The sequence below is a fragment of the Sus scrofa genome, chromosome 2 (assembly GCF_054392235.1).
Source record: "Sus scrofa isolate SSC_HxYL_T2T_F1_AM1 chromosome 2, Sscrofa_HxYL_maternal_Yorkshire_Landrace_v2.0, whole genome shotgun sequence".
In the NCBI taxonomy this organism is placed as follows: Eukaryota; Metazoa; Chordata; class Mammalia; order Artiodactyla; family Suidae; genus Sus; species Sus scrofa.
The window spans coordinates 4,236,383-4,376,757 of NC_139384.1; the positions used below are offsets into that span (position 1 = coordinate 4,236,383).

The 140,375-nt window shown below is 52.2% G+C and overlaps 3 protein-coding genes across 8 annotated transcripts; 2 read left to right on the forward strand and 1 right to left on the reverse strand.

Annotated features, from left to right (window-relative positions):
* Positions 1–6,606: 6,606 nt before the first annotated feature.
* CPT1A (carnitine palmitoyltransferase 1A) lies at positions 6,607–65,599 on the forward strand. Its single transcript, NM_001129805.2, is given in 19 exon segments — positions 6,607–6,781; positions 22,615–22,768; positions 23,856–23,995; positions 30,408–30,579; positions 32,578–32,679; positions 35,170–35,307; positions 36,063–36,140; positions 38,104–38,211; positions 39,116–39,200; positions 40,124–40,319; positions 42,828–43,016; positions 44,120–44,225; positions 48,381–48,497; positions 50,865–51,029; positions 58,115–58,249; positions 60,153–60,305; positions 61,448–61,561; positions 62,275–62,367; positions 63,421–65,599. Coding segments are annotated over 18 exon segments (2,319 nt in total). The 5' UTR covers positions 6,607–6,781; positions 22,615–22,627; the 3' UTR covers positions 63,508–65,599.
* A 2,940-nt stretch (positions 65,600–68,539) lies between these two features.
* TESMIN (testis expressed metallothionein like protein) lies at positions 68,540–112,787 on the forward strand. 6 transcript variants are annotated; one of them, XM_003122426.7, is made up of 10 exons: positions 68,540–68,771; positions 69,696–70,228; positions 74,883–75,041; positions 77,906–78,026; positions 80,101–80,174; positions 83,924–84,015; positions 104,943–105,045; positions 107,832–107,969; positions 110,141–110,316; positions 111,762–112,787. In XM_003122426.7, the coding sequence occupies exons 2-10, from the start codon at positions 69,749–69,751 to the stop codon at positions 111,952–111,954; spliced, it is 1,536 nt and encodes a 511-aa protein (XP_003122474.3). In that variant the 5' UTR covers positions 68,540–68,771; positions 69,696–69,748; the 3' UTR covers positions 111,955–112,787. The 6 variants fall into 6 exon arrangements, 5 of the variants coding, with proteins under 5 accessions (XP_003122474.3, XP_084866630.1, XP_084866633.1 ...); XR_014836761.1 differs by lacking the exon at positions 77,906–78,026; XM_085010504.1 differs by lacking the exons at positions 77,906–78,026; positions 80,101–80,174.
* Positions 112,788–122,953: 10,166 nt separating this feature from the next.
* GAL (galanin and GMAP prepropeptide) lies at positions 122,954–129,036 on the reverse strand. The gene is made up of 6 exons (NM_214234.1): positions 128,810–129,036; positions 128,435–128,515; positions 127,512–127,566; positions 124,567–124,653; positions 124,227–124,304; positions 122,954–123,199 (listed from the first exon to the last, which is right to left on the reverse strand). The coding sequence occupies exons 2-6, from the start codon at positions 128,513–128,515 to the stop codon at positions 123,129–123,131; spliced, it is 372 nt and encodes a 123-aa protein (NP_999399.1). The 5' UTR covers positions 128,810–129,036; the 3' UTR covers positions 122,954–123,128.
* Positions 129,037–140,375: the final 11,339 nt, after the last annotated feature.

Genomic DNA, 140,375 nt, shown 5'->3' on the forward strand with positions numbered 1-140,375 from the left:
ATGGAGCAGGACCAGGGATGGAATCTGCAGTCTCATGGATACGAATTGGGTTTGTTACGGCTGAGGCACAACGGGACCTCCCCGAAGTGACGTATTTCACGTGAGCAGTAAAGAAACACATAGGGAAGAAACCCACGGTGGGGAAGAGCTGGGGTTCTTCCTGCAGGGAAGGTGGCGAAAAATCTCAGGTTTTCCTAAATGTAAAACGCATGTGGAGTTCCCGTCCTGGCGCAGTGGTTAACAAATCCGACTAGGAACCATGAGGTTGTGGGTTCCGTCCCTCACCTTGCTCAGTGGGTTAAGGGTCCGGCGTTGCCATGAGCTGTGGTGTAGGTTGCACAGCGTTGCTGTGGCTCTGGCGTAGGCCGGTAGCTACAGCTCCGATTCGACCCCTAGCCTGAGAACCTCCATATGCCGCGGCAGCAGCCCAAGAAATAGCAAAAAAGACAAAAAACAAAACAAAACAAAACAAAAAACGCATGCATGTTCTATGGGGCAATAAAACTGTGACTTTGGAGAATGTCGTTTTTTGCTTGTTTGTTTGTTTTGTTTTTAACTGATAGAAACCTTTGGCATTTTTGTTGGACAAAATCTACCAGTTAACGTGTAACTTCATAGAGTGTGGGCTTGAAGATGCAGTTCCCTCGAGAATGTGCTAATCCTTGCATGGGCCTGTGAGCGAGCCAGCAAAAGGGCATCCAGACACTTTCTGTCTTGTTTCCGAATAATGGATCTTTCTTTCTTTCTTTCTTTTTTTAAGGGCTGCACCTGTGGCATATGGAGGTTCCCAGGCTAGGGGTCGAATCAGAGCTACAACTGCCAGCCTACCCCACAGCCGCAACAATATAGGATCCAAGCAGAATCTGTGACCTACACCAGAGCTCACGGCAATGCTTGGTCCTTAACCCACTGATCGAAGCCAGGGATTGAACCTGCATCCTCATGGATGCTAGTTAGTGCATTACCCACTGAGCCACAATGGGAACTCCAGTTTGCTCACTACTGTCCCAGCCCAACCACCTGGAGTTTTCTGTGGCTGTGCCTATGGCATGTGAAAGGTCCTGGACCAGGGATCAAACCCTCGCCAGAACAGTGACCTGAACCACAGCAGTGACAACTTGTGATCCTTAACTGGTAGGCCAGCAGTGAACGCTTCTCAATTTTTTGTTTGCTTGTTTTTGGGTTTTGGTTTTTGGTTTTGGGGTTTGTTTTGTTTGTTTGTTTGTTTTGGTCTTTTAGAGCCCCAACCTGTAGCATATGGACGTTCTCAGGCCAGGGTTCGAATTGGAGCCTCAGCCGCAGGCCTACACCACAGCCACAGCCAAGCCAGATCCAAGCCACATCTGTGGCCTGTGCTGCAGCCTTCAGCAATGGTGGATCCTTAACCCACCAAGTGAGGCCAGGGATCTAACCCCCATGCTCATGGATGCTAGTTGGGTACTTAACCTGCTGAGCCACAGTGGGAACTCCTCATTTTTTTTTTAAAGTGAGGCCCAGATGGGAGAGTGAGGTGCCCATAAAGCCAGCTGGGACAGATCCAGCCTGGTGTCCAGGTGTGCCTATGCACGGCCACGGTGATGGCTTTCTGGGATGGCAAACCTCTGCCCAATTTCCTTGTGCCTTGAAGGGCGCCATCAGGGCCCTGGCTACTCTGAGGGGCAGGGGCAACAGAGTGGAATCTGTGCCCCAGGTGGGAGGAGGAGGGAGGGGCTGAGGGCAGAGGCTCCCATTGCCACTGCTGCCCACAGCCCTGCCACCTCCCAAGACATGCTCCCTGCCGCTCTCCCTGAAGCAGCAAGGGGCTGGCAGCTGCCTCCGCCCCACCTTCCCAGTCTCCCCGAATGACCTAAGATCTCAGTGTCATCATCTCATTTCACCACCACCAGGATGGCCTTGTCCTGGCCACCAACCATCAGTGACCCACGCACCTCTATCTCCTTTTCAATTTTTGATTTTGAAAATGGAGGCCTGGAGGCAGGCAGCAAAGGGCATCCAGGGTGTAACGCAGGAACGTGGAACGATGCATTCTCACCGCCTGCTCCCGCCCCCTTCCCATAGTTCTAGGTCAGTATCCATCACTGCTGTTCATGTGTCTCACTTGGAGTTCCCACTGCAGCACAGTGGGTTGAGGATCTGACCGCCATGCCTCGAGCCACTGAGGAGGTGCAGGTTCGATTCCCGGTCCAGCACAGCCGGTTAAGGATCTGGTGTTGCTGCCGCTGTGACCTGTGCCACAGCCTCGGTTTGGATTTGATCCTGGGCCCGGGAACTTCCATATGCCTCGGCTAAGGCCAAAAAGTATAAAGAATAAACACACAAACTGGTCTCACTTGTGAGTGAACTCAGACGGTATGTTTATTTTTGTGTTTTGTTGGGCTCACTTTTGCTCAACATAAGATCTGTACGATCCATCCATGCTGTGTGTGTTGTTCCCGCTGTGTGTTATGACACTGAACAGAGAAACGACATGATTTCGCCATTCTTGGGAGTTCCCGCTGTGGCGCAGTGGTTAACGAATCCGACTAGGAACCTTGAGGTTGCGGGTTCGGTCCCTGCCCTTGCTCAGTGGGTTAACGATCCGGCGTTGCCGTGAGCTGGGGTGTAGGTTGCAGACGCGGCTCGGATCCCGCGTCGCTGTGGCTCTGGCGTAGGCCGGTGGCTACAGCTCCGATTCAACCCCTAGCCTGGGAACCTCCATATGCCGCGGGAGCGGCCCAAGAAATAGCAAAAAAAAAGACAAAAAAAAAAAAAAAAAAAAAAAGAAAGGAAAGGAAAGACTTCGCCATTCTGCTGCTGACACACATCTGGGTTATTCCTGGATTTCTGCCCCCTTGACGGAATGAACATCCCTGGATGAGTGTGGACAGGGGTTCTCATTTCTTGGGGTCCATCCGGGGGTAGGATTATTGGGTTAAAGGCCAAGGCCATTCAATGAAGAGCATGTTGCCACGATGAGTTCCTTTCACTGGCACGTGGTCTCGCCACGTTCATTCAGTTTGTTTGCATCGGCATGACCTCATTTTGTCCTCACCAAACCCCAGAGATGCTGGTCGAGCAAATATTATCCCATCCTGACGTGGAACAGCCACTATTTACCCACTGCCTACAGGGCTCAAGGTTCAAGTTCAGAAGTGCTGGTCTCTGAGCTTATAAAATTGCTTCCCATGGGAAATGGGAGCTGAGTTCCCCAAAAAACTCTTACACACTTTTGGATCAGAACCTGCTGGGAGCTGCCAGCAAGAAATGAGGCTGGCAAGAGCCAGGGGAACTCAGCTGCGCTCTTGGCAGCCAAGAAGGCACTGTAACTGTTGTATTACAAGTGTTCCTCTATTTCAGGTTGGACGATGGTGTTGCCGTTATGTTTCGTTTTGTTTTTTCTTTTAAAAGAACCCTGAGGAGTTCCCATCACAGCTCAGTGGAAACGAATCCGCCTAGGAACCAGGAGGTTGTGGGTTCGATCCCTGGCCTTGATCACTGGGTTAAAGATCTAGTGTTGCTGTGAGCTGTGGTGTAGGTCACAGGTGCGGTTTGGATCTGCCAATGCTGTGGCTGTGGTGCTGGGCGATGGCTACAGCTCCAATGAGACCCCTAGCCTGGGAACCTCCATAGGCTGAAGGTGTGGCCCTACAAAGACCAATAAATAAATAAATGAATAATAAAAATAAAAAAGAGTCCTTATCTTTTATTGATTCATCCTTAAGAACTTGTGAAGAAAACGATAAGAGGCCTGGATTCGCTTTAAAGAAATCAGAAAAAAAAGAGACGATAGCTGAGTGATGATAAAAAACATTACTTACAGTTTTAGGAGTTCCCATTGTGGCTTAGCGGAAATGAACCTGACTAGTATCCATGAGGACGAGGCCTCGATCCCTGGCCCTGCTCATCGGGTTAAGGATCCAGCATTGCCACCAACTGTGGTGTAGGTCGCAGATGAGGCTCGAATCTGGTGTGGCTGTGGCTGTGGCGTAGGCTGGCAGCCGCAGATATGATTCAGCCCCTAGCCTGGGAATGTCCATATGCCGGGGGTGGGGCCCTAAAAAAAGAAAAAAAGAAAAAATTTTTTTAAGTTCCTTATGGCCACAATAGGCAGCTGCTACCGTATGTTGGAATCAAACTGGGGAAGAATTGGAAAGAAACAGAGCTGAGAAAGATCACTTACTGAGGCAGACTCCGGGATATTTTTGGCCACCAGGGAACAGAGGACCAGGCCGAGCTCCCCAGGGACCTAGTTGCTCGGCCTTTTATTAATAGCTGCCCAGGGGACCTGCAGTCCCAGGAACAGAAGCAAGAAGGGTGTGGGGCCTCCGCTGCTGGGTTGGAGATGCCCACCCAGGGCTTATGACCGCCGCCTCAGGGAGTCCAGCCACTGGGGCACAGGTGAGCACGGAGGTGCCCTGCCTGCAGATGGCCTCGAGGCATCACGCAGGAATGGGTGCACCAAGGCTGCAGAGGCCCAGGAACAGATTGGGTGCAAGGTCAGTCTCAGCAGGGCGCACGACAGAGCCAGGATTGAAGGAGAATGTGACCTTGGGACAGGGACCTGCCGACAGATGGGGTTCCAGGAAGAGGAGGGAAAGGTGTGTGAGGTGAGGGCGACGGTCCAACTTTCGAGGCACTAGCAGGAAGCCCCACAGGCAGGAAGAGGCGCACAGATGCCCGTGGAGCGGCCAGGGTAGGCATGCTGCAGCCCAGCTTCCAGCATGTATGTCCTAGCCCTGCCCACATGCTCTCTGGGGCCGCAGAGCTCTTGTGGGGTCACAGCCTGGGATGGCTCATGGGCCAAGCAGAAGCCCTCAGGGGAACGACATCTGCAATTTTTTCTTTCTTCTTTCTTTTTTTTTTTTTTTTTTTTTTGCCTTTTAAGGCTGCACCTGCAGCATATGGAAGTTCCCAGGCAAGGGGGTCGAATCAGAGCCACAGCTGGCAGCCTACACTACAGCCACAGCAACGCCAGATCTGAGCTGCGTCTGCGACCTACACCACGACAATGCTGGATCCTTAACCCATGGAGTGAGGACGGGGATCAAACCCGCATCCTCCTGGATACTAACAGGAAGTCCACAATCTGCGGAGCCCCAACGGGACCTCCAAAATCCGCAACTTTCAACTTCAAAGAAATGCAAATTAAAACAGGGCTCCATATCTCTGCCCCCTCCCACCCTTTTGGGATTGACGGCCAGCCCTGATGAGTTCCGAGGCCCTGCTTCCATGCGCAAAAGGGAGTGGAGGTTTTTCCAGAGGGCAGCTGGGCAAGTGGCACCGACCTGTCCTTTGACCTGGTTGCTTGACTTCCAGCGATCTACAAAGAGGCAAAGATGCACTTCTGACGGCCAGCGGCAGCTTTAGGTATGTCTGCAGGTGCTGGAAAGGAGACGCCTAAGTGCCCAGCGGGCGTGTTAAAAACTGTGAAAGCCTGGGTCACTCTGTGCCTCGACAGGGGATCCTGTCCGCGACATAAGCCAGGTGAACACAAAGGAGTATTACAAACATCCCCGTTCTGAGGACTTCATTCAAAACAGCCTGCAGTTAGCAAGCGCGCCAACAGTTAACCGGAGTAGTGAGAGGCGGGGAGGCCGGAACTAGTGTAGACTTTCATTTTCTTTTCTAAACCCTTCCTCCCCTGACGTCCAAACAGTGCAGACGGAAAGAGAGGCCAGCATGGATTCTTCATTGCCCAAAGGAGTGGCTGACCTTTAAGAAAGCCGGGTTTTGTTCATCAACTGGTTCTCTTGCGGAGCACCTGCTGCCTGCAGGACCAGGAGGTGGGACCTGGGAAGCGTTTCCAGCAAAGACGGGGAAAAGGGTGGCTCAGCGGCTCACCCCGCGGCAAGCGCGGAGCCGCCTCCCCAGCCCGCGCACCAGCTGCCCTCGTCGTCGACCTAGACGCTGGCATCTATCTGCTGGTGACCCGCACGCGGGTCTGTCGGTCACTCTGTTCCCACCTCCAGCCATTTCTTCCCTGGCACCTACGATGCTTTAGGAGCCGGAATCGTTTACTCAACCTTACCAAAGCCCCGAAAGGGAGGAATTTTTACCCAGGTATACGAGGAGGAAGCTCAGGAAGCTCACAGGAATCTGCATTCCGTGTTGGCCCTGCGAGCCGCACTGTCCCGATCGTATCAGCTGTCACTCCGGGGATAGGTCTGATTTGGGGCGTGGGCGCTGGAGTCAGACTCGGGCCCAATGTCGGATCCATCTTTTTAGTTGTGTGATCCTGAGCAGGTTCGTGACTCTTTCTCCTGCCCCGGCTAGGATCAGCTATTTATAGGGGTGCCACGACGATTAAATGGGGCAGTGCCTATGGAGGGCGAGCAGGAGCTCTGCACTGGGCTAAGCGCTTTTATGGGCATGGCCCTAATGAGTTGGCCCATTTTTCAGATGAGGAAACTGAGGCTCTCAGGGCGAGAAATCTCCCCCTAGGCCCCACGCTGGCAGAGACGGAGGTGGCGGGCACCCGGGCAAGCCTCAGTTTCCTCACCAGACCCGCTCCCGGGCGCGCCAGGTCCCCTGACGCCCCGCCCCCTGACGCCCCGCCCCGCCCGGTCCAGGTCCCGCCCCTGGCCCTCCTCGCGCGGGGAGTCACCGCCCGCCGGCTCCGCAGCTGCGCGCATCAGCCAATCGGTCGCTGCCGGCGTCGGGTGCACTCGGCCTCGTCTGCAGCCCTCCCGCCCCAGGCGCCCGCTCGCTGCTCGCTCAGTCCGCAGCTGCCGTCGCCGCCGCTGCCGCTGCCGCTTCTGCTGCCGCCGCTGCCGCCGCCGCCGCACCTCCGTCCGTCGACTCGGTAGGGCCGGGCCGAGGGAGGGCGGGCGCCCCGCTTGGGCTGCGGCGGGGCGCAAGGCGGGGGGCGGATGGGGACTACTGGGACCCGGACTGAGGGAGTGGGTAGGGACCGCCGCCTGTGCCGCGACGCGGCCAAGGGACAGGGGTTTCGTAGAGAGCCCGAAACCGGAGCGGGGCGAGATTCCCCATCCCCTGCAGTGGACTGGATCTGGGGGTCCGCTCCGGGGTCGGTCTGCATGAGGGCATGTCCTGCACCGCTGCGGGAGGGATGCTCAACCCTTCGGACTTAGCAGGACGCCTCCGGCCTGGGACATTAGGGCCACCGGCTCCCTTTCCCTTCGCATCTCACCCGCACTTCCCAGGAATGGGTTGATTGGGTCTGGGGGTCCGTGCGGGACCGTGCGGGAGCCGGAGGGATGCGGCAAACGGGAGGGATGCTCAGCCCTCTGGACCTGGTTGGGCGCCGCCAATCCTCTCTTGTTCCTGCTCCATTCACCCCATCCGGGAGGGCCGCCCTGGGGTCTCAGGCGGGTCCCAAGCGGGAGCCGCAGGGACGCTCAGGACTCAGCCGAGCGTCGCCGACCCCCTCTCTGCGCCCGCCCCTGCAGTGCTGCCGTCGGGACACGCCCTTGGCCCTGGGACTCCCCGCGCCCTGCGACCCTCCTCCCTGGATGCTAAGGGGGGGCGCCGGACCTGAGTTCCCACTTGCGAATGCCCTCCACCCCTGCGTGCGGCGCGGAGTCTAGGGCAGGTGGGCGCACGCGGTCTACCCAAGGTCGAGAGGAGCGGGGGAGCTGCCTCGCGGGAGGTGGGAGGGTGTGTGTGGGGGGGGCATCACGTGACTTGGCCAGAGAGCCCGGACGGCGCGGTCAAGGGAGGCTGTGCACCCCGGGCACCAGACCTCTTCTCGGGCTGCCCCTAATCCTAACGCCCTGTGTGAGCCGACAGTCGGTTCCTTTCGTTTTGTTTGGAGAGACCGTGGGTCAGCGTCTTTCTAATGTAAATCGGTGCCTGGCCTTCAGTGAAACGAAGGGAACAAAGATGACCTTACTTTTTGAACTCCCGAGGGTTAAAAATCGCGAGTAATCAGGTTGAGTACAGAACGAACTTAATATTCCCAGCTCGCAACTGCTTTCGGTTCCTCTATACTCCATGTGATATCAAAATAATTGAAGGGCAGATTTGGGTAGGAAACTGGTAACTTTGTAAGTTACCGAATAAAATGAAAATCAGCTTAACCTTTTGAAACGTGTCTATTTTGTGACACCACTTTCTTACACAAGCGTCCGGTTTCTGGTCATCCCACATATTCAAGCATGCTTATGTCCTTCTAAACCACAAACCAAATGAATAAAAGATGGCCGAACTAGGTCTCTTTTTTTTTTTTTCTTTTATGCCAGCAAGCATCACCCTCCTTTCCAAATTATTTAAGGTGACTCGTAGTGAGTGTGGCTTAGTATGAGGACATTGATGCTGAGGATAATGCCTCTTGTGGCAGGGAGGGAGTGTTTAGCTCTAAGTCATCTGGGACGGGCGGGTCAGACAGTAGCTGAATGCAGCATTCACGGATAGAGTTTGGGGTGGTTCGGCCTCTCCGTGCCCAGGGGCTCCTTTTCACATGTCAACGACCGGTTCCCATCCAAAGATGTGTTGCTAGACCTGATCTTGCACATTGAACGCCAACTGAACAGTTGCTGGCATCAGAAAAAGGGCCATCTGAAGGCGTGCACATACTTGGTATCAGAGTGGCAGAAACTGGCGTCATGCACGGGCCAACATAACCTTTCAAGTTTGTACTGAAAACAAGCGGCCAAACCCAGAAATTAAGGGAATAAACCTGGTGTCGCTGCCGCCCTTGGCCCCGGCCCCAGCCCAGTGGTCACCGAGCGGTCATGCCTGGGTCTCCGGGGAGTCCTGGGGCGAAGGCCCGGGCTTACGCAAACCTGGCTGCGCGCGCCCATTCATGGAAACACCGTTAATTTTCCCTTGGGTTTCGCAGCGAGCCCCTTCCGGAGGCGCTCTGGGCTCGCGGGGCGCAATGCGCCGTTTTGGGTGGGGGTCGGCGTCGGGTGCACTAAGCTCAACTGTCCCCAAGGTTGACCACGCAGGGCCCGGCCTTCCCACCGAGAGGCGCTGCATTTCGCCCGCTGCCGCCGGGGTGGCAGCGCTGGCGAGGCGCGCCAGCTCGCTCCGGAAGGTCTCTCTGGGCTTGGCCGGGGAAACAGGATCTGAGCGCCCGGGACGCGCCAAGCCGGGGGCGGGGCTCTCGGTAACCTTTCCCCTACTTTTCTCAGCCGTCACGTGACGCCCGCGGGGGAGGGGAGGGGCACGCCGACCGCAGTTGCTGGCGCTGCCGGTGCGGACGCGTTCCAGGCGAGCTATTAAAGGCACAGCCTGAGGTCTAAAGGCGGTGGGAAGGTGGGAGGCGGAAACGCGCGCCCGCTCGGCCCCGGGCTGGTTCTGCACTTTGATCCGGTGCATTTTTCCCTTTGTTGGAAAAAATGTTTAGTCACTGTGCATGGTTATTATTGGCAGACCAGACAGTTCTCTTGCTGGTGGAGCCTGCACTTTGAATTCCGGAAAGATTGCTGCTTTTTTTTTTTTTTTTTTTTTTTTTTTTTTGGTCTTTTTAGGGCCGCACCCGCAGTATATGGAGGTTCCCAGGCTAGAGTGTGCAATCGGAGCTGTAGCCGCCGGCCTACACCACATCCACAGCAAGGCCAGATCCGAGCTGTGTGTGTCTGACCTACACCACAGCTCATGGCAATGCCGGATCCTTAACCCGCTGATCGAGGCCGGGGATCCAACCTGTGTCCTCATAGCTGCTGGTCAGATTCGTTTCCGATGAGGCACGACGGGACCTCAGAAAGACTGCTGCTTTTAAGAATAAAATTGTTCAAGCTGGAGATATTTCAAGTGCGTCTCAGAGAGCCTTTCTCGAAGCTTCTACTTTCTTTGAATGGCTTGAGCCGGTCTGAAGCTTTTCCTGCAAGGACTCTTCTGTTTTGAAAACAAGTACTACTACTAGCACACGGGGAAACAGGACTCCAGGGCAGAGCTGGCCACCTCCCTCCAAGCCCTTTCCAGAAGTCTCCGCTATTAAGTTTCTTTGAGGAGGCAGAATAGTCTGGGTTGTACAGGGAATTTTTTTTTTTTTTTTTCTAGAAACCTGCTACTTGACCCAAGTCAGGAATATTTTCTGCTTGATTCCTGATGTTCTGTTACCTTTTGTGGCCTTTACCTCTTACCCCAAGCAAATATTAGGAGGTTGACGTCTTGTTCACGCTGCATTCCCAGCAGGCCCTGGGCCAAGGCCAGACTGACCTTTTGGGGTGAGGTGGCTGGGAACCTCAGTTCTGAGAATGACCTTTCCTTTTTGTTATGTGTGGGCTGGTCTCATGTCCAGGAATGTTTGGGGAAGTTAATAATTGAAAGCAGTTGTGCTGCTGAGTGAGCCGTGCCTCTCCGGGGTACAGTAGGGTGATGGCCACCCCCGAGGGTTGGAGAATAGAGCCGTCGCTGCTCAGCTCGCAAAGGGCTGTCGCTGATTGTGGGACACCGAGTTCTCTAGATAGAAAGGAAAGAAATCTTCCATGCCTTGCCCCCCCCCCCATCCCAGGAACCTGAGGGTCTTCCTGGATTCTCTCCAAGCTGCTACTATCCCCCTATGACTTCTGTTTCCTAAATGGCTTTTTTTTTTTTTTTTTTGTCTTTTCTAGGGCTGCTCCCTCGGCGTATGGAGGTTCCCAGGCTAGGGGTCCAATCGGAGCTACAGCTGCCAGCCTGCACCACAGCCACAGCAATGCCAGATCCGAGCCGCGTCTGCAATCTTCACCACAGCTCACGGCAACCCGGATCCTTCACCCACTGAGCAAGGCCAGGGATCGAACCCGCAACCTCATGGTTCCTAGTCGGATTCCTTAACCACTGAGCCGTGACAGGAACTCCCCTAAATGGCTCTCGGACTTGCTTTTCTCCTGGGTGTTGTGAGCTGGAGCAGGCCTTCAGACACTTGTTGAATGCTTGAGCCCCTTTCTGCCCTGAATGGCGGCAGCCTCCCCGTGTGGTGAGGGTCCTTCCGGGGAGGGGAAGTTGTCGTGGGAAGAAAGCGACGGGCAGGTGAAGCCATTGTCTGCCACCTTGTTACTGTGCTCAGGGCCTCCTGGACTTGAGACCCACCAGCCCGTTGAGGGGTTAGGGACCCCCTCCTCCCACCGGTTAGACTGGCTGCCTCTGGGTCTCACGTCTCTTGACCCCCAGCACACACACAGAATTCCGCGTGTTGTGTCGTGATACCCTAATGTGGAATGAGTTCCTTGGGGATGGGCTGTTGAGTTCCTAAGGGGTTAATTGCCTTTCTTTAGAACTAACCCCCATTTAAAAAGCAATACACGCTTGTATTAAAAGCAAACATAAGTTCTCATTGTGGCTCAGCCGTAACAAACCTGACTAGTAACCAACCATGAGGACACGGGCTCCATCCCTGGCCCTGCTCAGTGTGTCTAGGATCCGGTGTTACCATGAGCTGTGGTGTAGGCTGATGGCTACAGCGCCGGTGATTTAAGCCGTAGCCTGGGTACTTCTGTATGCTGCAGGTGTGGCCCTAAAAAGCCAAAAAAAAAAAAAGGCAGGCAGAAAATAAACCTTGCCTTGGAGTTCCCTGGTGGCTCAGCTGGTTAAGGATCTGGCATTGTCACTGCTGTGGGTCTGGTTAATGCTGTGGCGTGGGTTTGATCATTGGCCCAGGAACTTTGGCATGCTGAAGGTGTGGTCAAAAAAAAAAAAAGATCCTTACATCAAAATAACCAAGAAGTTGCCACATACTGTGACTCAGACTTTGCGTTTTGTGAAATAATTCTTCATTTATAAAATTGTACGTGTCACCGATTTTCCCAAGTGTCAGGTTAATTCAGGAAGTTTTGGTTTCTTGCTGTTTTCACGAGCACACGCTGTTGTGCAGAGGGCGGTACAGTGATGATGCTGACAGTTAAATGTCAAGGACTCCGAACACTTCGGGGAAGGGGGAGTGACACGAGGACATCTCAAGGAAACCCACGTTCCTGGAGGAGGCTGGCAGCTTGTGGCTGCAGTTAGGAAGGTGCAAAGAGCCTGTTCCTGCTTCGGAGATCTGATGTGGGATCAAGCCTGACGCTTGCTCTCCTTCAGTTGATGTGACGCATGGGTAACGTGCTGCTTCTTTTTTTTTTTTCCCTTGTCTCTCGAGGGCCACACCCGAGGCACATGGAAGTTCCTGGGCGAGGGGTCCAATCGGAGCTGCAGCTGCCGACCTACACCGCAGCCACAGCAAGGCCAGATCCCCGATCCACTGAGCGAGGCCAGGGATGGAACCCGCATCCTCATGGATACTCGTCGGATTTGTTTCCGCTGTGCCACCATGGGAATTCCCTAACGTGCATACTTTATGTGCCAGGAAACATCGCACAGATGGTGATGACAGCACACACGTGTGTGTATCACATCTAAGAGGCCGAGCTGGAATTTGAACCAGTATCTGGGTTCTCCAAAGCTTATGCCCCCTCCCTTTAACTGGCTGCTTCCCAGGCCACTGTGCAGGCAGAGGGCCTGGCGGTTGGCACCTCCCCCACCCCTACCCCCACCCCCGCTGGATGTGACACGGAATCAGCCGTGTGTGTTTCTGGGTTTCCATTTCCTCCTCTGTGGAGGGTGCTTCTGACACCTGTCTTTCTGTCTCACTGGGGTTTTATGAGGACCCAGTAAGAGGCCAGATGCGAGAGTGGTTTGGAGGGTGCCATGCGGAGACGGCGTCCAGCAGACCAGACCACGGCAGCAGGCAGCTTTTACGGAGGCGGCTGCATTCTGTTCTGCAGACCCCACACTGGAACATGTGGTTGGTCAAATTCAGTTGCCCTGCGGGTGCAAAGGTGAACCATGTACCTGGGGCACCCCGCTGAGGTTTTAGGGACATTGGATGTGACCCACGCCATGGGGGGGAAGGGAGGTTCGGGGACCTTCCTTGGGCAGATCCGTGACTCTCCCGGCCTCCGGTGCTCAGGCCGATGTGCTGACATCATTCTGGCTGCAGGGGATCCTTCTGGGTGGAAAGTACCCACGTAGTTAGTGCAGATAATTATGTTTTCTTTGTAAAAATGTGGCCCTCACAGTTCCTTTGTGGCGTGGCGCGTTAAGGATCAGGCGTTGTCGCTGCAGTGATTTAGGTCATGCTGTGGCACAGGTTTGATCCCTGGTCTAGAAACTTCTACATGTTTCGGGCACAGCCAGAAAAAAAAAGGTGACCTCAATGACCGTTCCTCAATTCTTTGTCTTCTTTTCTTTTTCTTTCTTTCTTTCTTTTTTTTGCCCCCTTGGGACTGTGCCCACTGCATGCAGGCCAGGGATCGAATCCACACCACAGCAGTGACCCGAGCCCTGGCAGCAACAACCTGGATCCTGAACTGCTAGGCCACCAGGGAACGCCTTCAGTCGTTTTTCTTGCTAGGATCACATTTCTTTGCAGGTCCCTGGTGCAGTATCACTTGTTGCTCTGGCACAAGATAAGGCTTCAGCTTGAATTTGCTTTATTTCTGCAGTACCTCTGTAGGCAGAAGCCGTATTGTTTTTTCCAAAGCTGTAGAAAACTAGGATGATGACTCAGAAATCTGTCACCTGTCTTTGACTCAGCCTCCTTACAGAATAAAACGTGAATGGTTTGTTATGATACACTTGCCTGCGAGAAATGAATTGTGAGGCCAGATTAAATAAGGTGAATATTAAATGCTCAGTCATGGATTCAAGATGTAGCCCTTCATAAATGAAAGTTTCTGCACTTTTCCTGTACATGAAGCCCTCCCCCAAATAAAAGTGAGTTTTGAGTCTCACGGTCTTGCGTCTAAGCTGCCTCCATCAGATCAGGGAAAGAATAATTTGCATTGTTTTTTTTTTTTTTTCGTTTTCGTCCTTTGTCTTTTTAGAGCTGCACCCGCAGCACATGGAGGTTCCCAGGCTAGGGGTCTCATCGGAGCTGCAGCTGCTGGCCTACACCACAGCCGCAGCAACACGGGATCCGAGCTGAGTCTTTGACCTACACCACAGCCACAGCAACTCAGGCCCTGAGCATCTTTGACCTACACCACAGATCCCCAACCCACTGGTCAAACCCGCATCCTCATAGATACTAGTCGGATTCACTTCCGCTGTGCCGCATCGGGAACTCCCACTTTCATTTTTTCTTTGCTGCTGATTTTTGCCCACACCTAACCTCTCCCCCTCCTCGTCAGTAGAGTAACAGAAATACGGCAATACGAAAGAGCGAAAAGGAGCCCGAGAAAAGAAACGACCCCCTGAGCTGGTGACGGCTCTCCACCACCCTCATGGTACTTCTTCCTTGAAGTGCTGTGGGCAGCCGTGCCAAGGCCAGCCTGGATGCCCCCTTGGTCATCAAGCATGACGGGTTTCCCCAAGTTGGAGCTAGTCCTGGAGGGCAGAACCAGCTTCATTTAGCCAAGCAGAACCCTCCCAGGCATTGGTCACCAGGGAATATGATGTAGGCCGTGAGGTCATGATTCTGCTCTCTGCTAAAGGTGATGCTGCAGCTATGTGCCTGCGGTGCTTTCTTTCAAGAAAGAGGTTTCCCAGGCGTGGTGGCCCAGGGGTCCTCCGGCCTCACTGTCTCTTCCTGATGAGGGTTACAGGCTGTGCTCCTGGAGACCCCGCCTAGTCCCCGTGCTGCTCTAAGCTGTCACTTCCTGTGGCACCCTGGACTTGCAGCTCAGCTGTTTACTGCTAAATGGGATGGGCTGCTGTCAGCTGGATTTTAATAGGAGGCCAGGCCTGCTTACGTGGGCCCGTGAGTTGTGCAATTCTGGCGGGAAGACTGAAGCATGTGAATAATTTTGGGGTTGGCACCTGCCGTGTTCGGAGTTACTGTAGTTACATTGCTGCTTGTGATTGCATCACTTAGGTTGCGACAGAAGGACCTAAGTTTGTACCCGTGTTGTAATTTCAGGAACCCTTCGTTGAACTTTGTGTGGGGCGCTCACTGCTTCGGTTGGTAGGTAAGACCATGAGTTTTGGAGTTGCTCCTGGGTCTGATGCCCAGCTCTGTGGCTCGCTGGCTATAACCTTGGGCAAGTTTCGTTCTTCTTCGTTTTTGTTTTTTGGTCTTTTTTGGCCACCCCTGTGGCATATGAAAGTTCCCAGGCTAGGAGTCAAATGGGAGCTGCAGCTGCCAGCCTACGTCCATAGCCATGGCAGTGCCGGACCTGAGCCGCACCTGTGACCTACGCCGCAGCTTGTGGCAATGCCAGATCCTTAACCCACTGAGTGAGGCCAGGGATCAAACCCGCATCCTCGTGGAGACTCGTCGGGGTCTCAACCTGCTGAGCCACAGTGGGAACTCCTGGGCAGGTTTATTAACATCCAAGCCTTGGTCTTCTCATCAGTAAGCGGAGCAGCCCTAGTCATTTCCTCGGCGTCTAGTGGGGATTAAATGGGTTCATGCGGGTAAAATTCGGATCGCGTTGTCTGGCACACGCCAGAGGCTTTGGCAGAAAGAATATTTTGTATATTCATTGTTAATAATGGAAAAATTAATCTGCATGTCTACCTACCAACCTACTAACTGCCTCTTTCCTTATGTGTTAATTTCAAGACTTATCTGTTTATCTGCTAATTTCAAGAAAGACTTCTAGGAGTTCCCATCATGGCGCAGTGGTTAACGAATCCGACTAGGAACCATGAGGTTGCGGGTCCAATCCCTGGCCTTGCTCAGTGGGTTAAGGATCCGGCGTTGCCGTGAGCTGGGGTGTAGGTCGCAGACGCGGCTCAGATCCCATCCTGCTGTGGCTCTGGTGTAGGCTGGTGGCTGTGGCTCCGATTGGACCCCTAGCCTGGGAATCTCCATATGCCGAGGGAGCAGCCCTGGAAAAGGCAAAAAGACCCCCCCCAAAAAAAAAGAAAGAAAGAAAGACTTCTAACAACACCTAACTTGTTATGTATTTCCAATCCTATAAAGACTGTTTTCTTGGAAGTCTGGTGACATGGCAAGTTTTTTTTTTTTTTTTTGCTTTTTAGAGCTGCACCCACGGCACATGCAAATTCCCAGGCTAGAGGTCCATCGGAGCTACAGCCGCCGGCCTGTGTCACAGCCACAGCAATGCGGGATCCGAGCCTCGTCTGCGACCTACACCACAGCTCATGGTAATGCGGGATCCTTAAGCCACTGAGCGAGGCCAGGGGTCGAACCCGCATCCTCGTAGATCCTAGCCAGGTCCGTTACCCACTGAGCCACGAAGGGAACTTCCTCGTATGGCAGGTGTCATTGGTGATGTCCACATCTCAGTTTTGCCTGGGGCCAGAGTCCCGCCTCCTGCCCTTTGCATTGGATAACCCTTCACCTCCTTCCCTGCTCCCCGTCACAGAACCTAGAGTGGGGAGGCGGGGGGAGGATGGCACTGAAGGAGAGCAGGTGCCCTGGAGGGAAACAGGACGTCTCTGGGTGACTTGGTCACGTGTGTTGTGATGTGCAGGCTGCTGACCTCTGAAGTGAAAAGTTTTTGCTATAAGGAATTGACTGTGGAGTTCCTGTAGTGGCACAGCAGAGACGAATCCGACTAGGAACCATGAGGTTGCAGGTTCAATCCCTGTCCTTGCTCAGTGGGTTGAGGATCCAGCATTGCCGTGAGCTGGGGTGTAGCTCGCAGACATGGCTTGGATCCTGCATTGCTCTGGCTGTGGTGTAGGCCGGTGACTACAGCTCTGATTGGACCCCTAGCCTGGGAACCTCCCTATGCTGCAGGTGCGGCCCTAAAAATACAAAAAAAAAAAATTAAGGTCCTCTTATCAGAATTGAATGAGATGTTGCAACGTTTCTCCTCCAGGGGGTTCCCTTGACATGTTTGGTGTTGAACTGTCTCTGGGCGCATGGTTCGTTCGGAGAATTTGACAAGGACTTGTGTCCTGGGAGCTTTATAGCTTCTGTCGGGAGATTAAACGAGTAATTGACAAGGGACAGTCATTCGCCAGCCAGTGCAGGCGAAACTGCTAAATGTCTCTGATAGGATTTCTGGGCCCGCACCCAGGTGTGAAGCTGGAAAAGGGACACTGCAAAAGGGCAGAAGGTGTCTGGACTGTGAGTGGGAGCTCGAAGGCCTCGGGCATGACTGAGGGGCCTGGTGGAAGCAGAGGTGACCAGGAGACCCAGCTCGGGAGGGCCTTGGGGATGGTCACGTGATAGACCCACGGTGTGAATTTTAAAAACTGCCGTAAATAGGTCATCGTTCTCAACCTGAGCGTCTTATTCTGGATCTTGGTGTTTTTTCCTGGCGCAGATTAACGTAAGGTGCTTAAGGGCCCTGGCACAGGTCTTGGTGCCAGCTCTCTTCTGGTTTCTACAGCAGCGCCACTGCGTGGTTCCCACGGCGGGGAGGGGCAGTGTCCAGGTGCTTCCCAGGTGGGGAGGTTTGTGCAAACTCGCCGTCAGGTGGGGCTCCAGGTGGGCACACGCCACCTGATGGGGCCAGGAGCCATTTCTGTCCTGCCAGAGAAAATAGAGGCGTCTGTACCCTCCCAGTGGACACGCCGACAGAAACAGCTTTCTTCAGCATGTTGGGTCAATTTCTGGATGTCTCCCTGCCACTGGGGGTGGGGGTTGCTGCTGGGAGCAGCCGCCTCCCGTGCGCTGAGCTGGTCTGGGGTGCACACAGGTGGCCTTGCGTGGAGAACAGCCCCCAGGGGGCCGTCTCCCATACCCAGCCAGACCTTCTTGGGGCCAAGCAGCCAGTGAGTTGCTCCCCCCGTCCCTCTGTTCCCCCCGGTTCAGAATTCTTGTCTCCAGGGGTTGCTCAGGGATGAGTTCCAGCAACAAGTGAATGACTGGAGGGGAGACAGTTCCTACGTTTCCTCCTCCAGCCTCCGGAGAAGCGGGGGCACAGGTGCACACTCTGCAGGTGGGTCCCAGCGGTCCTGCGCATAAGCCTGGTTCCCGGGGGAAGCCACCTCCCTCCACCCGAGTGGGGGGGGCGGCAGTGGGGGGAGGGGCAGCATACCTTCCCCCACCGGCAGGTTCTGGTGCCCGCGTGCAGCACGGGCTGAGGGATGGAGGAAGGACCACTGTAGCCCATCCGCGCAAGGCAGGTGCAGGAGGTGTTTCAAGGACAGAGATGGCGGGGAGGGTGTGCGGAAGACGCAGGGTGAGTTAAGATGAATTTTCGGCTGACTTGCTTTGGCATCGGTGGAGATGAGCTTGAAACTTGGTGTGCAAGCCTCCGTCAGGGCCCTGTGGGTGGCTGATGCCCGGGGCGCAGAGGGGCTGCAGGAGGAATGGTGACCCCCAGCTCGGAGCCCAGAGAGGGACAAGCGGTGGAACCATCTGTGTGCCTGGTAGAACTGGTGGAACTGGTGGAACCATCTGTGTGCCTGGTAACCTTACCCAGGAGGGAGAGGAGAGACGCATGGTTGAGAAGCACATCGAGTGTGGTACATGGCAGAGCCCCCGCCAGCCCAGGAAGCTCACCTGACCCTTGGGCCCCGCCGTGCTCTTGGCCTTCACCCTGGAAGGTTGGAGGGTTCGAGACAAGGCTGCCCAGGGTGAGTGGCCCGGATCCAGACACAGGCCTGGCCTGCCAGCTGGCCCCAGGGCCCTCCCTCTCACGGTGTTTTGGGGTCCCGGCTGTGCTGACAGAGGAAGAGGACAGCCATGCCTGCCTGGGTGCTGTGCCTCGGGGGCCCTAGGGAGGCCAAGAAGGGAGAGGTGGGGACAGGGCAGTTTCCGGTCAGTGTGGCAAAGCGTTAGGATCTGTGTCTTCAGGGAGGAGTGTGTAGGTGTCTAACGTGTTTGCAGTTTCTCACGATTTCAGACAGAAAACACCTTGCTTTTTCTGTGTGTGAAAGTCCTCATAATTCCTCGAGTCCGTGAGTTTATTAACGGCCCGCCCCTCCCCCCTCCCCCAGCCTCCGGTGCTCCACCTGCAGGCAGGGCGCTCAGGAGGCAGGTGGGTTCCCAGTGGTGGGGAGGGCACTCCTAGCCAGGAGGGTCCTGATTCAGCTCCAGGCACCTCTGCCAGCACTGCCCATCTGATGCCCTTGCGGTAGATACCCTGACGGACAGGTTGGCCGACTGGTGGCCAGGACGCCTCCATCAAAGTGGCGAAGAGCCCCCAGCCCCCAGGGCCCACGGCAGGAGGCGGGGAGTTGAAAGGCTTTTCTCCTCTGAACTTGCCCGGGTGTTGACCTTTGAGAGAAAGGTCCCCCATCTTAGAAATGTCAGGGACCCTCTGGCACGGTGACCCCGAGGAGATGCTTCGAGGAGCCCGCGGCCACGGCCAGCCTGTGGGAAACGGTGGTGGCTGCATCCTCATCAGTTCGTCCGGTTGCTGCAAGGGGGTGACTCAGAGGGGAGAGTAGGGTGGTGCGTTTGGGCTGCACCCAACCCACCTGGGTGGGAGGTTAGGAGCTGGGGGTGCGTCCTGCGAGGGTACCAGGTCAGGGAACGGACTGGCTGACCGCTGAGGGAGCACATGAAAAGTCTGGGGATGCTTTGAAAGTGACCCTCAGGGCTCCCGTTGTGGCTTGGTATGTTAAGAATCTGACTAGTATCCTTGAGGATGCAGGTTCGATCCCCAGCCTTTCCCAGTGGGTTAAGGATCTGGTGTTGCCACAAGCTGTGGTGTAGGTCAGCAGCTACAGCTCTGATTGGACCCCGAGCCTGGGAGCTTCCCTATGCTGCAGGTGTGGCCCTAAAAAGGAAAAAAAAAAAAAAAAAAAAAAGTTGGTCTGCAAAGTGGGGGATTTGGCACCAACTACGGTGAATAGGTGTTTTGTTTCTTTAAACATATTTTAAGAAATTATTAGAGAAGTTCCCACTGTGACACAGTGGGTTAAGGTCGCTGCGGAGGCAAGGGTTTGATCCCTGACCTGGGAACTTCTGTGTGCTGTGGATGGGGCCGAAGAGAAGATATTAAAGAATATCACAGACATATGCAGAGAGAAGCAGGCGTAAAGACCTTCATTTGGGAGGGAGTTCCTGTTGTGGCGCAGCAGAAACGAATCCAACTAGGAACCATGAGGATGCAGGCATGTTCGATCCCTGCCCTCGCTCGATGGGTTAAGGATCTGGTGTTGCCCTGAGCTGTGGGGTAGGTCACAGACTCAGCTTGGATCCTGTGTTGCTATGGCTGTGGCGTAGGCCGCAGCTGAAGCTCCAGTGGGACCCCTACCCTGGGAACCTCTGTATCCTCTATATGCTGCAGGTGCGGCCTTAAAAAGCCAAAATAATAAAGACTTTCCATTTGGCCACTGCAACTTTCTCTGTCTATCCTCCCCCGACCCCCAAGGATTTTGAAGCAAATAGGAGACAGGCTAAAAGATGAGTGTATTGGTGGATATTTCAGTGTGTATCACCAAAAGACAGGAGCTCTTTTATTTTTATTTTATTTATTTATTTTGTCTTTTTGCTTTTTCAAGGGCCGCTCCCGCGGCATATGGAGGTTCCCAGGCTAGGGGTCCAATCGGAGCTGTAGCCACCGGCCTAGGCCAGAGCCACAGCAACGAGGGATCCAAGCTGCATCTGCAACCTACACCCCAGCTCACGGCAACGCCGGATCCTTAACCCACTGAGCAAGGCCAGGGACTGAACCCGAAACCTCGTGGTTCCTAGTTGGATCCATTAACCACTGTGCCACGACGGGAAAATTAAGACAGGAGCTCTTTTAGAAATATCTACAATATTATATGACAGCTAAAAGCATTGAACACTCTTTTTTTCTTTTTCTTTTTTTTTTTTTTTTTGGCTGCACCGGTGCCATGTGGAAGTTCCCAGACCAGGGATCGAACTTATGCCACAGCTGCAGCGACACAGATTCTCGACCCGGCTGTTCCTCGAGGAACCTTACTATCTATCTGTCTATTTATTTATTTTGTCTTTTTTAGGACTGCTCCTGAAGCATATGGAAGTTCCCAGCTAGGGGTCCAATCAGAGCTGCAGGTGCTGGCCTGTACCACAGCCACAGCAACACTGGATCCTTAACCCACTGAGTGAGGCCAGGGATCAAACCCGCATCCTCATGGATCCTAGTTGGATTCGTCTGCTGCACCACAAAGGGAATTCCCTGAGCGGACTTCAGAATAGACATAGGAACTGATCTCCTGACTTAGGGCCTTTGGATGCTGTCCACTGTCCTTGGCAAGGAACTTGGCTGCCTTGGGGCCCCCTTCTGGGAAGTTAGCCCCCATCCTGAGTGCAGCTGCCCCGCCTCCCCCACCCTAAGCCCAGGCACCCTGCCTTCCCCACCCTGAGCCCAGGCACCCTCCCTCTCCCACCCTGAGCCCATGCACCCTCCTTCCCCCACCCTGAGCCCATGCACCCTCCCTCCCCGACCCTGAGCCCAGGCACCCTCCCTCTCCCACCCTGAGCCCATGCACCCTCCCTCCCCCACCCTGAGCCCAGGCACCCTCCCTCCCCGACCCTGAGCCCAGGCACCCTCCCTCCCCGACCCTGAGCCCAGCCGCCCTGCCTTCCACCTTAGCTGCCACCCTGACCGCACTCCAGTCCTTTCACAGCTCTGCCTCCGGGCCTGAACGTTGTTCCCTCTGGCTTCTCCTTCTGGACATCTCCTGGTTGATCCTGTCACCTGGGAGGTCCCCTCTGTCACCCCCTCTTCTTTCGCCCTGCCCCGCCCCCCAGCTGTGGGAGGGCAGTGCCAGTGTCCCCTGTCCGTGCCCCTGTCCTGTACCTCCAGGGCGGTCGACACATTCTCGTCGAACAGGCGAATGATTGAAAGTTGGAATTGTTTGTCCTGAGTAGTGGTGAAAACTAAGTTTGACGTTTGTGCCCGGGTGGCTCTGAAACCCCTTCTCCTTGATTTGGATGGTCCGGCACCTGCGCACGGGGGGCTTCTTAAGTCGGGAGAAAAGGAGAACTAGAGGGTGAGGCAGATACACACTTACAATTTTGGGTGTTTTTTTGTGGTTCCCCATTATGGCTTTTTTAGCTCCTTTTTTATGCACACGTGCTCGGCACAGAGTTCAGGAGCTGGTGGTGGTGAGGGGCCAGTTTGGGAAGGACCGAGGGAACAGGTGCGTCAGGATCCCGCCAGGTGGGAAGATGGACTCAGAAGATGCCCAATGGGGAAATGAAAGGAGCTTTAACAGAGGGGCCAGGCCTGCCCCTAGGGAGGTGGTCCTTGGCCCCTCGGGCTGTTGGCATCAGTTTGATTCCAGCAGTCTCAGGGGAGGAAGGCGGGGCCTGTCCTGTCCCCTCCCTCCCCCCAAGGGTTCTGGGCATCTGGTTTTCCTGGAGTTTTCCTGTGCAGCCTAAAGCAGTTTCTCTGAGCAGCAACCACACGCGTGAGGCCAAGGCATTCTGTGTCCGTCTGTGTTTGCACCTGGAGATAAGGGATCAGGTCCCCTGGGGACTGTTTGTGGACTTTCTGTGCCAGCCTCCAGGCTGGCTGGCCAGCAGGAATGGGATTATTTGCAGTACAAGTTGCTAAACAGCCACCAGCTTCGGTGTGGCAGCTGGGTGTGGCCCGGGCAGCTGCCCCCAGGAGGCAGGGGGGCAGAGATCAGTGGGAAGGCTAGGGCTGGGGTGGGAGTGGGGAGTGAGGCAGGGGGTGGGGGGGTGGGGGGGATGTTCCACTTCCGGACCCCGCTGTCCCCCAGGGCCTCCAAGCAGAGGCAGCGATTGTCTGTGTCCCTCTGGACAGGCGGAGGAGGGGCCATCACAGAATTGGATGGATCATGAAAAATCAACCTATCAAATGGGAGGAAGCGCTTAAATTCAGAACGGCTTTCGTGTCTATACAAGTAAGGGCTTTTCTAAGCCCCAGTAAATAGTCATTTCTCCCCTCGTCTCTCCAGGCTACTGCTCACCATGGCAGAGGCTCACCAAGCCGTGGCCTTTCAGTTCACGGTCACTCCGGATGGGATCGACCTTCGAATGAGCCATGAGGCCCTCAGGCAGATCTATCTGTCTGGACTTCATTCCTGGAAGAAGAAGTTCATCAGATTCAAGGTGAGGTTGCGGGTTCGATCCCTGGCTTTGCTCAGTGGGTTAAGGATCTGGCGTTGCCGTGAGCTGTGGTGCAGGCCGGCAGCTGTAGCTCCGATTCAACCCTAGTCTGGGAACCTCCATATGGCATGGGTGCAGCCCTAAAAAGGCAAGAGAAGAAAAAGAAGAAAAAGAATTGTTTAAGGAGTTCTTTGGTGGCCTGAGTTGATTAAGCATCTGACTTAGGGTCACAAGTCTCTCCAGAGAGAATTCGATAACGCTTTGAGAGGTTTTTAATCCATTGTTTCAGTCAAATCAATCTCTTACTAAGATGGCTTCAGTAAGGGTTTTTGCTTTTTTTTTTCCTTTTTCAGCTGCACCCTCGGCATAAGGAAGTTTCTGGGCCAGGGACTGAATTCGAGCCAGAGCTGTGACCTCTGCCACACCGGTGGCAACACCGGATCCTTAACTTGCTATGCCACAGAAGGAACGCCAAGAACTTTATTTTTTAAATTTGTTTTGGAAGCAGCGACTCTCAGCATTTTGCCCATTTTGTGTCATACCCCACTCCCCCCACCCCCGACTCCAGGCGGGGCTTTGGCTGCAGCTTCTTCGGGTGAATTCCCCACGTGGGGGGCGATCTCCCTTAAATGCCTCAGGGTTAGGTGGTGTCTGGTTCAGGAGTCTAAGGGGGCTTGGCTCTGGGCAGGGGGAGGTCTTGGGGCACCCTGGGCGTAGCAGGTTGCGGGAGGGACCTGAGGGTTGTCTGGGTGGCCAGTGTCCTGAGTCAGCCTGGATGGAGCCCCAGGACTTGTGTGTTACATTGTGTGTTAAACCAACCTGGGGCGGTCGCTCTCCGGGGAGGTGGTAGCGGTCCTGGGGTGGTCGCTCTCCGGGGAGGCGGCTCTAAGGAGGGTTTAGATGCACACGAAGCAGAGGAAGGAAAGGAGCCGAAGGTGGAAGGCCTGGGGGCTGGAGGCTCGGGGGAGGGTTTCCAGCAGCGACCGCGTGGTCATTGCCCACCTGCGTAAACCAGCCCCCCGCCCCCCGACAGCTCCCGGCCCCCACCCCCGGGAGGGCTGTCGCTCACGCGCCCCGTGTCTGTCGGTAGAATGGCATCATCACCGGCGTGTTCCCGGCCAGTCCTTCCAGTTGGCTCATCGTGGTCGTGGGCGTCATGTCGACAATGTACGCCAAGATCGACCCCTCGCTGGGGGTAATCGCCAAGATCAACCGGACCCTCGACGCCACGTAAGGAATCCTTTCAGATCTCCGGGGGGGGGGGGGGGGCTGCCGAGGTACTGCTGTTTTTTGGGGTCTTTTCAAACGTAACTGTTGCTGTTCTGCATTCCGTGTGAGGCTTTTCCTGCTGTTTTTCTTGTCCGTTTTCTCCCCGTGTCCTGGGGAGTTTGTGGTCCCTGGCGGCCCTCTCTCTGATGACTAGGGGTAAGAAGAGCAGCTGTCGGAGTTCCCGTCGTGGCGCAGTGGTTAATGAATCCGACTAGGAACCATGAGGTTGCGGGTTCGGTCCCTGGCCTTGCTCAGTGGGTTAAGGATCCGGCGTTGCCGTGAGCTGTGGTGTAGGTTGCAGATGCGGCTCGGATCCTGCGTTGCTGTGGCTCTGGCGTAGGCCGGTGGCTACAGCTCCGATTCAACCCCTAGCCTGGGGATCTCCATATGCCGCGGCAGCGGCCCAAGAAATAGCAACAACAACAACAACAAAAGACAAAAAAAAAAAAAAAAAAGAGCAGCTGTGGTTTGGGGTACCCACCATGACATGTCTGGCGCCGAGGTGGAGGCCCGTAGTGACAGGCCACAGAGCCTGTCTGCTGGACCTTCAAAACGGGAATTTCTGGAGTTCCCTGGTGGCCTAGCGGTGAAGGACTCGGCATTGTCGCTCCTGTGGCTTGGGTCAGTGTTATGGCTCAGGTTTGATCCCTAGCCTGGGAACCTCTATGTGCCACGGGCGCAGCCCCCAAAACCAAAAACCCAAAAGAGCCAAAAACTCACAGCTCAGGGCTGAATTTCTGATCATGCCAAAGAAACGATTAAGTGGTTTTAACTGAAAGGTCTGAATCTTCTTCTCTGTTTTTATTTTGTTTTTGTTTTTGTTTTGCTTTTTAGGGTCACACCCACAGCATATGGAAGTTACAAGGCTAGGGGTCGAATTGGAGCTGCAGCCGCTGGCCTCCGCCACAGCCGCAGCAACGCCAGATCTGAGCATGTCTGTGACCTATGCCACAGCTCACGGCAACACCTGATCCCTGACCCACTGAGTGAGGCCAGGGATCGAACCTGCGTCCTCACGGATACTAGTCAGATTTGTCTCCGCTGTGCCACAACGGGAGCTCCTGTTTTTGTTTTCTTCTTTTGGCTGCCCCATGGCATATGGAGTTAGCGGGCCAGGCATCAGACCTGAGCCACAGTTGCAACTGTGCTGCAGCTGTAATGCTGGATATTTTAACCCACTGTGCTGGGCTGGGGATTGAACCCGTACCTCTGCAGGGACCCTGAGCCACTGCAGTCAGATTCTCCACCCACTGCACCTTGGCGGGTACTCTTTCTTCCGTTGTTTTGAGTGGGGGCCCCTTCGTCCTGAAGGCTGCTCCTTATTCACAAAGCCCTGTGATGCCCAGAGTCACTGAGTCCAGCTGAGTCGCTTGCAGCCTCAAGCTGCCTGGGGATGCTGGCTCATGCCTTTATAAGCGTCTGCAAGGCCCAGGATACAAGTGCCTGTACTGGACGCATGCATGGATTGGATGCCTGCCAGGCTCCAAGTCTGCCTTGGGGCTGGGGGAGCCGGGCAGGGACCCTGTTGCTCTTCTCCCTTTGTTTCCAGGAGCTGCAGGTCTGCCCCTCAGCAGGCAGGTCACCGCTGCATTCCTGCTTTCAGACTTTCACCTTACTCTCAAGTGTGGGCTGTCTTCCTAAGGCTGGATTATATTTAGAAACATTGGCTATTTAAAGCTCTTTATAATCTGGTCTTTATAAGATCTGTGTCTTGAGCCCTCTAAACCGATGGATGTAAACTGGGCCATCCCTGGCTCAAATTTAGAAAGAGCAGGTTAAGGGCCAGCATCTACCAGGTTCAAGGGCCAGTCTGGAAATTCTTCCTGGGGCGGAGCCCTGAGGTCCTGAGGTTTCAGCTTCCCTAGTGGGGGGTGACTCGTACTGTTAGCTCATCCCCTGCAGCCTCTGAGGGCGCAGGCTCTTCAACAGAGAGCTTCTTTGCTAATGCTTGCTGTCGAAATGTCTAGAGAGAAATATGTGTAAAAAAAGGCGGAGCCTGTCATTTGTTTGTTAATGGTGAAACACCATTTGATTTTTGTGAATCAGGTAAGTAGGTGTGTCTTTCCCAAATTCAATGATACTGTATTTAGGAACCTGAAACAGAGATTATCTGGAAGATTGGCTCTTAAATCCCTAAATCCAAGGTTGCTTATAGAGTACGCTATCAGAAAAGAAGGTTTAGCTTTTTTTTTTTTCCCCCTTGGGGCCACATCTGTGGTGTATGGAGGTCCCCAGGCTAGGGGTCCAATCGGAACTGTAGCCACCGGCCTACACCACAGCCACAGCAACTCAGGATCCGAGCCGCGTCTGCGACCTACACCATAGCTCACGGCAATGCTGGATCCTTAACCCACTGAGTGAGGCCAGGGGTTGAACCTGTGTCTTCATGGATGCTAGTAGGATTCATTTCTGATGAGCCGCGATGGGAACTCCCAGAAAAGAAGATTTAAAGTGGAGACTGCATTTAAACTTGACCGCAAGAATTGACAGGTTATAGAAAGATACAAGTCCAGGGTTTGTTTGTTTGTTTTTTGTCTTTTTGGGGCTGCATCCGAGGCATATGGAGGTTCCCCGACTAGGGGCCAAAACGGAACTACAGCTGCCAGCCTACGCCACAGCCATAGCAACGTGGGATCTGAGCTGCGTCTGCCACCTGCACCACAGTTCATGGCAAGGCCAGATCCTTAACCCACTGGGCAAGGCCAGGGATTGAACCCATGTCCTCATGGATACTAGTCAGGTTTGTTAACTGCTTGAGCCATGACGGGAACTCCAAAAAATACAGGTTTTTTTTTTTAAATTTTTTATTATAGTTGATTTGCAATGTTCTGTCAATTTCTGCTCTACAGCAAAGTGACCTGGTCATACATATATATATATATACACATTCTTTTTCTTGTATTAGCTTCCATCATGTTCTATCCCCCAGGTGATTGGATATAAGTTCCCTGGGCTGTACAGCAGGACCTCATTGTTTATCCATTCTAAATGTAATAGTTTGCACCTACTAACCCCCAACTCCCAGTCCATCCCACTCCCTCTCCCCCTTGGCAAACACAAGTCTGTTCTCCATGTCTGTTGTGTCTGTTTCTGTTCTGTAGACAGGGCCGTCTGTGCCATATTTTAGATCCCACATGTATGTGTTATCATATGATATTTGTCTTTCTCTTTCTGACTTACTTCACTTGGTATGAGACTCTCTGGTTGCATCCATGTTACTACAAATGGCATTTTTGTTCTTTTTTATGGCTGAGTAGTATTCCATTGTGTGTATATGCCATATCTTCTTATTCCATTCATCTGTTGATGAACATTTAGGTTGTTTCGTGTCTTGGCTATTGTGAATACTGCTGCAAATGAACATAGGGGTGCATGTAGAAAGATACAAATTTTGAAACAAAAGTATTTATTTTTTGCTTCTCTGTTACTTAAGTAGTAGAAGATGTTTAATGGGTGGTTTCCAAATGTTGGAGCTACCTTTAGGTCCTTTAGGTTAGGTATATCGGTTGCTTTAATAATTTAAAGTGCACCTAAATAATTTTTTAACTTTTAAAAAATGATATAATTGGAGTTCCCTGGTGCTCTGTAGGTTAAGGATCTGGTGGTGTCAGTCCTATGGCTCTGGTTACTGCTGCGACATGGGTTCAGCCCCTGGCCCGGGAACTTCCATGTGCCCTGAGTGTGGGCCTCCCAAAAATTGACCAAAAAATTAAAAAGATATAATTAACATGGAACAATGTATTCGTTTCTAGGTGTACCACATAATGATTTGACGTAGATATTACAAATGATTGTAATTTTAGTTAACATCCATCACCAATATAGTTACAAATCTCTCATTTTTTAAAGATTTCACAAATAGCTGAGATCATACCGTATTTGTCTTTCTCTGACTTGTTTTACTTGGCACAATGCCCTCAAGGTCTGCCCAGGTTGTCACAGATGGCAGGATTTCCTTCTCTTTTTTATGGCTGAGTAGTATTCCGTTGTGTATCTACCACCTCTTTGTCCACCTATCTGTCCACAGACACGTCCATATCTTGGCGATTGGAGATAGTGCTGGGTGAACATGAGGAGGCAAATATCTTTCCAAGGTAGTGATTTCAAGGACGTCCCATCGTGGTGCAGCAGAAACGAATCCAACTGGGAACCGTGAGGTTTTGGGTTCAGTCCCTGGCCTTGCTCAGTGGGTTAAGGATCCGGCGTTGCCGTGAGCTGTGGCGTAGGTCGCAGATGCGGCTCCGATCCCACGTGGCTGTGGCTGTGGCGGAGGTCGGCGGCTGCAGCTCCAATTAGACCCCTAGCCTGGGAACCTCCACATGCCAAGGGTGCAGCCCTAAAAAAAAAGCCAAAAAAAAAAAGGTGATTTCATTTCCTTCAGATAAATACCCAAAAGTGCAATTGTTGGCTCATATAGTAGTTCAATTTTTTTTTTTTTAAAGGAATGTCCATACTGTTTTCCACAGCGGCCGCATCAATTTCCATTCCTACCCACAGGGCCTAAAGATTCCCGTTTCTCTACATCCTTGCTGACAGTTGTTACATTATTTTCATTTTATAAATGTCTTGTAGTTTCCAAAACAACTAAGACTGCAACCCATAAAGACGTATAAGTAGCTGCATTTCTTCTTTGTTTTTCTTTTTTTGGCCACACCCATAGCTTGTGGAAGTTCCCAGGCCAGAGATCAAACTCCAGCCACAGCCGTAACCAGAGCCATAGCAAGGACAACGCCTGGATCCTTAAGCTGCTGAGTCATGAGGGAACTCCTCTAATCTTTTTTTTTTTTTGTCCTTTTAGGGTCATACCCATGGCATACGGAAGTTCCCAGGCTAGGGGTCCAGTCAGAGCTGCAGCCTCGGGCCTACACCACAGCCACAGCAACGCCAGATCCAAGCCACATCTGCAACCTACACCACAGCTCACAGCAGCACCGGATCCTTAACCCACTGAGCCAGGCCAAGGGTCGATCCTGTGTCCTTATGGATACTAATACTAGTCGGGTTCATTGCCACTGAGCCACAATGGGAACTCCCTCTTATTTTTTTTTTTGTTTTGACTTTTTTTGTCTTTTTCCTAGGGCTGCACCCGTGGCCTATGGAGGTTCCCAGGCTAGGAGTCAAATCAGAACTGCAGCTGCCAGCCTACACCACAGCCACAGCCACGTGGGATCTGAGCTGCATCTGCGACCTACACCCCAGCCTACGGCAACGCCGGATCCTTAACCCATTGAGCGACGCCAGGGATCGAACCTGCAATCTCATGGTTCCTAGTCGGATTCGTTAGCCACTGCGCCAGGACGGAAGCTCCTTCTCATTTGTCAAGTCCCATCTTTACCAGAAAATATATCACTTTCCTTAGCAAATGAAAACATTTTCTCTAAGGTTTGGATTTGAACAATCATTGTACATCATTTTCTATATTTATTCATGATAGACCTGCCTTGATAAAAAAACAAGCTCTTTTGGAATAAAGAGTCGACGTACTAGTTTTGCCAAGTGATCTAGTTTCTCATGAGTCATGGTGAAATCCAAAGGTATGTTTAAGGAAAAAAATCCTCAGTAGCAGGAAAGGAAGGCCCAGAATTGCTACTGGGTCCCAGCCCAGGAGGACGCAGTCCGCCGGGAGCGTGGGTCTCGTTTCGGGCAGGTCGCCGCCTCTCCCATCACCTCCCATCGTCATCCTTAGATCCAGGGCAGGTTGTGCCTTTTCCCCCGTGACACAGGTCACCCTGGGTGTGTTTTGAGGATCAGAGCAGACAGGGTTGGTTCATTTCGAATCAAGAAGGGAGGAGTTTCCTAGTGCCTCAGTGGATGAAGGATCAGCATGGTCATTGCTGTGGCTCAGGTCACTGCTGTGGCGTGGGTTCTATCCCTGGCCTGGGAACTTTTTTGGCTGTACAGACGGCAAAAAAGAAAGGCGTTCCCCTGGCGGCTCAGAGGAAACCAGCCTGGTTAGTATCTGTGAGGATGCAGGTTCGATCCCCAGCCTCGCTCCGTGGGTTAAGGATCTGGTGGTGCCGTGAGCTGGGGTGTAGGTCGCAGACACAGCTTGGATCCTGCGTGGCTGTGGCTGTGGCTGTGGTGAAGGCCGGCAGCTGCCGCTCCGATTCGACCCCTAGCCTGGGAACTTCCATATGCCACGGGCGTGGTCCTAAAAAGACCAAAAAAAGAAAAAAGGCAAAGAAAGACGGCTGAGTCTTCAGAGAATGGGATGCATGTGGGTCGTCCTGTGTCTCATCAGGCCGGACTCAGAGATCCGGGTGTCTGGCCTCACCTGGGTCCGCGGAGGGCCGCCTCGCCCGAAGCACGTGGCGGCGCCGCCCGCCGCCTCTTTTCCACGCTCACGGATCCGCATCTGGTCTTGTCTCGGCAGCGGCTACCTGTCCAGCCGGACGCAGAACGTGGTCAGTGGCGTCCTGTTCGGCACCGGCCTGTGGGTGGCCCTCATCGTCACCATGCGCTACTCCCTGAAGGTGCTGCTCTCCTACCACGGCTGGATGTTCGCCCAGCACAGCAAGATGAGCCGCGCCACCAAGATCTGGATGGTGAGGCACCTCGCTGTCAGCGCAGGACCGCGTGGGCGGGTGGTGACAGCCCTGGGGTTGCCGGACACGGGCGGCCGTGGCCGGCCCGCCACTTGCTGCCTTTGCAGACACACACCTGGGCAAGCTTTGTTGCTGTCGGAGCCACCAGCTCCCCCGCACCCCCAAATGTCCTCGGGCCCCACCCAGACCTTTTTCCTTTGGCCGTGAGCGCATGTAAGGGAAGAGCTACCCTCTTCGCACAGCACAGCGTTGGTCACAGTCCCAGTGTCGTCTGGGAGATTCCAGAACGTACTTATCTCTCCTATGGGAAACCGTGTACCTTCTTTTTGCCGCACCCATGCCACGCGGAAGTTCCCCGGGCCAGGGATTGAACCTGAGCCACTGCAGTGACAGTGCTGGGTCCTTCACTCACTGAGCCACCAGGGAACTCCGAAACCTTCTACCTTGTAACCACCCTCACTCCCTCCATGTACCCTGGCCGCCGGTGGCCCCGTTCTCTTTGCCGTGTCTGTGATTCCACAGACCTCTCGAGACGCGTCCTTCTGCACCTGGCCCATGCCCCTCAGCACGGCATCCGGTGTGGGTGGCCTTTACTTCTGAAAGGAGGGTCCTTCCGGGACCTTTTTCTCCCCCTGACACTGAGTTGGTGACCCGGATGTTGACCTTATCTAATTGCCAGGCAGGTGTGACTCACCTGTAAGTGAGTTTGTGCCAGGGACGACTTTTCTTGCACGGTGGCCGTGTGTTCTGAATGTGTCATACAAATGCAGGCTGGATTTGTCGTCCAGGTCACCCATCCAACACATGTGCCCGAGAAGTCACTTCTTTGTAGTTTTTCTTTTTCTTTTTTTGTCTTTCTGTCTTTTTAGGGCCACACCTGCAGCATATAGAGGTTCCCAGGCTAGGGGTCTAATCAGAGCTATAGCCGCTGGCATACACCAGAGCCACAGCAAGTTGGGATCCGAGCCGCGTCTGCGACCTACACCACAGCTCACAGCAACGCCGGATCCTTGACCTACTGAGCAAGGCCAGGGATCAAACCCACAACCTCATGGTTCCTAGTCGGATTTATTAACCACTGAGCCACAACGGGAACTCCTTTTGTAGCTTTTCTAACTTGGGCAAAGTGGGTTCCCCCAGCTGGCCAGGGTGATTGGGACACCCAGATGCATGCTTAGCTTCGAGCATGTTCTATCTACTCCCCTTGGTCCCTAGTCCAGCGGCCCTGGGCCTGGATGTTTGACCCCTGGCCCGGGAACTTCCATATGCTGTAGGTGTGGCCATAAAAAGAAAACAAACAAGAAAAGAGAATCAACCCCCGACTCATACCCCCGCTGCACGCTTGTAAGTGCGCGCGCGCGCGCACACACACACACACACACACACACACACACACACACACACACACGACAGCCCACAGCCCCCACGAGCCTTAGATGTTTTGTCGATGTCTAGTCAGCATGAGATCACCAGTTGCTCCACTGCGTGTAGGTCATTTCAGACTAAAGCAGAGGCCAAGGGCCGGCAAGCGTGTGCCATCCACCGGGCCGGTCAGTGACCAGAGGGCCCGCGCTGTTTCTGCCGGGCTTGGCTTCAGGCTCAGGAGCCTCTCCGAGCCCCTCCTCACTGTCACCAGCGCCTGGAGCCAACCTCGACCCCGAGGGCCTCGCAGGAGTAGGTGGGTGGTTCTTGCCCCTCCGGCAGGTGCGCAGTCAGCCCCAGTGTCAGGGCATCCAGGAAACGACTCCTCCTGGACCGGCAGGCATCTCAAGGCACCTGTCCTGGGTTTTACTGGGGTTACCTGTTGACTGAGGCCTGCGAGTATAGGGGCAGAAGGTGGACTAGAGGAAAAACAAACCACCATGGATCCTTAAACCAGGAAGCAAGGCCAGGGAACCCTCGCATCCTCAGGGATAAGTGAATTTGTCTCTGTGGTGCCGCCGCGGGAACTCGCCAGAGTCTCACCTTTTTGCATGTTGCTTTTTTTTTTTTTTACAGATGATGGTGAGGGTCTTTTCAGGCCGCAAAACCATGTTGTACAGCTTCCAGACGTCTCTGCCGCGCCTGCCCGTCCCGGCCGTCCAGGACACGGTCAGCAGGGTAGGTGCAGCTTCCTACTCCTTGGAACACCCAGCCTGCACGCCAGCATCTTTGCAGTTTAGGTTTATGGCCTGCGGATGAGCAGACATTCATTTACTGGCATTTGGCTGTGTTGGATCTCAGCCGTGTACCCTGTAGGCTTGTAGAAAGTTCGTGGCATCTTTTTCTTCCCCCTAATGTATCAGCACACCTTGGGCATTTTGAAAAAAAAAACCCATCATATTCGCTAGAGAATCTGCTTGGCAGAGTTTTGTGGGTGTGTGTTTTTAGGGCCGTGCCTGTGGCGTATGGACGTTTCCAGGCTAGGGGTCGAATCGGAACTGCCGCTGCCGGGCTACCCCACAGCCACAGCCACACGGGATCCGAGCTGCACCTGTAACCTGCACCACAGCTCGAGGCAACACCGGGTCTTTAACCCACTGAGCGAGGCTAAGGATCAAACCTGCATCCGCATGGATCCTCGTCAAGGGTCCTTAACCCGCTGAGCCACAAAGGGAACTCCTGTGTGCACATTTTGACGGTGGTGAATGGGCTGCTGTGAACATTCCCATACAGGTGTTTGGGGACCTGCTTTTCGGTCTCCTGGGTGCAGACCTGAGGCGGAATTGCAGGGTCATGTGGGATTTCTGCATCTCACGCCTTGAGGAGCTGCCAGGCTGGTTTCTCCAGCATCTGTGCCATCTTCTGTTCCTATCAGCAACGTACGAGGGCTCCAGTTTTTCCACATCCTGTGGCCCCATTTTAAAAACGACAAGCAGGAGGAGTTCCCTGGTGGCTCAGCCAGTTAAGAACCTGGCATTGTCACTGTCATGGCTCCGACTGCTGCTGGGCTTGGATTCGATACCTGGCCCAGGAACGTGCGTGTGCTCTGGGTGCAGCCCCAAACAAACAAAAGCCACGAGCAGGAAGCACCTTCGTTTCTGACTCCAGACTTATTTGGTCCCTATGGGCCTTTTCACCTTCTCCTGCGTCCTGACCTGCCAACTGGGCGGGGGGTGTGGGTGTGATGCTCGGCCTCACCTGGGGAGGCGTCTCCGTCAGCTGGCGAGCTAGGCCTTTCCTGTGTCCCACGCGGTGCTGGATGGGAGCTTGTTCAGAGTGTGATTTTCACCTTCACTGACACGAGACTTACTTGGAATGCACCTTCATTTAACAACCCTTCCGTCTGGGGAAACGGGGCCCCAGCTTGCACACACGAGGACGAGCTCTAGAGACGGCTTTGGTCCCAAGGCTGTTTTCACCGCCGACCATGTCCTGGCAGAACATCTCAGGGCCCACCTGGGGCCCAGCGGCGGTTTTGCTTTATGTAAGTTTTGTTTGCCTCCGTTCTCGACGCCGCTGCGTTCCACGAACTGGTGCCTGTCTGCGCTGAACCTGCAGGGGCCTGTTCGGCCACAGCAGATCGAAGTGGGAGCCTCGAAATCCTGACCTGGAGGCCTGGCCTCGGTCTGGTTGGGTGACCTTCCCTGTCTGTCCCTGTCACCATTCTGGCTCCTCCTTCCTATCCTGGTGTCCCGAGCCTGGAGCCTGCAGTCCCACCCTCGGCTCTCAGGGCCGCCCCACCCGGCTTAGTGGCATCTCCATAGCTTAGGTGAAAACAAGAGTTAATGATCGTAATAAAGGCCTGATGACGGAGAAAAGACACATCGCAAGTCACCAAACTGCCACCTGTCAGTATGGAATCCTCTCTGGTGACTTTGTGACACCCTGGGAAGCTGGCCTTGGGAAGCTGGCGTGTGGTGAAGGACAAGAAAAGCGTCATTGCTGAGTTACCAGTGCCCTGAAACATTCTTTTTTTTTTTTTTTTTTTGTCTTTTGTCTTTTGCTGTTGCTGTTGTTGTTGTTGTTGCTATTTCTTGGGCCGCTCCCGCGGCATATGGAGGTTCCCAGGCTAGGGGTTGAATCGGAGCTGTAGCCACCGGCCTACGCCAGAGCCACAGCAACACGGGATCCGAGCCGCGTCTGCAACCTACACCACAGCTCATGGCAACGCCGGATCATTAACCCACTGAGCAAGGGCAGGGACCGAACCCGCAACCTCATGGTTCCTAGTCGGATTCGTTAACCACTGCACCACGATGGGAACTCCTGAAACATTCTTTAGGGTGGGAGTCCGCCAGCTTGGGGGAGGTCTAGCCTTCTTCTAAGGCACAGGGGCGGAAACCTATTTTTATTTATTTATTTGTTCATTTATTTATTTGGCTTTTTAGGGCCGCCTCCCATGGCATATGGCGGTTCCCAGATTAGGAGTCCAATCAGACCTACAGCTGCCGGCCTACACCACAGCCACAGCAACACCAGATCCGAGCCGCGTCTGCGACCTACACCACAGCTCATGGCAACGCCCGATCCTTCACGCACTGAGCGAGGCCAGGGATCGAACCTGCGACCTCAGGGTTGCTAGTCGGATTTGTTAACCACTGCGCCACGACGGGAACTCCGGACACCTTCTATTTTAACCAGACTTATTTTTCCCCCCACTAATCCCAGTACCTGGAATCCGTGAAGCCTCTGATGAAGGAAGCAGAGTTTAAACGGATGACGGCTCTGGCACAAGATTTCGCGGTCAGTCTCGGACCGAGACTGCAGTGGTATTTGAAGTTAAAGTCCTGGTGGGCTACAAATTACGTGAGTATACAGACCCGCTCTTTTTTCTTGGTGGGACTTTTTGTACAAATGTAATCCGTTCCTCCGACCAGCTGAGCTTTCGTGGGCATGGTGGGTACAGGGAGACGCACGGAGGGGAAATGAGTCGGGGGGGCTGAGGTTTTGGGGAGCAGCTCATGCGGAAGAGCAGGTGTTGAAGGAGACAGGGCAGAAGTGGAGGGGGGGGCGGGAGAGGCCCGGCCGGGCCAGGTCGCATCTGGTTCTGGTCCCCAGCCAGTTGCATGGCTGTGTTGAATGTGTGAACATTTTCACACATTTGCTTAGATTCTTTCTTTCTTTCTTTTTTTTTGCTTTCTAGGGCTGCGCTCGAGGCACATGGAGATTCCCAGGCTAGGGGTCTAATTGGAGCTGTAGCTGCCAGCCTACCCCACAGCCACAGCCACAGCCACAGCCACAGCAATTCAGGATCCGGGCTGCATCTGCGACCTACCCCACAGCTTGTGGCAACGCCGGATCCTTTACCGACTGAGTGAGGCCAGGGATCGAACTCACAACCTCATGGGTCCTAGTCGGGTTCATTAACCGCTGAGCCACGAAGGGGACTCCCCACTTAGACTCTTTGCCTGCATGTTCTGTGTGTATATGTAACTCAGCACGAAGTGAAAACACGCACACGCCCGCAGCACACCCACACACACTGACAGCCCAGGGCCCTGGTCAGCCCGGGTCCGTCCTGCTCAGCCTGGCGGTGGGTGTCTCCTGTGTGCCCCTGACAGGTGAGCGACTGGTGGGAAGAGTACATCTACCTCCGAGGACGAGGACCCCTGATGGTGAACAGCAACTACTACGCCATGGTGAGTCCCGCAGCCCCACGCCCCGCCGTGGCCTCTTCCCGGCCCTGCGGGCTGCCTGGGGACCCTCTACCCAGAGGCCTGCTTTGCCCATCGCAGAGCCCCGTAGAAATGCAAAGCACTCACCCACCAGCCCCGGCAGAGAAAGTTGGCTTGCAGAGCGCTCTTGCGGCAGGTGGATTCCTCATGGCAGCCACCTTCTCCTCCTCTATTTTCCTAACTGGGCCTCAGTCACTGCGAGGCCTCCCGTCCCTCCCTGTCCTGCGGAGCCAGGCGCTGTGGTCGGCGAGAATGTTTTTCCTTTCTAGGGCCGCACCCTGGGCGTATGGAGGTTCCCAGGCTAGGGGTCGAATCAGAGCTGCAGCTGCCGGTCTACGCCACAGGCACGGCAATGCGGGATCCGATCCTCATCTGTGACCTACACGACGGCTCACGGCAACGCCAGATCCTCAACCTGCTGAGTGAGGCCAGGGATCGAATCCGCATCCTCACAGAGGCAATGTTGGGTCCTTAAGCCGCTGAGCCACGATGGGAACGCCCTTGCTACCTTTCCCCCACCTTGTCCTTACCTTACATCTGTTTTATTGTTTGCTTTTTCTGTTTTTTTTTTTTTTTTTTTTTTTTGTCTTTTCTAGGGCTGTACCCGTGGCATATGGAGGTTCCCAGGCTAAGGGTTGAATCGGAGCTGTAGCCACCAGCCTACACCACAGCCACAGCAGTGTGGGACCCAAGCCACGTCTGCAACCTACCCCACAGCTCCTGGCAACGCTGGATCCTTAACCCCCTGAGCAAGGCCAGGGATTGAACCCGCAACCTCATGGTTCCTCGTCGGATACGCTAACCACTGAGCCATGACGGGAATGCCTGCTTTTCTTGTTTTAATCCCTAAAATTTTTTTCTCTTTTTTTCACCTTTTTTCCCCCCATTGGAAACCATCTGAGGTTTGGAGAGCAGAGGTTGGTGTGGTGCAGAAAGCTCCTCTTGGACCTGAGCTGTCCATCTGGTGCCTCTCAGTCCCGGAGACCTCGGTGTCTGCTTCCTCCAAAAGAGACTCTGTCCCGTGTGATTGGAGGCAGGCCTGCACACGAATTCTCTCAGCATCGTTGACACAAGCGCCCTTGGACTTGAAAAGTGTAGACACTTAGAAATGTGTCCCCAAATTTAGAAAGTTGCAGACACTGCTGTATAGAAAAGGTTATTTTAACCTTTGGTTATTTCTCTTTCAGAAAACATCCTAATTCTTGCATTGCTCCTTCTAATTTTTTCTTTTTTTCTCTTTTTTTTTTTTTTTTTTTTTTTTTTTTGTGAGGGGTGCTGCACTTGCAGCATATGAAAGTTCCCAGCTAGGGATTGAATCGAAGCTTTAGCTGCTGGCCTACACCACAGCCACAGCAACGCCAGATCCAAGCCACGTCTGCGACTTACACCACAGCTATGGCAATGCCGGATCCTTAACCCACTGAGCGAGGCCAGGAATCGAACCTGCATCCTCGTGGATACTAATCAGATTTGTTACCGCTGAGCCACAACGGGAACCTTCCCCCCACCCCCGTTTTTTGGCCGCTCTTGCAGCATGTAGAAGTTCCTGTGCCAGGGATCGAACCTGCACCACAGCAGTGACGACACCACGTTCTTAACCTGCTGAGCCACCAGGGAACTCCCTGTTGTTTGGCTTTTCTTTTTATGCGTTGCATGGGGATAATGGGATGGAGCGCTGTTGTCTTTTCTTGGACTCGAAGCGTATTTATTTGCAGTTTATCTTAAAAATATGCTGTTACCTTTCATAGCCTAGGAATTGCTTTGGGCTCGTGTTCTCATAACACCGAGTGTGGAAAATGCAACCAGTCTCTTTCCCAGCAGAGCAGGTGTCATTAACAAGTGGCGGGAGGTTTTCCCTGCAGAGTAGCGCACTTAGCTTGTCCCTGCCTGTCACCCTTCTCCCTGCTGACGCCTTTTCCTGTGTCAGGATCTGCTGTACATCACCCCGACCCACATTCAGGCGGCGAGGGCGGGCAATGGGATCCACGCCATCCTGCTTTACAGACGAAAACTGGACCGAGAGGAAATCAAACCGGTAAGCAAACAAACTGCTTTTTAAATCATCCTGTTTTACTGTTATTATTTTTTTCGGCTGCATCCAAGGCATGCCGGGAAATACCCAGGCCAGGGATCAAACCTGCACCTCAGCAGCCGACTGAACTGCTGCAGCGACAACTTAAGCCACCAAAGAACGCCTTAAACAGTTCTTCTTCTTCTTCTTCTTTGTCCTTTTAGGGCTGCACCTGCCGCATAGGGAGGTTCCCAGGCTAGGGGCCAAATCAGAGCTGCAGCCACTGGCCTACGCCACAGCCACAGCAACGTGGGATCCAAGCTGCATCTGTGACCTACACCACAGCTCACGGCAACACCGGATCCTTAACCCACTGAGCGAGACCAGGGAGCAAACCTGCGTCCGCGTGGATACTAGTTGGGCTCATTACCACTGCGCCACGGTGGGAACACCGCAAATAATTCTTGTGAACACGTTTATGGAGGTACGATTGATGTATGGCACGTGTATAAAGTGAACAGTTTGATAAGTCCGGACGTCCCGATGGGTCTCTCTGTCCTGTGAGGCCCTCCCCACAGGTGCGTTGGTGACCCACCCCCAAGGGCTCCTTCGTGTGCCTCGTGTCCCTTTCTGCCTCCACCATCGCCCCGATCCGCTTTGTTTGTTTGTTTGTTTGTTGCTTTTTTACATCCGTACCCTCGGCATACAGAAGTTCCCAGGCCAGGGGTTGACGGAGCTGCCCCTGCCGGCCTGCGCCACAGCCACAGCCACACAGGATCTATAACCTGCTGAGCGAGGCCAGGGATCCAACCTGCAACCTCATGGTTCCTTGTCAGATCCACTTCCGCTGCGCCACGGTGGGAATTCTCCAGCCTTTAAATGTTCACGGGCTCCTTAAATTCGTGTGTGAACTGTGTTTGTGTTGCAGATTCTCCTGGGATCCACGGTGCCCCTCTGCTCCGCCCAGTGGGAGCGGATGTTTAACACGTCCCGGATTCCGGGGGAGGAAACAGGTGCGCGGGCTCCGGGGGCTCCCTGGGGAAGCCCTTCTTTCTTTTCTTTTCTTTCTAGGGCCGCATCCGCGGCATATGGAGATTCCCAGGCTGGGGGTGGAATCGGAGCTGCCGCTGCTGGTCTACGCCACAGCCACAGCCACGCAGGATCCGAGCCACATCTGCGACCTACAGCAGAGCTCATGGCAACGCCGGATCGTTAACCCACGGAGCGAGGCCAGGGATTGAACCCGCAACCTCATGGTTCCTAGTGGGATTCGTTTCCTCTGCGCTGCGCCACAACGGGAACTCTGGAATCGGCCGTCTCCACCCTGATGCTCAGGAGCTGTCAGAGGAGACCACGCCGATGCCTGCTTGCCTCTCTCGAGAACCTGCCTTCTGATGAATTTCCTGTCTGCTGCAGGCCCGGACGGCTCCCTTGTTTTCAGACCTCAGTGCGTCTTCAGCTGAAGCCGTCTTTGAGTGCTTCCTCCAGGCGGGGTTAGGAATAGTCCTCTTTCTTTGCCTGGATCCCTCCGGGACGCCGTGCCCTGGCTCACTCGCGGGGTTGATGGTGCCGCACGCCCTGGGCGGTGTTCCGGGAAACCAGATGTGAGCTCCAGCAGCCCAGCCAGGGACATCTCACCCCCACGTCCATCCAGGCTGGGACAGTCAGGAATGAACAGGAGAGATAGGGCACCGTCCCAGGCCGGCCAGGGCTCAGGCGTCTGCTCAAGGCGACACGTCCAGCGTGTGGCCGAGCAGAGCCCAGCTGTCGGGCCTGTCCGACCCCAAAGCTCTCAGCTCGGCTGCTGTATCGACTCCTCTGCGGACTTCTGGGAAGCAGACCCTGGGCTGCTCGAGTGACGCGGGGCAAGGAGCCGGGGGCCTTCTCCCCCGCCCTAACCTCGTGCCCCTGGGTCCCCTGTCTCCCTGCCCCACAGACACCATCCAGCACCTCCAGGACAGCAAGCACATCGTCGTGTTCCACAGAGGCCGCTACTTCAAGGTCTGGCTCTATTACGACGGCAGGCTGCTGAAGCCCCGGGAAATCGAGCAGCAGATGCAGAGGATCCTGGATGACCCGTCGGAGCCTCAGCCTGGGGAGGCAAAGCTGGCCGCCCTGACGGCAGGGGACAGGTAGGCGGCTGCTCTGCGACGTCATCGGATCTGGGCGCCGTGGAGGGGGTGCACGGGTCTCTCCTCACCAGGGTCCCATCTGGAAGGAGGCATGGTCGGCTCCTGCCGTGGTTTGCCCGGCTTTGTCCCAGGGGAGGGGATGCCGCCCCTGCCCTCACCTTCGCTTGGCTGTCTCAGCATGACTGGCAGCCGTGTGTAGGCACTGATCCCCGGGCACATGGCAGAGGAAGGAGGCAGGCTTCTTCCCAGGGCTTCAGTGTATTTAAATCAGGAAAAAGGAGTTCCCATTGTGGCTCAGCAGGTTAAGAACCTGACTAGTATCCATGAGGATGCAGGTTCAATCCCTGGCCTCGCTCAGTGGGTTAAGGGTCTGGCATTGCCATGAGTGGTGGTGTAGGTCGCAGACGCGGCTCAGATCTGGTGTTTCTGTGGCTGTAGTGGAGGCCGGCAGCTACAGCTCCGATTGGACTCCTGGCCTGGGAACCTCCATATGCCACAGGCGTGGCCCTAAAAGGAAAAAAAAAAGGAAACAGACAAGTTTAAACCAAGGTTCCTGTATCAGGGCTAATTTCCTGCCTCATCTAAAGCCCGAGGCCCTGGCCTGTACACCCTGGGCTCTGGTGCATTTGGGGCTGGACGAGTCTGTTTTGGGTGGCGGAGGGGGCACCCGTGTATGTCTAATAGGATGAGGAGCAGCGTCCCTGGCCTTTCGCTGGATGCCAGCCGAAGCCCCCAGTGTGACAAGCACATCTGTCTTCAAGCTTTGCCCAGTGGGCAGTGTGGTCCCTGCTCGAGGACCCCTGAGGTCAGCGGTGTGGCCACTGTTGGGGCAGCACTGGGAGTAAGGTGGTGGGTGACCGTTCTGCAGAGAAGAGAAAAATGCCCTGGTGAGGGCGGGCAGAGGGTGGCCGTGAGCCAGGGGGGACAGACAGAGGGCAGAGGTGCCCAGGGAGCAGACGCTGGGAACTGCAGTCGGGTCAGGCACCAGAACTTGAGGGCACTTGGGCTTGATTGTGTCCGGGGCCTGAGAAAGGGGCCACTTTAAGCTGGAGTGCTCTGAGCGGAGCGACAAGATTATTCTGGTCCAGGGGTTCCTGGAAGCAAGAGTCCTCACGGCTTGAGGACCGGAAGTGGGCAGTGTGGATGGGACCCGAGGCTCAGTCGGGAAGCTGGGGTGTTTGGCCATCCCCGAGGGGGTGGACTTGGCTGGAACAGAGGTGGCAGGTGTCCTGAGGGTGATGGAGTGTCATGGGGGCAGCGGGTTGGGCAGAGGCGGGCCGGGCGCAGACTCAGGGATGCCCACCCCTGATGCTCCCCTGTGGGGCATCGCCCCATCCTGCCTTCTGAGTGCCAAGCGCATACTAGCCTTCCTGGTGCCCCTGTCGCCCCTAGACCCCGAGGAGAGCAGTTGGGGCCGGGCCTGGGATGGGGCTCGCTGCGTCTGGGCTTTGTGGCCTCACGGGCAGCCTGGGCAGAGCCCTCGGGGAGAAAAGAGACAGAGGCCAGATGACCCTGACCTTGAAGGGGGCAGGGCCTGAGTGAGGGGGCCCGGGGTGATGTCAGGAAACCATGGCCGGGGCGACTCTTAAGAAATTCGTTTCCCGTCGTGGCGCAGTGGAAACGGATCCAACTAGGAACCATGAGGATGCGGGATTGAGCCCTGGCCTCGCTCCCTCCGTGGGTTAAGGATCTGGCGTTGCCGTGAGCTGTGGTGTAGGTTGCAGATGCAGCGCAGATCCCGCCTTGCTGTGGCTGTGGTGTAGGCTGGTGGCTGTAGCTACGATTCCACCCCTAGCCTGGGAACCTCCATATGCTGTGGGTACAGCCCTAAAAAGCAAAAAAAAAAAGACAAAAAAAAAAAAAAAGAAATAGGTGTAGCCTCAGTTCCAGGTGCCCCGGGTTGGGCCAAGGATGGAAGACTCCCTTGAATTGGAGGCCTGGGGGAGCCCCCTCGTCCCCGGGTATCCTGTGGACTCGTGGCCCTGGGGCAGGCCGCCCTTGGTGTGGACCCCGGGCTGCAGCTCAGGAGCCGTGACTCGTCTCTGTGCCTCAGCGTCCTTATGGGAAAGACGGGGACGGCGTCGGGGGCTGTGAGCCCGACCTGGCCCAAGGGACGTGCCGTGGCTTCCGCTGCCAGGACTTCCGCAGGATGGTCCCCGCGGAGGGGGTGTGGGAGTGGGGAGGGAGCAGGAGGAATGGGAGGCGGCCCTGCCTGTGGGTCTCTGAGCTCTCCCTGCATGCTTGTCCTTTGCTTGGTGTTGACGGAACGAAGTTTGGAGCTGGGTCCATGACTGCTCTGGCGCACATCCAAGGAGGTGAGGCCCCAACCTGCAAATGAAGCAGCCCAGCCAGCAGGCAGGCGAGTCACTGCGGAGAAAATCACAAAAGCTGGTTTCCCTTAAATCCCTGCCACACTGAAAGCTGAAAAGCATTGTCGACTCAGACCTCCCCTGCCAGGAGACGTGGCCGAACTGTTCCAGGTTTAATTGTATTTAATCCGCGCTGCAGGGTGCCCTGGGCCAAGTGTCGCCAAGCCTATTTTGGACATGGGAAGAATAAGCAGTCCCTTGACGCGGTGGAGAAGGCAGCTTTCTTCGTGACGTTAGACGAAACGGAGCAAGGGTATAGGAAGGAGGACCCAGACAGGTCGATGGACGGCTACGCCAAGTCCCTGCTGCATGGCCAGTGCTTTGACAGGTATCACCCTCACCTTCTACAAGCTGCGGGTCCGTCTCTGGGTGTCACTGTGGCTGACACCCAGCCCCACGTGTCTGTGCACTTCAGGAATAAAGCTAGTGTAGAAATGTTACTCGTGGAGTTCCCTGGTGGCCGAGCGGTTAAGGATCCAGCATTGTCCCTGCCGTGGCGTGGTTCCATCCCCGGCCCAGGAACTTCTGCATGCTGTAGGTGCAGCCAAAACCAGGGGAATTTTCGTTTCTCCACCAAAATTGTTACACACACACACACGCACACACAGTTTAAGCAGCAGCTTTGAGCTTCCTCTCTGTGCACGACCACTTCCGTTTGGAGATGCTAGTGAGGAGTGGCTGCAGGTCACCTGGGACCAGGTGGGAGAAGGGCCAAGGGGCCTGACGTGGATGTCAGCTCTGGCTTCGGTCACTGGTCATGTGACTGTGGTGAGTGGGTCTGCATGGGTCCATGCCATCTCCTGGAGCCTCCTGCTCCTTGTCTGTGAGGTGAGGACCTGTCTGCCGGCAGGTTGGGGGCAAAGATCAGCCGAGGTGGGCGAGGGGTGGGGCACCCACAGTTGGTCCTGGTATCTGTGGGTTCCACCAGCCGTGATTCATGTGCTGTGTTGAGATGTGGCTGGGAGTTCCCCGGTGGTGCAGTGGCTTAAGGATCTGGCCCTGCTACTGTGGCTTGGATTCGATCCCTGGCTCTAGAACTGGGAATGCTGTGGGTGTCACAAAAAAAAAAAAAAAAAAAAAAAAGAGCTCTAGTTGGTTGTGGAATCTGCGGATATGCAGGGCCGACCGTGGGGCTTGAGCGTCCTCAGACCTTGGTATCAGCAGCCGGTCTTGGACCCAGTGCCCCCCACCCCACCCCCCGAATACCAAAGAATGACCATAGAGCCTCCCCTCTCTGCAAGGGTGCCTCCTGCATCCTTTTTCATTAGAGCAGCACATTGGTCTCCAGCTTCTCTGTGTCAGGAACAGGGGAGATGCAAGTCACTTAGAGCCCTAGGTGTGCTTTTCTTGTCACCTGTGGGGAGCTGTCAGTCTCTGGGAACCAGGGGTGGGTGCAGAGTGAACATGTGTGAACGTTCCCGCTTCCCGTAGGTGGTTTGATAAATCGTTCACGTTTATCGTCTTCAAAAACGGCAAGATGGGCATGAACGCTGAGCACTCCTGGGCCGACGCCCCCATCGTCGCTCACCTTTGGGAGGTGAGTGTTTGCAGGTTTGACGTGAGTGTGGCAAATGAATCTGTATACAAAACAGAAAAAGACTCATGGGAAAGCAAAGCCCAGACTGGATTTCATTTCCTGGTGTCTGTTGGGTTGGATGAGAAGGATTCGCAGGGGGGTCGGCGCGTTGTAAAGAGTTAAATCAGTAACGAAAGGCCTTTCTGCCTTTGTTTCCTACGGCCGAGGTTCCTTAAATGGAAGCACATTTAATGTCCTGTCCTGGTGGCGCCGAAATAACGAGACAGCCTTGGCTCTAACACGGTGGCTTCGGGTTGGAAGTGAAGCTCGGTTATTCTGAAATTAATCGCCCCGACTTTGCTGCGTTTTCTAGATTTTCCTCTCTGCCAGGCTCTAGGCCGAAAAGAAGCAGGTGCATTCAAATCTTGGTTTATAAAAAGGCAGCCTTTTACAACTCACCGAATTCTTAGAATAGCACGTCCAAATCCTTGGCACCCTCTCTCCCCAGCTGGCATTTTCAAGTACAGTGCAGGAGGTCCCACCGTGACCCAGTGGGATTGGCACTGTCTCTGCAGTGCTGGGATGGCACAGTGGGTTAAGGAGCTGGCGTTTCCGTGGCCGCGGCAAAGGTCACCGCTGTGGCTCAGATCTGACCCCTGGCCCAGGAACTCCATATGCCTCAGGGTGGCCAAAAAAGAAAAAAAACAAAAACAAAAACAAAAAACCACGGTGTGGATTGGCCCTGCCGCCTTTTAAAATGTTTTAAATTTCATTACTCTCTGCACCGTTTGATCAGTTTGGCATGAAAAGTTGAGTGAAGGTTTTGTCTTAACTCACCCATCAGGTTCTTGTTTAAGGGGATGGCTGAACTCTAGGCTTATGAACCGTGGCATTGACCGAGAAAGACAAATGTTAGGTGGTATCGCTTAGAGGTGGAGTCTAAAGAATTATGCAAATGAATCTGTATACAAAACAGAAAAAGACTTGTGGGCATAGGAAGCAAACTTGATAGTTACCAAAGGGGAGAGGGCAGCGGGAGTTGGGGGAGCCAGGGTAACTTAGACATGTGGGATTAACAGGTGCAAACTACTCTACACAAAACAGATAAGCGACAAGGATTTACCGTATACACAGGAAACTATATTCAGTATCTTATAAGCTATCATCTGAAAAATATATATATATAACGAAATCTCCTTGCTCTGCACCTGGAACTGACGCAATATTGTGAATCAACTGTTCAATTAAAAAACCCCCAAAAACCTTAAAACCGAAAATCAGTAGATTTGCCTGCTGTAGAAACTCTGTGTTATTCTTTTGATGAGACTTACGGTAACTCTGTTGAAGGAACAAGCCCCTTTGAGAGTCATACGGAACTTGCAGCATTTCTGCTTGCTTTATTGTGCTGCTGCTGTCATAAATAGACAGGAACAGGGTGACCCACTGTCACCGCCCGTGTGGGGGACACATCCCCGTGACGGCGGGCCGATCACCTCCCTCCTGCGGGGCGTGGAGCCCGGGTCCTGTGCCTGAAATCCGACTGTGTGGTAAACCTGGGCAGACACCCACTGGGGCACGTCCGTGACCCTTGCCCCACTTTCCGTCGTCTCCCCTCTGGTTCGGGTCTTGGCAAAACCTAATCTGCTGGTTCCTTCGACCAACGAGGTTTCCTGTGTAGGGCTAAAGGATAAAGAGGAAAAGAAAATTGCTCCCATCTGTAAAAAGCGGGTGTGCTTTTAAGAGAGTTATCTGTGATAAAAGCAGCCAAGCATCAGAAAGGCTTGTCACCACCCTGGACGTGGCTGCTGCCGACAAAGGCTTGGAGATCCTTTCAGCTGAAAATCTAGCAAAGATCAAACCCCCTTTGGCACCTCCGGACATAACGAGATGCCTCGAATGTCTTTGCTCTGTGTAATGCTCCAGGCCTGGTACCACCCTGTGCCAAGGACTCTGAGCCATAAATGCCTGAGCGCGGTTCCTTGGTCAGGGAGAAAGACTGAATCCTAGCAGTCCGGACTGCACAGCATGCGTTTACCAAGTAGAAAAACCTGCTGGATGTTGACAAGGTCAGGCTTATTTTTTCAGTACCCTGGATAAGATCAGAGGAAAGGGGTTTAGTCTTAGAGCAGGGTGACCAGTGGAAGTGGTGATGTTTAACTGTCAACTGCCCAGTGACAGAAAGGCCGTGGCTCCAGGGGTGGGAGAGGCGCTCGGATGCTCCCCGCACGGATGGGAACTGACCCACGGTCTTGCGACCAAGGCCCATGGGAGGGCAGTACGGGGATGCTTTGCCATGCTGATGTTCAGTCGGGACGGACTTTATAGGGGCTCTGATGCAGAGCAGGTGCCTGTAGGCTGGCTCCTCCACCTGCTCAGGTCTGCAGAATGCCACCTGCACGGGCGTGTAGCCCCCTCCTCATTCCCCCATCTGACAGTGTCACCACCTCACCTTGGGTGGTTGTTATTTGCTGTTTGGTTTTATTGGTTTTGTTTTGCTTCCCCCACTGGAACATAAGCTCCCTGCATGCAGGGCGTCCTTTTTAAAAAATATTTTCATTGAAGTTCCCGTTGTGGTAAAGTGGAAATCCATGGGACTAGTGTCCATGAGGACAAAGGTTCGATCCCAGGCCTCGATCAGTGGGTCAGGGATCTGGTGTTGGCCCTGAGCTCTGGTGTAGGTCGAAGACTCAACTCGGATCCCACATGGCTGTGGCTGTGTCGTAGGCCCGCAGCTGCAGCTCCATTTCCACCCAAAGTCTGGAAACTACCATATGCCGTGTGTGTGGCCCTAAAAAAATTTTTATTATTTGTTATAGAGGGTGTAATTCACACACCATAAAATTCACCCTCTTAAAGTGTCCAGTCCCAGTGATTTTTGTGTATTTACGAGGTGCTTGTTTCTCCATTACCAGCTGTCTAATTCCGGGACTTCTCATCACCCTGTGAAGAAATGCCCTCTGCCCACAGCCCGAGTTCTCAATAAGCACTAATCTGCTTTCCGTCTCTGCCAGTTTGCCTGTTCGGGCCAGTTCATGGCAAAGAATCACACAGTCCTTGGTCGCCTGTGTCTGGCTGATGTTTTCAGGGTTCACCTAGGTTGCACTGTTGTTGTGGTATCGCACTCCTTTTTATGGCTGTGTAGTATTCCTCCATAGGATTAGGCCACATTTAGTGTATCTGTTCATCATTGATGGACATCTGATTCTTTCCTTTTTTGGGGGGCGGGGGGCATGCCCAAGGCATGTAAAAGACAGATCCCAGGCCAGGGATCAAACATTCAGTCAATACCATTGAATACATTGGCTTGGGTTTGCCTGCCAATGAAGAGAATACAACTGTACCTGTGCCAGGTCCTGCTCTGTGAGGCCTGTGAACTCGACTCTTCGCCCCCGAGGCCATTTTCCCGTCTATGCAAGTGGGAGTGATGATTGCTGCCTTCCAGGCTGGATGGATGTATCCAGCAGGGGGGACCCAGAGGGCACTGGCTCACTGCCAGGACCTGGGAGCAGGCCCCGAGTGGCTTTATGTGTGTCAGACACTTGGCTTGGGTCCTAGCTCTGCTCCTTATCAGCTGCAAGCTGTTGAACCTCTGCAGCTCCTTTTTCTTTTTTTGCTTTTTAGGGCCACATGCGAAGCATATGGGAATTCCCAGGCTAGGGGTCTAAAAGGAGCTGCAGCTGCCAACCTACACCACAGCCACAGCAATGCGGGATCCTTAACCCACTGAGCGAGGCCAAGGATCGAACCTGAAGCCTCATGGATCCTGGTTGGGTTCATTACTGATGAGCCACAACGGGAACCCCAGGTCCTTTTTTCTTGCCCCTGAAATAAGAGATAAGAATACATCACTCGGGAGTTCCCTGATGGCCTAGCGATGAAAGGATCCGGTGTTGTCACTGCTGTGCCGTGGGTTTGATCCCTGGTCCCAGAACTTCTGCACGCCTTGTGTGTGGCTGGGGAAAAAAAAAAAAAAAAAATCTCATTAGGTGTCTGCAAAGAGCATGTGAAGCGCCCTGCATACCGTGAGCGGGTACCGTGCGTGGCTGTTGCTGAGTCCTGACGGTAGCTCTAGAAAGACCGAGGCCTGGTCTGCTTTGGGAGGTCAGGTGTGTTTAAGCTGACCCTGTGGGTGGGATGCTCTCTCACCTCACCGACACGTCTCTTTATTTTTGACAGTATGTCATGTCCATCGACAGCTTTCAGCTGGGTTATGAGGAGGACGGCCACTGTAAAGGGGACACCAACCCCAACATTCCATACCCCACCCGGCTGCAGTGGGACATCCCGGAGGAGGTAGGTCCCAGGTAGCGGACGGACGCTCATTCCCTGGGGGAGGGTGTCGTCCAGCGGCCCTTCCTGCCCGGCCACCCGCTCGGGGGAAGACCACCAAGGCCAAGGCCGCGTATCTGTCTGGGAGGCTCTTATGGGGGCTGAGGGCTGCTCCAGCTGTTGCCGTGGAAGCCCCCTCCCCCCCCGCCCCACCCCAAATATTTCTTCTCCCATTGAAAGCGTTTGGCTAAGATTGTCAGCGAGATCCCAGGCTCACCCCTGGCTGGATGTCAGCCTGAAAAAGTAGGAACTGCAGTCCCTTCCGTCGGAGCGGACATGCTCGAAATCACGCATCTGTCGTTTCTCTCCCTCGGCGTGTTCTCCGGCCCTCTCAGGAAGGACTCTTAGGGTTGGAATTACCAAACGCTAGCCGATCGAAGCCAAGCGGGGATGCCTAGGGCCTGAGAAGTCGAGTTCCGTGGGGGAAATAGGGGGTCGAGGACTGCTGGATTTCCAGCTCTGTCTTTGCATCCAGCCCGAGCCCTGGGGGCTGGTGTGTGTTCCTTAGAGAGGCGTAGCCTCGGCTCAAGTGTGGTTTAGGGTCCTTAGAGCTGACTGAGTCGCTTCCCATGTATGAAACAAATTTCTCCTGCTGTGGTGTGGTGAGGTCTCTAATGCCCTGGGAGCGCCGGGATGCAGGTTCCCTCCCCAGCCTGGCCCAGTGGGTTAAGATCCGGTGTCGCCATAGCTGCAGTGCAGGTCGAAGCTGTGGCTCAGATCTGATACCTGGCCCAGAAATTCCAGATGCTGCAGGCTGCCAAAAAAAAAAAAAATTGTTGTAATGGATTTTATTTTTTAGAACCGTTCTGGGTTCATAGAAGAATTTTTTTTTTTTTTTTTTTTTTTGTCTTTTTGCTATTTCTTTGGGCCGCTCCCGTGGCATATGGAGGTTCCCAGGCTAGGGGTCTCATCGGAGCTATAGCCACTGGCCTGCGCTAGAGCCACAGCAACGCGGGATCCGAGCCGCGTCTGCAACCTACACCCCAGCTCACGGCAACGCCGGATTGTTAACCCACTGAGCAAGGGCAGGGACCGAACACGCAACCTCATGGTTCCTAGTCGGATTCGTTAACCACTCTGCCACGACAGGAACTCCAGAATTTTTTTATGTGTTTAAAAAATTGGGGCTGGGGGACGTTCCTGTGGTGGCTTAGTGATAACAAACCCGATTAGTATTCATGAGGATGTGGGTTCAATCCCTGGCCCCACTTAGTGGGTTAAGGATTCAACATTGCTGTGAGCTGTGGTGTAGGTGGCAGGCACAGCTCAGATCTGGCTGTGGCTGTGGCGTAGGCAGGCAGCTATAGCTCCAGTTCGACCCCTAGCCTGGGACCTTCCATATGACTAGGGTTCGGCCCTAAAAAGAAAAAAAAAAAAGTTCCTCCATGTTAACTTCACGCCTGAGGACTCCTCTCCATTGTGTGGTTGTACCACGGTTCATTTCCTTTTTTTTTTTTTTTGGCCACTGCCTGCAGCTTGATGTGGGATCTCAGTTCCCAGACCAGGGATGGAACTCCAGCTGCAGCGGTGAAAGTGCTGAGTCCTCACCACTAGACCACTGGGGAACTCCCATCCATTTTCTTTCTTTTTTTTTTTTTTTTTTGTCTTTTTGCCGTTTATTGGGCCGCTCCTGCGGCATGTGGAGGTTCCCAGGCTAGGGGTCTAATTGGAGCCGTAGCTGCCAACCTACACCACAGCCCACGGCAACGCCGGATCCTTAACCCACTGAGCAAGGGCAGGGGTCGAACCCGCAACCTCATGGTTCCTAGTCGGATTCGTTAACCACTGCGCCACAACGGGAACTCCCCCATTTTCTTTTTAAAATTAGTTCCTCGATGGCCACAGCCTGGAGTGACAATAGATCTCACAAAACAATACCCGAGACTGTGTGAAGTGGCTTTGGGGTCCCAGTGGGACCCAGGAGTTCCTCCTCCTTGGACCACCCCACCGCTCTCAAAGGGCCCGGGGAGGGGGTGCTGCATGGCTGGTTTACTGCCATTCTTAGATTAGAAAGATTGAAAAAGGAAGTTCCCTGGTGGTCTGGTGGTTAGGGCTTGGCGCTTTCACTGCTGGAGCCCGGGTTGAATCCCTGATGCTGGGAACTGAGGTCCCAAGTCAAGCCGCTCACGTCATGAGCATCAATGAATGAATGAATTGAAAATAATGAAGTTTGATTCCTTTGTAGGAAGGATGGGTAACACTCGAGAAGACGTGCTGCATCTCCGGGCACCAGCGCGGTGAGCTGCGCTGAAAGCCAGCCTGCCGTTTTCTTTCGAGGAGGCGTCTGTGCTTCCCCTGCCGTCCGCTAAGCCCTTCTCTCCTTTTCGCCAGTGTCAGGAGGTGATAGAGACTTCCCTGAGCTGCGCCAACCTTCTGGCGGACGACGTGGATTTCCATTCCTTTCCGTTCACCACTTTCGGTAAAGGGCTGATCAAGAAATGCAGAACCAGCCCGGACGCCTTCGTGCAGCTCGCCCTCCAGCTGGCTCATTACAAGGTGAGACCCGAGGCCGATTGCCCAGCAGGCGGGGAGGACCCGTCGAAGGAGCAGGCGCCTGGCCCCGTCTGGAGCCTCCCATCCTGGACGGCATGTGTGTCCAGCAGAAGCCCCAGGGCAGCAGGAGAGCGAGAGCATGGGGGGCGGGAGCCAAGGGAGGTCTCGTCCACGCGGCGGGAATTAAACCTTTCCGCCACCAGCCCTAGAGTCGGTGAAGCGGAAGTTCTCAGGGCAGATGACTGGGTGTCTCTGAGCTTTGACGTCGTCTTCCGAAAAAGGGGGTGTGGCAGCCCCCGGAGGTGCTCCGGGATGGAGGGGGTCCCTGGAGGCGCAGAAGCTCACGGCGTTTCCACCACCCCCTCTGGGCAGCAGGCACCTTCTGGCTTGCACGTGACGACAACCCCACTGGAGGCACAGCCCAAGCCTCAGAAGGACCTAAGCGTCAGAGAGAGCATGCCACCCCAAGAGGGCACCCACAGTTTCCAGGGGCAGCGGAAGTCCTTGTGGCATTGGCTCAAGATATGCCATGTTTTTAGTGGAGAACTTGTGTTTTAATACTTGAATTGTGTGCACGGATGCAGTACAGGGTCCCTGGATGACACTTCTGCCGTTGGGAGTGGCGCTTTGTGCCAGGCGCTGGTCCAGGTGCTTTGCACACGTCACTCTCACAGTTCCCTCGAGTTTGGTTGGGAGGGGGCACTCTTGTCGGCCCATTTTACAGGGAGAAAACTGAGGTTCACAGAGTCAACCTGACTTGCCAAGATGACGCTGGAGCACGTGGCAGGGGAGGATCCAGGTGGCAGCTTCAGAGTCTGCACCTGCAGGTTCGACTCTGTAATTCAGGTCAGGAAGTTAGACGCTGAATAGCAAAAGAGGCAGTGTTAGATCAATGAGGGCTGACGGGCCTCAGTTGTCCTTGAGTCTAATACGGCTCTTAATAAAAATGATCCGTCTGCAATGCTTTCTTTCCTAAATAACACCTTCCCTGAAATGCATGAACCAGAAGCAATTGGAGAGAAGCCCAGTCATTGTGGGAGAAGTTAACTTTGGCAGGTCGGGTGGGTATAAGATATAACAGAATTGAGGTATTGGGTCTTAGGATTCATCATCCTGATTTTTAAAATTGATAAGCAAATACGTATGCAGGATTAGGACGATAAAAGATGGTGACGAGAGGCCGTGGCACAGTGGGTTAAGAGTCCCACTGCAGCAGCTTGGGTTGATGCAGAGGCATGGGTTCAAACCCAGTCCAGCGCCATGGATTAAAGTGTTTGGCATTGCCGCAGCTGCAGCTCGGATTCGGTCCCTGGCACAGGAACTCCATATGCCACGGGTGTGGCCATAAAAGGAAAAAAAAACAGTGGTGACACTTCAGATACAGAGATGATTTTACTAAAAGAATCCCAGGTTCCATAGAAATATCTTTGAAAATCCTTTTGTTTTTTTCTCTTTTTGCCTTTTCTAGGGCCGCTCTTGTGGCACATGGAGGTTCCCAGGCTAGGGGTCGAATAAGAGCTGTAGCCGCCGGCCTACACCACAGCCACAGCAACGCAGGATCCGAGCCGTGTCTGCAACCCACACCACAGCCCACAGCAACACCAGATCCCCAACCCACTGAGCAAAGCCAGGGACCGAACCCGCAACCCATCGTTCCTAGTCGGATTCGCCAACCACTGAGCCACGACGGGCACTCCTGAAAATCTTGACAAAGGGATGATTGTCTTTAAAGTCGGCCGCAGACAAGGTAGACAGCCTGAGAAGAAGGTCAGTGCGTGTGGATGACAGAGGTAGTCAGAGCCGCCCACCTGCCAGTGTGAGCTGGCTCGAGGCAGCTTTGTGGCTTTGAGGCGTGGGCGGCTGCAGAGGCTTCAGGAAGGAAGAAAGCTGCCTGATGGCCTCCCAGAACCAGCCTCACTGTGGCCATGACGGTGGACAGCCTGCCTGGTGCCAGGCTAAGCATTGCAGGAGCTGGTTAACCCTCACAGCAGCCCCAAGCAGGGCACTCTCTCATCTCCACCTATACTCCAGCAGGTGAGGTATCCTGTCTGCAGTCTGGCAAGGCTGAGCTTGGAGCTGGGCAGGCTCGTTGGAGAACGCGTGTCCTCAACCACTGTGACACAGCTTGAGCTGACAGGTGCACAAGAAACAGAAGCCCCAAACCGATCCTGCTCACGAAGGCAAATGCAAAAAAATCTCAATGAGGAGTTCCTGTCGTGGCGCAGTGGTTAACGAATCCGACTAGGAACCATGAGGTTGTGGGTTCGGTCCCTGCCCTTGCTCAGTGGGTTAACGATCCGGTGTTGCCGTGAGCTGTGGTGTAGGTTGCAGACGCGGCTCGGATCCCTCCTTGCTGTGGCTCTGGCGTAGGCCAGTGGCTACAGCTCCGATGAGACCCCTAGCCTGGGAACCTCCATATGCTGCGGGAGCGACCCAAGAAATAGCTAAAAAGACCAAAAAAAAAAAAAATCTCAATGAGATTATAGCAGATACCATCTACCAGCGTAGGACAAGTGTAATCACCAGCAGTCGTTAGTACCAGTGGCAGGAGGATTTGGTATTAGTAAAGCTGATTATAGATTAGGAGCTCCCGTCGTGGCGCAGCGGAAATGAATCCGACTAGGAACCATGAGGTTGTGGGTTCTATTCCTGGCTTCGCTCAGTGGGCTAAGCGTCCGGCGTTGCCGTGAGCTGTGGTGTGGGTTGCAGACGTGGCTCAGATCTGGCGTTGCTGAGGCTGTGGTGTAGGCCGGAGGCAACAGCTCCAATTAGACCCCTAGCCTGGGAACCTCCATGTGCCATGGGTGCGGCCCAGAAAAAAAAAAGAAAAAGAAAAAAAAAAGACTAATGATAGATTAAATTATTTTACTAGAGCAGAGAAGAAACCAGTCATTCTGACAGATACTAACAAGGCATTCAAAATGTCACATCCTTTATTAACTTTCAGTAATAGGAGCTATTTCTTGGGAGTTCCCTGGTGGTTCAGTGGGTTAAGGACTTGGTGTTGTCACCACTGTGATGCACGTTTGATCCCTGGCCTGGGAACTTCAGCAGCTGCAGGTGAGGTCAAAAAAAAAAAAAAAAAAAAAAAAAGCTGTTTCCTTAAATCTCATCCTGTGCCAGTAGTCAGTGTCTTACTCAAACGCGAAAGGGAGAGGCAGCCCCATTAAAATAGGGAGGAGGAGGCTGCCTCTGGCACCTCCTCTGTCCTTGACTATCTTCCTTATAAGAGCAGGGAGTGCAGCCGACAGGATAACTGGGCAGCGGGAGCATGTGCACATCTGCCCAGAAAATGGAGCAGCAGAAGAGCCGATACGATTAAGAAGCATATTCCAGGGATGAGGATGTGGGTTCGAGCCCTGGCCCCGCTCAGTGGGTTAAGGATCCAACGTTGCCGTGAGCTGGGGTGTAGGTTGCAGACGCGGCTCGGATCCCGCATTGCTGTGGCTGTGGCGTAGGCCAGCGGCTACAGCTCCCATTGGACCCCTAGCCTGGGAACTTCCACATGCCGTGGGAGCGGCCCCAAAAATGGCAAAAAAGACAAAAAAAAAAAGAAACAACTACAGCTTCATCCTTTGTCCTCCCCTACACCAGATCCTCATTCAGCCCTCCGTCTGTCACGAATGATCGAAATGATCGCAAATGACCAGAGGGACCCATTCAGAGGTTCTTTCCTGCGCGTGGCTTGGAGGTCAGCTCTGTCAGGGGTAGGGTTCGTTGTGGAGGTAACACTCCGACCCATCTCCTCCCTGGGGCTAGAGGGCTTCCCAAGGCCTCTGCACACATCCAGATGTTCCGGGTGGCCTTGGGGGTCTGTTCCAGGCTTCTACATCCTCTTCTGTGCCCCGGACCCCTTGGGCAGTCTGAGAAAACCTTGGGGACCCCTTCTCAGAATAATGTCTATAAAGCATGAGATGAAATACCCGGCGTTATTACAAAGGGAACCAGTTAGTGAGCATGCAGGTGTCGGAATATTAAGCATCAGTTTGTGGTACAGGAGATTTAACACTTTATGCCCTGAATTTCAAATAGCAGGTCTAGTAACTGCTGTCATTGTGAAGTCGTGATAAGCTTAGATGCTACTTTGAGATATTGCAACAACCGTCATTTGTTGTGAAAATAGCTGTAATTTGTCCGTTCAGAGTCACAGGCACTGCTCATAGTTACTGTGATTTGTTGCCTGTGCATCTTCTTTTTTTTTTTTTTTTTTTTTCCTTTTTTGGCTGCACTCGCGGTATGTGGGAAGTTCCTGGGCTATGGATCGAATCCGAACTGCAGCTGTGGCAATGCCAGATCCTTAATCCACTGTGCCAGGCCAGGGATCGAACTGGTGCCGTCACAGAGATAAGCCGAGTCATTAACCCATTGCATCACAGCAGGAACTCCCTGCTGCCTGTGCTTCTAAGTGCTGTATTTCACTTTGCGGTTGGTGGAACTTAAAAATCATGTATGTCTGCCCTCCAAGTTTACACATCCCGAAGACTAGCGACTGTAGAGCTGGTCCCTGTGCTGACCTTCTCTCATGCTGGCCTGGTCCTCATTCCCTCTGCTTTTGACACACTGGCCTCTTCGCTGCTCTTGAAAATACCAGGCCCAGTTCTGCCCCAGGCCCTTTGCACTTGCTCTGTGCCAGCAGGTGCTGCCTCCCAGACTGAGACCCAGGGTTCGTAGGTCTCTGCTCAAGTGCCACCATCTCCTCCTCCCCATCACATTCTTCCCTTTCTGTGCATTCTTTCTTTCTTTGTTTTTTTTTTTTTTTTTTGGCCAGGGATCGAACGCACACCACAGCAATGAGCAGAGGTACAGCAGTGACAACACCAGGTCCCTAACCCCTGAGCCACCAGGGAGCTCCCTGGTCTGTCTTGGCCACTGACTGTATCCCAGTGTGAGGAATGTGACAGCCACCAGAAAGAGGCGCCCGTAAACATATAGAGAACGCCTGATTTCGTGACGACACCAGGCGGTGGTCAGAATTTCAGTCTAGAGCGCTTGGCTTTCCCCTTGGGGGTCGTATTCATTTCTCGCTTGGAAAGTTGAGGCGAGAAATCCTCCGTGTGCCCCCGACCCGAACAGGTAGCTGCGGGGCAGCAAGCCGCGTGTGTGACAGCTTTGTGTTCTCACGCCGTGTGTGTTAACGTCTCTGTCTCTTGACCCCCGTTCGTCAGAACCTGGAGATGTTGTGGCAGTGGCGAGGGCCGCTCTCCCGGTGGTGGCGGCCCGTCGTGGCAGGTTAGGCGCGGCTGCAGGCGTAACCCGGCTTGGCTGGGAGAGGGGTCTGAGCAGACTAATATTCGGTGCCTTGGCCACGAGGGCTGTTAGATGATCTTTTTTTAAAGCTCGGGTGTAATGCATGAGGTGCTGCTCACGCACACACTTACAGTTTGATGTGGGAAGGTTGGCTTCGAATAAATCATTGCATCGTATTCCCCGACCTAACCCGTATTAAAGGGCTAAAACGCCACATCTGTACTTTTTCCTCGTCCCCTGCTCCCTCCACGCTCCGCACTGCCTCGCGATGAGCCCCTTGGGACGCCCCCCCCCCGCCCCGTAGTAAGTTCCCCTCCTGTAAGAGTCCCCCCCTCCCCTAGGCATTTTTGTCCAATGACCTGGGAACCCCTGCTGACCGCGACAGAGTGAGGAGTTAGAACCCCTCGGCCCCCATCCAAGGGGCCTTTGGTGACCGGTGTATCAAAGGATGGGTACTGTAAGCTGGCGTTGGGGGCACAGGGGAACACCAGAGCCTGGGGTGGCACTCGCAGACCCCGTGGCCAGCTGGCTTCGTCACTGCTCCTGCAGGATGATGGAAACAGCCCCTGTGACATCACCCCGACCAGCCTGGGGGGCAGGAGAGAGCCCGCAAGGCTCCTCACTGACCTGGACCGCACGCCGCACACGGGACGTCCTGCCTCGCCTTCTCCAGAATTTACTTAACAACAGGGACCTGCTGCAGGGTGTTGTCTGTTGCCCTGGGGCCACCAGGACCTGGATGCCCAGAGGGGTGGTTTTCTGGTCAGGAATAAGCCAGGTCCTCAAACTGCCGCTCATCCTTTCCCGTCTCCGTGCGGAACCTGTGGTCTTCGAGCTGCTGGTTTCCTCCCACAGCCCAGGAGTGGGCGGCCCTGGCCCCGTGGCCCTGGCCTCTTGCATCGCTGCTGCCCTTCCTGGGCTGTCCTCGTATCACCCACAGGGTCTCAGCTGCAGGTGCCTCCAGCTCTTCCTGTCTGATGATCCGTCTCCCCTCTGATCCCTGACACCAACGCTCCTGGACCCCATCCGGGCTCCACACCCCCTCCCTCCGCCCGTCTTGCCGCCTTTTTTCCCTCTGGGCACGTGTTCCACCCCGATCTGGCCCCAAGCACAGCAGAACCACCGCAACCACCAAGCCCCCATTCCGTCCAGGTGTCCACCGGCTTTGCTCCTGCTGGAGGGAGGCCCCAAGTCCCTGGGTCAGCTGCTTTAATTCATGAGCCCTGACGCTGGTGGCCGCACACCACCCACCCTCTCCGCCCCCAGAGCCTGTTTCACGCCCCGTCTGACTCCCCGCACTCCTCCCCCAGCCTCAGTCTCAGTAGACTGGACTTTCTTATTTCCCGGAAAAAAGAGAATGTTGGAGAGAGACCTCCGCCTGCTCCCCCACAGCACCTGCCACCCCCCCACCCGCAGCTGCTCCTCCTGCGTTATCGCCTTCCTGTCTCTGCCGCAGGCTCCGGCCACCCACCCACTTCTCCCCCACCTGGAGAAGGACATTCCTGGCCTGTCCCCTCTCGGAAGTTAAATAATTTCCTCCTCTTGCATGCAGCCCTCTTGGTCCTGTACCGAATTCCTTCCAGGACCTCGTTTGTAGTCGGTGAAACTCAGGAAGTTGGGTCGTGGCACCCGCTGCCTCTGGAAGTGGAAACCGCTCCTCATCCTTTTCAAAGCTAATGCCGTTTCCACCTGCCTGCTGCATCAGCCCGTGTAAAAACTGACACTGACTAAAACCCATAGCTGAGGTCTGCTTTTCCTTGCTGACCGTAACCGATCCCCGCATAGGCTTTAGCGTTTGTCAACGCGCCCCGCCTTGTGCTCACACCTTTTTCCTTCCCCAGGACATGGGGAAGTTTTCCCTCACCTACGAGGCCTCCATGACCCGGCTCTTCCGAGAGGGGAGGACTGAGACCGTGCGTTCCTGCACCACCGAGTCGTGCAACTTCGTGCTGGCCATGGTGGACCCCACCCAGCCGGTACGTGCCACCCAGCCGCAGGGCCGTGCTTCTCACCGGACGCCTCCTGAGGTTGACACGCTGGCATCCCTAGTAAATCTCGCGTGTCCCTTCCCCGGGGCGTCCGTGTCCAGCCTGTCCTTCCCGCCACCCCTCTTGAGGGGACAGAAAGCATGAGAAGGTAATGGTCGGGACGGACACAAAGGCTCATGTCTGTGTCTCATTCTGTAACGTCTACAAATCAGATGACCTTCCTGAGAGTCTGTGACTCAGAACAGGACACAACCAGCAAATGAGGGGGTGGGACGTGGGTACCGCAGAGCAGCAGGGGGAGCATCCTCGGGAGCCTTCTGCTCGGGGTTCCAGAAGCTCCGCGGGCAAGCTCAGCGATCCAGGTTGCTCTGCGCTGCCGTTGACCATCCTGGCAGTGGCCGGTGACATGTTATCCACTCATTTTCGTAGATAAAGGAACAGAGACCCAGAGTTCCCATTGTGGCTCAGCGATAACGAACCCAACTAGTATCCATGAGAACGTGGGTTCGATCCCTGGCCTCACTCGGTGGGCTAAGAATCCAGTGTTGCCGTGAGCTGTGGTGTGGGTCGCAGACGTGGCTTAGATCTGGTGTTGCGGTGGCTGGGGTGTAGGCCGGCAGCTGCAGCTCGCTAGCCTGGGAATTTCCATATGCTGCACATGCAGCTCTTAAAAAAAAAAAAAAAAAAAAGGAGCAAAGACTCAGATGAATTCAGCAAACTGCTAGGCCACATACTCAGGGGCCGAGGCCACCGGTGCTTGGGTCTGCCTGATCCGGAGTGCAGGTGCCTGCTGCTGACCCCCAGAAGACACAGCCCAGTGCTCTGCTGGGGAGACTGTTGTGGAAAGGCTTTGGATTCTGTGGGAGAACTCAGTAGGTGTGGCAGGTTGCTCTGATCTGTCACTAGCCGCCTTTAGAACAGCCTTGAGGGCCAGGTGGAGAGGGACAGGGCCAAAGCCTGGACGGGCCTCCCTGTCTGCCGCATTGCCTCGTCCTGTGATTGACCTAACAGGGCCCAGTGGAACTGGAGGCAGTGTTTTGGGGTCTGATCGAAGGCCCCGGAGTGTGTTTTAGCAGCGCTGCCAGCCCACTTGGGAGTTTTTTGTCTTCTTGTCTTTTTAGGGCTATACTTGTGGCATATGGAGGTTCCCAGGCTGGGGGTCCAATTGGAGCTGTAGCCACCAGCCTACACCACGGCCACAGCAACTCGAGATCTGAGCCATGTCTGCAACCTAGGCCACAACTCACGGCAACGCCGGATCCTTAACTCTCTGAGCGAGGCCAGGGATCGAACCCGAGTCCTCATGGATGCTAGTCGGGTTCGTTAACCGAGCCACGAGGGGAACTCCTACTTGGGAGTGTTCTTTACTCCCTGCAGGAAAACCACAGTCCACTGAGAGGGACCGAGCTTCATTTCGACACCGTGAGACTTGGAGGCTGGAGTTTTCCTACCCACTTTAGTGGCCTCATTGGCGTAAAAGATGAAAGGATGGCCAGTGGGCTGCACATAGGACCCCCAAACTGCTCAAGCAGCCCACCCCCCAGCCTCTCAGCTGCTCCATTTACAATGTGCTTTCTGGTCAGGTCGCCCTGGCAACTGCCCAGAGCCCCCCCCGCCCCCCCGCCCCCAGGGAGGCCTGCTCTCTCAGCGCCCCGTGGGACGGCTGAAGAGATGGACCCCTGACCCTCGTCTTGGAGTTTAGACTGATTCATGACTTGAAGCTCCCCAGCCTCTATTTCTTTCTTTCTTTTGGCTACGCGCCCACAGCATGTGGAAGGTCCCTGGCCAGGGTTGGAACCCGCACCACAGCAGCAATCAGAGCCACAGCAACGACAGTGCCAGATCCTTGACCCACTGGGCCACCAGGGAACGTCTGTCCTTTGCTTCTTAGGTGGAACAGAAGCTCAAGTTATTCAAGATAGCGGCCGAAAAGCACCAGCATCTGTACCGCCTGGCGATGACAGGCTCCGGGGTGGACCGCCACCTGTTCTGCCTCTACGTGGTGTCCAAATACCTCGCCGTCGACTCCCCCTTCCTGAAGGAGGTGTGTGCTTCTGTGGCAGCCCGCTCGGGTTTCCTGGCTAAACCGAAGCTTAGCAAACCAGTAATACAGCTTTGCCATCGGATCTGGCCTAACAGATGGCTCTGGGGACCTACGTGTCCTCACAGTGGGAAACTGGAGCCGGACGTCTTCCAGCCCCAGCACGCCGCGGCTTGTACGAAAATAATCACGGGCTATTTATTGCCTTTGTTTTTTGTTTTTGCCTTTTTGTTTTTTAAGGGCTGTACCCGAGGCGCATGGAAGTTTCCAGGCTAGGGGTCGAATCGGAGCTGCAGCTGCTGGCCTACACCACAGCCACAGCAACGCCAGATCTGAGCCACACCTGCAGCCTACACCACAGCTCATGGCGATGTCGGATCCTTATCCTGTGAGGGAGGCCAGGGATCGAATCCACATCCTCGTGGATACTAGTTGGGTTCGTTCCCACTGAGCCATGACGGGAGCTCCCCATTGCCTTCATTTTTTTTTTTGTCTTTTGTTGTTGTTGTTGTTGTTGCTATTTCTTGGGCCGCTCCCACGGCATATGGAGGTTCCCAGGCTAGGGGTTGAATCGGAGCTGTAGCCACCGGCCTACGCCAGAGCCACAGCAACACGGGATCCGAGCCGTGTCTGCAACCTACACCACAGCTCACGGCAACGCGGGATCCTTAACCCACTGAGCAAGGGCAGGGACCGAACCCGCAACCTCATGGTTCCTAGTCGGATTCGTTAACCACTGAGCCACGACGGGAGCTCCCCATTGCCTTCATTTTTAACATTGTTTCTTTCCTTCAAAGTGTATAAAATTTAATTTTTAAATAATGGCTGTATTTCACAAGCTCAGGGAATGCCTGGAAATCTGGCAGTTGGCTCATGGGACCTGGGACCCATCTGCTGGTACCGGAAGCTTACTTCACTATCTGCCCCTTCCCTGCCCAAGACCCCATCAGCCGGGGGTGGACCCTCTGGTCCAGGTGTCCTCACCTGCTCCATCCCTCTCTGCGGCGGCGCTGCTCTGAACCTCTGGTGTCGGAACCAGTCCATGCCCCCAGCAGTCTGTGTGCCATCTCCCACCAGGGCTTCTCGGGGACGGAACAGGGTGGGTTGGGACGTGTCACTGGAACATTTCCTCATTTTACTAATAGGTCCTGTCTGAGCCGTGGCGATTATCCACCAGCCAGACCCCTCGGCAGCAGGTGGAGCTGTTTGATTTGGAGAAGAATCCGGAGTATGTGTCGAGCGGAGGGGGCTTCGGACCGGTAAGTGGCCGGGCGTCTGTGGCCACGGAGCCGCGAGCTCCAGGGCAGTGCCTGTCCCGGGTCTGAGCGCCTGTTACCCTGCCGATGCCCAGCCATAAAGGAACTCCTGCTGGTTATTCATGCAGTTGTTACTGCCGGTCTTGTATTTAAAACATCGAGGGAGTCCCTGGCAGTCCAGTTAGCGGGTAGGATTTGGCACTTTCACTGCTGCGGTCCAGGTTCAGTCCCTGGTCTGGGAACTGAGATCCCACATCGAGCCTCTGCACGCTGAGGCCAAAAATACAAAAGTGAATTCAATGTCCAAAATTCCCTTTGCCCACAGCCTCATTTCCCCTGGTTCAGGTTTTTAGTTTTTTTATGTTTGGCCTTGCCCGTGCACGCCACAAGCTCCAGGGCCAGGGATCAAACCCTTGCCACAGCCAAGACCTGAACCACTGCAGTGACAAGGCCAGATCTTTAGCCCACTGCGCTGCAAAGAACTCCCTCCCGCAGTTCAATGCGTTTATTTATTTATTTATTTTCCTGTGTTGGCCGCCCAGCGGCATATGGAGTTCCTGGGCCAGGGATCAGATCCGAGCTGCAGTTGCAAACTAAGCTACAGCTGAGGCTGCGCCGGATCCGTAACCCAAGGTGCCAGGCTCTAAGAGGCCGCCAATGCCCTTGCGCCCCAGCGGGAGCTCCCCGGGGTTCAGTCTGAATGTGCTTTTCCGTAGGTTGCTGACGATGGTTATGGGGTGTCGTACATTATTGTGGGGGACCACCTCATCAGCTTCCACATATCTTCCAAGTTCTCCTGCCCCGAGACGGTACGTACAAAAACAGCGTTCTCCCTTCTCAATATGCGGTGTTTGTACTGTTTCTGTTGAAAGGGAGCATCTCTTTGATTTGATGGGAGACTTTAATTCCATTACATACTTTTACTTGGTTTGGATATTTTCAGAACAAGGATTTGTAAATGTCTGGATAGTTTTTGTTTTTTGGTTTTTTGGTTTTTTTTTTTTTTTTTTTTTTGGTCTTTTTGCCTTTCCTAGGACTGATCCCGCGGCATATGGAGGGTCCCAGGCTAGGGGTCTAATCGGAGCTGTAGCCACCAGCCTACACTAGAGCCACAGCAACAGAGGATCCGAGCCGCGTCTGCATCCTACACCACAGCTCACGGCAACGCCGGATCCTTAACCCACTGAGCGAGGCCAGGGATCGAACCCACAACCTCATGGTTCCTAGTCGGATTCGTTAACCACTGCGCCACGACAGGAACTCCAATCTCTGGATAGTTTTAAAGGGATCCGTCTTATTTGGTTGAAAGTGTTTATCTTTGCTGGTGACAGTGGTTTTAGGTCTTAATGTGGGGGTGGTTTTATAGGGTTCAGACTCTGACATTGGCAGGTGCACTATGATTCCTGTGTGCGTCCTAGGAAACACACATCCTTGGGGAAGCAGGGGTCTGTGGTGTTCTGAACGCGTGACCGCCTTCCTGTCGTGGCACGTTTAACCCCAAAACAGTAGTCCCTCTTTTCCACCTAGTACATCACCTGACAGGCAATGCCAAGTTCACCTGTAACAGAGACTGGCATTCATTTACTGGGTGTTACATAAGGCATCGACATTAGGGGAGGCCTTGGATCCAAAACTCACTGGAAATGAAGGAAAAATACACGGACACAAACCGTGAAAAGCTGTCAACTCGGTTAACCCTTAACCCTTTCTCCAGACTGTACACCTTAACAGTGAAGCTTAGAGATTTGGCCAAAAAAAAAAAAGAATGTTCGTTCTTCCGGATCAGATTACAAGTGACAAGGCTGGAAAGGTGGGGCTGTCCACGTGGTGATGTGTTTCTGTTTTTTGTTTTCCCATGAAAGGATTCTCATCGCTTCGGGAAGCACCTGAAACAGGCAATGACTGACATCATCGGTTTGTTCAGCTTCTGCCCCAATTCCAAAAAGTAAAGAGAAACCAAACCAGCCAACCCCTGGCACTGCCGTGAAGGACAACGAGGTCTTCCGATTAAAACCCGCATGAAAAACAGCTATGAATCCTGACTAGCGTTCAGGATGAAAAACTGTTCTCAAACACAGAGACGTTTTCCTTCCATCGAGGGTTTGGTGGTTTTGCGTTTCTAGAACAGCAGCCTCCAGCCTGTGAAGTATAACCCTACTCCTTCCAAGGAGGTGCTCACCCCGGGAGGGGGGCGGCCACCGGATAAAGTTCCCCTGAAGTCCGCACGCTGACCCGTGTCTAGGAAGGGGTGAACTTGCCGTGGAGTGAATGACGGAACGAGTGGGGTTGTGACTTCACACACGCTCGGCGGCCGCCCCCCGGGTACTGAGTCCTTGGCCTTGGATTTCATCAGAGCAATGGAGACATTTGTTTCGTTCAGAGAAAAGCCACCGTTTAGGTTGGAGGTGTTAACAGTTCATAGCTGCCTGCACATGTAACGCACTAACGGGGACACGCTGTGCTCTGGGGACCAGTTCTGTCCCCGCGGTGACTCTGTCACGGTCGCGTTGAGTTGTCTGCATTTGTCCCATCTTTCGTTTTCCTGCAAGTCTTCAAAAGCCAGTGCCTTAAACCCAGGGATCCTACCTGTAAGAGAGACCACCCGAGAGATCCATTGTGGAAAGTCTTTGGGGGCAGTGGTGGTGTCAGCGTAGCAAGTGGACAAGCCTGAGTGACCATTTGCCTGCTGTGTCCCCTTATCCCAGAAGGACCAGTGCCCTTACGAAGGTGGCTGCACTGCATTCCCCCATCAAACTGCCTTCCTTAGGCTTCATCATTAAGCCGCAAAAGAAGACACGGGCGTGGCTCAGAAATGGGGAGCAGGGGATGTAACGTCACGTATTTTGTATCTGGCACACTCGCTGAAAAATAAAACATCCTAGGTGCCTCAGGATCCCTGCTTACCCAAACTGACAACAAGGAGAGCATGGCATTTGCCACTGAGAAAGGAGCAAAACTTGAGAAAGGGGGACCTCGAGTTGGTCAGGGTTGGGCAGCACCAGGGCCGGCTTCGCATCCCACCTGGTGAGAGAGGAGACCTGCTCCCATATCCTGGGAGACCGAGGGAGATGGGCCTTCTCGGTGACCTCCTAGCATGTCTCGGGTCATGGGTGCTGGGTTTAACAGAGCCCGCCCTTCTGATGGGAGTGCCTTTATCAAAAGAATGACCGAGCAAAAAGCAATGATGCACTGAATTGTCTTCAGTGTCTAATGCAAAAATAAAGGATCATGGAATGAAATCGACCCACTGCCTCTGGGCTGTAATGACGAGCTTAGCTGTCCGTTTTTAAATTGTGTATTTATTTTTCTGACCACTCCGTTCTGGCTGGGCTCACCTCTGTAAGAGTTTTTGCAGTCCAGTGATGGAGCCACGAGGCTGAACTGCTAGAGAGGAGAAACGCACTCGCTGCGGAGTGGGTTCGTGTTTGGTGTTGTGATGTAAAAACCCCACCTAAATGGGCCAAAGACGTTTTCCCTCTGAAAAGCAAGCAGAAATGAGAAGAGAGAGGCAAAAGGGAGCTCCAGCCACCACGGTGACAAAAGGCCCTTGTTTGTCTATGGTACGTCATCAAGGAGGTAGGTAGGGGGGTGCAGGATACAGCTCCTCTGCTCAGCCAGCCAGTGCAGCTTCCACTCAGCCAGGACCACTGGAATCATACACTGTTGACCACTGACCCGTCTGTAGTATGACTCACAAGCGAATTTGAGTGCAGATGTGCTGGCCCTCAAAGGTTTTGGGGCTTCTCTCTCAGGTTTTAAATGTTTCAAATGTAATCATTGCTCATCAGTGCAGTTGTCAATGCAATTTTATATTCCTTAAAAGGGGGAAGAGTGGGTTTTTCCTGTACGTGTCGAAAGAAGGAGGTAAGAGTAACATGCGTTTCGTTTAATTTGGAACAAGCCATAGTCTTAACGAAACTGCGGTCTGAATTTGTTATCCTGGACTGGCCATTGCATGTAAATACGATATGCTCTTTGGGATGTAAATCTTAGAAATGCAGTATGGATGTTATCATGAATAAAAACATTAATCCCAGTCTACCACGCTGTTGCTTGCTGTCCCTTTTGTTAGCCTGATAAGGAGGCTGTAAGTCAGGTACCAGGCTCAGGCACTTGGGACAAAGGTAACCGACCAAGATGTGCAGAAAAGGCCTCGGGCTGGGCAGAATGGCCCCTGCCAGACTCATGCACCGGATGCAGAAGGGTGGCTGCCAGGAAGGGCTGTGGATTGTGCTCTCTGTTCATTTGCACATCCGTGCCCTTGCCCCTGGGCTTAGAACAGTGCCGACACATAGTAGGTATGCAGTAAATCTTTGTTAAATCAATATACAAATTCCGTTTTCTTCCATTATTATTGAGCACCTACTGTGTGCCAGGCTCTGTTCTAGGCACTCGGCGTACAGTGGGGATCCCACCAGGTTCTGGAGATCAAATTCCAGTGGGAGGAAGCTGAGGACCAAGGGAACCTCAAAGGATCTTAAGGGTTTCTAGGTGTCGGTGAGGAGCTGAGTAGCTGGCATGGAAGAGAGGCCGATTTATTTATTTTTTCTTTCTAGGGCTGCACCTGCAGCATATGGAAGTTCCCTGGCCAGGGGTCAAATCAGAGCTGCAGCTGCTGGCCTGTGTCAGATCCAGGTCTCATCTGCGACCCATGCAGAGGCTTGTGGCTACACCAGATCCTTAGCCCACCGAGCAAGGGCAGGGATTGAACCCACATCCTCATGGATCCTGGTCAGGTTCTCAACGTGCCAGACCTCAACAGGAACTCCGGGAGGCTGATTTAGAAATGGGTTTGAGGAGTTCCTGCTGTGGCACAGTGTTAAGCATCTGGCATTGGTGCAGTTGCAGCATAGGTCATAGCGGTTCAGATTCAATCCCTGGCTCAGGAACTTCCATGTGCTGTGGGTACAACCACAAAGAAAAAAAAAAAAGTTTGAGCTGAGGCCTGAATGACAAGACAGAGCTGGCCTTGGCCGATCCAACAGGATCAAAAGAGCATCTTGGGACCGTGAGGGTTCCAAGGGTCCAGGTCTTTGATGCTGACCAGAGTGGTGACCCACGGGAACTGCTCGGTAGAAATGTCTGATGTGTGAATGAATGGATGGTTGGGCCTGGCAGGTGATGGACCTCTCAGGCTGTTCAGGCTCTTCACGGTTTTTCATGTGGGCTCTACAGTTTACATCAGCTGCCTTCTAGACCCTACAGTTTGGTGAGCCCGAGTGGCATTCTCAGTCCTGCCTGCCCTTGAACTCAACGGAGCTCAATGAGATGTGATTTTTTTTCCCAGCCGTAACATTAAGAGTAAAGACACCTTTGCGCTCACGTGTATGTGGAGCTCCAGGGAGAGGGGTGAAAAGGTCCACCCAGACTCCACCGTGATCCCCACTTGGAGAGGCAGGGGGTTCCCGATGGCATGGTCCACAAGGGAAATTTGGCTTTGCCTGTAATTAAGTATTTCAGCAGAAGGGTTTATGTACTATATAGAGAGCTGCATAGACTTACCCTGGGGTTGGGTCTGAATAAACCAATGGTAAGCAGAAAATGCACCTCATCTACCAACCACCAGAGCTTAGCCCAGCCCACCTTGAACGGGCTCAGAACACTTACGTTAGCCTACAGTTGGGCAAAATCATCTTAACACAAAGCCTATTTTACAATAATGCGTTGACTGTCCCATGGAATTTCTTTCAATGAGATTAGAAAGCTGATGCCGTACATTTTTAATTTACCAAAATACACTTGCACATGGAAGCAGAGTGCCTAAGGATCTTCTTACCCCCAATCCCCCCACCCCATCCCTAGAACGCCTTTCAACTCTCTTTGGTTGGATTTGCAGTTCACGGCCATAACCCTGAATAGGATTTCATCACTTTTTTTCTTTTCTTTTTTGGCTACGCCTTGCAGCAGGTGGAAGTTCTCCAGCCAGGGACTGAACCCAATCTGCTGCAGTGACGTGGGGGCCTTTTCCCGCTGAGCCTCAAGGGAACTTCTGATCTTTCCCTGATTAAACTTCATGCTCAGTATTGACTTCTGGCTCAGTGGGTTGAGGATCTGGCGTTGCTGTGAGCTGTGGTGTAGTCGCAGACATGGCTTGGATTCTGTGTTGCTGTGGCTGTGGCATAGGCTTTTTGAGACCCCTCACCTGGGAACTTCCACACGCTGCACATGCTGCCCTAAAAAGCAAAAAAAAAAAAAAAAAGCAAAAAAACCCAGTATTGATGTCTACTTCTATGAAAGGTGGATTTAGTTCGCCCCCCCCCAAACCTCGCCTTGTAGTGTTAGTTATACAGCTATGTTTGTTGTTTCTAGGTCCCTCTTCCCCCCCCCCCCATCAGTCATCAATGTTGGGTTACATTGACTAGGACGCCCCGTCTTCCTCCCAAGCTCCAGCACCAAGGACCTGAAGTACCCGCTAGGTCAGGAGCTCGCATGGGCAGACCCCCAGCCCTCCACCCACCTGCTGTGGCAGTGGCCGGGCAGGCTCTGTCCTGCGAATCTCGAGGGCAGAAAAAATACATTTTGAAGCCTAAGGTCTGAAGTCAAGCTAGGGAGTCGTCCCCCCCGCCCCCGCCGGTGTTGCCTGGGACTGGCCTGCGGGTCTGTTTCCACATCTGAGCGTGGAGCTGGGGGACCCAAGGGTGTGCTTCCTGCTCCACGTCCCCACCACGGCGGTTCCCGGCTTCGGGCCCGACACCCTCCCCTTCAACTCCCCACCCACCCTGCCTCCACCGCCCGGGGTCCTGGCTTTTCCTTCACACGTCCCTGCCGCTCCCCTGTCCCCTCCCCCGAACCCGTGCCCTCTCAACTCTTTGCCCACCTTCGACTTACTCCGCCCCGCCCACCATGCCCCGCCCCGCCCCTTGGCCACGCCCACCCGCGAGCCCCGCCGCTGTCCTGGCCCCGCCCGCCCGCGAGTCCCACCCATCTGGCCACGCCCACGCCCGCTCCCTAGCCCCGCCCCGCCCCAACCGCCAACGGCTCGCCCCGCCCCGCCCCCTCTGCCGGCTGCGCGCCCCGCCGGCACCTGCGGCCTCAGGTGCGTCGTCTGAGGTGGTCTGAGGGGCTCCCTCGCCTCCGGCGCCGGACACCCGGGCCGCTGTCGGGTTTCGCCGAGGTCCCAGGAGGGGAGCGGGACGGTGGGACCCTGGGCAGCCTTGAGCGGGCGGCGGACCCCGTCTGCAGTCGTCCCCCTCGGGGGCAGTGGGACCTCCAGGTGAGCCCCACCGGGACGGTGCCCCCCTTCCCTCCGTCAGCCGCCCCAGAAAGGCGCCCCCCGCCACGTCAGGCCCTCGGGGCGGCGGGAGCCCCCTCCCCACGTCAGCCCTCGGGGAGGCGGTGGGACCTCCCCACGTCAGCCCCTCGGGGACGGAGTCCCCCCCCAGTCAGCCCTCGGGGCGGCGGGACCCCCATCCCCACGTCAGCCCTCGGGGTGGGACCCTCCCCAAGACGTGGGGAGGGCGTGAGACCCCCCCCAGTCAGCCCCTCAGATGGCGGGACCCCCATCCCCACGTCAGCCCTCGGGGTGGGACACTCCCCAAGACGTGGGGAGGGGGTGGGACCCCCCCCCAGTCAGCCCTCGGGACGGCGGGAGCCCCCTCCCCACGTCAGCCCTCGGGGAGGGGGTGGGGTGGGACCCCCCCAAGACGTGAGGAGGGCGTGAGACCCCCCCCAGTCAGCCCTCAGGGCGGCGGGACCCCCCATCCCCACGTCAGCCCTCGGGGAGGGGGTGGGACCCCCCAAGACGTGGGGAGGGGGTGGGACCCCCCCCAGTCAGCCCTCTGGACGGCGGGAGCCCCCTCCCCACGTCAGCCCTCGGGGAGGGGGTGGGGTGGGACCCCCCCAAGACGTGAGGAGGGCGTGAGACCCCCCCCAGTCAGCCCTCAGGGCGGCGGGACCCCCCATCCCCACGTCAGCCCTCGGGGAGGGGGTGGGACCCCCCCAAGACGTGGGGAGGGGGTGGGACCCCCCCAGTCAGCCCTCAGATGGCGGGACGCCCCCAGTCAGCCCTCGGGGTGGGACCCTCCCCAAGACGTGGGGAGGGCGTGAGACCCCCCCAGTCAGCCCCTAGGGGCGGTGGGACCCCCAGTGGGCGGCCGGGGCGGGGGCGGCCGCCGCCTGACCGGCCGCGTCGTTGCAGGCTCCCCGGCGCCGGCTGCGGGGCGATGCCCGGGCCCGGTGCCCGCAGCGGACATGGACGAGGCCCCTCTGCTGGGCGGCGTGTCCGGCCCCGAGGACGAGATGGTGACGGACCTTTTCGGCGCCGAGAGTCAGTTTGTTTCCGAAAACCTTCCCCTGAAAACCGCGGGGGCGGCGAAGCACGAGGACGACGAGTTCCGCGTCTTTAAAGACGCCTACCTGGGCGCGGCGGACCCCAAGGAGCCCCTGCTGCCCGCGTTCAGCCCCCCGCTCGGCGGCGACGGCAAGAATCCGGGCAAAGTGGAGCTGCGGGGGGACGAGGCCGAGGCGCAGGACCTGCTCGGGGAGTACCCGAGCCTCCCCGAGCTCCAGCCGCTGGAGGACGCCGTCCTGCCCGCCGCCCCGCAGCCGCCCCCCGCCTACAACGTCCACTTCCTGTCCTCCCTGCTGGCCCCGCACCGGAGTCCTGCCGTCGTGCCCCTGGGCGCCTGGGCCAGGGAGGGGGCCGCCCAGCCCGCTGTCCGCGTGATTCCAGTAAGACCCACGTCCTCCCAAGGGCGGGGTGGGAGCCGTGGGCTCCTGGCACCCTCCCTCCACGGGCGTTTTCCAGCCTCGGTAGCGTCCCGGGTTGGGTTCGCTCCTTCCAAACGGGGGGCATCCCTCGGACAAGCGGTCCCGCCTGAAGTGAGCTAGGTCCTGGGTCCCTGGTTCCACCCTGGCCTAACCTGGCAACGAGGAGGCAGACAACTAGAACGTTTGTAAACTGGCCTTTGAAAAAGCTCTAGTAGGTGTGCGCACAAATGCGGTGTGAGTTCACATGGGCTTGCGTTTCACATTTTTCCCCTTTAGTTTTTTTTTTTTTTTTTTTTTTTTTTTTTTTTTTTTTTTTTTTTTAGGGCCACACTTGCGACATACGGAGCTTCCCAGGCTAGGGGTCGAATCGGATCTACAGCTGCAGGCCTACACCACAGCCACAGCAACACCGGATCCGAGCCGCGTCTTCAACCTACACCACAGCTCTTGGCAACGCCGGAGCCTTAACCCACTGAGCGAGGCCAGGGATTGAACCCACAACCTCATGGTTCCTAGTTAGATTTGCTTCCGCTGCACCACGATGGGAACTCCAGATTTTTTTTTCCATTTAGGAAATATTTTTATTGAAATACAGTGTTTACAATGTTGTCGGTTTTAGGTGTACAGCAAAGTGATTCAGTTACACACACACATTTTATTATAGTCCCCTTTAGATGTATAAGGGTTGTTAATTCTCAGCAAGGACTCACAATAGTGCTTGTGTTTGGTGAACCTTGAAATCAAGATGTTAGAGCTTCCCCCTGCTCATGAGTGGTTGTTCCTCAAGCATGTGGGATACAAATCAGTGTCTATATGAATTCTTGCTATTTGTCAGCCAGCTACCCTTCTTTCCCTGTAGAGAGCCACTGGTAAATTTCTGCTTTGTTCTTGCTGAAGCTAAACAAATCAGTTTTTTTTTTTCTTTTTTTTTTTTTTTGGCATGTGGAAGTTCCTGGGCCAGGGGTGGAACCCACGCCACAGCGGCGACTGGGGTCACAGCAGTGACCACATTGGATCCTTAACCAGCCGAGCCACTGAGGAACTCCTAAACAAATTAGTTTTAAAAAGAAATAGGGGAGTTCCCATTGTGGCACATCGAAATGAATCTGAGTAGAAACCGTGAGGTTTCGGGTTTGATCCCTGCCTTGCTTAGTGGGTTAAGGATCTGGGGTGTTGCTGTGGCTGTGGTGTAGGCTGACAGCTGTAGCTCCAGTTCAGCCCCTAGCTTGGGAACCTCCATATGCCTCGGTTGCGACCCTAAAAATATAAAAAGACTAAAGATAAAAAGAAACAAAGGATCCCCAAGGAAAAGTGTACTGCCCCCCCCAAGGATCTAGTTTGGAAAACTGGATTACTCACCCATTAAATCATCTTAGTAAATTATAAATTAAACCTTTGTAGAATATTTTCGAGTTGGTGTTGAGATGGCTGGAGCCTAGCTTTGCATATGATAAGCTGTAGCAGCAGGAGCTTAGAGTTCTGTTTTCTGGTTTTTAAGGAATAATCACTGCTCCTTAGTGTGTAGGAAAGGTGTGGAGGGGAGGGGAGGCTGGGGCCAGAGAAACCGCAGAACACACCTAGTCCCACCAGCTGGTGCAGAGGTCCTCCTCGGAATCTTTTTCAGATGGCTTGAAATGTCAGACATTCCCATTTTGCCATCAAGCCAGACTTGTGTCCCAGGACTTTTTGCCTGTTGGTCCTGGCACAGCTCCCTTCCTGTACCATGTGGTCTCTGGGCATTCACCAGAGCAGGAAGCAAACTAGCTCAAGTTAAAATAGTAAAATTCTCTCTCTTTTTTTCTCCTTTTTACAGCTCACCCACAGCATATGGAAATTCCCAGGCTAGGGGTCGAATTGGAGCTGTAGCTGCCAGCCTACACCACCGCCACAGCAACACCATATCCGAGCCGCATCTGTGACCTACACCACAGCTCATGGCAACGCCGGATCCTTAATCCACTGATCGAGACCAGGGATCGAACCTGCGTCCTTACGAATGCTAGTCAGATTCGTTTCCGTTGACCCACAATGGGAACTCCTAATGTAATCTCCAATTTTAACAAAACAAAGGAGAGACTATTTGGATGACATTGCTTTGGGTTTTTTTCCCAACTTTTACTGACTTATTTCTAATTTATTAATAAAATGAAAAAGATTTAGATGGACATGTTTACCATTTAAAAAGAATGGAATTATTTTTCAGTAAGTATTCGGGGTGAGTTGCTAATCTACTTTTTCTAGAAATTCTTTCCTACATACTGACCTTTGTTTATTCTGTAAAAGTGGGATTTTACTGTAGTATGCTCAGATACAAGTTGCATGGGACTGAGGAATTGATATATTTATGTTTACTGTATAAGTATTTGTTAATTACAGGGATCTAAGTTAAACCTTAACTTTGATGATGTGTACGTGGCAAATTCCCCAAATCAGAAAGCAGAAGAAAATTGAAAATTTTCTGTATTTCTATAAATGTGAAATATCTAAAAGTTTTAACTTGAAATATAGCTAAACTTTCTTCTGTCTTTTAAAGATTTGCATCTAGATGCTAGTCTGCTGTGTTAAGGAATTTGTTGGTCCATGATAATTATTATTTTTTGGGGTCCCAATTTTAAGTTAGACAACCTCCAAGTCTGAGTTAACACTCACACTTTGAAAGATAATTATCTGTGCTGTGATTTTATATGAAGTCTTCAGAATGTTACCTTAGAATCACTGTCTCCTTTGAAGGTCTTTATATCTTGCCTCCTGGCCTTTGAGGACGCTCGCCTGTATTCTCTGAGAGTCTGGGCAGGTGGAGGTCAAGGAGGGGAGAGACAGTGTAAAGTGTGGGTTGACTGCTGTCTCCCCATCCTCTTCACATTATCAAATTTTATTTATGTATGTATTTATTTTTTAGGGCCGTACCCGCAGCATATGGAGATTCCCAGGCTAGGGGTCTAATCGGAGTTGTAGCCGCCGGCCTACACCATAGCCACAGCAATGCCAGATCCGAGCTGCGTCTTCAACCTACAGCATAGCTCATGGCAAGGCCGGATCCTTAACCCACTGAGTGAGGCTGGGGATCGAACCCACAACCTCATGGTTCCTACTCAGATTTGCTTCCGCTGCGCCATGACGGGAACTCCCATTATCAAGTTTTAAATGATTTTAAAAGACTTAGATCTGATTGTAGTTTTTTTAACCATCAGTCTTTTTAGTTTTTTAATTCCATTGATTTTCAGTAATATTGTTGGTGTTTCTCCATATTTTTGGTAATTTTGCTGGTGTATCACTGGGTTGTTGCAGAGGATAATTTAAAAACAAAGTTGTCAGGGAATTCCCATGGTGGCTCAGCAGAAACGAACCTGACTAGTAACCATGAGGACACAGGTTCAATTCCTGTCCTCGCTCAGTGGGTTAAGGATCCAGCATTGCCATGGCTGTGGCTGTGGTGTAAGCCAGCGGCTACAGCTCCAATTTAACCCCTAGCCTGGGAAACTCACCTTAAAAAAAAAAAAAAAAAAAAAAAGGATCAGTTATTCCCTACCCTCACTGTTTCATTTAATTCCTGTCCTACTATTTAATAATAAAGATTACTATAAATACATTGTAAGTTACAATATAAATATTACTAAAACATCAGCAAGGATGTCAGGCTTCTTGAGGAAAGAGCGAAAGAATCAGCCAGAACATCTAATGCAACCTAAAGAGCATGCTCTAAGACCAGTGATAAAGGAGTGACATTTCAGGCAATTTTAAGGAAGCTTCCACAAGGCAGCCAGCTCCTTTAGAGTAGGGGGCTGTGGAGCAGTTTGAAGGACAGCTGATAAACTCAGAATCCTCTCAAATTACTTATAGCATGTTTTTGAAACAGCAAGAGGGCCACATCAAAATCACCTCTCCACACCCTGTGGGCAGATAGTCCTGGTCCTCAAGGTTCTCGGTCCCCAGCGAGGCTGGTCAGATGACCTGTCCCCCCGTCTTGTTGCCCCATAGGGAGAATAATACTGAGAAGAGAGGCATTAGGGTAAGCATGCTCTTTCCTTTAAAACTCTAACAAGGAGTTCCTGTTGTGGTTCAGTGGTTAACGAACCCGACCAGTAACCATGAGGTTTCGGGTTCGATCCCTGGCCTCGTTCAGCAGGTTAAGGACCTGGCATTTCTGTGAGCCGTGGTGTAGGTTGCAGACAAGGCTCAGATCCCACATTACTGTGGCTGTGGTGTAGGCCAGTGGCTATAGCTCCGACTGGACCCCTAGCTTGGGAACCTCCATATGCTGTGGGTATGGCCCTATAAAGACAAAAACAAAACAAAACAAAAAAAAAAAACTGTAGCAAGAAGTTCCCATTGTGGTGTAGCAGTAACAAACCCAACTTGCATCCATAAGGATGTGGGTTCAATCCCTGGCCTCAGCCAGTGGGTTAAGGATCCGGCGTTGCTGTGGCTGTGGTGCAGGCCCACAACTGCAGCTCCAATTTAACCCCTAGCCTGGGAACTTCCATATGCCGCATATGCAGCCCTAAAAAGGAAAAAAAAAATTTTTAATCAACTTGTACAAAGAATTTTCTGCATTATGCAACTGCAAAATACAGTGTCCACAATGTGATTTCTCAAATAACGTTTCCTTTTTTAGGTTGAAATAAAGGAAGCAGGTGCTGCTATTACAAGCAACAATCTGGAAGAAGCAACTTTTCAGAACCCTCTTGCCCAGGAGTCCTGTTCCAAGTTCCCATCATCACAAGAAGCAGAGGATGCCTCTGTCTGTTCTCATAAGAAAGACTCTAACCCAATGGTAATTATGCCAAAGAAAATATGTCTGACTAACAGTATGTTAAATGTGTAACCCTTACATTACTAAGTCAACAGTAGTAGTTATTCCAGTCATTGTTTTTCATTGTGTTTACTTGTTGAATCAGCATTTTTGGTTGTCTTATGTATCAAGAGGGATGTAATTACAGCCTTTCTAATGTTTGTTTCACATCAAAGATTCTCATTTCTACTTGGTTTAACAAATCAAAGATTAGGACATTGCTATATCCCTTATGGAGAGAAGCCGTAAGTCACATCAGTCAGTGCAGACCTGGTGTTGGCCTACTGATGGGGCAGCCAGCTGAGCTGTGTGGTTTGGCATGTTGGTGGGAGGGTGAAGCTGCAGTTCTGTGGCTACCAGGCAGAGGCTGTTTTCTTGCCTGGCTGCCTCCAAATCCCTAGTACCAAGTAACATTCTTGTAAGATAGGTTACCTATAAGATAAGTAATCAGAAACCTGGTTTCTGTGATATTTTTGCATGTTTGTAATTTCCTTGACTCCTCCTGTCAGCTCTGTAGGGTAAACATTATCTTTACATTTTATGGATGAGAAAACAGAGCTGTTAGTCTGCTTGTACGTGGTGCATCAAGGATTCCAGATCCGATATGCTGAGGACTGGGAAGGGGGAAGCCAGGGAATCCAACCCCAAACATTCTTTTAGCAAAGAGCCCAAAGACCTGGAGTTCCCATCATGGTAAAGTGGAAATGAATCTGACTGGGAACCATAAGGTTGTGGGTTCGATCCCTGGCCTCCCTCAGCGGGTTAAGGATCCGGTGTTGCTGTGAGCTGTGGTGTAGGTCGAAGACGCAGCTCAGATCCCGAGTCACTGTGACCATGGCATAGGCCAGCAGCTGTAGCTCTGATTTGACCCCTAGCTTGGGAACCTCCATATCCCACAGGTACAGCCCTAAAAAGCAAAAAAAAAAAAAAGGCAGTGGGGAGTTCCTGTCATGGCTCAGTGGTTAATGAACCCAACTAGGATCCATAAGGACACAGGTTTCATCCCTGGCCCTGCTCAGTGGGTAAAGGAACTGGCGTTGCTGTGAGCTGTGGTGTAGGTCACAGACATGGCTCAGATCTGGCATTGCTGTGCCTGTGGCGTAGGCCATCAGCTACAGCTCTGATTGGACTCCTAGCCTGGGAACTTCCATATGCAGAGGGTACAGTCCTAAAGAGAAAAGAAAAAAAAAAAAAGTGTCCCAAGAACCAACAGTTGCTTTTCCCCCAGCAGCTCTTTATTCCAAGACACATACTTTAACTAGAAAATACTAGAAAATGAGCTGTCATGAGCTTTGGCTTGGCTGTCACATGCACCAGTACTTGTCTCTGCCTATGGTTCTCCTCAAGCCTGTGGGTTCTGAGCCAGAACGTTTCCAGGACACCTGGACCAGGTGAGCAGGATGAGAACGTCTCCAATTACAGCAGACCCCTGAGTAATATTAGAACGCTCGCAGGAGGGAGCAGGACAGAGCCAAGTATGATGCAATAGGCAGAGGCCTGGAGACTCCGCTCTGAGCCTTTCCCCCAATTTGTACATCTGTGTGTGTATGGCTATAATTCACCCTTAAATACCAATAAAATTCCAATCAGGATGATCTGAAATTTGACGAGCATCTCGATAACATAGGCTCTATGTTTGTTATTTTGGTAACATTGATACTTTGTGCTTATTTGGGTTTTCCTGTTGAAGAAACCCAAAGGCAACCTAGAAGCACACACCACAGCTTCTCCAGGTATTTGTGCTTTTACCATCAGAAGTAGAAGCTATGTGCAGGCAGAAAGAGTGGCTTCTCTTACCTTGGTGTTCATGCTAAGTTGCCTTGGACAGGAATGCACAGTGAGGGCTCTGTCTTGCTTAGCTCACCGGTGTGACTGACTGACAGGCTCACCTGGCTCACTGAGGATTTATTTATGGTTGCAATCCACCTACGAGATCTTTGTGTGTATCAGTCATAGAAAGATTGACATGGCTTCTTAGAATTTTCCAGTTCTCGGATTAACTTTTTAAAACTGTACTTATAGGGAATGAAATAAATGTATATTTATAAACCACCCTTACTGTTAAACAGTAACATGTGCCGTGGCAGGAAGGTACAACCATCATAAAATTAAAGATTAGGGAGTTCCTGTCGTGGCTCAGTGGTTAACGAACCCAGTTAGTATCCATGAGGATGCAGGTTTGACCCCTGGCCTCGCTCAGTGGGCTAAGGATCCGGTGTTGCTATGAGCTGTGGTGTAGGTCACAGACGTGGCTACGTTGTTGTGGCTGTGACGTAGGCCAGCAGCTGTAGCTCTGATTCGACCCCTACCCAGGGAACCTCTATATGCCGTGGATTCGGCCCTAAAAAGACCAAAAAAAAAAAAAAAAAAAAAAAGATTATTCTAAGTATTTGGCCAACTACAGAGATGGAGCCGGGGAGAAAAGCCCTTCGTATCATTAACTGGACATGAACGGGGCCGGGGTTGGGCGGATCAGCATACCCTCTCCACTCATGTAGACCGTGGAGTGTGTGGACAGGTGAAGGAAGCTCTGCTCGTGGTCACCTTTCCCTACTCTGAACCTCAGCGGTCAGACACCTACAGAGAAGGGCATGAGCAGGAGTTTCTCTCACCACCCTGAACACAACCCATTAGACATTTCTCCAGGGATTTTTTTTTGCCCTGTGGTTCCTCCAGAGAGCGTGTTATTGTAGAGTAAGAAGCAGAGGACAGATCTACAGTTTGCCATTTTCCGTTGAAACTTAAATTCTGGATTAAAGCTGTGTTCTCGGGTCTAAGTTTATGTAGGTTCATATTTACTGGGTATTTTTAAAAAAATGAAACCTGATCATTATTTTTTATTTTAGGTGATATGTCAGTTGAAAGGGGGTACACAAATGCTGTGTATAGACAATTCTGGCACAAGAGAACTAAAAGCACTTCATTTGGTTCCTCAGTATCCAGACCAAAATAATTATCTACAGTCAGGTACAAAGTAAATTAATAAAAAATATGTCATATATCATATGGAAGTTGGTAAGTGATTCTGTTTGGCTTTGTATACAGAGTAAATGTGCAGTAGGCAGTTAGGCAATCCCTACAGCCCATAGTAGTCAGCTAAGCACAGGAAAATAGTTCCACAGGTCAACTTCTGTATGCTGCGTTGACCGTCTCAATGCCCAGGTAGATACCCTGTGCTTCTGCTAGTTGCAGCGAGCTTTGTGATCCCAACAGGTGACGGCTCACACACACACACACACGTGTTTGTGGCTAGAGGTGCCTGGCTTGAAACATCAACTTCCCCAGACTGAGTGGAGGGCAGACTGTTCACATGTGGTCAAAACTGCATACATTTTAATGTAAATGTTTTCATGGAGTCGATGAGAACCGTCACTCTGCTTTAATCACTATAAGTTCTGAAATAACTCTATCAAATGCTAATCTATCTGCCATTCATTTACTCAGAAACTTCTCTAAACCAGTGACCAGTGCTTGATCATCATCAAAAGACTTGTGCACGATTAAAGAAAGACTAAATGACATAATTTTAGGACTGTGTTTACAAAAGTTAGACACTAATACTTGAAAACTGGGCATCTCTGTATCTATTATGTAAGCATGTTATTTTAAAGCTTGGGTTAACTGAATATTCAGTTATCAGATGATTCACTGACCTTGCCAATAATTTCAATCAATAATAAATCTAGATGTCATTTCAGTGGGCCTTTGGAGCCCAGGGCAAAAAGAAAGAATGTGACTCCTATTCTAGCATGATAGTCTCTCTCTCTCTCATTTCTTTTGAGGGGGGTGGATTTTTAGGGCCATACCTGCAGCATTTGGAGATTCCCAGGCTAGGGTTGAATCAGAGCTGTAGCCACCAGCCTACACCACAGCCACAGCAATGCAGGAGCTAAGCCAAGTCTGCGACCTACACGACAGCTCATGGCAACACTGGATCCTTAATGCACTGAGTGAGGCCAGGGATTGAACCCACATCCTCATGGATACTAGTGAGGTTCATTACCACTGAGCCACGATGGGAACTCCCCATGATAGTCTCTTTATCCAGGGACAGATAACGTGCCTTTAAGACATTTAGTTCCTTTTCCGTGATGCATGGCACCTCCAGAAGCCCTTTGCTGCACACCAGCCATGGATTTTCTGGCTCTATTCCCTCTGGGTCAGAGCTGCATCTGACCCCTACACAGGCAGAGAAAGGTTCTTTCCTAGTTCCCTTCCTTCTGGAACGCAGCAAGATCCTAATGCCTTGAAATCCACAGAAGAAGGGTTTACACAGTGCTCTCCACGTCCGTTTGTCATGTCAGCATAACCCCAGCCCCTAGCCCAGTCTCCTTCGTTTCACTGTACACATATTTAAAATCACCATAAAATAAATGCATTCTGTTACCAAAGCCTCTAGGTGACATCACTCGGTGAGTGCACAAGCCCGAAGCAGGAAATATGTCCAGCTGGTGGGTGATCAGGAGAATGGGACACGTTTCTCCTGCTGCTTTGACTCGCAAACACTGTTTCACTGGGCCCTTAGTGTCTCAGGAATATTGTTGACAGCATCCTTAGGCCAAAGAAATGCCTATAAGTTCCAGTCTTAAATAGTCTGGTCCCAATAGCCTAGCAAGTATTTACATACTATTAGGTTAGTGAACATTTGAAGAAAGAATACACATAAATTGAAAGTAGTTCACGTGGTGTCCTATAGATGATGCTGTGGGACATATCTGGTGCCTCTATGGTAGGTTGGCTACAGCACCCAAGGGCACCTTGGCACAGTTTGGGAACCTTGGCACTAACAACATTTTTTGGCATAGGACTATCCCTGAAAGCTCAAATTAAGTAGCATTCTGACAAAGAAAAAGGGTGTGATAAGTTAAAAAATTTCTGACCAGAAAGGCTTCATAGAAAACATAAATTGGATCAAGATAAGTGTGAGTGACTTCGCACATGTCCAACTCGTGATACGTTATCATTTTTGTATTTTCTTCCATGTGCAAGTGGAAGAGAAACAGTATAAGCTATCAATTAATTGTAATTATCTTCCTTACAGATGTCCCTAAACCCATGACTACTTTAGTAGGAAGATTTTTGCCAGTACCAGCAAAATTAAATCTCATTACACAAGTGAGTCATTGTTTTAATAAAAAAAAAGATACAATTGGGCATTATTGTTTCTTAAAATTTCGATTGCCAAAGTTGGAACTACTCAGAAAATATAATTTATGCTGTTTTACAATCAATAGTGAAAGGTTTACCAAGCATTCAGTGCCCTCTCCAATGTGTCAGACACTGGGAGTGACAGTGGGGGTCTAAGACCCCCTGCTCTGCCGACTCAGACACTGCCCGCACCTTCTCTACAGCCTCCAGACCGTGCTGCTGCCCCATGTGCTGAGCCTGGCCCTTTCGGTCCTGCCACCCGTCGGCATACGCCAGCCCCTCAGTCTAGACTCTCTCTCACCTTCGGTATTAAGGAAACGCTCTTTAACATTTAAACTGTTTTTATGATGACACCATAATATGCATGGATTAAATATCGTCATTAGACAGATGTGCTCTTTTCCCTAAATCTTGATGTAAAATGTCACCTCCCCAGAAGAGCTTTCTGTGCCTCCCCAGTGTAGACAGCCAGTCACTGTCACAGCACTGTCACTGTCCTGTGTTCGCTGGTTGGTTGGTTTGCCTGCCTCCACCTGTGGGAATGCAACTCCATAGGAGCAGAGATCCTGCGATTCTTTTCATCTCTGTAGCCTGGGAAGCTGGCATGTAGAGGGCCTTCAAATGGGGCGCCCATCAACAGGGCGGCACTGGTCTGAGCACTTGGGTAACATCGGTGAGCTGACCCTAAGCGAACCCTCCCAAACAATCAAAACAGAGCATATGACGACCCTCCTGCAGCTTACGTTTTAGTGTGGGAGACCGAGGCAAACCTATGAGGTGAGCTGTATTGCATGCAGAGACGGGCCCTGGGAGATGGGGGCTCCGTGAGGAGGAAGGCAGGTTGCGGGTTTCAGCAGTGTGGTCACAGATGGCTTCACTGAGAGGGTGACACTTGAGCAAAGTCTTGAAAGAGCAGAGGGGCTGAGCCATGTGTCTACCACGTGGAAGGACCTTCCGGGGCCGGGGGTGGGGGTGGGGGTGAGGGGGAGCAGCACAGCACAGGTTGGGCCTGCTGTGGAGACGGCCAGGAGGCCAGTGGGGCTGGGATGGAGCGAGCAGGAAGAAGGGAGCAGGGCTGTGCTTTCACTCTGAAATGAGGCTGGCATGGAGGGGCGGGCAAGGGGAGAGCCGGCAAACCTACTGACGGAACAATCTGAAGAGAGACAGTGGTGCCTCTGACCAGGTGGTGGCAGTGGAGGCAACACATAGCTGCTCAGGGCGCTTTCAAGGTTGAGCCAACAGGGTGTGCTGAGGGGCTGGTTGTGGGATGCGAGAGAAAGGTGTCAGATGTCCCCAAGACTTTGAGCCTAAACAGGTGGTGAGGAGGAGTTTCCATGGAGAGAGGGGAGAGTGTGATTTTTGTGCAGGAGCTGAGGAGTTCCGCTGGAATATTGAAGTTGAGGTGTCTCTTGGACATCGGAGTGACGGTGCTGGGTAGGCGTCAGAAGTACAAGCCTGGGTTGAGAGGAGGGAGGGTGGGGCTGGAGGGATGCAGCTGCCAGCACAGAGATGGCATTTAAAGCCACGAGGCTAGAGGAGCTCCCCGAGGCAGTGGGGATAGGGGCACATATTTGCTGAGTGAGTAAAAGACAACGGCTCGAGTGATCCACTAGCCAGGAGGGGCCAAAGCATTAGTCAGGGCAGGAGGAAAGCATCACCTGTGCTGCTCTGAGTGCCTGGTCCAGGGTCTCCGTTGATGCCCCCACACCACCAGCTCTACTCCGGGCCCCCACACCACCAGCCTCCTTCCTCTCCCATCGGCTGCAGCCCCGACCAGAAAGGCGCTCGTTGGACTTGCCCTTCCGCTGCTAATGGCAGGCACTCACAGGCCCCTTTGGACCACAACCTCTTTTCTTTTTTTTTAAATCTGTAGAAAATCCTTCTTTTTTTAAGTTTAGGTAATTTTTATTTTTTCCCTTTCAGTTGATTTCACAACTCCTTGTCTTCCCACCTCCTCTGCACTGTTCTTTGGCTGTGTTTATGCTTGTCCTCATTTTGGCTCCCCTGACTTCTTGCTCAGTGTGGACATGGGTGGTTGTTTTAGCAATGCATTTGCTGCATCCCCAGAAGCCCCTGCTTCCTTGCCAGACCTTCATTCTGTACATTCTTCAGCATTTCACTACTCGGGGGTGGTGTGTGGACCAGGATCATGGACTCACCTGGAAGCTTGTTAGAAACCCAGGATCTGGAGCTCCACCCCAGATTCGCTGACCCAGAATCTGCATCTTAGCAAGGTGTGACAGGGACACACCAACTTGGAGTTTCTTTCTTCCATCCCGGCCAAGCATTGCCGAGGAAAGTCATAGATTCTAGTGTGGAGCTGCCCTAGATTTACTACCTAGGTAGCGCTTAAAAGACATCCCTCTTGCTCTGCTTTGCTTTGGGGCTAAATAAGCAAAGGAGGAAGAGAAATCATATCTGCTTTATACAGATGACCCTTCCAACCCAAGAACTATGAAATCATTTCTCCAAAAGAATGAGAAACTTTGGAGTGCCACCCGAAACGTCAGCCCAGCTATGAGGTGTCTTGGTGACTGTAAAAGAGCAGTTGCAGCAACTTATGTGAGAGGAGAGCAGGGCCCCCAGCTCTCAGCCAGACCCAAGATGATGGGTCCTGGAGGTGACTCCCCCTTGGGACTCGGAGCAAAGGAGTTGGACCCAAGGTGGTTTCCCCGTGTCTTCAGGCCCCATCAGGAGCAAGGTCACACAATTTTAAAAGAGGAGAGAAAAGGGGACGGAGAATAAAATGTGTTTTTCCAAGATTATAAAATAAAGCTTATTTTTAAATTTCAAGTTTTCAGGGGAGGAAGGGACAAGGATTGGATGTCTAACTATGATATATACAACTAGTCTCAAAACCCGAATTTATTCAATACTTTAAAGGTCTTAAAACTTCTGATAAGAACATTAGGTCATTACTGATTTCTCGACCCCTTCTTTTCCCTGTGAGCCATGCTAATGGATAATAAGGGAAAATGAGAGGAGTTCCCTGGTGGCAGTGGTTAAGGATTCAGCATTGTCACTGCTGTGGCTTGGGTTCGATCCTTGGCCTGGGAACTTCTGCATGTCTCGGGCATGGCAAAAAAAAAAAAAAAAAAAAAAAAAAAAGGGAAAATGAGAACTGAGAAAGCAAAGGACATGAATAATGCAGAGATTATGACATCGCTTTTGAATTTGTTGAACTTGACCACAAAAATGTTTATGACTAGATGCAAAAGTAATGCTTGCCAGTGAGACCTCAAATGTCAAGATCTCTTGTGTTACACTAAAAATACAATAACCATAGATAACTAAAGGACATTTTTAGTTTATAGAAATTTGTATTTGAGTTTATTTTACAATTTGTATTTCATAAAAAATGAATGTCCATTGCAATATCACTGGCCAGCCAACTCTTGTGTGTCCTGCTGGCTAGTTTGTAGATGGCCTGGCTAAATCCATAACCATTTCCCACTTTGTCCACAGTCAGGGAGCCCTCATCCAGGGCGTCCATCCTGTGGTCAGGCAGATCTGTGGGATGACTGGGGATGGTTCCTTCCACTGAAAGGCCTTGGCTGGAGCCTGCTCAGGTGTTAGTGATAATAAGACCTGGACGTTGTTATAAGGGGTTTGCGATATAAACCTCTGCAGAAAAACCTCTGTACCTGGGGGCTGGCTGGAATAAACTTTTGAAATGTACCCTAATTCAGAATATGCTTGCCTTTGACTTTATACAGCTTGATAACGGAGCCTTACCATCTGTAGTCAACGGGTCAGCTTTCCCCTCGGGATCAACTCTTCCAGGACCACCAAAAATAACTTTGGCTGGGTAAGGATTAAAAGCAATCAATTGTCACTTACTTTGTATAAGAGTTTAAGAAGCTCTTGGGTGCATTTGTGATTTTCTTCTTAGTTTTATGTTAGCTTTACCTGCAAAGCTTCACGACCTCTAAAAAAGGATTTTTACAACTAGCAGTGCACTTGCAATGTGGCTGAGTGTGTCTGGTTTGTGTTGCGGGGAAGGCTGATCGGTAACCTCCATTTGATTCCACTCTCAGTCCACCTCCAGTGTTTCAGAGGCTCGCTGCCGTTCATAGTTCTATCTTGAGTTCACATTGGTTTACACTCGGCTGGTCTGATTCTTTTTTGCTGTCATCAACATAAGTAATGGTGTGGCAGTCACTTAATGTCAACAGTGGTCTTTGTGTGCCTTTATGGCTGCCTCTGCTCACTGCCTTCCCTGTTCAGTGACAGGTGCTAAGGCCCACGGTCGCCAGGTGGACATGGCTGCCCTTATTGGGGGCCTTGTCTGGCGTTTTAGAGTCATCTATAATTGTAAATAATTAAACTAACCAAGCTGGTTGGAACTCTTTGTCAAGTTAACATTCTTATGTTAACGATGGGCGGGGCAGCCCTTTATTTTATTTATTTATGTATTTATGTATGTATTTATTTTGGCTGTGGTGTACAGTGGCTTAATATGGGGCCTCAGTTCCCAGACCAGGGATTGAACCCAGGCCACAGGGGTGAAAGCGCCGAATCCTAACCACTAGACTACCAGGGAACTCCCCATTGAGCTCTTTAGTTGGTTGTGGAGATCGGTCCCTTCCTGCCTCCAGAAGTCTGTGGGCACACAATCTAACCCAGTTGTACGTCTGAGGGCCTGAAAGAAATCCAGGCAGGCAATGTAGGAAATGTGGGCTGTGGTCTCTGGTGCCTCCCGGCAGCCCCTGAGCTGTCTGCCATCAGACGCGTCTCCACTGAGGCATGGGTAAGTATGAGGACAGTTGTTCGGGGCCGTGGCGAGGGCTTAGGTGAGCCCATTGGTAGCGTTCTGGAAACCTGCCAGGATTCAGTCAACACTTTACCTGAAGTTGCTGAAGAGTGTCGGCCGCTCACACGAGTCACTGCTTCGGTCTTGCTGGGTGGTCTCAGAGCTGGTTTAATACTGGGTCACATCACTGATGGCGTTCACTTAATCTGGCGACTCACTCTTTAGTGTGATGGATCAGCAAGGGCGTGAGGGCTGTTGTCACTGGTCCCATGGTCATGGCTCTTGATGTTTCTGGACGAAACGAAAAGTATGTGAGCAACGTCCGGATTCTGCCGGTAGGATTTTGTCTTTGGTTATTTACACCGAATGGCCTAGGATGTCGTCATCCTGAAGCCCCTCACTCTAGCTTCCTTGTGGTCTGGGAGATCGGCCCACAGTGTTGCACCACCAGGTGCTTTAGCCTGTCTAGCACATTTAAGGGGATTCGGTGCTTCTACTACTTTATCGCAAGTGTGCTCTCAGAGTCACAGTGTCGCCTGAGGCATCCCTGTGCTCTAGCCGATGCTTGTTCCCACAGAGGAGCAGCAGTCAGGATGTTTTCCCTGCAGTGTATTTTTTCTTTTTCCCACCCTCCCCTGCCTTCTTCCCAGTATCTGCTAGGTTTTCTTTACTGTGAAGTAATTATGCAGGTCATAAAATATTTTTCTATTATAAATGATGTGCCAGGAACATGAGCTTTGTTTTTGTATTTTTTTTCCAAACAATTACTTGATTTGATGTCATGCCACTGAATCAGCTGGGTGATTGTTTGTTTTTTTTTTTTGTCTTTTGTCTTTTGTCTTTTGTTGTTGTTGTTGTTATTTCTTGGGCCGCTCCCGTGGCATATGGAGGTTCCCAGGCTAGGGGTCCAATCGGAGCTGTAGCCACCGGCCTACGCCAGAGCCATAGCAACGTGGGATCCGAGCCGCGTCTGCAACCTACACCACAGCTCACGGCAACACCGGATCGTTAACCCACTGAGCAAGGGCAGGGACCGAACCCGCAACCTCATGGTTCCTAGTCGGATTCGTTAACCACTGCGCCACGACGGGAACTCCAGCTGGGTGATTTTTATCTCAGCATCCACAGTACTGACAGTATAGGAGAAACTATACCAATTTATTATTAGGGAGCCATCAGAAAACTGCTGGCTGTTTCATTCTGTATGAGTTCCCAACCACGACTAATTTGCTAGACCAATTTACCTCTTTGAAGGCTTTGTTAGGCTTTTTTTTTCTTTTTTCCCTTTACTTACACAAGATAACAAGATCCAACTAGGTTTGAAGACATCAGAAAGGGAACTCTGTCAGCCCAATATGGGGTAAATGTTCTAAAGCAGTAGATGCCATCGAAGCAGGCCAGCTTGGACCTGACGGCCAGCAGTCCCTATGGCTGAATTCACCCAGTCACCATTCTTTAGAGATGAGTGGTGAACTGACTAAGTAATTTACTAGCTAATCATGCTAATAAAAACCCATGTCCTGCCACTCTGCAGAGCTTTACTAACCTGATAATCAATCAGGCATTAATGTGAATTCTTATATATCATTGATGCTATTATTCCTGGTAACATAATGAACATTATGATAAAGAATATTCAAGAGTCTGCTTCTCTGGAAGTTTTTTCTTAAAGATAGGTCATTCCTCACTGCAGTACATTTGATTCATAATGCTTTCCTGAGGCAGGGTTGTTCGATCCCTCCTGACTCTTTGGTTTTGGATTGGCATGAGAGAATAGGCCGATGTTATTGGAGCCGTGGAAGTTTTTCCCACTTTAGCCCATTCTGTCCCCTTAGGCATCTGGTCCTCCCTAAGGTGGTGCCTTTGTTTGTGTTGCTATTTCAACTGAAACATCCTTTTGAGGAATAACAAAAACTTCACATCCTTGAAAGTCGCTGTCAAGTTCCACTTCTTTCAGAAGCATTTACTGTTGTTTTTACGTCTGTGTTAAACTTTCTTGCCTCTGAATTTTGTATCATTTACAGTCAGTATCATGATTTGACAGTTGATTATATAGTATCTTCTGTTCTCTAATTTTTCAACTGTGTGTATCTCATGTCCCAAATTATTTGGTGGATTCCTCCAGGACAGGCACTATAAATTTAAAGGATATATATTTTGGTGTTCCCTGAAGTGCTTATGACAGTTCTGGCCACATGGTGACCTCTCAGTAAATGCTTGTTGGCTGTAGCTACTCACTGAGTTGCCCTCTCTCCTTCCACGACTATGGCAGGTCCCCACTGGAGTGGCTCCATGTGCCCCACCCTGTTTAAAGGGAAGAGTTTCGGTTCCTCTGGACAGGTGGTGCCAGGCCACTGTGCACCATTTTAGAGGCAGATCTGAGGGCCAAGGGCAGGGGCAGTGTGGGAAGCGCCCGAGACCCCCTTCTCTGAACAGCCCATGTCTCACCCAAGGTGGCTGGGCCAGGGGCAGCATAACCAGACCTGCCACCTCTGGGCACCCATGAGGATAAAAGGCTGCAACTCTCCTAAAGGGGAGAAGGAAACCAGATGAGAAAGGAAGTGACATAGTCTTCAGTGACAAAGTCTGGGGACATTATCTTAAACATGGAGAAGCTCCAGCGGAGGTAACTTCTAATGGCTCAGCCCTGAGCCGATTGCCATTCGCTGTTTCAAACGAGGGGGGACGGGTGTCTGAAGAGACGCGCAGATGGCGAGAGTCACGGAGGCCTGCAGGTGGATCGCGCCAGGGAGAGCGGGCCGGGCCGAGCCGGGGTTAGACCGCCTCAGTCCCGTGTGCGAGGGCAGAGAGTGCAGGGCAAAGGTAATTCCCGTGCCAGCGGGCACCGTGTGTGCCTGGCATGGTTGTGGCTCCTGTAAGAAATCTGAGACCAAGGTGTGTCCCTGCCTGGAAGCAGCCAGAGACGAACCTACACCCACGGTCTCAGGGAGCAGATGGCTGAAGGACAGGGCCACACACTGCAAGCGGGGAGAGCCCGGGTCACAGCTGGCGCCTCAGTGCGTCTGCTGCTGCTCTTCACCCGCATCCACCAAACGTCTCACGTTGCGGGTATTGCAGGTCCCTCAGGAGCAGCCTTTCTAAGCAGCACGTGGGGACTTGTCCTGATTTCTTACCGTCGGGTCTAGCAGCATCCAGCTCGGGTCACCCCCCTCCCCTGAGGCCCCTGAGGATGGCTTCTGGCCAATCCCCAGAGGACTGGGGAGGAGGGAGGCCCGTGCCCACAGGAGACCTTCAAACACACTTCGACCCTGGTGGCAGTTCTAGTCAGACAGCTCGAACCATGCGAATGGCGGGGTATCTGCTGTTCTTTAATCCACACTTTCCATCAGTGTTCAGATTTTGGAAAATACGAAAAATAAAACTAGGAAGAGCTATCTGTGTGAGGAGGTTTAAAGAGACCCATGGAAGGAACTCGGGGAAGGCTTCCCGGGGTGGGAACAGCAGTAGGGTCCCTGGTGTGCCGCTGGGCCCGGCGGGCCAGCTCCCTCACCTTGTGGACACGCGTGCCAGTCCGCCTTGTGACCAGGCACCAGAAAATGATACCTCTATCTGGTGTCAGCTTCTCAGTTATTTGTTCGAAAAACACCAGATGCTTAGCTAATTCTCTTTTTAAAGAGTAACCATCTGAATACATTTTCTTTTTTAATCTTTATAGAGTAACTCTTAGTTCATGGGACACAAAGTCTAAAAAGCCATGTAACTGTACCAAATCCCAGTGTCTGAAATTGTAAGTAATCGCAAATCCTTCATTATTAAATAGAAATAAGGTTGTTTAGAAGTCAGTAAGTAGAGCCGAGTCCAGACCACCCAGTGGCCCACAGCGTGGGTGCCACAGTTAAGCCCAACGGCTGTGTCCTGATGCTCCTCGCCAACCAGAGCAAGGAAAGCCACACTTTCTGCACAAACCTGGTTGGGATCTTTTGTTGTTACCTTGACCAACTAACCTAACAGAGGGCACCATCTGCAGCTCAGGCGGTGTGATGTTCTTGGATTTACAGGCTCTAGCCCCTCCCACAAGTGCGGATGAACACGCCACTTGCTGAGCCTTCACTGCAGCATTTCCGCATCCTAGATTTTAAAAGTCTGATGACTTGGTTTACTCCATATTGCGATTTTTTCTCAGAAAAATTCTCCCCCAGGGATGCCAGCTCCGGGGAGGCTTGGTCAGGGGGGTCGTAGGGCATCTTGTGAAGCAGAATTGCGGGCGGGGGTGGACAGCGTGGCTGACGTAGGAGACGGGCTGGTCACTGTGATGGGCAGCACTGTTGCCACGCTGTCACATAGAGACTGTCAAGCGTGCTGTCGGCCTGGGCTGCTGCCGTCTGCCCCGGAGGCCTCCCTAGCTCTAAGCGACACGGCGGAGGGGAGCAGACCGCCTCCCCCCAAAGTCTAACCACCCTAACCACGATCTCCACGTGATTTTTCCATTGCAGAGCTCCTGCTGAAGTCACTGAGAGCTCCATTGATGGGACAGTGATGTGGGGGTGCAGAAGTGGGTAAAAATCCAGAAGTCCGTGACACTCGGTTCACAAAACGATGTTTCTGTTAATGCTGACATCTAGGGTTGACTGTATGTAGATGTTGGTCTGTCGCTGGGTTAGTCTGTGACTGCATGCCACAGACTTCTGTGAGCACCGGAAACGCCGTGAGACAGCGGACCGGGAACCCTAAAAATGCAGCTGGGTGAGGAGGAAGCAGGACAGAGGGCAAAGCCCGGACCCTGTGGCGCTGTCGAGCCAGAGTGGCCGGCCCAGATGGGAACTTCTGGTGCGGTGGAGGATGGGTGGCAGGGGCTAGAGTGAACAGAGCCAGGAGGGAGGGGCTCCTTCGGACAGGGGCCCCAAGCCGCTGGGGGTTGGCCATGGGCCCCTCGTGAATAACCCACAAAGCAGGTGTAGACTCTGGCTGGGGGCAAGTGAGGGAAGTCCCAAGGACTCGGGAGTAAGCTGGGCCTCCAAGCAGGGTTTAACTTACTGATTGCCTCACCGTGGAAACGCCCCAGAGGTAGATTCTTGCCTGGAAGCGGCTTTCCAGAGTAATCGGTGACTGACTCACTAAAGAAAGAATTGACCATCCCAAGAGGACTCGGTCAGCATTGGAACAAAGGAAAAGGAGGTTCGGAGCGTTTTCAGTGCTGTCGGGGGAAGGGGGCTCTGTCTCTGGGGGACGCAGGCACCAGAGGAGGGCTGTGTGCCGTGTGCAAGAGACTTCCAGCCCCACGTGTGGCCCGTGACTCCACCTCAGCTCCAGGCTCAACGCCGCCGCCGATGTAGCTTCCTCAGTGGCCCCGTCCCGAGAGGCGGGGGCCCTGGATGGAGGATGTGGCCATTACTTCCACCAGAAGTTAACTCAGCGTGTGAGCAGGGCACCATGGCTTGGCTGGAATCAGTCAGTCTGTCCGAGAGGCCTTTTTGGAAAGGCTAAGGGAGGGGCAGATTCACCCATGCAGAGCTTCTCGGTGGCAGATGTGAACTCCTGCTGGTGGCAACACCACTCTCCGTGTCTCTCCGTGTGCCACAGGCGCTGGCGTGGAGCAGATTTAGGAGTGGGCTCACCACTGCAAGTGTGGCATAGTCACAGTGATAGCTCCGAGTTTTCCGTAGCTTTTTCCTCTCCACAGCTGAGCCATGTTCTCAAGGCAGTGGAAGCTAATTTTCTTAGGGTGCCCTTGTCCTGCTCTATTGGAAGTCTCTCCTGGATAAAGGTTAAGAGGGATTGCCTCTATTACTTGACCATTAATAAAGAGAAAACCCACATTACTGTAGTTTTGAAAAATCAAAGTGATGCGCACACGTGGGAAAACATCAGCGACTCCGTCCGGGTCACAGTGGCGAGCACAGTACCTGCTCTGCCTCCCCATCCTCTGGACGCCCCCAGAAGCTGCCATCTTACCGATTGTCATCAGCTCTCTCAGGCTGCCTTCCGCAGCTGGAGAGATTATCTCTGGCTTTCTTGCTGTGGTAGACGAGGGTCCCCTCTCTGCCCTCGCCCCCCCTTTGCTGGAGCCCGCCTTTCTAGTGCCTTGGCTATTACCTTTAAACCTGAAATAATCTACTTCAGCCTGTTGTTGTTGTTCCATTAGAATTATTTTTAAATGTAGAATGAATCTGTATAATTAAAATGCTGTTGATGTACACTTAATTAAAAGGTAGATAAACGATTGTGGTTATTTTATTGAAAAGTTACTGATTCTTAAAAATGATTTTAAGATTTTAAAACTAGTTCATGTCTATCTTTCCATGAAATTTCTTAATAATTTTTATGCATTTTAAACATGGATTTGCTTCATCATGACTAGCTTTTTAAAAAACTGATTATAAACCCACTTTTGTAACAGGACCTTTTTTGATAGGGGCAGAGACATGTTAGATTTTAAACTGTTAGAAAATAATTTCATAGATTGAGAAGGAACCCTCTGCTTCGGAGTAGAGAAAGGTCTCTTCTCTTTCATGAGCACTCTGAAAGAAGGAATTGGTTTTATATTATGAACATAGAGGTTTTTTCAGGGCAACTTTAATTATCTCCTTCATATACTGACTTAAAAAAATCCAGACTCAGTTTTTTAAGCATCTTCTAATTCAATTTTTGCTGAGATACTCTATGGGGCTTGTTGGAAACAGTTATACTATCTAATTTTTTTTTCACCCTAATCAAATTTAAATCACGATTTTAATTGTAGATTTGGTAGTCTCCAATATTGTTGCTGCTTTGTCTCCTGTTAACAGGATGAATTAATTAATTAGAATTAAGCAGAATTCTGTGAAGTAGAAGGTCAAATCTGAATGATCATTTTTTATGGTCTCTCGTTCCTTACTTATACTTTTGATCCCTTCTTTTATATTTTATAATAATAAATACTTAATTTATATTCTATAGTTTATGATGCTAACATCAAAATCTGTTTACCGATTCTGGTGTTTTGTTTCTTCTCCTGATCTTTCAGTCATGGCTTGTTACCACATGTATTTTACGACTTTGTGTGTGTGTGTGTGTGTGTGTATGTCTGTGTGAACTATTGTCATTGGAATTTTATATGTGGAATTCTTGGAGGCTGGCTTGAGATTTCATTCCTTCGGAGGAGGTTTGAGTTTGCTTCTGCTTGGGGTTTGGCGGCACTTTCAATTTGGGCAACCTAAAGTTTTCAACTGTGATTTTTTGTAGGCCACGTACTTAGTATGAATCAGGTATTGAACCCAAGTAAGCCCCCTTCTCCCAAGCCAATGCCCAGACGCATTTTTCTTCTCCCTTTCTTTAAGCATATGGAAGTTCTTGGGCCAGGAATTGAGCCCACACCACAGCAGTGACCTAAGCCACAGCAGCAGCAACACTGGATCCTTAACCGGCTGAGCCACAAGGGAACTCCTCTTGCCCTTTCTTTTGCGGGGCATTTTCCTAGTTCATTCTTTCGTTGAGGCAGACCCTTCACTGTTCCAGCTTTAGGTGTAGGTCTTGGAGCTGATCCCATGCCGTGAGCGTTAGTATATGCAACTACATTAAACACGGATGGGCACCCATGTTAGTGTAGAGAAGCACTTAGGGCCAGAGCCAGCACATTGTGAATGGGCCAAGTATTTGCCGTCATCATAGTGGTGTCATCCTCCTTTCTCCATGCAACACTTAAAACCAAAGCCTTTGGTTGAGCTTTTGAGCCTTTGAGCCCAAAGACAGCTGCAGGCTTCAGCTTTAGCTTACCCCTCTGAGTTTTGGCTTCTCTTTTATTTTTCGGCCTCTGAGGAATTTTCTTATTTTTTTTTAACCAGCTCAAATATGCATCTGAAATGTTTTAAATATTTAATCCAATGTTTTAAAGTATTTATAGCTGGGGATTTGTCAGGATGCCAATGAATGACGAATGAGTTTGGAACATATATCATCTTGGTTCTTTTCAAAGACTATGACTAAAATTCTAGGGTGTATTATGGCTGTGGGAAGTGAATGTACCGCAGGGATCATAGGTCTTTTCTTGAGCAGTGTTACTACCTTGTCGTTAGGTGATAGAGTGCAATTTCCCCCCACCCCACCTTCAAAGTGTTGGAATGCTGCTGGCCCGCCAGCGCCTAAGCAGTCTACACCTCAAGACAGCGTCTTTAACAGACAAAAGCTCACCTGGTGTTTCACAGCCCCGAGTGGTGGCTGGAGATGTGGTTTTCTGGACAGTGGTGAGAGTAGATGGAAGGGGGACAAAGCAGGTACCTAGTTCAAGAATATACCGGCATTCCCGTTGTGGCTCAGCAGATTAAGAATCCAGCATCATTTCCATGAGGCTGCCGGTTCAATCCCTGGTCTTGCTCAGTGGGTTAAGGATCCCACGTGGCTGCAACCTTCAGTAGAGGCTGCAGATGCGGCTCAGATCCAGTGTTGCTGTGGTTGTGGTGCTGGCTGGACCCCTAGCCTGAAAACTTCATATGGTGATGGTGAGAAAGCATGAACTCAAAGGAATGAGGCCTATCTATGGAAGACCACTGTCCGCTCTTACTCATCAACCTGCAGGCAGGCAGATTTTTTGCCATTGAAGACTTGGAACCCTTAAGTCTGTCTTGACTGACTTACCAAGTAGGGGAGCCTGAGGCCAGTGAGGCTGATGCTTTTCCAGCTCTTTTGTTGTTGCTGCCATTCTTGTTGTTACCAACCGGGACAGACCAGCCTGAGCTTAGCAGGAGAGGAAAGCAACTTTGCATAGAGGGAAAGCCCACGTAAGTGGTAAGAAGGGAGTGCAAGTTTGGTCGGGGCCAGGGTGCATATTCAGTCCCTAGACACGGGTTTCCGACACTGTCTAACCCACATTCTGACCCTGAGAAAAGAGCAGGTGTGTCCCACGATGAGGAGGACTGTGTCGCGCTTACGACTGTATCTCTCCGTCCAGCACGAGGTCAAGGTCTACTGGGCACTCAGTACACAACAGTTGGCAGTGAGGGGTGGCTTTTGATGAACAGAAGTTCTAAATTTAGTGTAGTCGAAGTTCTCACTTGCCTTCATTGATGCCTTGTGCCTTGCTCAGGAAATCAGGCCATATCCCAGGACTGAACAGATGTGCCCTTAGACGAGGTTCTAAAAGTATTAAAGGTCTGATTTTTGTCAGTGAGGCCTTAGTACACTTGAAATTGATTTTTGTGAATGGCATTAGGTAGGAATCCAACTGGCTTTTTTCCCCATATGTACAGTTAGTTGTCCAGCACGATTACTTATGGCAAAGCCCTAATATAGTCCCTCTCAATTTGCAGTGTGTTCCCTCTCAGCTGTCAGGGTTGGAGTACACGTGTGAGTCTCTTTCTGGATTCTTGATCCTGCTCCATGCATGCATCCTGCTTCGTAGTTGCAGTGGTTTGTCTGTGAATGCCCTTCACCTTTGTAGTGAGACAAGCATCTCCTCTGCACATAAAGACCATGGTGCCCTTCCCATCTTTTCCTTTTCCTCTTCCTTGCCTTAGAGTCTCGGGGAGGACCGCTGCTGCCATGAGGAGGGACATCCTGGGGCTGGGCATTGCCTTGCTCCTGATTGTAATAGGAACACTTCTAAAATTCTCTGCCCCTGCCCCTAGACAAGATATTGCTGTAGGGTTTTGAGAGATGCTTTGTCGTGGAGTATGTGCTTAGCTGCTATAACAAAGACTCTAAACTACAGCCATTTGGGGGCTCTTGTGGCCACTGATCAGCATCAGGGTCTCTGCCATCCTCAAGTGAGTGGTTCTGTGGCTAAGAAGGCTGCCCCAGCGGCCACCGCCACACTCACATTCCAGCCACTGGGGAAGAGAAAAGGGGAGGGTGCAGACACACTCCTTCCCTTTTAAGGCATAGCCTGGAATTGCCACCCTCACTTCCACTCACATCCCCTGGGCCAGAACTCAGTCATGTGGTCAGACCACACCAAGCAGGAAGCTGGGAAAGGGAGTGGAAATGAACTGAAGCCACCCACATGCTCAACCAGAGTTGCTGGGGGGAGGGGCCTTCCCTGCCGCAGGCCTCTCTCTGGCTAAGGAAGTGTCCTGCTGTGCGTGGCTTCCTAAGAGGTGCTCTTTTTAAATTTTTGTTACAGATGAGTAGGAATTTTATCAAAACCTGTTGTTCCTGCATTCATTGAAATGATCAGATTGTCCTCCTCTTTTGATCTTAAAATGTAATCTATTACAATATTTTCTAATGGTCATCTACCCTTGTAGGCCAGGAATTGAACCCAGTTTGATCATGATGTACTGATTTTAGCTTTTGCATGCACTGCAAGATTTGGCGTTCTAATATTTTCCTTAGGGTTTTGTATCTTTATCATGAGTGAGATCTGTAATTTTCCTTTCTCATATTTTGTTTGTTTGGTTTTGGTATCAGTGCTGTATTGCCTAATAAAATGCATTAGCACTCTCCCCAATTCCCACTGGACCCTCTTCTTTTTCGCCAGCCTCTGAAAAAGTTTGGGCAAGACAGATTTATAGTTCTTTGACATTTGATTAAACTTTGCATGTCAAACTCTGTGTGTAAAGCTCTCTGGGCTAGTGCCGGGGGTGGGGGTCAGAGTAGGGGCATGAGATGGATTACACATTCATTTTTCTTATGTATGTATGTTATGTATGTATGTATGTATTTATTTTTTAGGGTCACACCCACAGCATATGGAACTCCCCAGGCAGGGGTCAAACTGGAGCTACAGCAGCTGGCCTACACCAATAGCCACAGCATCGCCAGATCCTTTAACCCACTGAGAAGGGTCAGGGATCAAACTGAAGTCCTCATGGATACTAATCAGATTCGTTACCGCTGAGCCACAAGAGGAACACTCATTTATTTATTTTAGGGCCACACTTGCATATGGAAGTTCCCAGGCTAGAGGTCCAACTGGAGCTGTAGCTGCTGGCCTACGCCACAGCCACAGCAACACTAGATCCTTAACCCACTGCAAGGCCAGGGATCAAACCTACCTTCTCATGCATACTAGTCAGGCTAGTTACCGCTGTGCCACAGCGGGAACACTCCCTGATTCACTTTCTTGAGCAGTCGCTGCTTTCTGAGTTTGTGTTTCTTCTTGAGTTCATTTTTTAATTTTGTTTTCTTCAAAATTGTTGATTTCTTTAAATTTTAAAATCTGCAAATGTATCCTGTTTTATATATTCTTTTTATTTTAAAATTATCTCTGTATCTGTAGTTAAAGCCTTTAAATTTTTTTAACTTTCTAATTTATACTTCTGCGGTTGTTTATTTGTAACTTTTCTCCTTCTTGATCAGCCTCATGAGAGGTCTGCGTCGTCAGTCTTTTCAGAGCACCAACTTTTGGTTTTATTGATTTTTTTTCACCTGTATTTCTCTTTCTTACTTCAGAAGTACGTTAATTACTCTTACTATTTTCTCCCTCATACCTTTATTATTTTTACTCTCTTGTTTTGCCAGCTCTTTGCGTTAGATGCTTATTTATTTCCAATCTTCTTTGATTTTTTTTTAGGAAATGCATTTAAAACTATAAATTGTCCCATGTACCACTTTACTGCATTCACCAAGAGTTAATATGTACTACTTTCATTGTCACTCACTTGAAATATTTTGTAATTTTCACTGTAATGTTTCTTCACCCCATGAGTTATTTAGGTGTACATTTCAAAGTGTCTGGATATGTATGTATATATATATGTGTATGTATGTATATATTTTTTAAGCAACATTTTTATTGTTAATGTTTATGTTTAATTATAATGTGGTCAGGTAATATGGTCTATGTGATATAAATGCTTTGAAATTAATGAGTACTTCCTTATGACTTAATGTCTGATCAACTTTTAAAATATTCCATATTAACTTAAAAATGTGTATTCTCTGTTTGTTGGATGCATTTACTATCCATTAGCTCAAGTTTGTTAATTTTTTAAAATCTGCATAATTCTTATTAAATTTTGTGTAATTTATCTATTTTTGATAAAAGTGCATTAAGACCTATCGCTGATTGTGAATTTGCTTATTTTTTCCTTGTAATTACATTTTGGTTTGTATAGTTTGAGTCTATAGTGAATAGTACACAAATTCATGGTTGTTATGTGTCTTTTTGGTGAACTCTTCCATCTATTGCTTTTTGCCTTATTTTCTCTGTTTGATGCTAATGTTGCCACACCATGTTTTCTTTTTTCTGCACCATTTTACCTCCCCCCCAGAAATACGCAGTATCATAGTGTGTTTTCTGTTTACTGCTTTTTCTTTGCTTCTTTTTGCTTGCCATCTGTTTTAGGAAATTGGCGCTAATGGCAAATGGAAGAAGCTGAAAGTTAGGGGCTGTTCCAACAATAGCGACAAAAGGTGGCGATGACCTGAACTAGGGTAGAGATGGTAGAAACCCACAGATTTAAGAGGCATTTCAGACATTCCATTGCAGCATTTTCCGTCACTCTTTATTCGTTCCACAAGTATTTTGAATGTCTGATTTCAGAAATGGGGATGACAGAAATGAGCAAGCGTCAAGGCCTCTGCCCTCTCAGCACTCACAGCCTAGCAGGGGAGACGGGCGTGAATAAAACCATCACGATATGAAGGTCGTAGTGGAGAGGTAGCAGAAGAGCAGCAGTGGCAGGGCTCATGGGGGTGGGGGAGGGGGTTGACCAAGAATGACCGTCAGGGGGAGCTTCCCTGAGGAAGAGGGGTGTTGGGTGAGGGGTTAGTCAGGAGTTAGTGAGGGGGGGAGTAGATTGGAAGTGTGTCGCTAAGAGTGTTCTAGGCAGAGGAACCAGCAAGTGCAAGGGCCCTGTGGCAAGAGAGAGAGGGCACAGGGTTCTAGGAACAGAAAGGAGGCCAGTGCCACTTGTGTCATGTCATTTATAATTCCAAAATATGTAAAAACAATCTGAATGTTCAGTATAAGGCGAATTGTTAACTAAATAACGGGATTCTCATTGTGGCTCAGCAGGTTAAGAATCCAACTAGTATCCATGAGGATGTGGGTTCGATTCCTGGCCTTGCTCACTGGGTTAAAGATCTGGGGTTGCCACAAGCTGCAGCATAGGTCAAAGATGCAGCTCAGATCTGGCATTGCCATGGCTGTGGTGTAGGCCTCACCTGCAGCTTCGATCAGACCTCTAGCCTGGGAACTTCCATATGCAGCAGGTTCGGCCCTAAAGATACATAAATAAATAAAAATAAATTACGTCACCATAGAATGGGGGCACTGTACAGTCATTAACATGGCATGTAAATCTATTTACATGTGATATTTAACACTGATCTTGATAAGTAATGAAAGCAAGCTGTCATATTGATTACTGATGTTGATAAGTAATAAAAGCACACTGAAACAGTGTACAGAATATGATCTTGTTTTTGTTCATGTACTATATGTAACCAAACCACATGTATTTATTTTAGTATGTATAGTTTTACAGAAAAAGTCTCAAAAATATTTACCAAATTGTCATCTCTAGGGAGTGGAATTCTGAGTGATTATAATTTTTCTTTTTGCTTATTTATATTTTAAAAAATACAACAAATATGATTTACTTATATCAAGAACAAATTAGCAAAGACATTTCTGAGCCAGAATCCTTAGACTTGGTGGCCCCTTGAATGTGAGAAAAGAGAAAGGTATTCATCAGAAATGACTCGGAGGTTGTGTTACTTGGTCGATGATGACACCACGGATACAGAGAGGGAGGCACTGCGTCATGAGCAAGGTGAGGGACGAACGTGAACCTCAGGAGGTGAGGTGTGGGCAGACTAGACTGAGGTGGGGTCAAGGGTCCAATATGGTTCTGGAGCACAATAGTGTCGCATGCTTCTGAGAGGTAAAGTGCAGGGAAGAGGTCCTTGTGTTTACCAGTAAGGAGGCTGTTGATCACCTTTGGGAGTTAGGCTGATGGAGGAGAAGGTCCGAGCCCAGTAGGGTAAAGAATGAATAGGAGATGAGGAAGGATTAGCAGCAAGTGTGGAAACCCTTTCCTGATTGGGAGGAAGAAAGTGAGGGTTTGGTGATACAGATTTACAAACCTTCAACTTGAAGTTTTATAAAGTAGAGAGGAAAGAGTCAATAAATAAAATCACCCAGCAGAGTGTACAGAGCAAGAAAAGAAATGCGCCTAGCCTGGACCTTGGTGAGTAAACATAGTTTGACTAAGTATAAAATTCTAGATTGTCTGTTTTTCTCTCAGTGCTTTGAGGACATTTTTCTGCTGTTTTCCGTTATTTCTAACACAAAGTCAGTGGTCAGTCTAGATCATGTCCTTCCCCCTCCCCCTCTTTTTTTTTTTTTTTTCTGGCCTTTTAGGGCCACACTGGTGGCATATGGATGTTCCCAGACTAGGGGTCAAATGGAAGCTTCAGCTTCCAGCCTACACCACAGCCACAACAGCATAGGATCCGAGCCACACCTGCGACCTACACCACAGCTCATGGCAACACCAGATCTTTAACCCACTGGGCGAGGCCAGGGATTGAACCCTCGACCTCATGGTTACTCATCGAATTCATTTCTGCTGAACTGCTAAGGGAACTCCCTCTCTATCTTTTTTTTTTTAATATATAATGTTCTTTTCATCTTTGGTTTTTCTTTTAATTTGCCTTTGGGGCTCATTAGTTTTCTGAAATCTGATGATCCACAACTTTCAGTAGTTCTGGAAGATTCAAGATATCCTCACTCCAGATACCTCTCTTCTGTTTTCTTTTTTCTGTCCTTCTGTAATGCTAATCAGACACAGGCAATCCCTTCTAACTAGCAACCATTTCTCTTTGTCTCTCTCCATATATATAGAATTATATATTATAATTATATATTTTTTAACAGTCTCGTTTTTGCCATATGGAAGTTCCCAGGCTAGGTGTTGAATTAGAGCTGCAGCTGAGGTCTACACCACAGCCATGGCAACATCAGATCCAAGCTGCATCTGAGAGCTACACTGCAGCTTATGGCAACATTGCATGCTTAACCCAGTGAGCAAGGTCAGGGATCAAACCCACATCCTCACGGAGACAAGGTTGAGTTCTTAACCTGCTGAGCCACAATGGGAACTCCTTTCTTCCATATTTTTAACTTCTTTGTCTTTTTATGCTGAATCTGTACCTGACTTCTTACTCTTTCAGTTTACCCTTTCTGACCTGTCATTTAGTTACTGTTTTTATCCAGGCCACCTGCATATAGTTTAAAGAACCAAGTAATTATACAAGGCTTATGACAAAAGATGTGGTTCCCTGGCAATTGTTCCTTATTTTCTGCTCTCCAGGAACTTTCAACCCTTAACCAAATCTTTTAATATTTGCCTCCATAAGTCTAAATAACATGCCTGAATTGCTGCTACTTGGCTTTTCAGTTTGGGCATGATCTCTTGTTTTTGTACCATGAAAGATGTGGATTTAGCTCTATTTCCTCTTCCTACTCACACATAACCTCCCTCCCGACAAATGTCTCCTATTCCCAGATATCAGATGTACATGGTTAGATCTGTATTAAGTATTAAGTATTTATTTTCTGTGACACCGAGCCTTGATTTTCTTCCTGCGCGTCTGTCCCTTAACTCTCCTCCACTTGTGTAGATGTTTTCTCAAAGCACCCAGACACCCTAGGTCTTCAGCGACTTGGTCTGGAGGGAGCCTTTCTCACGCTGGAGTGGCGGCTTCCAGGCCTGCGGCACACTTCTCCTCTCGGACCCTCCCTCTACCCTCAAGCTCAGAGTTCCTTGGCTGCTTCCTCATGTCTGACCCCTGGCTCCTGGAGCCCATAATAATGGGCTCGCGGCATCCTTCTGGTGCAGCACATCTTCCAGTAGCTTCCTGAGCAAGAGTGCATGGGAAATAATTTTTTCAGACCTTACATGTCTGAAAATGTCAGTCTCTCCTCACACTGAGATGCTCATTTTGGATTGGATAGTGGGATTTCCAACTTCAATTCAGCTTCAACTAGTTGAATTTTCTTTTAGAATGCTGAAAGCTTTGCTACATTTGCTTCTAGTTTCCAGTGTTGATACCGAAATTTTGACAGGATTCTTTTTCTTGTCCTTTGTATGAAACCTGCTGTATTCTTTCTAGAGCCTGTGAATCTTCTCTTTGTTCCCCTGCTCCAAAATTCAGGAATGAGATGTCTGGTTCTGGCCACTTGGCAGGCCCTGTCACCCTGGAAACCCCTGCCCTTTAGTTCTGGGAAATAGTCTTGGCTTATTTTCTCCCCTTAAAATTCTATCTTTCTGGAACCGTTATTACATAAGTGTTGGACCCTCTGGTAGTTCTCTACATTTTTCTTTCTTCTCTTGTTTTTTCCACTTTTTTAAAAAAATGTGTGTTCTAGTTTTCATACCTTCTGTTAAGTTTTTCATCCCCGTGATTACTTTTTTGTTTTACAGAAAGTATTTTTTATGGGCTGAGCGTTTTTCTTAGCATCATTTTGTTTCCTGGATGCAATATACCTTGATCTTCCTAAAGCTACTGCCCCCCCACCCCTAGTTTTCTTTTCCCGACACAGCCTGTTTTCTTTAGGTCTCTGTCTTTCATGTTGGAAGAGCTCCTACAGGGTCTGCACATCTTTGACTGTCACTTTGCTCACATTTAAGAGTGAAGCTGGTGTTCCCTGGTGACCTAGAAGTTAAGGACTTGGCATTGTCACTGCTGCTGTGACTCAGGTCACTACTGTGGCTCGGGTTCGATCCCTGGCCTGGGGACTTACATATGTCGTGGGCACAGCCAAAAAAACACACACACACACAAAAAAAAAGAAAAACGGAAGGGGGGCTCTTGGTACCTCAGTGGGTGGTTGCTCACCGTGGCCTCACCGCAGTATGATCTGACCAAGCCATTAATGGACGTTCTAGATTCTCAGAGCCTTTGCAGTCTCTGCCGGAATTCTAGGTGCTGAGTGGAAGAAACCCGGAGGCCTCCCATTTGCCTTCCCCACTTTTGTTCTGTATAATCCCCCGTCCTCGGCTGTTTCACCCTAGCTCTTGCTGCAGCCATGGAGGGGCAGTCAGGCTCTAGAAGGGAGGGGGCCTGGGGACTCGCCCCTCCTAGCTAGACTTTCAGCTCCCTTCTCATCACGTCAGAGCAGCCGGCTGCCACCCCTCCTGCCTTCAGAGCTGTTTTTCTGCTCTTCCTTCTTGAATCTGCTGTCCATTAACTCTGCCCCTTTTGCTTCCCAGCCTCCAACTCGTCTGTCCTTGTCTCCTCTCCCTCCGCCCATCCTAGTGGTTAGGAAAGCTCTGGAGAAACATTTTCCCCTTTTTCTCTAACTGTGGCTCAGACAGTGAGGTGTCTTTACGCTCTCCATCTGTGAAGCAGATTTGTGGGGAGGTTGCCTTTCAAGGAGATACATTTCAGATGGTAGGGTTTTTGTTTTTGTTTTTTGTCTTTTTAGGGCCATACCCATGCCACATGGAGGTTCCCAGGCTAGGGGTCGAATCGGAGCTATAGTGCCAGCCTAGGCCACAGTCACAGCAACGCCAGATCCAAGCAGCATCTGCGACCTACAAGACAGCTCATGGCAACACTAGATCCTTAGCCCCCTGAGCGAGGCTAGGGATCGAACCTGCAACCTCATGGTTCCTAGTTGGATTTGTTTCCGTAGCATCACGACGGAACTCCTAGATGGGAGTTTTTGCTCCAATTCCCACCTATTGTAGCTCAGTCTTTGTCCTATTTCCTGCAAGAGTGGCCCATTTGAACCCAAGCTCAGGTCACTAGAGCTGGTGGAGGGCCCAGGACAACACGTGGCAGCTGCAGAACTCCCTCCTCTGGGCTTACAATTTCTTGTCTTTTCATATTTGACAACTTCCTCTACTCTCCTCTTAGCTTGACATGCACTTTGAAATGTTATTTTAAAGTATTAAATGGGACAGTAGATTAAGGATCCAACTGCAGCAGCTCAGGTTGTTGTGAAAGTGTGAGTTTGATCTCCAGCCCAGGGCAGTGCATTAAAGCTTCTGGCATTGCTGCAGCTGTGGCGTAGGTCGCCAATGCAGCTCGGATCCAATCCCTGGCCCAGGAACGTCCATGTGCTGTGGGTACAGCCATAAAAGAGAAAAAAAGAATAATAACTGTTAAAATAATTGCATCTAGCAATTCTCTGACAGGAAGTTTTCTGCAAACATCTGGTCTACCACATTGCCAGATACAGAGGCCCTCCTGCATTTATGCCACAGTCTGTAGGAAGCAGCCTCATTCCTTGGGAAGCACGACAGGCTTATGTCTCTAGGGCTTCCCTCAGCATCCCTTTGATATGGTAGGTTAGGCGCCGTGATTTCCATTCTGTGGCTCCAGACACTGACTCATTAATAACCTGCATCAGAGAGCGTGGGGAGCTGGTGACAGAGCTGATACTCAACCTGCATTTGAAGCTTTTTTTTTTTAAGGGCCACAGGTGTATTGGAAGTTCTCTGGCTAGGGGTCAAATTGGAGCTACAGATGCTGGCCATAGCCACAGCTCACGGTAATGCCAGATCCTTAACCCACTGCATGGGGCCAGGGATCAAACCCATGTCCTCATGGATACTAGTCGGGTTTGTTTCCTCTGAGCCCCACTGGGAACTCCAGAAGCTCTTTTCAATGACTCACGCTCTCAGCAGAGAACACTGGGCCCTCCTCTCTCATTACACGCTGAGGCCATGGCGTGGCAGACAGCCTCCCAAAGCCTTTCTGGGGTGTGGGCTACAGGTAGGATCGTAGGCGTTCTTGCTGGACACGGCTTTTACATGCGTTGAGGAAAGTGTGTTGTCCCTGCCCGTGCTGAAAAAATGTCGACCTCAGGCTGTAAGCGCCTGGCTGTAGAGCACGAGGGCGGACTCCCACTAGAGCTCATGAAGCAGTTCACGTCACAGGCACTGAGAGCCCTTCGAGGAGAAGGCAGCTGCGCAGGCACTGCCCCTCCGACCCCAGGAGCCCAGGCTGCCCTGTAGACTCTGAGTTCATGGATGGCCTGGGTGACAACACTGTGATGGCATCATCACACCTGTGTCTCCTCCCCAACTGTGTCCCTTCCCCCAACACCGACATGGAATCAAAGTAAGACAAAGCCTGGGCCTGGTCCATCCTTAGGTGCCTTAGTTGTCATTGTTTTGGGCCACACCCTTGGCATATGGAGGTTCCCAGGCCAGGGGTCGAGTCTGAGCCACAGAGGTGACCTACACCACAGCTGCAGCAACAACAGGTCCTTAACCCACTGCACCACAGTGGGAACTCCTGTTGCTTTTAAATTTCATTGAAATATAGTTGATTAACAATGCTGTGTTAATTTCTGCTGTACAGCAAAGTGACTCCGTCTCACACACACACACACACACACACACACACACACACACACACACACACGTGTATTCTTTTTCACATTCTTTTTCAGCGTGGTTTATCACGGGACATTGAGTATAGCTCCCTGTGCTATACAGTAGGGCCTTAGTGTTTACCCATTCTAATACACACCTGCTAATCCCAAACTCCCACTCCCTCCCCACCCGACTCCACCCCCCTTGGCAACCACAAGTCTCCTCTATGTCTGTGTCTGTTTCTGTTTTGTAAATAAGTTCATTTGTGTTGTACTTTCAACTCCGCTTGTAAGTGATAGCGTAACGGTATTTGTCTTTCTCTTTCTGTTTTACCTAGTTTAGCATGATAATCTCTAGGTCCATCCCTGTAGTTTTTTTCTCAGGCAAGGTCTGGCCGAGAAGTGAACACGCGCTCAGCGGTGTTGGGTGGACTGGGGTGGGTGACAGCAAAATGGCTCTTTGCTCAGCAGTGCACCATGCTCCTGGGAGAGTGGCGGTGGCCTCAGGGGCAGGAGACAACTGACGCCAATGGACATCATCTGGGAAATTGTTAGCTCTGCAAACCCCTGTATTATGAAACCACTGATTCTTAACTAGTCTGTCTTCGGTGTCGGACACTGGAGAGGACCATCCCAGCAGAGAATCTTGTGACTGAGAGCGGTGTTGACTGCGGTGCGGCGGCCGGTGCGCTCCCTGTGCGTGTGTGTGGCCTTGTTTATCTGCTCACTCTGCCATCCCTGCCTTGGACTCACTGTGCTGTTTTATTCACAGGTACTGTGACTGCTTTGCTAGTGGGGACTTTTGCAACAATTGCAATTGTAATAATTGTTGCAACAATTTACGTCATGAAATCGAGCGGTTTAAGGCCATTAAGGTAACAAATTTCCATTAAATACACACATGTTTAAAGCATTTAAAAATGCCAGGGATATTCACAAAACCAGCTCCACAGATTTCTAATTTCAATCTCGGGAAAGCCGAAAGTGTGGCAGATTATACATTAAATAGGACTCTATTCCTAAAGCTGGGATGTTGGCCATGATGCGGGGCTGCCGTGAGAGTGGCAGCTGGAGAAAGACCTTTATTCTCCACCAGTGTGGGATGGGGTGGCCTCTGACAGGCAGCTGGGTCCCAGAAGGTTCTGGTTTAAGAACATGCAAATATCCACCTTGTCTCCATTTGAGGTTTGGAAATTTGGATTGTGTTATGCAGCAGATAAGCCTGTGTCTGAAAATCATAGGTGATCCACTGTGTGAACAAAGTTGGGTGAGAGCTCCCAGCTGTCATTTCATTTGGCAGGTTTTTATTCTCCTTGGCTTCGAGGTGAGGGGGAGAGTCTAGGGGCAAACTCCCTAGCATGCCCCACAAGCCACTTGCTAAAGACTAAATGCAGGGGCTGGCAGGTGTCCTCCCTTCCTGGAAGCACAAAAGATGGCCAGAAGAAGGGGCACAGTGACCCACCCAGGCCACAGCCTGGTGCCCTGTGACTAGCCAGGGGAAACTGAGAGCTAACCCCTGTGGACCTGAGACTCTCTCCCTGTGCCATGGTTGGTCGGTGTGTGTTTTTGTAAAATAATATAATTTCCCTTTAATTATAGATTTATTTATAGATAAATCAGTTGAAAATCATGATGCATCTAAATTTCAATATAGTAGCATTTTCACTAGGGGTAAAGCATACTGTCTGCAATCAAAAGTATAAAAGGTTTTATTTAAAAAGTGTTGCAGGAATTCCCTTGTGGTGCAGAGCGGTAAGGATCCAGCATTGTTACTGCAGTGGTTTGGTTGCTGCTGTGGTACAGATTCGATCCCTGGTCTAGGAACTTCTACATCCATGGGTGTGGCCGAAAAAGAAAGTATTGGAATTCATATGCATTGCTGGTAGGAATGGAAATTGGTGCAAGCACTTTGGAAAGCTGTTTGGCAATAGTTGCTAAAGCTAAACCTTTGTATGTGCTCTGACCCAGCAGTTTCATTCCTAAAAATATAGCTAAGAGAAATGAGTGTACCAGTTCCCCTCGTGGCTCAGTGGAAATGAATCCGGCTAGTATCCATGAGGATGCAGGTTCAATTCCTGGCCTCACTCAGTGGGTTAAGGATCCAGCATTGCCATGAGCTGTGGTGTAGGTCGCAGACGTGGCTTGGTCCCGTGTGGCTGTGGCTGTGGCCGGTAACTGTAGCTCCGATTCGACCCCTAGCCTGCGAACTTCCATATGCCACAGGTGCAGCCCTAAAAAGTGAAAAAAAGAAATGAGTGTACCAAAACAAACAAACAAACAAACAAAACCTAGAGTGTACATGGCCACCAGAGACAGGTACAAAAGTGTTCATAGCAGCTTTCTCCATAATAGCCCCAAACTGGAGAGAAGCCATGTGTTCATCCATGGGAAACTGGATCAGTCTGTTGAGGTGATCCCATAGCAGGAGACACACATCAGTGAGAAAGAAGGAACCGCAGCTGTGTGCTCACATGAGTGAATCGTACAGACTTGTGATGAAACAAGCCAGACACAAAAGAGTACACACCTTCTGGTTCCACTTAGAAAAGTTCCAGAACAGAGAAAATTAAAGCCATCCAAGTCAGAATAGAGGTTCTGGGGGGGGTGTTGATAAGGAGGAGTCATGCGGGAGCCTGGGGGGGAAGGGGGGTAGGACTGTCCTGTAACCCGACCTGAGTAGGTTCCCACAGGGGCACATACATGCGCAAATCCATCACACTCCGCCTCATGTTGTCCCTCATGCACAAGCAAAGCAGCCTCGCTGCAAAGGCCCTTGTGCACCCAGGGGGGTTTCCAGGCTCTGGAGTTGGATGGCACAGAACCTGCTCACCTGGGGAGGGGAGGGAAGGTCGGGGTGGACACAGCTTTATAAAGAGCACCAGTCACTTTGTTAGTCAAAGTAATCGTATGTCTGGTTAGACGGTAGACAGACAGAGAAGTTAAACAAAGCCCGGTACAAACCCACGTGTGCCGGGTGAGAAAGGCACCACGCGGTGGTTGAGCCCCAGGACTGGACAAAGCACAGGGACCTGGAGCCGGACCCCATCACCTGCCCCGTGTTATTCACCTCTCGGTGCCCTGGTCTCCTCATCTGTCAGCTGGCAAGTGCAGTGGCAGCGTTTGCGTCACAGTCGCTGGGAGACTTCAATGAGAGAATGCATGTAAATCACACAGCAGGATGCGTGTTCAAGAAACGGAGCAGTTAGCCAAGTGCCGAGATCCTGACTGTCCCTGGAAAAACGTCTGAGAAACACAGGAAGGGAGTTCCCTTGTGGTACAGTGGGTTAAGGATCCAACATTGTCTCTGCTGTGGCGTGGGTTCAATCCCCGGCCCAGGAATTTCTGCATGCCGTGGGCATGGCCAAAAAAAAAAAAAAAAAAAAAAAGGCAGAAAAGAAGTACATTCGCATGGACACAAGGATTTCCTTTACATCTTCATTGTCCATTAATTTTCTACCTCAAGGTGTTCACATGCGTTAAAATGACACAGGACGGGGAGGCACTTTCCTAACGACATGAGGAGGCCGAGGCACTCGGCTTGTTGTGGCTCCTCCTAAAGTAACAACCAGATCAAGGGACAGGCGAACCAGATAGCTTTCACTGCACATTATTTTTAAATAATACAATATGTCTTGACGGGGTTTTGCATTTTCTGTCTTAGGCATGTCTTGATAGGAACCCGGAAGCTTTCCAACCAAAAATTGGGAAAGGAAAGTTGGGAGACGTTAAACCTCGACACAACAAAGGCTGTAACTGCAAGAGGTCGGGCTGCCTTAAGAACTACTGTGAATGCTATGAGGTCAGTCAGCAAGTCTCAAGTAGCATTTTAGAAGCCAGGTAAACAGGTGGCCTAAGTAGCTTTCGGGTTAAAAAAAAATGTAAAGAGAGAAAGGGAATTTAATTTTATCCCTCCCAGGGCTTCTAAAAGGGCACCTATTAATCTACCTTAACTTCTCAAATATAAGTTATGCTTTATAGGAGTTCACCGGTGGCCTGGTGGGTTAAGAATCTGACATTGTCACTGTAGTGGCGCTGGTCACTGCTGTGGTGGGGGTTCTAATCCCTGGCCTGGGAACTTCTGCCTGTCGTGGGCATGGCCGAAAAAAAAAGTCTTAGATCCAGCGCATGCTCTTAAGCGTTTTTCTGATACTGGAATAGTAGTCTTGTTCTCCGGCTCTGCTAAGTTGTCTTCCTGCCCAGGGTATTCACCAGCTGTATGTGATCTAAATGCAGCAGGGTCTCCCTCCAGGGTAGGGGCCCTAACACCTTTCTCTGCTTTGGACTCCTTCGGCAGTCTGGTGATGCTTACGATGCCTCTGAATAATATTTCTGAATGCATTAAAATACATAAAATCACAAAGGAAACAAATTTCATTGAAATATGGTTTTCACAATAATTTTTAAAAAACCCAACGCGGTCGTATGGTTTTTTAAAAAAAGCTCCTCATGGTCTCTTGCTTCTGGAGACACGCGTTGAAGTGTCTGAGTGAGCGGCCGTCGCCAGCTAGGATTTTGGAAGTACAGTCAAAAACACGGCAGAGGTGGGGAGTTCCCGAGGTGGCACACAGAAGTGAATCTGACTAGTGTCCACGGGGATGCAGGTTCGATCCCTGGCCTCATCCAGTGTGTCGGGGGTCTGGCGTTGCCATGAGCTGTGGTGTAGGTCGCAGGCGTGGCTCAGATCCTGTATTGCTGTGGCTGTCGTGTAGGCCAGCACCTATGATTCAACCCCTGGCCTGGGAACTTCCACATGCCTCACTGGCAACCCTAAAAAGCACAAAGACAAAACAAACAAACAAACAAAAACCAAAGGCATAGCTCCAGAGAGGGAGTGGCGACATCCCAGAGAGGCCTTTCTTAAACGACCTCACAGCATCTCGATGGCTCGCCACAGCATCCGTGCTGGCTGCCGCGAGACCGTGTGTTAGCCCACCTTCCTCTGGCCGGCAGTGGCCCACTGGAAGTACAGCCGTCCTGTGGTCTCTGACACTACAGCAGACTAGAAATCCCCCCAAATTTCCTGCTCAAAACACCAAAGGTACAGAATAAAACAAGCTTTTTGGGCCCATGTCCGAGTTGAAAGGACAGAGGGAAATCCCAGGGCCTAAAACAGAGGGAGCCGAGCAGCACAGTGGCTGGTAGGGCCAGCCTCCCGACTGCAGGCCCGGCCTGAGCAGGGAGTTGACCCCGGGCCTGTCAACACAGCTGGGAACCCCCAGCCCCAAGTGTCACATGGCTATAAAGTCCACCCTCAAGGAAGGAGGAGGGCCCCCTTTGAACGCCCAGCACAGGCTTGCCCTTGGATGGGTTCCAGGTCTCCCCACGATACGGTCTCTGCAACAGCAGGCACCCCATGACACCCTCAATGGGGCCGGAGTTTTACAGCCAGCTGAGGCAGGCTTCCCTCAGAACAAGGGTCAAAGGAGGAGTTCCCATGGCGACCCAGTGGTAACGAACATGACTAGTATCCATGAGGACACGGGTTCGATCCCTGGCCTCACTCAGTGGGTTAAGGATCCGGCGTTGCCATGAGCTGTGGTGTAGGTTGCAAATGTGGCTCACCTCTGGTGTAGACCGGCAGCTACAGCTCCAATTTGACCCCTAGCCTGGGAATCTCCATATGTCTTGGGTAAGGCCCTAAAAAGACAAAAGACAAAAGAAAAAAGAACAGGGGTCACTTGAGCCTTTGCTCTCTCCCTAGTCAAGGGCGACAAGCCGCTACTCCCACACGTGTATGGCCCCTTGGCCCTCAGAAGCCCCCTCCCCACCTCACCCCCACCCTTCACATCCTGGTCACTTGCTTCTCTTCAATTCTGCCCTTTTTTTTGGGGGGGGGGTATGAAAATTGCAGAGTACATACATACATGAGCACACAAGTATAAACGGTTACTTAAGATCTTAATAGAAGTTGTCAGTTTTTGATGAACTGTAGGGCAACCTGATTTTATTAAAAGCATTTTATATCACCAGGCCAAGATCATGTGTTCTTCTATTTGCAAATGCATTGGTTGCAAAAATTACGAGGAAAGCCCTGAACGAAAAACGCTAATGAACCTGCCAAACTACATGGACATTGGAGGGTTTGAAGGCGGCCATCATTTGTCCCCGACTAAATTGTCAGGACTACCAACATTCAGAAAAGATAGGTGGGTACTCGGAACTAACCCTCCTAAGCGGGGAACTCCAGGTGAATCTGAGAGTCACCTCACTGGAAAGAAGGCGTGTTTGTCCGCGGTGGGGGTTGGGGCACCAGGGCCTGGGGAAGGGGGTCTCCGGTTCGTCTGACCAACCCTTGATCACACATTGTGCCAGCTCAGGGGCCTGCTGCTGACACCGCTTCATCCTATTTGTCCTCTCGGCTGCGCCTTTTCATCCTCGTTGAGTTGCCCCCAGTTCAGAACAAGAGCCGGGGGCCCTGCAGGAGCTCAGGGGGCAAGGGTATGACCCCGGGGCAGCAGATGCCTGAAGCGCTCTTTACCGCAGGGGGTGGCGGCAGGGCGATGGTCTCAGCCCGGGCTGGATTCCTTCCTAAAGGGATGGTGGGATCCCCTTGAGTTCGTCTCTCCCCATTCGGTGATTTCGAGGCTGTGTTATAGTCCCGGCCGGTCTCAAAACTTGAGTAACCATTATATCATACACTGGACTAGAGTCATCCATTAAAAAGTGTCTTTGAGTTCTATGTAATGGGTCAAAGCATGATTGTATACCAGATGTCATTAACTGACAACATTTTGAAAAGCCAAGTTCATGCTTGTTAGAGAGACATCAGAAACACTCATCACCGTGACCTACAGAGGTCTTGTCAGAGAAAATTTACCAAAACATGCTGCATTTCTGTGAAGTCACATGTGAAGACCTTCTCACCTGACCCGGGGATGTTGCGTGTCTGATGGAATGCAATAGCGGCTCCAGGCTCGGGAGTCTGGTCTCACAATGCCAAGGCCATGCTCCCGAGGGCGGCCCTGTTCTTTCATCTTCTGCAGAAGTCACTGTGCGTTGCCTTGACAGAGAGAGTTTAACCGATCCCAATCCAGCTCTTTTTTATAGTTTATAGTTCTCCTAAATTTTTTCAGTTCAAGCCGCAGCTGTCCCCTGAGCCCCGTGGGGAAGTTGGCTGGCCCTGTACGACACGGTCCAGCTGTCTTTCAGAGCCTTGTTCAGGGCTCAAGGGGCGTTCAGAGGTGAGGCTCTCCTGCATCGCCCCCCACAGAAGAATCTTCAGGCCATCGGGCCCCTGGGGAAGGGGGCTGGCGCCCAGGGTGGCTGTCCTACCGCCGCTTTCCTCAGGCAGACACTGTGCACAGAGCTCAGTGATGTGTCTTCTTAGTGGCTCTAATTTCAAGAAAATGTAGAATCTGCCACGAGAGGGTCATCTAGGAGCTGATAGAGTCACCTGTCCTCTGTATTGTTCTTCTAAAAGCAATCCTATTGTCGTCACAGGTAAGGAGTTTCTGATATTAGGAAGACGGCATTAGATTTAGCTGGTGACATTCTTTAAAGCGCCCTAACAAGCATGTCCCCTGGACTATGAAAGCTACTTAGAAACGGCGGAGCAAATGAACACAGCCTTTCCCTGGTCTTCTTCTGACAGGCGGTCGCCGTCGTGTATCTCCTGGGAGGTGGTGGAAGCCACGTGCGCCTGCCTGCTGGCTCAGGGCGAAGAGGCCGAGAGGGAGCGCTGCTCCGAGCGCTTGGCGGAGCAGAGGGTCTTAGAGGAGTTCGGGAGATGCTTGTCACAGATTCTCCACACTGAGTTTAAGTCCAAAGGGTTGAACGTTGAGTAGACGACACTGTGGTGAGAGGTAAACGCGTGTAGACTGTGTCTCCACTTTCTGAAGGAACCTATAGTTTAGACAGGTGGTTGTAAGGAACAGGAGGCCAGGTCTGTGTCAACAGCGTTGTCATCAAGATGAAGCCTCCCCCCTGCACAGGGCACGCACGCAGGGGGTTGACTCAGAGGCCCCGAGGGACGGGGCAATCAAAACCCTCCCGCCTTTTTGAGGAAGTGCGTGACCTCACGGCTGTCTGGACCCGGGGGCGAGCGTGGGTCCCTGTGATGCTGGGGGGACGGTCTGCACCAACACTGAGCAATGGCAGGTGGGAGCCGGGCCCTGCCGAGAATGCAAGCCCTTCCGACTGACCTCATCCTCTCTCGGGAGCGTCCCTCCTCGGGAGGCTTCTCTGCGTAAAATGCCGTAATGAGTTTTCCCCGAAAGTGTTTAGAAATAAATTCTCCAGACAGTCTGCGAAGACACCACTTAAAATCTGTAGAGAAACTGCTGCAACCCTGGGGAGTTTCTGAGTGTCAGTGTTTCCCCAGAGGCACAGGGGTGACCAGCTTCCTCTGGGCCACCAGGAGACGCAGGCCATTCCTCCTGTCAGTAGCATTTTGAGTTGTGGGGCTGAAAATTATCTAGTTTCTTATGTGTTTCCATTTACATTGTGAAAAGCTCTGTTATCCAACTAACTTCTCCATAATTATTGTTATAATATTATTACTGTTTATAAAATATGTTAAAATAACTAGTTTGCAGAAGTCAGCAGGTAAGATAAGTTATTAAGTTGATTCTCTTTGGGTTCTATTGTATAGGCAAAAGGAATAAAAATTTCAAACGTCTTCCATTGCTGTAATTAACTTAATAACTGAAAAATATGTTTGCTGTGTTTCTGTGTCCATTAATAGCATCAGCCCCTTAGAGAATGTTTAGAAAACTCATTTACAAACACGCCACTGAAGGAAGTGGGGTCGTAGGGCCTGGCCACCGGGCACGTCAGTAAGCAAGGAGCAGAGGAGCAAGCTGGGGATTTGCAAAGCTGCGTTTGGAATGGTCTGGTTCCAACGGGGAGCCACAGAGGTAACGAGACACTTAATTCCTCTCATTCCAACCCCTTTGTGACCCTTTGGGATCCAGTCCTGTGGTGGAAAGCCAGAGGTGTAGACAGGTATAGTGGGACTGCAGAGTTCTCGGCCAGCTGTGCTCCCTACTGCTCAGTGTGCTTTTGGTCCCCATCAGCATCTAGGGGCAGAGCAGGGAGGCACGTTACTGGAGGAGCACCCCCCATCCCCCTTGGAAGCGGGGGGCGCCTCGTGATTCCTCCCAGGTGGGCTGTCCTTCTGCTTGTGTCCCTCTTGGCAGTGCTGCCAATTGCAATATCTGTCAGCCACATAAATCACTTAAAAATTTCTAGTAGCTACATTTTATAAAGTGAAAAGGAACAGGTAAAATTAGTTTAATACTATTTTATTTAACCCAATATATCCAAAACACAATCATTTCAACATATAATCAAAATTAAAATGATTGAGATATTTCACATTCTTTTTCTTTTCTTTCTTTCTTTTTTTTTTTTTTTTTTTTTTTTTTTTTTTTGTCTTTTTGCCATTTCTTGGGCCGCTCCCGCGGCATATGGAGGTTCCCAGGCTAGGGGTTGAATCGGAGCTGTAGCCACCGGCCTACGCCAGAGCCACAGCAACGCAGGATCCGAGCCGCATCTGCAAACTACACCACAGCTCACAGCAAGGGCAGGGACCAAACCCGCAACCTCATGGTTCCTAGTCGGATTTGTTAACCATTGCACCACGATGGGAACTCCCTTTCTTTCTTTCTTTTCTTTTTTTTTTTTCTTTTTTCTTTTTTTTTTTTTTTTTTTTTTAATCTTTTTGCCTTTTCTTGGGCCGCTCTCGCGGCATATGGAGGTTCCCAGACTAAGGGTCGAATTGGAGCTGTAGCCGCCGGCCCACGCCAGAGCCACAGCAACTCGGGATCCGAGCCACGTCTGCAACCTACACCACACTCACAGCAACACTGGATCCTTAACCCACTGAGCAAGGCCAGGGATAGAACCCGCAACCTCATGGTTCCTGGTTGGATTCGTTAACCACTGCGCCATGATTAGAACTCCCTTACATCCTTTGCATGTGAAATCCAGCGTGTATTTTACACTTCCATTGCATCTTAGTTTGCACCAGGCACATCTGAAGTGCCCAGAACCGGCAGGGTGCAGGCATGGGGGGTGGGAGGGAACAACGTCCCCCAGCAGTACCCGGGGACAAAGAGCTGCAGGTAGGCCAAGCCCCCTGCAGAGCCCAGAGGCATCCCAGACCAGCAAGGGAGGTGAGCAGCCGTCCTTAGGGCAATGACCCCAACACGGCAGAGGAGTCCGCCGGGAACTTGGACGCTGAGGGCTGAGGGACCTTTGCTGCTGCCTGAGGATACTCTGGCTGTGGCCAGGGACACTGAGCTAAAGCCTGGAAGTTAGGCCTGACCCCTCCCTGCAGGGTTTCTCAATGGAGAGAATTGATTGAGTCAGTAAAACTTGTAGAAAATTCAAGAGTGAGAGGTAGAAGCCAAAGGAGAGTTGTGTATAAAGCCACTGTAACGCCGGAGTTAACAGCTACGTGGGATGACGACAAAGCACAAACAACATCTTTCTGTTTCTGATGGAGAACTAATGCCATTTTAAAACCATATGAATATTAAAACAGTATGTTCTTATTTCTGGGTGAGGGTGTGCAATTTTAACCACCTTGTCTTTCTACCCTCTGTGACATGAGCTACCTTTGTGATTAAAATTAGATTATCTGGTGGGTTTTTGGTTTTGGTTTTTCCAGAAATGCGGTTTGGCTTAAACCTTGTCTTTTCACGCCTCTGAGAAGAACTCATTTTAAAAAAATGACACATGCGAAAAGAAAACTATTTCTCTACTCACACTTCTGACACCAAGTTCTGTGCTGTTTGGGGTTTTTTTCCCCCCAACACCAACCAATTCTCCAGCTCTCAGAAGTCCTATAATTAACTCAGTTCTGACACTAACTCCCCAGTGTTAGTGTCAGATTCCCCGGGTTTAAGGTCTCAGTCCCACAGGCTGTCCCCACGGCAGACACCAGTCACAACTAGTGGGTCTCACGTTACCGAAGTTCCCATGACCCCTCCTCAGGTAGGGTGATTTGCTGTAACCACTCACAGAACTTAGGGGACACTTTACTTAATTACTAGTGTATTATAACGGATATAAATGGCACATGAAAAGGTACTTGGGGTGAGGTCCGGAAGGATCCTGAGCACAGGAGTTGCTGTCCCCTGGAGCTGGAGTGCACCGCCTTCCTGGCACATGGATGTGCTCACCAACCTGGAAGTTCTCCAAACTCTGTAATTTAGGGATTTTAACGGGGGCCTCATCATGGAGGCATGCCCAATCACGAACTCATTCTCCAGCTCCTCTCCCTTCTCCGGAGGGTGGGGAATGGGGGGAAGTTCCAAGCTTCTAATGGTGGTTTGGTCTTTCTAACCAACAGGTTAGACCAGCCCCCATTCTAAGATATCCAGGAGCCCACCAAGAGACACTTCGCTAGAACAGAAGGCACTCCGGTCACTATGGAAACTCCAGGGAATGTAGGAGCTCTGTGCCAGGGGCAGAGACCAAATGTACGTTTATGTCACACATGCTGAAAATTTTCTTTCTTGTCAGTTAATCACAAGCTTGTACACAATATAGAGAACACGGCAGCAAGCAAACCGTCCTTAAGAGAGGTCCTTCTATTGACTGCAAAATATGAGCAGAAGCCTACTCGTAATCCCATCTTGGCTCTGAGGTGTGGGTGCAGCTTAAAACCACAATAGACAGACTGTTGTAAGAAGTAAGTTAAAATACTTGTTGAAGGGATTGAAGGTTGAAGTTTCATCCCAGATGACAACGTTGGGAGAAGTTAGAGAATCGAAGAGAAGGGCAGTTTGAGGAAAAGATAGGGACAGCTGGAGGGGAAATCACAGCTCCCTCTGCAGGCGGAATCGCTTTATGAAGGTCAAGGGTGCAGGTGGGCAGAAGCAGGCATGGGATGTGTCATTGTTTTGGATTTTGGCCATTTTGATAGATGTGTGACCATATCTTATTGCTGTTTTAATTTGCAGTTCCCTAACAACAAAAATGTGAAGTAGCTTTTCATGTGCTTATTTGCCACCTGTGTCTTGTCTTTTCTTTTTTTTTCTTTTTTTTGTCTTTTTCGGGCCACACCTGTGAGATATGGAGGTTCCCAGGCTAGGGGTTCAGTTGGAGCCACAGCTGCCAGCCTACACCACAGCCACAGCAACCAGGATCCGAGCCACATCTGTGATCTACACCACAGCTCACACCAGATCCTGAGCGAGGCCAGGGATTGAACCCTCAACCTAATGGCTCCTAATCGGATTGTTTCTGCTTTGCCACGGCGGGGACTCCCATTTTCTCACTCTTGAGTTTTAAGAGTCTTTTTTATATGTTGGATTAATAGTCCTTAATCAGATACATCTTTTGCAAATATTTTCTCCCAGTCTGTGGCTTATCTTCTCATTCTCAACAGTGGCTTTTGCAGAGCACAAGATTTTAATTTTAACAAAATTCAGCTCACCAATTATTTCTTTTCGACATCACAATTTTTCTATTGTATCTAAAAAGTCATTGCCATACTCAAGGTCATCTAGATTTTTCTGTTATCTTCCAGGAGTTTTATAGTTTTGCATTTTACAGTTGTGTCTGCAATCCACTTTGAGTTAACTTTTGTGAAGAATATAAGATCCGCATCTAGATTCATTTTTTCCGCATGTGGATGCCAGGTGTTTGGCACAATTTGCTGCAAAGCCTGTCTTCTCTCTGTTGGGTTGCCTTTGCTCCTTTGCCAAAGATCAGTTGACTGTATTTATGTGGTATGTTTCTGGACCCTCTATGCCGTTTCACTGACCCGTTTGTTCATTTTTCCTCCCAACGCCGAACGTTCTTGATGCTCGTAACTTCATGGTAGGTCTTGAACTCGGGAGCGTCAGTCCTCCGTGCTCGTCTCCTTCGATGTGTTGGCCGCTCTGGGTCTTTTGCCTCCTCTCCACATAACTTAAGAAATCAAGTGTTTTTTGTTTTTGTTTTTGCTTTCTTTTTATGGCCACACCCAGGTTCCCAGGTGTGGGGTCAAATTGGAGCTACAGCTGCCAGCCTACACCACAGCCTCAGCCACACCAGATCCAAACCATGTCTGCGACCGACACCACAGCTCACGGCAATGCCAGGTCTTTAACCCACCGAGCGAGGCCGGGGATCGAACCTGCATCCTCATGGATCCTAGTCGGGTTCGATAACTGCTGAGTCACGACAGAAAAATCAGTTTTTTGACATTTTACAAAATAACTTGCTGAGATTTGGATCAGGACTGCGTCGATTCTATAGATCAATTTGGGAAGAACTGACATCTTGGAAAGACTGTGTTCTTCTCCAGGAACATGGAACACATCTCTTCAGTTATTTAGTTCTTCAATTTCTTTCATCAGAGTTTGTAGTTCTCCTCGTATAGATCCTATATATATTTTGTCAGATTTATACCTAAGTATTTTATTTTGGGGGTGCTAACATAAATGGTATTGTGTTTTTATTTCATATTCCACTTGTTCCTTAATGTTGGAGAAGAAAGTGACTGAATTTTATACATTAACATTATATCATGTAAACTTGCAATAACTGCTTTTTACTTTCAGGAGTTTTTGGCTGATTCTCAGATTTTTTTACATAGACACCTATGTCATCTGTGACCAAAGAAAGTTTTATTTCTTCCTTCCCAAGCTGTATATTTCTGACTTCCTCGTCTTGTTGCCTTAGCTAGAACACCCAGTGCCGAGTTGAGAGTCGGTGGTGAGAGAGGACATCCTTGCCTTGTTCCTGATCTCAATGGAAACGTTTGTAGTTTCTCACCATGAAGTATGAGGTTAGCTGGGAGTTCCCGCCATGGCGCGGCGGAAACAAATCTGACTAGGAATCGTGAGGTTTCGGGTTTGATCCCTGGCCTCTCTCAGTGGGTTAAGGATCTGGTGTTGCCTTGAGCTGTGGGGTAGGTTGCAGATGCAGCTTGGATCCCAAGTTCCTGTGGCTGTGGCTGTGGTGTAGGCTGGCAGCTGTAGCTCCGATTTGACCCCTAGCCTGGGAACCGCCATATGCCTCAGGTGCGGCCCTAAAAAGCAAAGAAAAGAAAAAAAGTATGATGTTAGCCACAGGGGTTTTGGCAGATGTCCTTTATCAAGTTGAGGAAGCTCCCTTCTAGTCCTACTTTGTGAAGCTCTTTTATCATCTGTGGGTGCTAGGTTTTGTCACATGCTTTTTCTGCATCTACTGATATAATCATGATTTTCCTTCTTTAGCTTGATGATGTGATGGGTTATGTTAATTGACTTTTGAATGTTGAACCAGACGTGCATACTTGGTTAAATTCCACTTGGTCATGGTGTGTAATTCTTTTTATACATCTTTGAATTTGATTTGCTAATATATGGTTGACGATTTTTACATTTCTGTTCATAAGAGATAATGGTTTGGGAGTTCCTGTCGTGGCTCAGCAGTTAACGAACCCAAATGGGATCCATGAGGATGTGGGTTCGATCCCTGGCCTCACTCAGTGGGTTAAGTATTTGGCATTGCCATGAGCTGTGGTGTAGGCAGCTGCAGCTCTGATTAGACCCCTAGCCTGGGAACCTCCATATGCTGCAGGTGCAACCCTAAAAAGCCATAAATAAACAAACAAACAAACCAGAGAAAGAGAGATTGGTCTGTAGTTTTCATGTAGGGTCCTTATCTGACCTTGGCGTTAGGGTGGTGTTGCCCTCACGCAATGAGTTAGGAGGTATTTCCTCTGCTTCTGACTCCTGACGGAGAACTGGAATAACTTCTTCCTTGTGTGTTGGGTAGCACTGAACTCCTCTCCATTTCTATACTTTTGTCATTTCAAGAGTGCTGTATAAATGGGGTCATATAGTATGCAACATCGTAGGATTTGTTTTCACTCCGAAGAATTCTCCGGAGAGTCACCCAGGTTGTTGTGTGTCTTAAAAACCCGCTAATTTTATTGCTGAGTAGTAGGTACGTGGTGTGAATAACCCTAGTTTAACCCATTGAAGAGCATCTGGGCTGCTTCCAGGTTGGCACTATTATGAATAAATCTGCTATGAACATTTGTGAGCAATTCTGCTGTAAAGGTAAGTTTTCATTTGGGATAAATACTCAGGAGCGCAATTGCTTGGTTGGATGGTAGTTGCATGTTTGATTTTTAAAGAAACCGCCAAGCTGTTTCTGGAACGGCTCTACCATTTTACTTTCTCACCAGCGATGTGTGAGGGAGCCGCTTTCTCTGCATCCTTGCCAGCATCTGGTGTTGGTACTAGGTTTTATTTCGGCCGTTCTGATGGGTGTTTAGTGATGCCTCATTGTGGTTTGATGTGCATCTAATGACTGTGTTGAAGACTCCGTGTGAGTCTTCTTTTTCCATCTCTGTCACCTCATCACTGACATATCCGTTCATGTACTTTGCCCATTTTTAACTGGACTTTTTGTTTTTGGTTGAGTTTTGAAAGTCCTCCGCATGTTTAGAGAGCAGTCCTTGGTGGGATATGTGGTTTGCAAATATTTCCTCCTGGCCCCCGCTTGTCTTTTCATGCTCATTCTCAAACGGAATGTGTGTTAAGCCTGTGTGTCAGACGGCAGAATTACTGTCATTACTTTGTTGATGACAAGAAGAAAACCCAGGGCCCCCACTGTGTCACTCTTGGTCCTGAACTCCCTGGCTGGTCTGCCCTCCTCTTGACACTCTCAGTCTCCTCGTGCTGGTTTTATAGACAATGTCCAGGGCTTTTAGTTGTACTAACAAGAGCAGAAGAGAAAAGTACACTGATTCCATCTTCCTGAAAGCAGAAGTCAGCAAACATTTTCTTTTAAGTTAGATCAGAGATGGTCGGCTTGCTGCTTTCTAGAGTTTCTACCGTGGGTAAGATCGGGTAAGATCTAAACTTTAACATGGGCTCCTAGAGGGAGTTCCCTTGTGACCAATGGGTTAAGGGTCCAGCATTGTCGCTGCTGTGGTGCAGGTTCCATCCCTGGCCTGGGAACTTCCACATGCCATTGGCGTGCCCCCTCCCCCCGCAAAAAAAAGGACCACTAGAATCTCTCTCTCTTTTTTTTTGCAATGTATTAAAAACAAAAGTTGGAGTTCCCATCATGGCTCAAGGGAAACAAATTTGACTAGTATGCATGAGGATACAGGTTCAATCCCTGGCCTTGCCGGTTAAAGACCCAACGTAGTTTCTGTGAGGACGCAGGTTCGATCCCTGGCCCTGCTCAGTGGGTTAAGGATCCGGCGTTGCCTTGAGATGTAGTGTAGGTCGCAGAGGCAGCTAGACATGGCGTTGCTGTGGCTTTAGTGTAGACAGGCAGCAGCAGCTCCGATTTGACCCCCTAGACTGGGAACCTCCATATGGTGCAGGTGTGGCCCTAAAAAGACAAAAATAAATAAAATAAAATAAAATAAAAAACAAAAGTCTTGGGTTGTATGCTAGAAATTAATCAGTTCTGATTCTTTCCATCTTTCTAGGTTTTACGTCTCTGCCCTAGGATTTCTCAGCGCCCTGGTACCTCTCCCTCTGGTACCTCTCCCTCTCCTCTTAAACATCATAGCCTCCCCCATCTTCACGAAACCTCCTGAGAGCAAACCCCTCTTCTGCAGCCCCCTCCACTGTGTCTCCCGAACTGAGTGAGGACGGGCGGCGTGGCTCTGGCTGGCGGGGGGTGAGCTCTGTCTTCCCCTTGGATTGTAGCAGTAGGATGTTGAGGCTGGTCTTTTCTTTCTTTCTTTCTTTCTTTTTTTTTTTTTTTTTTGTCTGTTTTGGGGCTGCACCCGCGGCGTGTGGAGGTTCCCAGGCTAGGGGTCGAATTGGAGCTACAGCTGCCGGATCCTCAACCCACTGAATAATGCCAGGGATCAAACCCGCAACCTCATGGTTCCTAGTCGGATTTGTTAACCGCTGAGCCACGATGGGAACTCCCGAGGCTGGTCTTGCTCATTTGCCCTGTAAATTCTTCACTTCCTTCAGTGGCCAATGGCCTTGAAAATTCTGCCATGGTTGACAGCTGAATCATCTGGTATGACTGGAGCCAGCGCCAACTGTGTTCTCCCAGGAAGTGGTCTTTGATCACATTCCTCTGAAATGGTCGCCTCCGCCACTGCAAAGGGCACCACAGCCGCTCCTCGTCCCTCACCTCTAGCGGCCACCACCTCTCCTGCTCCATTTATTCCTAGAAGGAGGAACAGCTTGGCCAGGTGGGGGGCCGAGGGGGGTAAGGTTACAGGGCCTACTTCTGGAGCCCACTCACCTGCACTGAGCCTGGGCTGCCTCGGCCATTCCCACCCCTGCTCCCGAAGCATCCATTAAAAGGCCCTACCACGTGTCGGGGCATGCTGGAAACCCAAGACTGGCCCTGTCCAATCTCTGATCCACTGATCACAGTCTGTTCCTTGAGGAGTGACAGCGTGGTGGGGAGAGCAAGCAGCAAACAGCATTAGAGTGGCCAGCACTCCCTTTGGGCATTGCACACAACCCTGCCGAGGGAGCCTGAGCAGGAAGGGTGCCCTGGGGAAGGCCATCGCAAAGTGGGATCCTGTGGGATGTGTAGGAGTTTACTGGCATCTGCAGGGACACGTGCAAAGGTTTTAGGTGAGCGAGGCTGGGCCAGAGGCTCCAGCTGGTGGTGGTCTGGAGCTTAGGGGACAGGAAGGCTAGTAGAACAGGCTGGGGTGGGGACAGGCGTGTCTACGACCACCAGAGAGAAGGGGACAAGGCCAGAAGGACACCAGGCAGGCCAGGCTGCAGACTGTAAGCTGGAGCTAGTAGATGAGGGCACTTGTTGGTCAGACACCCTGGGCAGAGGGTGGCGACCTGAGTTCTAACAGGGCTGCCAGGTGTCCTGGGCCCACCCACATCTGAGCGAACTGAAGAAAGTTGAGAGAGGAGACAGGGCAGGTGAAGGGAGGGAAGAAGGACCGGTGTTCCTGAGCTGGCGCTGGGCCGCCCGGCTCTGCACGTGGGCCTGCAGAGGAGGGGGAGCTTCTGCGAGAGTCACGGGGGCCAGGCTGGGCCCCGCCAGCAGGGCTTGGGTGACCAACCACAGCGCCTACTTCTTCCTGGACGTGGGTCTTTAGGTGGCGATTCTGACACGTGGCTGTCTACTGCCATCCCCTGCGGGCGTGAGAAGAGACGACGGTGGCCTGTGCCATCCCTGTGGCCCCGGGGCGAGGCACTGCTTGGGGGGATGATGGAGAGCTGCCGCCCGCTCCCGGCCCTGATCTGCTCTCCTCCGCCCGCCGGGGCGCCCCGAGCCGTCGTCACCTCCACGCCTGGCTTCTCCTCCTCACCCGTTTTCTTCTTGGCCCTTCTGTACGAGCTTTTTATTTCTGCTCCAGAGATGGCCCCATCCCGCCACTGCTGTCCCCACGGGCTGCCTTTGGTGCAGCGTTAACTGAGTGCGTGTCCTGATGTATAAAGTGGTTTCCCTTTCTGTGATCATTACGTCCTGATCCAGCCACACCGACCTCACTGCTGTGCCTGCTAGGCCTCCCCCACGGCCCCTAGGCGGCCGCTGTGTCTCCTTAGCACCCCTCACCTTCCCCAAGACCAAGTACGTCCCTCATTGCTCATGTTTCGGGTTTCTTAGGCTGTTTTGTTTCCATTTTGCTAAAATATCAGCTCCATGAAGCCAGGGGTTCTCGCTGCTTTGCGGTTTGGCTCAAAAACAGACTTAGCTTTGTAACTAGAGTCAGCTTAACAGTAAGATAACTTTATGTCCCCTGCACACAAGTGACAAGAGCATGTGTCTGAGGACGCTCTGGATGGTAGAATGTGGGCTTCAACTCTCCTCTGTGCGCCTCATTATCATCAAGCATTATCTCTGGAAAACGCGTTGGTGGCAGTGGCGAGGAGACGGGCACGTGGAAGAAATGATAACGCAAGCAGCTGCAGTTTTTATTTTGCGGCTCAAACCTACTCCCAAAGGAAGAAGATCTGACACCACAGCAACACAGCACTGGGCAGGGACGACAGGGGTGGTTACGCTGCCTTCGCTGGCGTGAGACCGTCACCGTCTCGGAGCTCGACAACGCCGAGACGAAGATGCCGGAGCCACCTCAGGACTGTCCCGCGTCTTCTGAGGATGCTGCCGAGGGGAGGCCGGGCAGGCGCCCCAGGGCCCCCGCCTCTGCGGAGGGAAGGGCCACACTTAGGGCGCCTCCTCTGAGAGTCTCACAGGATCAAGTCCAGAGGGAGGCGCCTTTCACATTCTCACCGTTTAATGATCTAATGCTCCTACTTAGGGTGCGTGTGAAACTGTCAGACTTTTTAAATGTGTCCTTCCTGTTTGGGCTATAAAAATCCATGTCTCATGTCTCGGAGTTCCTGTCGTGGCTCAGTGGTCAACGAACCCAACTAGTATCCATGAGGACGAGGGTTCGATCCCTGGCCCCGCTCAGTGGGTTAAGGATCTGGCGTTGCCGTGAGCTGTGGTGTTGGTCGCAGATGTGGCTCGGATCCCGCGTTGCTGTGGCTGTGGCCGGTAGCTGCAGCTCCAATTTGACCCCTACCCTGGGAACTTCCACATGCCGCGGGCGCGGCCCTAAAAAGACAAAAGACAAAAAAAAAAAATTGATGTACTCTAATGAAAGGAGTTCTGCGTTACAACAATCAAAACACAGAAATGCTGGGGTTCAAGTGGCCCCAGGGAGGCCTCCTCGCTGAAGTACGTGTGGAAGAGACCAGACCCCAGGGTGGAGAGCTGTGGTGTAAATGCGGCCTGCCTGCCCCGCCAGGCGCTGGAAGAGCCATCTGGAACATGCTGATGGCTGGCGGCTGGCATCGCTGGCCTGCAGGGCACGGTTTAAGGAGGTCGGTCTACGGAGAGCTGCCTGGGAGTAGCAGCTGCGGCTCTGAAAGGTATAGCACTTGTTACCGGGTCAAGAAATGTGGGTCCAGCAGAGTGAATGGAAGCCCAAGGCCCTCTCCCCCGGGCGACCCTTTCTGGGGACAGCGTGGGGACAGCACCATCCCAGCCACTTTTGCAGCTGGTTCCACTCCCTATGCCTTAGAACAGCCCCCCAGCAGCGTGATTGCAGGTGTGTAGAGGGGTGACAGCCAGTCCCCAGGAGGAGTCTGTGGAGTGTCGCCGCCAGACCTGTTAGGTGCCCAGGCTCCTAAGAGGTGGGATGTGTAATGGGCCGTGTGGCACGTACCTTTGAGATGCAAGAAAGCCAGAAACTCCATTATCGTGCGTATGGCTTTGTCCTCTGACTGCAGCCGGTCAAAGCCTCCTGGGAACCAGAAGGGATTCCCGTCTTAGACCTGGACACCTGCGGGCACCAGCCGGCCGTCCCTCCCTCCATCCCAGAGCCTGGCTCAGCGCAGCCGAGGCCCTGAGCCGGCCGTGGCTGCCCCGGGATCTCACCCCTGGCTTTGCTGCTTCTGTTGCTGGTGGCCAATGGATGTGGCCAGGCCAAGCGTAGGCCGCAGTTGTGGATCGAGGTGGCCCTGGTCCCCCCACCACCCTGTGTGCCCTGGGATTAAAGTCCTCACCCGGCCTGGCTTCGTCTTCGGGTTCGAGTTCCCGCTTGCCAGCAAGGCCATACTTGTCGTGGAATGATCTGTGGTTGTCGATGGCATCTGTGTGCACACCAGAGGGACAGCACCTGAGTGTGGCCTCTGTGGTGAGACCCTGCCCATCCCGAGGGACCCAGGGCTGCTTGCAGCCAACAGGCAACACAGCCAGACTGTAGGGATACCGCAGAAGAGGGAAGGCCATTCTCTGTGGACTTGAGGGAAGCTCAGCTCCTGCCCAGCAGCTGCGGCCCCACAGAGCAGGAGGGGAGCCGCTGGTCAAGAGGGGGCAGCCGGTGGCCTGCACAGGGCACTGTCCCGGGAGCGTGGGCCTGATGTAGGGAGGGGGAGCACTGAGTGGGGGTCCCTGGAGGGCCGGCTGGGTGTCTCCCAGACGGAGAACAGGGGCTGGGGTCCTACATCCCTGAAAACAGGGGGGCCACCAAGGGATCTGCAGTTGTGATGTAATCGGATTTTTATTTCCGGCCACTCCGGCTGCTGTGTGGGAGATGGACTGGAGCCAGAGAAACAGAGGAGGAGGAGGAGGGAGGAAGGGAAGCAGGTAGGTTGAGAGAGAGCGAGAGAGAGAGAGAGAGAGAGAGAGAGAGAGTGTGTGTGTGTGTGTGTGTGCATGCGCCCCTGTGTTGGGAGGAGTGAAAAGTGGGGGCATCATGATTGCAAGCAGAGGGATCCCTTAAGAAGCTATTGGAGGAGTTCCCTGGTGGCTCAGCAGGTTAAGGATCTAGCATTGTCACTGCTGTGGCTCGGGTCACTGCAGTGTTGTGGGTTCAATTCCTGGCCCCAGAACTTCCACATGCCCCAGACTCGGCCACAAAAAAGAAAAAGAAAGGAAGGATTGGCAAGAGTGAGGACACATGTCCCAGCCTGAAGAGAAGGGGCTCCTGGGATAAAGGAGAGGGGGCTTCCCGTGTCTGTCTCCCTGGCCGGGAGGACTGGTCACCCCCAAGCCTGGACAAAACCAAGTCGTTCTCCAGAGGCCAGAGTTCTTGGCTCTAACTGGGAGGGAATGATGAGTAAGCCGGCGCTTCCGAAGGCCGCAAACACATCCCTTGCGTTGCCACTTTCTACGCTGGTAGAGGAGGCCCAGAGCACAGTGCGCAGCTGTGGGGACTGCACAAACCCTCTAAATGTACGGCTTCTGCTGATCCCGACTGAGAGTGAAAAGTGGTTTGTTTTCTAACTCCGGGTTCGAAATCTTCCTGATACATGCACGTTAGGTATTCCAGTGGAACACGGAAAAGCATGTCTGTTGAAGGGCTCCTCCTTTCTGGGGGGCCAGCAGCACCCAGAGACCAGGAGCTTTCTGAGCAAAAGAACTCAGGGCTGCAAAGAGGTCGGGAAAAACGTGTACCCTTTGAAGCTGTCCTACCCTCGGCCAGGCAAGGCCACTCCGCTCGCAGTGACACGACCACTTGGGGACCGGCTGCTGCTTTTGCTCTGAGACCAGGGCCCCATCTAGGCTTTGTCACTTCTGTGCCTGTGTTTCTTAAGGCACTGCCCTCAAGGACCCTCCAGGTGATTCAATAAAACAACCTTTTGTAGTAAGGGACCAGTCTGAACTTAAACTCTGGAATTAAGAACTAAAAGCAGCTCCCGTGGTGGGTAAGTGGGGAGCACGCCGCCCAGTTACTCTGGGAGGACCGGGTAAGAGCCATATGTTGTTTGTCTCCTTTCCTCTGGGAAAACAGGAACATAATAAATGGGGGAGGATTTTTTTTAAAAGGTTTGCAAGCCATGGGTAGGTACCAGGTTGGATGGGAAGTGAAAAGTCCCCTCCCCTTCAGGACAATTAAAATCTGAAAGTGTCACTGCAGACAGAGGACACGAAAGGAGCAGAGAGTGAGGCAGGCGGCATCAGCAGACATAGCCTGCAGTGGCCAGAGCGTCCCCTTTAGCAGGACTGATGCACCTGTGCACCCCAATTTCCCATGTCCTGCCGCCTCCTACGCCCTCTTATGGCTTGAAGGGCTTGTCTGCAAATGCAGCCATCGAACTGGGGGGGGGGGTGTCTCTGAAGACCCAGCCTCGCCGATTCTCTGCATCATGAATGTAATCAAATCACTCACACCGAGTCCAGACGACAAGATACTGAGCATGAGTCACCCCCAGGATGGCTACAGGGACAGATTTGGAGCAGGAAGAGAGCCGTCTCCATTTAGTTTGGGGGCAGGCATGTTTTTGGCCTCTTCAGGTCACCTGGGAATTCCCATCCAGGGCTTAGACTAAGAAAAGGTGGAGGTGGGGTTTGGGGTCTGTTGACTTGGGTGCTCCGTGAGCCCAAAGAGCAGATGGGAGCGTTTAGGGAAATACAGAGGGATCCGGGAGAGGACCCAGAACAGAGCCCCGAGGAATGTCTGCCTTCCTGGGGAAGCCTGAGCAATATCTGAGGCTGGGAACCCATCGGGGTGCAGGGCAGGAGAGCCAGAGGAAGGCGAGGCTTCCAGAAGGAACAGCACCTGGGTCAAAGATGCCAAGACTGGCGGGGCTGAGGAAGGGAGGAAGAAGGGAAGGGAGCAGAGAAGAAGGCGAGGGCGCTGAGGGTCCACCCAGCCGCAGGCAGCAGCGTGGGTGAGGGTTCAGAAGAAGGCCAGGTGCCCCGGGGCTGGAGGAGGGGGCAGAAGGGGTCAGACCCCTGGGAAGAAGCCCGTCTGCCGCAAATGGGGGAAAGGGGAGGTGGATGCGGTTTGGTCCATCCCGGGGCCGCTTTTCAGGGACTAAGTTAACCCACGGAGAAAGCATCCTGCCTCAGAGTCTTGGGGCAAATCCCGTTTCCCTTTAACTGAATATTAATGTATCAGAATGTGACCGGCTACCTCCTGTTTCCGAAAGAGCAGGATTAGCACAAGCCAGCACCAGAAGGCAGGCTCGACCTGGAGGGGCCGAGCACCACCGCCGTCACTTACGTGGCCCAAGAAGGTAGCCAGCGCTGTTCAGAGTCCAGCCTCTCTTTTCCTTCACCTGAAACAGGAGAAGGGGGGGCGGGGTCAGGTGGCAAGGGTACAGACAGCATCGGTGCCAAGAAGCCCCCAAGGCTGCTTCTGCTTGTATAAGCCACCATGGCAGCCTGTGAAGTTATTATATATTTTAAAAAACCACAGGGCTTAAATTACAAATACACTCCAGCAACTCTTTCATCTAATAAGCCAAGAGATGCAGAGTATTAAAGCAAGAGTGAACATTACATGAAATTCACCCAGACTTTCCAGGTATAATACAGGAGTCAGACTCCGGCTTGTGCTTTTGCAAAGGGCACGATTTCAAATCTGCACCCAAATCAGCTATATTTGACATGAAAATAGGATTACGTGTGTTATCGAATAATTCCTTCATGGACCATGTAGACTCACAGTGCCTTTTAAGTGAGGCTTTTAAGAGATGCTGAAGACAGGAGTTGATAACACCAGCTGCGCTGCGTGTAACTGATGCTCTATTGAACTGAATGAAATGACTTGTGCTTCTCGCTCCTCCCAGGCACTCACCTCAAGTTCAGCCCTGTCCAGATTTTAGTGTCCCATAGCCACTTTTTGTACTGGGAGAGGTGTCTTGCCAGGAAGCCCTGAGGGAGCCTCCCCGGGGAAATCTCAGGCCTCTGGCCAGCCCCCTCTGGTTTGCTCTCAGCACCTGGGCCCTCGATGCTCAGCCCCAGGTGGCGGGGGACCCTCTCACGCCCCCAGACTTCGGCACCCCGGCCCAGGATCAGAACTGATGGCTGTTTCTGTTCCTGGCGCAAGGCACGCCCCTCGCCGGAGTCTGGTTCTGATGGCTTGCTCTCCTTTGCCAAGAAGGGGACCCTGCTTGGGGTACGTTTGTCCCACCCTGCACTTACCGGTGACCCGAGCCCCAGGGTGGCTGAAAGGGCCGAAGCGAGGAGTAGGGAGGCCAGCAGGAGGGCGCAGCCTCTGGGCATCTGCAAGGGAAGGCGGGCGGTGGGCGCGGCGCGGGGAGACCTGCCTCAGTCCCCAGGGAGCGGGGCGCCCGCGCACGTCGAGCGGAGGCTCGGACCCCGGCCCCTGAGGGTGCGGGAGCGGCGGCCAGGAGCCAGGGTGCGAAGGACCGAGACCCGGGGCAGGGGACCAGGGGCAGAGGCGCCGCGGCGGCCCAGGGGAAGGTCCTCCCGCCGGCAGGCGCTCAGGAGGTGGGAACGCGGCGAAGGTGGAGACGGAGGCGCCCGCGTGTCTCTGGGGCCTCCGGGGGCCGGTACCTTGAGCGACGGCGGGTCCCGGAGTGTCGGTGGGTCTTGGGGTGTCGGCGGGCCCCGGGGGTCGGCGGGTCTGAGATGCCAGGGGGTCCCCGGGTGCCAGCGGGTCCTGGGCTGTCGGCGGGGACGCGGGTCCGGTTGGGTCGGGCAGGGCTGGAGGGCGCTCACCGCATGGCGTGGCCTCGGGGACACAGAGAGGGAAGCGCGGCAGCCGGGCTCCTTCGACGTGTCAGCGCCCGGGCCGCCGCCGCCGCTATTTATGCGGCGCATCCCCTCCGCCGCGTCACGGTTCCCGCCTCCCGCGCCCTCGCGGGCGGGAGGGAGTCGGTTCCCCAGGGGCCCTCGGAGCTCCTGCGGGAGGGCCGCGCGGTGGGGGGCGAGGACGGCGGAGAGCCCCCGCCGCAGTAAATGGAGAGCCCTGTGCCTGTTACCGCCGCCCGGGGAAGCGAGGCCCTCACCCTGGCACAGCGTCCCCTGCAGCCAGAGACCCCGGTCCAAGCTGGGCGCAGTGCGAGACCCTGGGCACCCGGGGTGAGGGCGCCGCGCGAACTCCCCCGTCCTGCACGACGTTGAGCGGCTGGATTCCGGATTCAGCCTGGGGACCCATCCATGGGGGGAGGAGGGGCAGGAATCTGAAGCGCCCCCCAGCTTCCTTGGCTCAGTGCCCAGTGGCCCTCGGGTGCCCGGCCCCCTGTCCTGTTTTCCTAAAAGGGGCAAAGCAGCTATGGGTTAGGCCGTCAGGTCTTGAGGCTGGTTGGCTGCCTGGCTGGTTGGCTGCTGGGTGGGAAGGGGTCCCTGCGGCCGCTGGGGTCATGGCCCCCAGGGTCAGGACACAAAGCTCTTTGGAACAGGTAGTGGTTGAGCCCTTGAGAGCCTGGGGCATCCAGACTGAGACCAGCCCTGGCTCCCAGAGGTGGCCAGGGGGTAGGTGGGCAGGTAGCAGAGTGGCAGGGACAGGCTATCCTGTGGCAGGTGACAAAACAACAACAACAGCAAAATCCCTCCTTGGCCCAAGTACTCCTTAGCCTGGGCCTGGCCCAGTCTGTGCCTTCCTTAAGCACAGACAGCAGGGGACACACAGGTGTGGCACCTCAGGTTTCTGAAGAAGGGGGAGGCCATCAGGAGAAAACGTGCCTGAGCTCCTCCTCAGAGCTGGACACTGCTGGCCCCTGAAGTCCTCAGCAGTGGCGGACGGAGGTGGCCCCTGCTTGAAGGCGCCCGTCCGTGGCAGGAGCCGGTTACCAGGAGGCTGCTGCCATCTCCGCACCAGGCAAGCCGAACGTTCAGTTGATGGATGTAATCGAGAGCCCTGGAGAGAACAGGATTCAGGAGAAATGATGACGATAATGACACACTATGTGGAGCCTACCTTTAGTCCTGCGAACCCCAGTACTGACAGCTCCGGCCACCCTGGGGCAGAGCCATCTGCTTCCGCAGGGATGGGGGGGACCCCAGGGGGCCTGAGGACTCCGGCCGAGGCCAGCCGGCTGGTTAGGAAGGAGCAAAGCCCTCACCTGGGGAGCCAGGCGCTCACCCTGGTTTACTGGAGGGCGAGGCGGGGTGCCAGCGGGGATGCCTGGCTTGGTGTGGGGTCTCAGGGACAGACTCCCGGCTGAGATGAGGGGTGACAGAGGAAGATGGGGTGTGTTCTCAAAGGCATAGTGTGACTTCTGGTCACTCCTATTTTGGCTTCCTGGGGTGGGAGAGGAGCAAGGCGCAAGGGGCCCTGAGTAGGAGTCATGGGCTGAGGTCTGAAGCCCACGGTCAACCCAGAAGCGGCATTCCTACCGGGGAGGGCAGATGGCAAGCCGAGATGCTGGAGAGCAGAGGTGGCTTCCCGGGACCAGAGAAGTGGTAAAAGGACACCCTTTCCTGTGGACGGTGTGAGGAGTGGGCAGGGGCCAGGCCACAGGTATCCTTGGCTACCTGACAAATGGTACCACACCATGACAGTGGCAGGTTTAGCAGGCGAGTCGCGCTGCCACTCTCACGTCCCTTCTGAGAATGAATGCGTCCTGGCACATCAGACGTTTGGCCGTGAACACTGAGCCCTCTCTTGCCTCCCATGATGGGCGCCTCTTGCCATGGATGAGAGCTTATTGAGCGCAGTTCTGCTCTCAGTTCACTTTGTCAAGAAGGCTCTTCGTCTGTCCGAAGAAGCAGAAGTTCTAAATCCAAGTCCCTGGGTCCAGAACGCCCCAACCCTGGGGCCAGTGTTTAGGTCTCTAAGTGGGAGAAGGTGGCCCTGCCGACAAGCGAGACCCACGTCCACCCCTGGTGGTGACGCTCTTAGGTGGGGCCACCTGATTGTTTATCCTGCTGGTTTGGAGCCCCCACACCTTCCTGGAGGCAGAACCCTAATGCGTGCTTGGGCCCAGGTGCAGCAGGGGGCAGCGAGGGGGCTGAGGGATAGAACAAGAACATTTCAAAAAACCAAACCCCTGGGAGTCCCCTGGTGGCGCAGTGGGTTAAGGACCTGGCGTTGTCACTCCTGTGGCTCGGGTGGCTGCTGTGGTGCAGGTTCAATCTCTGGCCCGGGATATTGCCATGGGCGTGGCCAAAACCAAACCAAACCAAACCAAACCAAACCAAAAGCTACCCTCTGACCACCGTCTCTATATGTCTCAGGGAAAAAACACAAGCGGTTTTTACACGTATTATGAATCTACGTGGCGAAGCTGCATCGAATAATTAGACAGGCGTGCTGAACAAGTATATGTCCTCTAAGATGACGCGGTCTATCGCCCTGACACCACTCGCGGGGACACCCGCTGTGGCTGCTTCTCGCCCAGTCTGGTGAGGGGATTCTGTGCAAAGGCTGGGTGTGGCCGCGGACGCTGGCCAGGAAGAGTGAGGCGGGCAGGGCTGCAGACCAAGCAGGGCAGTGGGGAGGGGGGATTGCTCTGACTCCCGGGGCCAGAAGACGCCTTCTGACAAAGGGGGATGGCGCCCCCGGATGACAGGCGCCTGCTTCCTGGCACAGGCTGTGCTGGGACCCACGGCCAGCCGTATAATGGGCTCTGTGCACTCAAGCAATGAGCCAGTGGGACACTGTCAACTTGTCATCTTGAAGACAGCCCAGTGTGAGGCAGACAAAATGGGTCACCATTAGAGTAATGGAAATCAAGCAGAAAGCATAATTTTACCCTGCAGCGTGAGCTGGCCCATCTTCCCTTAGAAGCCCTGTCCACTGCCAAAACCAGCCTGGGGAAGAAGAGCGAGGGTCCGGAGAAAAACCTTGGCTGTGGTCCCACACTGGGGCTAAGCCACCCCTCCCCCCAGGGAGAGAGGCTGCTTCCCCGGCCCCAGGACCACAGTGGGGGCTCCACAGCAGACATCGACGTCCTCCTAGAGATCACAGTCCAGTGGAGACCCAAATTCACAAAAACAATCCTACAAATACCCGCTTCATTACGGTGAGAAGGAGATACGCGTGTTCAGGGTGCGGGAGCTGACAGGTACTCAGGACTGACCAGGTGGGGGGGCTCCGCACATTCCAGGTGAAAGGGGTGACCCCCCCTTTTGGTCCTTTTCCCTCCCTCCTTCCTGCTGCCCAGAATGTGGGTGTGAGGGCTGGAGCTGAGCAACCATTTTGGACCATGCGGTGATGACTTTGGACAACAGTCAGACCAAAGGAGCCTGGGTGCCTGGGCTGCTGACCTCCGGGCTCGTTCTTAACAGAGAGAAATACATTTCTCTTCTCTTTAAGCCACACGTTGGGGCGGGGGGGGGGGTTTCTATGCGGTTGGAATGACTCCTTCCTAAGACAGGATCTCACACAAAACGGTCAACCCATTTTTGATGAATAAATTAATGACTACAAAGGATGCAGTCCTCCTGCGCTGGGAAGGAGCTAGCACTGGCAAGACGGCTCATCAAAAGAGGAGTCTTAGCCGAGAAGGTGACAAAGGAACAGCATGTTCTCATCACTACCGAAGAAATGAGGGCATGTCTGACCATCTAAATGCGGTTTCATTTGATCCTGCAAATGTCGCTTCCCCTTCTATGGTTCTAGCTGCTGACCCCAGCCCCACCCAACTTCATTCTAGTAATGCAACCGTCACCAAAAATCCCCGACGCTCCCTAAAAATAGTAGTTTGCTAGAGTTCCCTGGTGGCTCAGGGGGTTAAGGACCTGGCATGGTCACTGCTGTGGCTCAAGTCACTGCTCTGCTGTGGGTTCCATCCCCAGCCCAGGAGCTTCCACACACCACAGGTGCAGGAAGAAAGAAACGTAGCTTGCTAAGGATCTGGCCAAAGTGGAGGTTGATCTAAGTCTGTGAGTGGCCTTTTGAGTGTATGGATTCGTCACACACTCGAAATACGACTTTGTTAGAGGAGTTGCGATACCTGCGATTTGCTTACTTTGCCCGTAGGAATGAAGGGGTGGGTTTAGCAAGGGTGTGACGGGTGAGTGAGAAGGGAGAAAAGGGGTTGACAGCTTTGGGGACTTGGGGTGAGAGGATCCCCCTAATGCCAGTCCTTGGGGATCGGAGACCCCTCCTCCCACTCGGAAGTTCTCGCTGGCCGGAGTCCTGGAGGCTGCCAGCGGCCTCTGTCATCATGTGTGCTGCTGGCGCCCCCTGAAACCGGGGTTCTGAAGCTGGAGGAAGGAGACGGGATGCTGTTCCTGGCCACCAGCAGGCTCTGCCCCAGACAGGGTCCCGAGGCGGCCCTTTCATGGTTGCACGTTTTCGTAAGGTTTGAAATAAGCCTAAGCGTGAGCAGAGCAGCGTCTTTCCCCAGGCGACCCTGTGCCGAGACCGCCCGGGAAAGCGGTGTGGGCGGCCGCGGGCTTTTCAGGGGCTCTCAGGGGACGCTGGATGGCGGCTGCATTTCGTCCAGAGTTTGGGCGAGAGGGAAGATTTCTCGGGATCACAGGGCACGTGTTTACAGCGGGGTGGCTCTATCCCACGCACACTTCCCGTCGAGGCACGGCCACCCCTCCCAGTGTGGGAACAGCTTCCAGGTGCCCACACCCTGGCATCCAGATGAGCCCTCCACGGCTGCTGGCTCAGCTCCGAAAGCTGGGAGCTGGGGTGGGGACGAGCCTGGGGTCGCTGCGGGAGGAGGCTGCAGCTTTCAAGGGCGCCCCGTCTGCCACTGATCAGCTGTGCCCACTCTGCCGGCGTCTTGGGGCCCATTGGGGCCTCTCACCAGGTCCACAACCCCGCACCTCTCCGCGGCCCCTGGCGCAGCTCCTATGCCAGCTCAGCTTGGGGTGAGCGGAGTGGGGCACGGTGTTCCGGACGGTCCAGCTTCGGTCTTCTGACAAGTCCTGGGCTCTTTGGCTGGAGCCGTCCTGCCTGCCCCCTGCCCCTCCTGCCCAAGCACAGCCCTCCTGTCCCTAAGCTCATCCCCAGCCTCTTTCCTCCAGCCGCCCCCCAGCCCCCTCCCCACTGCCCTGGGCTCTGTGCCAGCAAGTCTCCTCCTCCCACCCCAGCCCCTCCCCTTCCCACTCCTCCCTCTCCCCCTCCCCCCTCTGAGCCTCCCACCCCAGCCCCTCCCCTTCCCACTCCTCCCTCTCCCCCTCCCCCCCTGAGCCTCCCACTCCTGCCCCTCCCCTGTCTCCTCCCACCTCGGCGTCTCCCTTCCCACTCCCCCTCCCACATCTGAGCCTCCCCACCCCCAACTAGGTCCTCCCACTCCCCTAGTTCCCTCCCCTTCCCCTTCTCTCTTCTCCCCCCGCTTCTCTTCTTCCCCCCACCCCATGGTCGGCCCACCCAGAGGAGCTTCCCAGGGCAGTGTTGAATCAGTGTTGAGTCAGTCCCAGTCAGAGGCTCAGCTCCTCATTGGGTGTCCAGAATCCACCTGTGCCCTGGGGTGATCCTCCCAGCTGGTGGCTCAGCCTGGAGGAGGGGGCGAGCCCGGGCTGGTGACTCAGCTGCAGGCCTGGCAGCCGCACCTGTTTCCCGGCCCTGAGTCAGGCCACAAGCCGTGTCCTCAGGGCCATGTGGGAGCCCATCTGGCCAAGGGGACATGAAGGCCCAAGGGAGGGGCATTTTCCCGGGGGCGGGGGGGAGGTGAGTGCTGAGTTGTGCAGGGGGAGCAGCCATTCTGAGCCTCACCTCTTTCCCAGGGACTTTAGGGACTTCGGAGTCCGTGAGGGTAAAGCATGTAATTGAAGAATAAGCCGCAGACTAAAGGTGCCCTGCTGAGTGCTGAGCTGGCAGAAGGTCACCGGCACTCAGCGTTACCAGCCCCAGGTCCCCAGGCCCCAGGCACCCCCTCCTCCGCCCAGGGTGGCCGCAGAGAGCTTCCTGCAGCGGTGACTTCACCTGTTTTAAACGTTCTGGAAGCGGAGACACGCGGCTCTCCCTCTGCATTCCGTCGGAACTGCCTCCCGATGCTCCATGTCTCTGTAAACCCAGAGCAAGGTGCTCGGGGGAGCAGCAGCTGGCTCGCAGAGCCTGGCAGAGGGTGGCAGTACCCCGCTTGTGGGTGGACCTGTCAGCCACCGAAATGCCGGGTCCTGTGAACCACTGTGCTTGCCATCACGGGAGAGCAGGGCTGGCAGGACGCTCACTGCCCCGCCAGCACCATCCACTGGTCAGTGTTGATGTCCACCTCGCTGAGGGGACCGTCCCTACCGGGAATGTCACAGACCAGGGTGGTTTGGGGGTGGGTGCTGGAAACATGGTCCATACCCGTCATCCCAGAGCCTGGCTAGGTCAGGACTGGGCTGTGGCCTCTCCTTTGCTCCAAGTTCAGAGCCAACCACAGACACAGAGGCGGGGACAGAAGCCGTCCTGCGTCACGGTTTCACCGTAAAGTTAAGTGAGGGGGAGGGGACACGAGTGAGCCAGCCTGGGACTCTGACTGGTGTTGGCCAGTTATTGAGAATGATCTGGAGTCAAAGCTGGGCCTTGCAGCGGCTCCCCGGGGGGCAGTGGGAGGACAAGGCCTGTGGGACCCCCTCTTTTGAACACGGGCTGTGCCTTGCGATTTAGTCTCCGTGTTGACTTTACTTATTTATTTATTTGTGTCTTTGCTTTTTAGGGCCACACTCGCTGCATATGGGAGTTCCCAGGCTAGGAGTCAAATCAGAGCTACAGGTGCTGGCCTACACCACAGCCACAGCAACACAGGATCTGAGCCGTGTCTGTGACCTACACCGCGGCTCACGGCAATGCTGGATCCTTAACCCATTGAGGGAGGCCGGGGATGGAACCTGATAGAATTCTCTTAGATACTAGTCGGGTTCATTTCCTCTGAGCCACAGCGGGAACTCCTGTTGACTTACTTTAAATGCTTATGGTCAAAGATTTGTATTTGTGGAGTTCCCTTGTGGCTCGAGTTAAGTATCTGGCCTTGTCACTGCAGTGGCTTGGGTCGCTGCTGTGGCTCAGGTTCGATCCCTGGCCCGGGAACTTCCATGTGCTGAGGGTGTGGCCAAAAAAAAAGAAAGAGCTCCCGTTGTGGCTCAGCAGTAATGAACCCGACTAGTGTGCACGAGGATACGGGTTTGATCCTCGGTTAAAGGATCCGGCGTTGCCATGAGCTGTGGTGTAGTTTGAAGATGTAGCTGGAATCTGGCATTGCTGTGGCTGTGGTGTAGGCTGGCAGCTGCATTCCGATTGGACCCCTAGCCTGGGAACTTCCATATGCCTCAGGGGCAGCCCTAAAAAAGGAAAAAAAAAAAAAAAGCAAGCAAGCCAGCCAGGTGGACTTCTGCTCTGCTTGCTCTTCAGCCACCCGCCTCTTCCATCTTGTGCCCTCGGGTGTCTGCAGTTGAGGGCGCCTCGTTCCTTGCACTGCGCCATGTGCACAGCCCAGCTGAGCTTCCCAGGTCACGGACACCCCCAGTTCCCATTGTGCTGGGGTCTAAGAGGCTTCCCCATGCAGAATCCTCCAGGATCAGGGCACAGAGTCTCAACCGTGGGGCAGAGACACAGGTGCTGCACATCTCAACTTTTGTTAGAAGGACCAGGGACCTTCTGGAAAGTCTGCACCCTCTTACAGTCGCCTGACAGAGTCCGAGTGCCCTTCGCCCCAAATCCTGGCTGGCTGGGTGCTCCCACACCTTCAGATTTTGTTAATCTGACAAGGGGGGCCTGGAGGAGTTTGCTGGGGCTGCTGAAACAAACCACATGGCTTAAACCACAGCAAGGTAACATCTCCGGTTCTGGAGGCTGGAAGGCTGAGAGCGCAGGGTCGGCAGGGAGCTGTCCTCCGGAGGCTGTCGGGGGATCTGCTCTGTCCACCTGTTCTGCACCTTTTGCACCCATGGGCTCATTCGGACGTGAGCCTGGCTTCTTCCACTGAGGGTCCCGCAGTCAAGGGTCGTCCGCGTTGCAGACTGGGTCGGTGTTTCCTTCCTCTCGGGGGCTGAGCAACCCTCCTCTTACGGATGGACCACATTTCTGTCCCTGCATCAAGTGATGGACAGTTGAGTTGTTTCCCACTTCCGGGCTCTCTTGAGTAACCCTGCTGTGAACTTCTGTGTACCAGTTATTGGTTTTTTGTTTTGTTTTGTTTTGTCTTTTTAGGGCCACACCTGTGGCATGTGGAGGTTCCCAGGCTAGGGGTCTAATCAGAGCTGTAGCTGCCGGCCTACACCACAGCCACAGCAACACCAGATCCAAGCCGCATCTGCAACCTACACCACAGCTCCGGGATGCCGGATCCTTAACCCGCTCAGCAAGGCCAGGGATTGAACCTGGGTCCTCAAAGATGCGGGTCATGTTCGCTGCCACGGAGCCACAGCGGGGACTCCTACAAGTGTTCGTTCAAACATGAGTTTCTTCAATTCTTTGGGGTCCATACCTAGGGGTTGAGTTTCTGGGTCATAGAGTAATTCTATATTGAACTTTTAAAGGAATTTTTTTTTTGTCCTTTTTTGTCTTTTCTTGGGCCACACCCACGGCACATGGAGGTTCCCAGGCTAGGGGTCCAATCGGAGCTGTAGCCGTCAGCCTACATCAGAGCCACAGCAACGCGGGATCCGAGCCGCATCTGCAACCTACACCACAGCTCATGGCAACGCCGGATCCTTAACCCACTGAGCAAGGCCAGGGATCGAACCCACAACCTCATGGTTCCTAGTTGGATTCGTTAACCACTGAGCCACGACAAGAACTCCTAAAGGAATTTTATTTAAGTTTTTGATCTTTCATTCATCATTTTGTGTGTGTGTGTGTGTGTGTGTGTGTGTGTGTGTGTGTGTGTTTTAAGGGTGCCCCCATGGCATATGGAAGTTTCCAGGCTAGGGGCCAAATCCCAGCTGTAGCTGCTGGCCTCCGCCACAGCCATAGCGACTCAGGCTCCAAGCCGTGTCTGTGACCTACACCACAGCTCACGGCAACACCGGATCCTTAACCTGCTGATCGAGACCAGGGATCGAACCCAAGTCCTCAAGGATACAAGTCATGTTTGTTACCACTGAGCCACAACAGGAACTCCAACGAACGACAAATCTTGAATCTAAGCGTGCCCAGTGCAATATTTGGGACGTGTTATACTGGGCATTATTTGTGGTCGTCCGAAGGTCTAACGTGACTGGGAGCCCCAGTGGTCAAGGCCAGAGGCACGGGAACCACTGTCCTCCAGAACCCCGTGTCCCTGTCACACAGGTGAGCTAAGCAAGAATGAGGCTCTCTCGTTTCCACAGAGACATTTTTGGGGTCAAGCTCTGCTCTGGGGAAAACGTGCAAAGACCTGAGTGGGCGCCATGGTTTTTTAAAAGAAGAACCCGACCTGGTTGGAAAGTGGCTGCGAGCAGCAATCACATGGAAATTGGGTGACCGATCCTTCGTGGTGAGAGCTTTCTTCCCCATCATGCGTTGACAGCAGAACAAATCGTGACCCTGGGAGAAAAATTAAATTCTCAAACCCTGTTTATTATATTTGAAAAGTCAGGCTGACTTCCCAAAGGAAGGATATTGCCAGTTACCGTCACCAGGGCCATCATTTTCCGGGGAGCACAGCTGTCCTGCAAGCTGCCTGGACAGCAGCCCCCCCCCTGCTGGACTGGGGGGCCCCCCAGCCTGGCCGCATCACCGGGGAAACTGCAGACTGTTTGCTGTGGGGGTGAGGGTGGGAAGGGGGTTGCTGTGACTTTAGCGGGAAGCGACACTTGGGAACAGCTGTCAAACCTGTCCCAGACGTCTCCTGGCCACGGTGCTGGCCCCGGCTCGAACCGTTGTCAGGTGCTTATCCGTAGGGGGCCACCAAGTCCTCCTTCCCAGCCGCCACATGTCCTGAGTTGAGGGTATTTAATGCCAGGTAATAAATGCCCCAAAATTTAGTGGTTTAAAACAATGGCATTTATTTCCTGCAGTTTTTGTGATATGCACAGGGCTTTGTCTCCTGCAGGCAGCATCCTCCAGGTGCCTCACTCTCAAGACCCTTGACACAGGGCTGGCAAGTCCTGGCTGGTGCCTTGGCGCTCAGCTGGAGGGTGTGGCCAGGGCCCTTCTGGCTCCTCCGTGTGGCTGCTTGGGCTCCCTCCCCGTATGGCAGCTAAGTTCCCAGAGGGAGGAGAGGTCTGGACCCAGCACAGCGGCACTTCTGCCCTGTTCCACTGTTGGTCCAAACAGTCACAGCTTCAGCCCAGATGCAGGCGGATAGAGAAACAGACCCCACCTCTTGGGGGCAAAGTATGGAAGTATCTGTGCTAATTTTTTTTTTTTTTTTGGCTGCAATATTCAGTGGCTTGATGTAAGACCTCAGTTCCCAGGCCAGGGATTGAACCTGGGCTATAGCAGTGAAAGGACTGAATCCTAACCACTATACCACCAGGGAACTCCCTGTATTATCTTTTTTTTTTTTTTTTTTTGCTTTTTAGGGCCACACCTGTGGCACATGGAAGTTCCCAGGCTAGGGGCTGAACTGGAGCTATAGCTGCCAGCCTACGCCACAGCCACAGCATTGCCAGATCCAAGCTACATCTGTGGCCTGTGCTGCAGCCTTCAGCTCACAGCAACGCCAGATCCTTTACCCACTGAGCCACCAGGGGACTTCCCTTCTGGCTTTTTCTTAATGCACCTGCAGGGGGCGGGGAGCAAAAAGGAAAAGCAGCAGTGCAGGCTTTGCACTTTGCTGGCTTCCCCTGCTGCAGAGGACCTGGAGTCAGGCCAGGAGGGTGGCCTGCCCGCTGTCTCATCCGCTGGACGGCGGTGGGCCCCCTGGTTTGTGCTCAGCAGGCACTGGGCCAAGTTTGCTGCGGGATCCTGAGTGCAGGGCAGGGTTGAAAGTGGAGGCCCTCGTGTTTGGATAGATTTTGCCAAAACACCCTCCTGCAGTCCTATGATTTTGCTTGCTCTCGTCAATGGAAATTCAATGAACTATCAAGTTAGGAAATTATCAAAAGGGAATTTTATTTGAGCCAAACCGAGGGTTGTAATGCAGGAAGCAGATTCTCAGAAAGAAGTCAAAGGCAGGCTCATACCCATCATCAAGACACTGATGATATGTCGGGGAGTTTCCGTCGTGGCGCGGCAGTTAGCGAAGCTGACTAGCATCCACGAGGACACGGGTTCAATTCCTGGCCGCGTTCGGTGGGTGAAGGATCTGGCATTGCCGTGAGCTGTGATGTAGGTCACAGACATGGCTCGGATCCTGTGTTGCTC

What these genes read in the sequence shown, in the direction of transcription:
- TESMIN (XM_003122426.7), top strand. Translation starts at nt 69,749, where the DNA reads ATGGACGAGGCCCCTCTGCTGGGCGGCGTGTCCGGCCCCGAGGACGAG. An exon ending in AGCGGTTTAAGGCCATTAAG is followed by an intron (nt 105,046 to 107,831) that starts GTAACAAATTTC and finishes TTTCTGTCTTAG; the next exon opens with GCATGTCTTGATAGGAACCC. An exon ending in CCAACATTCAGAAAAGATAG is followed by an intron (nt 110,317 to 111,761) that starts GTGGGTACTCGG and finishes TTCTTCTGACAG; the next exon opens with GCGGTCGCCGTCGTGTATCT.
- GAL (NM_214234.1), bottom strand. Translation starts at nt 128,515, where the DNA reads ATGCCCAGAGGCTGCGCCCTCCTGCTGGCCTCCCTACTCCTCGCTTCG. An exon ending in TGGCTACCTTCTTGGGCCAC is followed by an intron (nt 124,654 to 127,511) that starts GTAAGTGACGGC and finishes GTGTGCACACAG; the next exon opens with ATGCCATCGACAACCACAGA. An exon ending in GGCTTTCTTGCATCTCAAAG is followed by an intron (nt 123,200 to 124,226) that starts GTACGTGCCACA and finishes TTCCCTCCGCAG; the next exon opens with AGGCGGGGGCCCTGGGGCGC.